We start from the raw sequence: 144,179 nt of genomic DNA, 5'->3' as shown, positions 1-144,179 counted from the left end.
TTTCACTTGTCAAGAGGTATTTTCTGATTTCTTCTTTGATTTCTTCATTGACCCATTGGTTTTGTTAGCAGCATGTTGTTTAGTCTCCACTTGTTTGTTCTTATCCCATTTTTCCTTCTGTAGTTGATTTCTACTTTTATACTGTTGTGGTTGGAAAAAAAAGCTTGATATAATTTCTGTCCTCTTAAATTTTTTGAGACATGTTTTTTGACTTAGTATGTGATCTATCTAAGAGACGTTCCATGTGCACTTGATTGTGTATTCTGCTGGTTTTGGATGTCCTGTAGATATTTATGAAGTCTGACTCTTCTATTGTGTCATTTAAGACCACTGTTGCTTTACTGATTTTCTGTCTGGATGATATGTCCATTTATGTGAGTGGGGTGTTAAAGTATCCTACTATTATTGTATTATTGCCAATTTCTCCCTTTATGCCTGTTAGTATTTGCTTCATATATTTAGGTCCTCCTGTATTGGACGTGTATGTGTTAATTTATCATTATATAATGTTCTTCTTTGTCTTCTGTTATAGCCTTTTTTTTAAAGTCTTTTTTGTCTGACAAGTGTATTGCTACCCCTACATTATTGTCATTTCCATTTGCATAAAATATCTCTTTTCATCCCCACTTTCATTCTGTGTGTGTTTTTAGCGCTGAAGTGAGTTTCTTGTAGGCACATATTGAAGGGTCTTTTTTTTTTAATCCAGTCAGCTACCCTATGTCTTTTCATTGGAGCATTTAGTCCACTTGACATTTAAAGTAATTATTGATAGGTATATACTTATTGCCATTTTATTATTTGCTTTCCAGTTGTTTTTGTAGTTCTTCTCTTTTCATTTTTTTTGTTTTTCCTGTTGCGGTTTGATGATTTTCTTTTGTAGTTGGGTTTCTTTTTTTCTTTTCTTTTCTTTCTGTACCTATTGTAGGTTTTTGATTTGTGGTTACCATCTGATTCACATACGTTGATCTATAATTAAATCTACTTGATTTAAACTGATAGTCATTTAGGTTCAAACACATTCTAAAAGATCTACATTTTTTACTCCCCTCCTCCACATTTTGTGTTTTTATCTCGTATTTTACAACTTCATGCTTATCCCTTTACTGTTTATTGTAGTTATAGTTGCTTTTACAATTTTTTGTTTGTTTTTTAATCTATGCACTGACTTATTTAAGTGATCTTCAATCCTTACTATATATCTGCCTTTCTTATTGGAATTTTCCCTTTCCTGTATATTCTCACTTCTTTTCCATTTAGAGAAGAGCCTTTAACATTTCTTTTAGGGTGGGTTTAGTATTGATGAATTATTTTAGTTTTTGCTTGACCGAGAAGTTCTTTATGTCACCTTTTATTCTAAATGATAATCTTGCTGGGTAGAGTATCCTAGGTTGCAGGTTTTTTCCTTTCAGCACTTCAAATGTATCATGCCATTCCATTCTGCTCTGCAACATTTCTGCAGAAAAAAATATCTGATAGCCTTATGGGGATTCCCTTGTATAAGACTGTTTTTATCTTGCTGCCTTTAGAATTTTCTCTTTATCTTTAACTTTTACCATTTTAATTATGATATGTCTTGGTGTGGTCTGTTTGGGTTCATCTTGTTTGGGATCCTCTGTGCTTCCTATACTTGGATATCTGTTTCCTTCTTTAGGTTTGGGGAGTTTTCAGCCATAATTTCCTCAGGTACATTTTGATACCCTTCTCTCTCTTTTCTCCTTCTGGAACACTATAATGCAAATGTTGGCACATTTAATGTTATGCCATAGATCCCATATGTTGCTTTTATTTTTTTCATTTGTCTTTCTATCTGCTGTTCTGACTAGGTGGTTTCCATTATTCCATCTTCCAGATCACTTGTGCATTCTTCTGTGTCATTTAGTTTGCTATTCATTGTTTCTAGAGTGCTTTTTATCTCAGATACTGAATTATCTATTTTGCCTTGTTCTTCTTTATATTTTCCAGTTTCTTCTTAAAATGATCTGTATTTATATCATTTCTCTTCCCTAATTAAGTTAGTATTTTTAGTACTGACTTTTGAATTATTTGTCTGGTAGATTGTTTATTTCTGCTTATTTATCTTTTCATGGGTTTTCTCTTGCCCTTTCTATTGAGAACAGTTCCTCTGCCTTTTCATTTTACTTAACTTTGTCTCTATGAAATTAGGTGAAACAGTTACCTACTGTGGTTTTGAAGAGGTGTTCTTAGGTGGGAGCATCCCTATGTAGACTGCATTGCCAAATACATTTGGTGGAAGGGATAGATTTGATGTGAATGCCAGTCATGTTTTTCCTCAGGGTGTGCTGGCCACTGTCACTTTGGTAAGAGGTGTGGCTGGTGATGGAGAAGCTAATGCTTGCACAGAGTTTAAGGTAGGACTTCCTCTCTGCTAAGGGACCATTACTGTCTTGTTAGGGTCAGGGTCTGTTCCCAAGTTGCTGGAATGTAAGCTCTGAGTTTCAGGCTTAAACTGGTTTTATTCCCTTTAAGCGTGTGTTTTCCTTCTCCCTGAACTAGGGCCTTTGCCCCAAAGGAGGGAAGTGCTGAAGCAAGTGTGACCTATGTACTTATAGAGATCCCATGTGCTGCCTGTGTAGGCATCTGAGGCTCCACTCAGATGCAGTCCATGGTCATGTCTTTTCCCATGTTGTGGCCACCCCAGATCTAATGCTAGGCGTGGGTGGAGTAGGCGGGGCTGGAGCATTCACTCTGCTTGGGCTGGGGTGTGCATTAAGGCAGTCACGGGAATTCTGGTGGCCATGCTGCTGTCAGAAGTCTGGGCTGTTTGAGTAAGCGCCAACTATGGCTGCATCTGTCCCACCTGGACTACAGCCCAGGCCTCTGCGTTGCCTCTGTGTACCTCAATCAGGTCTTTTCTGTGGTCCTGGCTGCCCTAGATCCAGTGCCAAGCTGTGGCGTGGAGTGAGTGGGTGTTTATTCGGTCAGCTAGGGCTGACCTCTCTCTACCCTATCTGGGGACAAGCCACACCCGTGCACTCCTCACTAGTGGAAATAGGCTTCTCTAGCCTTTTTACCTGTCTTAGCAGTTCTCCCGGCAACCAAGAGGGCTTGTCTCCTATGTGTAGGATCCCAGAACTGGGAAGCCCAGTTTGTGGCTCGACCCACTCACTCCCCAGGGCGAGTGTCCACCTGTGTGATCTCCTTTTTCCTCTTAGTCCCCTCCCAGGGGTACAGGTTCTAACCCAATGCTTTCTTCCCATCCTACCCATTATGTGTGTATCTTTCTTACAGCCTTGGTTGTATAGGAGTCTTTCTGCCGGTTTCCAGTTAGTTTTCCATGAGGATTGTTCTGCATGTAGATGTATTTTTGATTAGTTAATGCTGGAAGGTGAACTCCATGTCCTTTGACTCTGCCATCTTAATCTCCCTCTCCTTAGATTTCTTTTAGAGAGACATTCCTTGTATTAAGCTGAAATCATTCTTCCTGTGGCATTTGCTCTTGTATCCTGCTCTACCCTCTGGGACCTACCAAAACGTGCATACTCACTCTGCTCCTTGACTGTTCCAAGTTCTGAAGACAGAAGGTATATCTACCTGAGTCTTCTGTTCTTCTAAGATCATTAAGCCCCTCTTCATAAGGTAGATTTCCTCTTCTTTCTCTGGACTTCTCACTTTCTTCTGGATACATATTTGTCTATCTGGGCCACTATTAAGGGTCTGGGACCCTCAGCTGATGTAGGCTATGTCCCTTGAGTAGCTTGCTTAAAGATACCCATTTCCTCATGTAAGCCATGTTTAATACAGTTTACCAGAATTTGTCTGAGTAAGGAGAATTAGGGCGTACCATTGGAGAGCAGCTGCAGCAACATTGTTATATGATAGAGGGAAAAAAAACAGCTTGAGAATTAAGAGACCTTGTTTTGAATATCCATTCTTTCTTTATGTCTGTGACCTTAAGCAAATAACTTCCACTTTCTGGGTTTCCTTTTCTACTACTGTAAAATGAGCTGAGAAAGAGATTGAACTAAGTAATTTCTGAGGTTTTTTCCAACTCCAAGGTATTTTGAGTGTGGACTTCGAGGCCATTGATGACCCAGGAGAGAACTGACAAAATTGATATGCCAAGTGACAGATAGAGGAAGGGATAGATATTTGGTATTTAAAATATAGTAAAATGTTAAAGATATAATCTAGGTGGAGGGCATGGAGGTGTTTACTATAAACTTCTCTCAACTCCTGTATGCTTGAACATTTTAATAACAAAACTAGGGGGTTGATAATCCAACAGCTATGAGAAATACATTTTTTTCTTGGACATAGATGGTCACATATTTGTTGTTCTTAAAATCATATGATTCTTATTACTTCCAGGTCAGTCAGTGTACAGCTCTTACTTTCCCTTGGTAGTGTTTATCAAATCCTCCCCACCACCTGGATATTCATATTAAAATGACTACTAGAGAACAAAGGAGCAAGAAAAGAAACTAAAGACTCCAAGAAAGGATGAAGATAGGAATTTTTTAGATGGCCTCTGACTGAGACTTGCCAGCAGTGGGTAAAGTAGTGATTAAAATATTAAATCTAGTCAATTCAGAACAACAAACATTTAAGATACATCTGCTGTGTGCCAGGCACTGTGCTACATCTGGGAACCCAAAAATGAAAAAGATATGGCCCTTGACCTGGAGAAGCTCTAGCTATAACAGGTCAAACAGACACATAAACAGATAATTTAACTATAATGTTATGTAATCCTAAAGATTAAAAAAATTTTTAAATAATATGGTGTTTTCTACTTTATGCTTTTGCTGCTATGCTGATGATATGATGAAAATGTCAAAAAGATTGTATTGTGTAAGATTGAGCCCAAACTGACAGTGAAATGTTAATTGAAAATTCATTTGCTAGAGAACTCACAGAAAAGTGTTAATGCTCTATATAAACTGGCTTACATTTCAATATGACTTGTCCCATGAATAACCAGCAAGAGTGATTCTAAAGCCACTGATTTCATAATTCACGTTATTCAGAGATTTTCCCTGACACCAGAGCAGAATCAAAACAAGAAAGAAAACATAATTCAGGCAATGCTTCATGTGAAATAGGGCCTCTCAAACCTCCTTAGGATTGGGACATAAGACTCCCTAAAATATAGAATGTTTTTATGGAATAAGATCCATTCTAATCGTTCATTAAGAGAAAATATAATCGATAATGTATCAACTGGTGAACACATTATGTACTAGACAATGCTCCTTCTCTGTATTTACATTGGCCCATAAAATCCACCTAAAATGCTTAAAAGGTAGGAAGGTAGATATCAACTCTACTTTTTGAATGAAGAAATTGGAGCACAAAAACATTAAGTATCTTGTCCATTGTCACATAGCTAGTAAATATTTGAAGTGTGATTTGAACCTACACTGTCTAATCCCAGATCCCATCCCCTTAACCAGTGTCTCAAATCAATTTTTACTCATTTTTACATTATTTGAACTCCCCTCACAAGACAAGCTGGGGGTGGAATGGGCAGTCTAAATTTTTAAGGAAAGATTGGATGAACTTTGGGAGGTGGAGCCAGGAGAGCATCTTAGAAGTAGCAGTATGTAGTAGAAAATACTCTTGATAGTTTACCTGTGACAGCTTCAGGAGCTGAGCTTGTTTAGACCCAAGCAAAAGATCCAGGTTAATCTAATTTAGGAAAACATATGAATTGACATAATAATCTGAAAAGGAAATGCAATTTGTACTCATCATTTTCTCTTCTGGGAGTTTATCTTTAGGAAATAAGGACAAATGTGTGAAGGTGTATATATTTATGTACTAGAATATCCATTGAAATGCAAATTTTGAAAGCAACAAGTTGAAAAAAAAGTCTAAATATACACTGGTGTGTAATTGGATAAAAATTATGGAATATCCATAAAATTAGTATTGCACAGCCATTACAAATGTTGATATAGAGCTGTATTCACATGGAAAGATGACAAGACATATTGTTCAGGTTAGAGAAAAATATATGACAAGTTGAGAAGATTGATTTCTAGAAAGATAGCATGAGGATTTCCACAGATTTGCTCCCAATTGAAACTGATAAAAAAAAATATAAGAAAGCAACGATTTAAAACCTCTGGAAAGAGTCCTAAGGACACACAAAAAATGAAGAAACATTTATTCAAGAAAATCTATGAAAATTCTGTATGAGAGACAAGCCTATAGTATTTGAAGTAAAAGATCACACTCTCCCTTCCCCCTTCCAGCTCAACCAGGTGGAGACTACACTCCATACTGCTGCAGCCAAGAACACAGGGCTCCCTCTCTCCCCAGCTTCCAGTCAAAGGGCTGTCTTACTGGGAGGAGAATGATGTCAGTGTTTCTTATCCTGTCTCCAGCTACCTGCTGCTGAGGCTAAGTCCCAAGTGAGTGCAGGCTCCCTTCATCTATCCATCCTCTTATCATGGAATGGAGGCTCTACCTTGGATGCAGCATGCTGAGAATACTGGGACCCCAGTTGCCCTTTCCCCAGTTCATGAGGTAGGGGTTTCATGCCAAGCAAGACAACAAGCTAAGATGTCCTTAGGCTACTGCGTCTCACCACCACAGTGAACTCAGCTCCTGGAGTAGGGGTGTCACTCAGAGAAAAGCTTGCTATTGTCCCCAAGCCCAGCTCCAGAGCCCTAGATCAGAGTTTTGCCAGAACAAATATCAAACAGTGACTTCAGAAACCTCTCCTTCAAAAGAGCCAGAATTTGACTGAACTAGTTTGCAGAGAAATGTATGCCCCAGAGAACTGTTGAAAACAATAGAGCAAACACCCTATAATTAGTACAGTTTAACATGTGAGTGTGGTCAGGGAAAAAGGGGAAGAAAGCACTACCAGAGCCACTGTCATCCCAGGGTGACTGTGGGCATATTCAAAGCGGTGTTTTCATGAGAATCAACATCATAGGCATGGAGAAGAGAGGAATAGATTTCACTTAAATAATCCAGCCCGTCACTAAACAAATAAGCAATAAAAGTAAAAAACCCTGGATGAGGGAAGACCAGTACCCAGATTTACTATAATATATTATTTTAAATGTCCAGTTTCCAACATACGATTATGAGGCATACAAAAAAAAAAAAAACAGGAAAGTATGACAAATACACTTAAAAAAATCATGTTTCAGAAACTGCATGTGAGAGGGACTAGATGTTGGATTCATCAGAAAAAGACTTCAAAGTAGCAGTTGTAAGCATGTTCATAGAATTAAAGGAAACCATAATTAAAGAAGGAAAATAAGATACGACAATACCATATCAAATAAAGAATATCAATAGAGAAAAATATTTTAAAAGAATCAGAATACACTGGAGTTGAATAAAATAACTGAAATTAAAAATTCACTGGAGGGCTGGAGGGACTCAACAGTAGATTTAAACTAACAGAAGAAAGAATAAGTTAACTTGAAGATAGATCAATACACATTATGCAAGCCAAAGAACAGAGAGAAAAATCAAAGAAGAAAAATGAGCAGTCTTAGAGAAACGTGGGACATCATTAAGCATGCCAACATATGTATAATAGAGGTACCAGGAGGAGAGAAGAGAGAGAAAAGAGCAGAAAAATAAATATTGAAAGAAATAATGGATCAAAACACCATTTTCGTTTTTTTCTTTTTTTCTTCTTCTTCTTTTTTTTTTTTTTTTTTTTTTTTTGAAAAACAATAATCTACGCTACCAGGAAGCTCAATAATTCAGGATTGGATAAATACAAAGAGATCCACAAACAGACACGTCAAAGTAAAAAGTACTGAAATTCAAAACAAGGGAGAAATATTTGAATATTGAAATTCAAAACAAGGGGAAAACATTGAAGTTAAAAAATAACTTTTTGGCAGAAACGAGATGAAAAGGCTATGGAATAATTTATCGAAATTGCTCAAAGGAAAAGATTTTTTAAATTCTAGATAAACAAAAGCCAAGAAAACTGATTGCTAGAAGACCTGTCTTACAAAAAATACTAAAGGAAATTCTTCAGAATGGAAGCAAACAACCCGAGATGGTAACTCAAATCCACATAAAAGATGAGGTAGCCAAGATAGCAGAGTAGGAAGACAAGACACTGAGCTCACCTCCTCCCACAGGCACATCAAAATTGAAACTATTTAAAGAAAAACTATCCATGATAGTGACCTGAAGATTAGCATAAAATATCTTCTACAACTAAAGATATAGAAAAGGAACCATAATGAGATGAGTAGGAGGGGTGGAGACACAGTATACTCAATGCCCATACCCCAGGGTAGATGACCCATAAATGGGAAGATAATTACAATTACAGAGGTTCTCCTCAAGGTGTGAGGGGTCCAAGCTCCACATCAGGCTCCCCAGCACAGGAGTTTCGCACTTGGAAGATGAGCCTCCAGAATGTTTGGCTTTGAAGGCCAATGGGGATTACTTTCAGGAGAGCCAGAGAGCTGTAGGAAATAGAGACTCCACTGTTAAAGGTAACACACAAAATCTCACATGCTCAAGACACAGGGCATTAGCAGTAATTTTAAAGAAGCTTGGGTCAGACCCATAATCTGATCTTAGAGAGCTTCCCAAAAAGGCAGGGGCCAATAGAAACTCACCCGGGGGACATAGACACCAACAGCAGCCATTTCTGGGAGTTTATCCCACCATGAGGACTGGTGCTGATAAGTGCCATTTTGGAATCCTCCCTCATGGTTATTAGGACCAGTACCCAGTCCCATCTACCAACTATTCAACATCTGTCCTGGGATGCCCAAAGCCACGCAGCTATCTGGGTAGGGACATAGCCCCACTTGTGAGCAGGCTGGGTGATGTTGGACACCCTGAGCCCACAGCTGCCCCAGAACCTGGCCCTGCCCACCAGAAAGCCCAGGACTTGGCAGCACCCACCACTGGGGCAGCAGCTCTGGGAATCCCTGGGCCCTGCTAACACCCACTGGGGGGCCAACACCAAATCTATAATTTATAGACTCCACAACCAAAGAACCCAGGACCTGGTTCTGCCAACCAGTGAGCCAGCACTAGCCCTGAGACATAGCCTCACTCAATCACGAGCAGACATCAGCCCTGGGATCCCTGGGCCATGGCTCAACATACCTGAGGGTCAACACCAACTTTGGGACCTCCAGAGCTCTGCAGCCAGAAATCCCAGGACCCAGGTCTACACACAAGAGCACTGGCACTAGCTCTGTGTCTTTCTAGGCCCTAGAACAACTCAACAGTGGGATAATACCAGCACTAAGATACCCAGAAGCACAGTGAGAGGCCCCAGGAAGCAGTTCCACCCACCAGGGGACCAGCTTTAGTCCCAGGACCTAGCCTTACACAACAGTAAGTGGGCACCAGTCCTGTGATACCCTGAGCCCAGGCCCCACCCACCAGTGGGCCAACACCAGTTCCAGGACCACTGTGGCCCCACAGTTAGCCATGTTAACCAGGCCCAACAACTAGCAGGCCAGCAACATCCTGGAACAACCTGGGCTTCAGTGCTTCTCAGCAGTAGGCCAAAACAAGCTCCAGGACACCATGGGTTCCTCCACCAGCCATGTCAGGATCTGGCCTCACCCACCAGTAGGACAACACCAGCCTCAGGACCCCCTCCCAGGCCACTGTCCCACCCATCAGCAGGTGGGCATTAGCTCTGGGATCCACGGTCCTGCAGGCAGGAACTGCAGGGCTTAGTTCAACCCATCAGTGGGGCAGCACTACCCCCAGGTGGTCTCCTGCCCTGACCCTGCAACCTACAGACTAGTACCAGAACCAAGACTCCCATGGCCAGCTGTGCCAGGACACACTTCTGCCCACTAAGGGCAGGCAGCCTCTGCACAAGGCAAAGCCTGGCAACCAACTGAAAAGGGGACCAATCATGCCTACCAGTGTACCCACAGTACTCTGCCAACCACAAAAGGAGGACACATACAGCCCATATAGAGGATACCCCTAAAGCATATAGCTCTGGTGACCAGAGGGGAGTATGATACTAGATCCCATAGCATGTCACCTACATAAGGTCACTTCTCTAAGATTGGGAAACATAACCAACCTACCAAATACATAGAAATAAAAACAGTGAATTAGGCAAAATGCGGTAACAGAAGAATATGTTCAAAATGAAGGAACAATATAAAACCCCAGAAGAAGAACTAAGTCTGGTGATGGACAATCTACCTAAAAAAAGAGTTCAAGGTAATGATCATAGAGATGTTCAAAGAGGGACGCAGCAAAAGCAGTTCTAAGAGGGAAGTTTATAGGAATATAATCTTACATCAAGAAACCAGAAAAATCTTAAGTAAAAAACCTAAGCTTACACGTAAAGCAATTAGAGAAAGAAGAAGAACAACAACAACAAAAAAACCCCCAAAGTTAGCACAGGGAAAGAAATCATAAAGATCAGATCAGAAATAAATGAAAAAGAAATGAAGGAAACAATAGAAAAGACCAATAAAACTAAATGCGGGTCTTTGAGAAGATAAACAATATTGATAAACCATTAGCCAGACTCATCAGGAAAAAAGGGGAGAAGATTCAAATCAACAGAATTAGAAATGAAAAAGAAGTAAAAACTGACACTGCAGAAATACAAAGGATCATGAGAGACTACTACAAGCAACTATATACCAATAAAATGGAAAACCTGGAAGAAATGGACAAATTCATAGAAAAGTACAACCTTCTAAGACTGAACCAGGAAGAAAGAGAAAATATGAACAGACCAATCACAAGCACTAAAATTGAAACTGTGATTAAAAATCTTCCAACAAGCAAAAGCCCAGGACAGATGGCTTCACAGGTGAAATCTATCAAACATTTAGAGAAGAGCTAACACCTATCCTTCTCAGACTCTTCCAAAATATAGCAGAGTGAGGAACACTTCCAAACTCGTTCTATGAGGCCACCATCACCCTGATACCAAAACCAAATAAAGATGTCACAAAAAAATAAAACTTCAGGCCAATATCACTGATGAACATAGATGCAAAAATCCTCAACAAAATACTAGCAAACAGAATCCAACAGCACATTAAAAGGATCATACACCATGATCAAGTGGGCTTTATCCCCGGAATGCAAGGATTCTTCAATATACACAAATCAATATGAACAAACTGAAGGATAAAAACTATATGATAATCTCAATAGATGCAGAAAAAGCTTTCAACAAAATTCAACACCCACTTATGCTTAAAAAAAAAAATCTCCAGAAAGGAGGCATAGAGGGAACCTACCTCAACATAATGAAGGCCATACATGACAAACCCACAGCCAACATCATTCTCAATGGTGAAAAACTGAAAGCATTTCCTCTAAGATCAGGAACAAGACAAGGGTGCCCACTCTCACCACTATTACTCAACAGTTTTGGAAGTTTTAGCCACAGAAATCAGAGAAGAAAAATAAATAAAAGGAATCCAAATCGGAAAACAAGAAGTAAAACTGTCACTGTTTGCAGATGACATGATACTATACATAGAGAATCCTAAAGATGTTACCAGAAAACTACTAGAGCTAATTAATGAATCTGGTAAAGTAGCAGGATACAAAATTAATGCACAGAAGTCTCTTGCATTCCTATACATTAACAATGAAAAATCTGAAAAAGAAATTAAGGAAACATTCCCATTTACCATTTCAACAAAAAGAATAAAATACCTGAGAATAAACCTACCTAAAGAGACAAAAGACCTGTATGCAGAAAACTATAAGACACTGATGAAAGAAATTAAAGAGGATACAAACAGATGGAGAGATATACAATGTTCTTGGATTGGAAGAATCAACATTGTGAAAATGACTATACTACCCAAAGCAATCTACAGATTCGATGCAATCCCTATCAAACTACCAATGGCATTTTTCACAGAACTAGAAAAAAAATTTCATAATTTGTATGGAAACACAAAAGACCCTGAATAGCCAAAGCAATCTTGAAAAAGAAAAATGGAGCTGGAGGAATCAGGCTCCCTGACTTCAGATGATACTACAATGCTACAGTAATCAAGACAGTATGGTACTGGCACAAAAACAGAAATATAGATCAATGAAACAGGATAGAAAGCCCAGAGATAAACCTACACACATATGGTCAACTTATCTTTGAGAAAGAAGGCAAGAATATACAATGGAGAAAAGACAGCCTCTTCAAAAAGTGGTACTGGGAAAACTGGACAGCTACATGTAAAAGAATGAAATTAAAACACTTCTTGACACCATACAAAAAAACACAGTCAAAATGGATTAAAGACCTAAATGTAAGGCCAGACACTATCAAACTCTTAGAGGAAAACATAGGCAGAACCCTGTATGACATAAATTACAGGCAAGATCCTTTTTTCCCTAGAGTAATGGAAATAAAAACAAAAATAAACAAATGGGACCTAATGAAACTTAAAACCTTTTGCACAGCAAAGGAAACCATAAACAAGACAAAAAGACAACCCTCAGAGTGGGAGAAAATATTTGCAAATGAAGTAACTGACAAAAGATTAATCTCCAAAATATACAAGCAGCTCATGCAGCTCAATATAAAAAAAAAAGAGAAAAACAACCCAATCTAAAATGGGAAGAAAATCTAAATAGACATTTCTCCAAAGAAGATATACAGATAGCCAAAAAACGCTTGAAAAGATGCTCAACATCACTAATCAATCATTGGAGAAATGTAAATCAAAACCACAATGAGTTATCACCTCACACCAGTCAGAATGGCCATCATCAAATATCTACAAACAATAAGTGCTGTAGAGAGTGTGGAGAAAAGGGAACGCTCTTGAACTATTGATGGGTATGTTAATTGATACAGCCACTATGGAGAACAGTCTGGAGGTTCCTTAAAAATCTAAAAATAGAACTACCATATGACCCAGCAATCCCACTACTGGGCATGTACCCTGAGAAAGCCATAATTCAAGAAGAGTCATGTACCATAATGTTCATTGCAGCTCTATTTACAATACCCAGGGCATGGAAGCAACCTAAATGCCCATCGATAGATGAATGGATAAAGAAGATGTGGCATATATATATATATACAATGGAATAATTCTCAGCCATAAAAGAAGCAAAATTGAGTTATTTGTAGTGAGGTGAATGGACCTAGAGTCTGTCATATAGAATGAAGTAAGTCAGAAAGCGAAAAACAAATATTGTATGCTAACACATATATATGGAATCTAAAAAAAAAAAAAGGGTTCTCATGAACCTAGTGGCTGGACAGGAATAAAGATGCAGATGGAGAGAATAGACTTGAGGAAATGGGGTAAGGTTGGGGACGGGAAAGCTGGGACAAAGTGAGAGAGTAGCACTCACATATGTATACTACCAAATGTAAAATAGATAGCTAGTGGGAAGCAGCTACATAGCACAGGGAGATCAGCTTGGTTCTTTGTGACCACTTAGAGGGGTGGGATAGGGAGGGTGGGAGGGAGGCTGAAGAGGGAGGAGATATGGGGATATATGTATTCATATAGCTGATTCACTTTGTTATACAGCAGAAACTAACCCAACATTGTAAAGCAATTTTACTCCAGTAAAGTTGTGTAAAAAAAATAAAAAATAGCATTCAAAGAACTCAGGACAAGATTTAATGAACAGTGAGAAGTTAGAAGCTTTTAACAAAGAGTTAGAAAATATACAGAAGAACCAAACAAAGATGAATACAATAATTGAAATGAACAATACACTAGAAGGAATCAACAGTAGATTAAATGATGCAGAGGAATGGATCAGCATGCTAGAAGACAGAGTAGAGAAAATCACTGAAACTGAACAGAAAAAAGAAAACATAAGAATTGAAAGAAATGAGGCCAGTTTAAGAGACCTCTGAGACAACATAAAGCGTACTAATATTCACATTATAGGGGTATCAGAAGGAGAAGAGAGAAAGGAAAAGGCAGAGAACATATTTGAAGATATAATAGCTGAAAACTTCCTTATCTGGGGGAACAACAACAATATCCAGGTCCAGAAAGCAAAGAATCCCGAACAAGATGAACCCAAAGATATCCACACAAAGACATTTTGTAAATAAAATGGCAAAAATGAAGGATAAAGACAGCAAGAGAAAAACAACTCGTTACATACAAGGAATTCCCTTATGGAAAGCAGCAGACATTTCAGCAGAAACTTTGCAGGCCAGAAGGGAGTGGCATGATACATTCAAAATGATGAAAGGTAAAAAATCCCTACAAACAAGAATACTCTGCCCAAAAAGGCTCTCATTCAGATTTGAAGGAGAAATAAAGAGTTTTACAGATAATCAAAAGTTAATGAGTTCAATAGCACTAAAATTGGCTTTACCATAAATGTTAAAGTGATTTCTCTAAGTGGAAAAGAAAAGACTACAACTAGATATATGATAATTATGACGAAAAATCTCACTGGTTAAGATAAATATTCAGAAAAAGTAGATTAACCCTTATAAAGCTAATGGGGGATTTCCTGGTGGCACAGTGGTTAAGAATCCGCCTGCCAATGCAGGGGACACAAGTTTGAGCCCTGGTCCGGGAGGATGCCACATGCCACAAAGCAACTAAGCCCATGCATCACAACTACTGAGCCTGTGCTCTAGATCCCATGAGCCACAACTACTGAAGCCTGCACACCTAGAGCCCATGCTCCACAACAAGAGAAGCCACCACAATGAGAAGCCTGTGCACTGCAACAAAGAGTAGCCCCCACTCGCCACTACTAGAGAAAGCCCGTGCACAGCAACAAAGACTGAACACAGCCAAAAATAAATAAATAAAATACAAAATTTTTTTTAATAGAATAAAGCTAATAGGAAGGTTAAAAGGCAAAAGTAGTAAAATCAACTATATCCACAATAACTAGTTAAGGGATACACAAAAGAAAAAGATGTAACATATTATGTCAAAAATTAAATGCAAGGGGGATAAAAATGCAGGGTTGTTAGAATGTGTGTGAAAGTAAGAAATCATCAACTTAAAATAATCATATATACATTCATATATAGTCATTATAGTTATACATAAACCTCATGGCAACAACAAACATGTATCTATAATAGATACACACAAAAAAGAAAGGAATCCCAACATAACACTAAAGATGTTCACCAAAATCACAAGGGAAGAAAGCAAAGGAAGAAGAAAGGAACAAAAAAGAACTACCAAAAAGCCCCCAAACAATTAATAAAATGGCAATAAATATATACCTATCAATAATTACTTAAAATGTAAATGGAATATGCTACTGAATAACCAATGGATCACTGTAGAAATTAAAGAGCAAATCAAAAAATACCTGGAGGCAAATAAAAATGGAAACACAGCAATCCAAATTCTATGGGACACAGCAAGAGCAGTACAAAAAAGAAAGTTTAGAGCAATACAAGCCTACATCAGGAAACAAGAAATATCTCAAATAAATAATCTAACCTTACACCTAAAGGACTAGAAAAAGAAGAAAAAACAAAACCCAAATTTAGTAGAAAGAAATAAATAATAAAAATCAGAGCAGAAATAAATGAAATAGAGGATAAAAATATATACAAAAGATCAATGTCATTAAAAGATGGTTCTAAGAAAAGATAAACAAATTTGAAAAATCTCTAGCCAGTATCTTCAAGAAAAAATGAGAGAGAGGCCAAATGAATAAAATCAGAAATGAAAAAGAGAAGTTACAACTGACACCACAGAAATACACAGTATCATAAGAGATTGCAACAAACATTTGTATACTAATAAAATGTACAACCTAGAAGAAATGGATAAATTCCTAGAAATATACAATCTCCCAAGGCTAAATCAAGATGAAATAAAAAATATGACCAGACTGAATACCAGTAATAAAATTGAATTAGTAATAAAAAAAAAATCCAAAAAACAAAGTCCAGGACCAGATCGTTTCACAGGTGAATTCTACCAAACACTTAAAGAAGAGTTAACACCTATCCTTCTCAAACCATTTCAAAAATTTAAAGTGAAAGGATTGCTTTTGAACTCATTGTAAAAGGCCAGAATCACCCTAATACTAAAACCATACACAGCACCAAGTCAAAAAAAAAGGATAGTACTAAAATATTTGATAGAAATAGCATATACTTTAGGACTGGATGATTAGAGTTAAAGTATTCTAAAATCCTTTTATTGTTTAGGAGGAAGGTCAAAACATGAGCTAAAATTAGAATTTTGTTAGTTAAGTATGCATGTTAATACAGCTAGAGTAAACACTAAAAGACTAAACAGAGCATATAACTTCCAAATGACAGAAGGAGAAAAATATAGAGTAAGGAGGAAAAGCTCTAATCATTCCAAAATATGGTAAAAACTTAGGGGGAAAAGGGGGGAAATAGAATACATGGGACAAATAATAAGTGCATACAAATAAACAAAAATTATCAGCAATCACAAAAAATTTACTATGTTAAATGACAGAGGTCATCAGAATATTTTTTAAATCCTGCTGTAAACAGTTCAAAAGAGATACACCTAAAACAGAATGGCACAGCAAGTGTGAATGCCAAAGTATGGAAAAATATATAACAGGCAAATACTAATAATGGAAAAAAGGTTGCTGTGGCTATGTTAATATCAGTCAAAATAGACCGTGAAGCAAAAAGCATTAGTAAAGATAAAGGTGGTCACTATACAGTGACAAAATGATCAATTAATCACTAAGATATAACAAATATAAATTTATATGTATCTAACAATTTAAGCTCAAAATTTATAAAGAAATAAAATAACAGCACAATAAGGAGAAACAGACACCTTATACCATCACCATGGGAAGTTTAACACATCTTTCTCAGTATTGATCAAGCGGACAGAGTCAGTAAAGTTATAGAAGACCTGAACAAAATAACAATCAAATTTGAACTGCTGGAGTTCAAAAAACTATATACAGAATTTCATACCCAGAATTTGGAGGATACATATTATTTTTAAGCATGCATGAACATTTGTGAAAATTGACCATGTGCTAGGCCCTAAGACTAACCTTAACAAATTTCAAACGATTGGCATCCTACAGCTCAAAAAAATGCAATCAATTTAGAAAACACTTATAAAAAGATAATTAAAAATATATTTAGAAAAACACCCTACTAAACAACTCATGAATCAAAGAAGAAATCAATGGAAAATTTGAAAATACTTAGAACTGAAAAATAATGAAGATACTACATAGAAAAACTAAAGTGGTACTTGTAAGAACATATTTACCTATGAATATTTATATTAGAAAAGAAGAAAGGCTCAAAGTTAATAATTTAAGCACTCAAGAATTTAGAAAAGGAAAAGTTGAATTAACCCAAAGAGAGTAGAAAGTGGGGATAACATGCATGTAATTTGATAAAGTATTGTCAAATTTTCCTTCAGTTTACACTCCCATCAGTAGTGCCTGAGTATTCCTATTTCCCATATGCTCATCAATACTTGATATTTTCCTCCTTACTAATTTTGTCACTTTTATCTGTATAAAGTGGCCGTTCATTATTTTATCTTTTCTCCAGATAAATTGAATATATATTCATATACTAATGAGCCATTCAGGTTTGCCTTTTTGTGAATTATTTTATTCTATAATTTTCCATTTTTGCTCTTGGATTTTGAGAGATATTCAAGAGTTAGAACCACATGACTGGTGACTGGATGTGGGACATTAGATAGAGGGAAGAGTCAGGGATAAGGATATCAATTTGGATTTCTCTAAGTTATCACTTCTCACCAAACAGCCCTGGTTCTAAAACCCTCCATGGATTATGATATCCAGCTCCTTCATAAATTGACTTTTTGTCTTCTGAAAAAGTTCTGTCAATATTCTCCTAAAAGAGTTAGTACCAGAGCTGGACGAAGCCTTCTAGGTCACCTTCTCATTACAGATTTCTATAAATTCAGATTTGATATAGCCATACCATTAATTGTGCATTAATGAAGCAATTAGAACCCACCAATACAATGATGAAATGACAGAACTTTCTGTATTTGGGGGTCTATAGTGTTCCTCTTTCCACCTTCCCTCACTACTTAAAACATATAGCCTCCTTAGCAGCTGTCCACTAATTCCACAGATTTTCCTGAAGCATATGGTCTGGATTAGGAGTAGAACACAGACAAGTGAGACCAGAGAATGGGTTATATTTCCCTAGGAAGCAGGTAGATCCCAACAGACAGAATTTGGTTCCCCAAACACAGACTGCTCTTCTTCTCTCCATTCATCTATTTCAAAGATGTTTGCCATCAGTCATAATGCACTGACGCATATAAAGACCATTCCTCTTCCTTGGGATGAAAGTCAAATTATATGCTCTACCCATGGTGGGTCAAAAGAATCCTTCAAGGCAGACATCATAAGGTAGTAATTATGAGCATAGGTTCTGAAGTCAGACAGACATCTGTATTTGAATTTTGTTTCCACAACTCGCTGTCTGTGAAATCTTGGGCAAATTGTTTAACCTGTCTGAGCCTGTTTCCTCATCTGGGGAATAGCACATATCTCTCTGGAATGTTGTGAAGGTTAAGTGAGATAATGTGTGTACTAGGACCTTTGAACATAGTCCTTCATGAACATTAATAGCTGTATACTATTGTTATTCAGTGATATAACAGTGCATGAGCATAAAGCAGAAGTAAATTAGACACTAAACATAATGAAGTGAAAAGAACACTGGTCTGGAGTTAGCAGAAGAAACTCCAATTATTAGCCAGATCCACTCATGCTGGTACAAATTTTTCAGACTAGATGAATCAAAAAATGCCCAGGTTATAATCTGTTCCCCCTAATCCTAGAAAAGAAGATCCTATCTCCCATTAATCTGCCCCTGGCTGCCTTGTCCTGGCCTGGGTTCTACCTGCTATCTATCTGAGCAGGTACCTCTATCTGACAGGGCCCAGGGAAGCTCATAAATAAGATCCTAGATTTTTAACATACTAATTACTTTTTATTTGGAAATAATTTCAAATGTATGAAAAGTTGCAAGAATAAGAATAGTACATGATATGTCAATTATTTCTCAATAAAATTGGAAAAAAGAACAATAATACATAGGATACCCTTGTACCCTCTAGACTTTTTCATACTGAAATGTTTGTTTCTGTTATCACAGTGTGGAGTTTATTCCTCCTGACTATTGCCACCTCCCTCTTCTCCACATAAAGAGTAATAGAGAAAGAAAGGGCAACCAAGAGGTATTCCCCAAGTGACAATGGGAGGTCCAACCCTGGGAAGTTGCCCAGAAAACTCCACTATCTTTCATTTTATTTAATGTAGTTTTTTAATAGGAAAAGACAAATTTTTATTTCTGTTACATTATGGACATTTTTATTCCTCAGGAGCTACCAGGGTCCCAAAGGGATCCAAGGAGATAGAAGAGTTACCCAAAGCAACCGATCCCCTCATTGGTTGCCAAGGAAACATCCTCTGTTGATAAAGGTCTCATGCAGTATCAACTTCATAGTTGAAGGAAGAGGGCCTTGCACAAAGCTGGCAGCTAGTCCCTAGGAGGCCAGGACATGGGGCTCAGGCCACAGTAACCATACTTTTTCCAGTTTCAGAGAAAAAAAAGGAATAAATAGCCAATTTTTCTCAGAAAGACAGAAAGACACCATGACTTTGGACACTTTGAGGCTCCTCCAGGCTAATTAGAGAGTCTTACCACATGATTGCTGCCCTTTCATTACCTGATTCACTCTCGCTACTCAATTCATAAGGCTTGGCTCCTTCTCTCAAAAGACTCTTAGAGCATAACTAGGTGCCATTTTGGGAACTGAACTTAATTTCAGAGAGGCACCATTGGCTTGTGGGAAGAATAGTTAACTATAGGAGTCAGTCGTCTCAACTCTGATTTTGACAATTTGTAAGACTCTTGGTCCAGACTCTCTTTGAACCTGAGTCTTTCCATCTGACAAATGAGAGGAGAGAGAATTGAACCAGGTGATCCCTGAAGTCTCTTTGAACTCTGATGCTTTCTGAGTCAATACTGTCTCATTATTACTCCTCCACCCTGAGGTTAGCTTTGGTGTTCTAATAGCAATAAGAAAGGAGAACACCAAACCAGCCCCTCCCTCACATCGACAGTGTGGACATTTTCATCTCTGATATGCATCCCTATCCTTCAAACAAGTTGACATGCTGTTATTTGTATGGTCCATGGTGAATGAGAAGAGCAAAGGTAAATGACCCACAGAGGAGTTGAATTGGGCCTGTTGGTTTCAATAATGAGGTGTGCTAATTAACTGAGCTAATCTGCTATACACTAATAAAGCAGCTTAATGGCCTTATCTGAGCTTCCCAAGGGAAGATACCAGGAACAAAGAAGTTCCAAAATAGTTATTTTTCCCCTGAAAAAGGAAGGGTGGAAGGAAGGAAACTAGCACTTCATAAAAACCTATTATGTCAGCCCCTGTGTTTATTATACACCTTTTCATGCATTACCTCATTCTGCTATGAGGGGGGTTACAGATACATATTTGTCACCTAATTGACCTCCAACTTTGACTCCTCTTTAACCTTGTCATCCCCTGTGTGTCACTCTTCCTTGAAGAGGATGATTTACAAAGAAGAGAACCATTATTCGGCAAATGACTTAAGAGTAGCTGCTCCTGCTGGAATCTTTGTTATCATATTTAATCTTCTTATCAGCTTCATGAGGTCCTGATCTCTTGTCCCCAGGTAAGACAGATGATGAAATGTATGTTCCACAAACTGAAATGGCTTACCCAAGGACACACACTAGCAAGTGTCAGATTTGGAATTGGAACCTAAGACTCTGATACCATGTCCAGTCTTATCTATACTGTTCCTTATAGGTGTTACTTAGATCCCTCCATTCTTGGGGACTAGGAATAACAGACAGGGGTAAGCCTCAGGAACACAGAATGGGCAGCCCAGCAAAATTGGGAGCTCTGTTTCCCAGAAGATGCTTCAGATTGGGAGAGCCTCCTACGTTTACAGGCTGAAAAAAGTACCAAAATCAGCAAAGTAGCTTAGAGACCTGCTGAATTAATATTTCCATTTAAAGAAAACCACACTGTGAGACTAGTGAGACATCAGTACATTCTGAGTTAGCTCTAGTCCACTCCGTCAGTCATCCCAATTTCTGTGTCATTAAAATGTTCTTGACTTCTCTGGCCCTTGCCTACTTATTCTTGGAAGAGAAAGGAAACCAAGAAGTTCCCTGGAGCCCTCCAACCTGCCTCAGACTCCATGAGACAAAGTCCAGCTCCTGGGCCTTTGGCCAGTGGTATCTCAGTTTCATGAACTTACCCACAACAAAAAGCAAAAGGAAAGAGTGGGAAGGGCCCAGTAAGGTGGCAAGAGCTAAATTGTTTTTCCTCAAAATGAAATAAACTCATGGCAAAACAGGGCCCTCAGCAATTTTTTCCTCTGGCCCTGGTCAACTCATCTGACATAAGCCATAAAGCCTTCACTGACAAAGAGTCATGAACTACACAGACTTAATGCCTTCCATATGCACAGGCTTCCTACCTGGTACTAAATCTTATAACAGGTACAGTCAGAAACCTTATTGCATTAACTCTTCCAAACAACCCTAGAGAATGAGGGTAATAATAACTAATGTTCAATGAGTATTTGCTATGTTTCTAGCTCTGTTCTCTAAGCTTGGCATATATTAACTCATTTACTCCTCACAACAACAATTCTATGAGGAAAGTTCTACCATATTTCATCAAATTTTAGATGCACTTTAAAAAATTAATGTCAATAAAATTTGGATGTATTCAATATCTTGTTTCTTTAACATCTTGCTCTTCATCACAGCACTCATCACAAATTATACATTTGCTTGTGATTACATCTCTCACTGAACTGTGAGCTTTTTGAGGGCAGAACACTTTGACATTTTTTGACCTTCTTTACTATCTTATCCCCAGCATTCAGCACAGAGCATAGTGCATAGTAAGTGCTCAGAAAATATTGAATAAATTAATCAAACCACTAAAATGTAGACATTTCAAAATAGAACAGTGACTGGGATCATGTAAACTACCCCTTTGCTTCTATGCAAAAATATTTGCAAAATTGACCCACATTAATAAAGCTTTCATGACATAAGTCACAGCAAGATCCTTTTTGACCCACCCCCTAAAGAAATGGAAATAAAAACAAAAATAAACAAATGGGACCTAATGAAACTTAAAAGCTTTTGCACAGCAAAGGAAACCATAAACAAGACGAAAAGACAACACTCAGAATGGGAGAAAATATTTGCAATAGAAGCAACTGACAAAGGATCAATCTCCAAAATTTACAAGCAACTCAGGCAACTCGATATCAAAAAAAAAAAAAAAAAACAAAAACCCAATCCAAAAATGGGCAGAATACCTAAATAGACATTTCTCTAAAGAAGATATACAGATTGCCAACAAACACATGAAAGGATGCTCAACATCACTAATCATTAGAGAAATGAAAATCAAAACTACAATGAGATATCACCTCACACCAGTTAGAATGGCCATCATCAAAAAATCTACAAAAATTAATGCTGAAGAGGGTGTGGAGAAAAGGGAATCCTCTTGCACTCTTGGTGGGAATGTAAATTGATACAGCCACTATGGAGAACAGTATGGAGGTTCCTTAAAAAACTACAAATAGAACTACCAGCAATCCCACTACTGGGCATACACTCTGAGAAAACTATGATTCAAAAAGAGTCATGTACCACAATGTTCATTGCAGCTCTATTTACAATACCCAGGACATGGAAGCAACCTAAGTGTCCATTGACAAATGAATGGATAAAGAAGACGTGGCACATATATACAATGGGATATTACTCAGCCATAAAAAGAAACGAAATTGAGTTATTTGTAGTGAGATGGATGTGCTTAGAGTCTGTCATACAGAGTGAAGTAAGTCAGAAAGAGAAAAACAAATACCGTATGCTAGCACATATATATGGCATCTAAAAAAAAAATACGGTCATGAAGAACCTAGAGGCGATTGATTCAAGATGGTGGAGTAGAAGGATGTGCTCTCACTCCCTGTTGTGAGAACACTGGAATCACAACTAACTGCTGAACAATCATTGACAGGAAGACACTGGAACTTAACAAAAAAGATACCCCACATCCAAAGACAAAGGAGAAGCCACAATGAGACGGTAGGAGGGGCACAATCACGATAAAATCAAATCCCATAACTGTTGGGTGGGAGACCCACAAACTGGAGAACGTTTATACCATAGTAGTCCACCCACTGGAGTGAAAGTTCTGAGCCCCATGTCAGGCTTCCAACCTGGGGGTCTGGCAATGGGAGGAGGAATTCCTAGAGAATCAGACTTTGAAGGCTAGTGATATTTGATTGCAGGACTTTGACAGGACTGGGGGAAACAGAGACTCCACTCTTGGATGGCACACAAAAACTAGTGTGGGTATCAGGACCCAGGGGAAGGAGCAGGGACCCCATAGAGACTGAACCAGACCTACCTCCTAGTGTTGGGGGTCTCCTGAAGAGGCGGGGGGTGTCTCTGTCTCACCGTGAGGACAAGGCAAGTGGCAGCAGAAGTTCTGGGAAGTACTCCTTGGCATGAGCCCTCCCAGAGTCTGCCATTAGCCCCACCAAAGATCCTGGGTAGGCTCCAGTGCTGGGTGACCTCAGGCCAAACAACCAACAGGGAGGGGACCCAGCCCCACCCATCAGCAGGCAAGCAGGTTAAAGTTTTACTGAGCTCTGCCCACCAGAGCAACAGCCAACTCTACCCACCACCAGTCACTCCCATCAAGAAACTTGCACAAGCCTCTTAGGTAGCCTCATCCACCAGAGGGCAGACAGCAGAAGCAAGAGGAACTAGAATCCTGCAGCCTGTGGAACAGAAACCATGTTCATAGAAACATAGGCAAGATGAAAAGGCAGAGGGCTATGTAACAGATGAAGGAACAAGATAAAACCCCAGAAAAACAACTAAATGAAGTGGAGATAAGCAACCTTCCAGGAAAAGAATTCAGAATAATGATAGTGAAGATGATCCAGGACCTTGGAAAAAGAATGGAGGCAAATATCGAGAAGATGCAAGGAATGTTTAACAAAGATCTAAGAGAATTAAAGAACAAACAAACAGAGATGAACAATACAATAACTGAAATGACAACTACACTAGAAGGAATCAATAGCAGAATAACTGAGGCAGAAGAGCTGATAAGTGACCTGGAAGACAGAATGGTGGAATTCACTGCTGCAGAACAGAATAAAGAAAAAAGAATGAAAAGAAATGAAAACAGCCGAAGAGACCTCTGGGACAACATTAAATGCACCAACGTTCGCATTATAGGGGTACCAGAAGGAGAAGAGAGAGAGAAAGGACCAGAGAAAATATTTGAAGAGATTATACTCGAAAACTTCCCTAACATGGGAAGGGAAATAGCCACCCAAGTCCAGGAAGCGCAGAGAGTCCCATACAGGATAAACCCAAGGAGAAACACACTGAGACACATAGTAATCAAAGTGGCAAAAATTAAAGACAAAGAAAAATTACTGAAAGCAGCAAAGGAAAAACGACAAATAACATACAAGGGAACTCCCATAAGGTTAACAGCTGATTTCTCAGCAGAAACTCTACAAGCCAGAAGGGAGTGGCATGATATTCTTAAAGTGATGAAAGGGAAGAACGTACAACCAAGATTACTCTACCCAGCAAGGATCTCATTCAGATTTGATGGAGAAATCAAAAGCTTTACAGACAAGCAAAAGCTAAGAGAATTCAGCACCACCAAACCAACTCTACAACAAATGCTAAAGGAACTGCTCTAAGTGGGAAACACAAGAGAAGAAAAGGACCTACAAAAACAAACCCAAAACAATTAAGAAAATGGTCATAGGAACATACATATCGATAATTACCTTAAACGTGAATGGATACAAAAACAAGACCCATATATGTGCTGTCTACAAGAGACCCACTTCAGACCTAGGGACACATACAAACTGAACATGAGGGGATGGAAAAGGTATTCCATGCAAACGGAAATCAAAAGAAAGCTGGAATAGCAATACTCATATCAGATAAAATAGACTTTAAAATAAAGAATGTTACCAGAGACAAGGAAGGACTCTACATAATGATCAAGGGATCAATCCAAGAAGAAGATATAACAATTATAAATATAAATGCACCCAACATAGGAGCACCTCAACACATAAGGCAACTGCTAACAGCTATAAAAGAGGAAATCGACAGTAACACAATAACAGTGGGGGACTTTAGCACCTCACTTACACCAATGGACAGATCATCCAAAATGAAAATAAATAAGGAAACAGAAGCTTTAAATGACACAATAGACCAGATAGATTTAATTGATATTTATAGGACATTCCTTCCAAAACCGCAGTTTACACTTTCTTCTCAAGTGTGCATGGAACATTCTCCAGGATAGATCACATCTTGGGTCACAAATCAAGCCTCAGTAAATTGAAAAAATTGAAATCATATCAAGCATCTTTTGTGACCACAACGCTATGAGATTAGAAATGAATTACAGGGAAAGAAACGTAAAAAACAAAAACACATGGAGGCTAAACAATACATTACTAAATAACCAAGAGATCATTGAAGAAATCAAAGAAGAAATCAAAAAATACCTAGAAACTAATGAAAATGAAAACACAACAACCTAAAATCTATGGGATGCAGCAAAAGCAGTTCTAAGAGGAAGTTTATAGCTATAGAAGCCTACCTCAAGAAAAAAGAAAAATCTCAAATAAACAATGTAACCTTACACCTAAAGGAACTAGAGAAAGAACAAACAAAACCCACAGTTAGCAGAAGGAAAGAAATTATAACGATCAGAGCAGAAATAAATGAAATAGAAACAAGGAAAACAACAGCAAAGATCAATAAAACTAAAAGCTGGTTCTTTGAGAACATAAACAAAATTGATAAACCATTAGCTAGACTCATCAATAAAAAGAGGGAGAGGGCTCAAATCAATAAAATTAAAAATGAAAAAGGAGAAGTTACAACAGACACCACAGAAATACAAAGCATCCTAAGAGATTACTACAAGCAACTCTATGCCAATAAAATGGAGAACCTGGAAGAAATGGACAAATTCTTAGAAAGGTATAACCTCCCAAGACTAAACCAGGAAGAAATAGAAAATATGAACAGATCAATCACAAGTAATGAAATTGAAACTGTGATTGAAAATCTTCCAACAAATCTAAGAAAAAAAAAAAAGGTCATGAAGTACCTAGGGGTAAGACGGGAATAAAGACACAGACCTACTAGAGCATGGATTTGAGGATATGGGGAGGGGGAAGGGTAAGCTGTGACAAAGTGAGAGAGTGGCATGGACATATATACACTACCAAATGTAAAATAGATAGCTAGTGGGAAGCAGCCGCATAGCACAGGCAGATCAGCTAGGTGGTTTGTGACCACCTAGATAGGTGGGATAGGGAGGGTGGGAGGGAGGGAGATGCAAGAGTGAAGAGATATGGGAACATATGTATATGTATAGCTGATTCACTTTGTTATAAAGCAGAAACTAACACACCATTGTAAAGCAATTTTACTCCAATAAAGATGTTAAAAAAAAAAAAACAACTAAAAATAGAACTACCATATGACCCAGCAATCCCACTGCTGGGCATATACCCAGAGAAAACTATAATTCAAAAAGACACATGCACCTCAATGTTCATTGCACCACTATTTACAATAGCCAGGTCATGGAAGCAACCTAAATGTCCATTGACAGATGAATGAATAAAGAAGATGTGGTACATATATACAATGGAATATTACTCAGCCATAAAAAGGAACGAGACTGGGTCATTTGTCACACAGTGCCAGTGTCAGAGCTTCCATGATTTCTATTTCAGTGCTCTTTCTACCATACCATTCTCTTTCAGAACCTGCTGAAGAAGAATAATGGCTGCAATTTATGGAGCACTTATTCTTTACCAATCTCTGAGCCAAGCAATTTATGTTTATTAGTTGAATTGAGAAGATGGTTGGTGGTATACACAGAATGAACTGAAGAAAAGATTGAGGGTGGAGGGCATCAGATAGAAGGCTATTGAAATAGGTTAGTTTGAATAAAACTCATACTAGGAAACTGTTGGTGGAAATGGAAAGGAAAGGAGAAGTGGGAGATACTTCCATTGGATTAGCTGGAAACAGCAGGATCCCAAGGACACTGGACACATGAGTTTTGATGTAGGAAAAGATAAACAAATGTGTCCTCTAAAGAAAGGTGCTGTCCAGATTGCTATCCAGCATCTGTGAAGCTAGCTAGTTTCTAGAAGAATCCCAGCCTATATATATATCCCATATTCCTGTCTACTCCTCCCTCAATATGGAACTTCTCTCAAATGTGGCTATCCATTGGTAGCTCCAAATGCATCCATGTGCTTGCCATAAATCCTGCTCCACAGCCCCTCAAAATTCCATTAGCTTTCATTTCTGCAATGGGTACATCTGGGCAAAAGAGGAATTGGCAGGATCTCCTGCAGAATTTTGGTTCTGCATAATCTAAGTGAGGATGTTCCCTAGCATTTCCAGCTCCATCCTATCTTCTAAATACACACTTATACCCACATCTCAAATTTAGCATGTTTAAAACCTGCCCTTGATTCAACCTCCTTGATTTTCTAGGTTCTATAGACAGTCTCTCCATTCTCCCATCCCTGCGAGTTAAGTCCTGGGATATCCCAGACTTCCTCCTCTCTCTGACCTCCCACATGAAATCAATCACAGAGCCCTAACAATTCTCCCACTGCAGCAAAGCTGACATCAGTGTGGGCCTTTTCTTCTGCACTGCCCAAATTAAAGCTCTCATTACCACTGATACAGATTATTGTAATATGTGTTATTCCTGCCTCCTCTTTCTTACTCCTGTGATATATACTGCACCAAACACCCACCTATTTACTGAGGTCTTATGATGGCCTCTACACTGAACTAGTTGTGGAGATACAGATAATAACAACATTGCCCTTAAGAACCTCACCATCTGGTTAAGGAATATAGGTGAAAAATCAATGCAAAAATATCTTTGCAAGTATTACATTGGAAGCATGAATGAAAATGCTATAGAAACTTTTGTGCTTGTTGGGTGAAAATATTTGAAAGAACAGCTTCACGGAGGGGGTGACACTTGAGTATGATCTTAAAGGTTAAATAGTCAACCTGGTGGAAAAGCAGGAGAAAAGCACTGTAAGCAGAGGAAGGACATGCATGATGATATAAGGTGGTTACACCAGGACTGTTGAACAGTCTGAATGGTTAAAACACAGAAGAAAACCAGTAAGGCAGGGGATAGGGCTCAGCCAAACCAGGCAGAAACCCATGCCCCTTTTGTAGGAAGTGGGGGTGGGGAGAAGACTGTACAGCTATCTCAGAAAGGATTCAGACTGGGCAGGGGAGCTGTCCAAATGAGGGCTTGTTTCTTGGCAACAGTATGATAGCCCAATAACTGTGTCCAGGGGTCTGTCAGAGCAAGACTATCATTCAGGAGCCAGCTCCTTCTGGCCCCACTTGAGCAGTCAGCCTAGCTCATGTGCCTTGCACTTTTCCCTAGGGGTACAGTCAGGGTTGGCTCCAGTCCTCGTCCCACCAAGCTCTACCATCAGCTAGCTCTGCCTACCTCCCCATCAGTATCTCCAGAACCTCCTCATCTCCACCCTGTGCTTCCCTGAAATTGCTTGTGCTTTTCCCAAGGAAACATCTGGTCCCTACACATTCTTTTCCAGGCCACATCAACATTTGGCACTGTACATATCCAGAGCCCCCACCCCCAGATTCTTTGCTTTTACTCTCTCATCCCCAAATACTCTATTTTGGCTGAAGCCCCTCAGCCTTGCTGGCTCATACTCTAAGTGTGTGTGTGTGTGTGTGTGTGTGTGGTGTGCTACTTCCACTAGCTCCCTCAGAACAAGGGAGGGAAGCACTCACCACAAGGTCTTGAAGATTGGAAAGATCCAGTGAGAGCAGGATTGAGCTCTAAACCCAAATCATTTCTTCTTGCCCTTTCCTATGTCCTTGGGGTATAATTCCTGTCACTACAAATTAGCCAGACATTCTCCCAAACATTCTCCTATGCCTTCATATCTCAGTGCCCCCCTCCTTTCATTCCCCACTCCCTTCAGAATCACTCAGCTAGAGGTCTTTTCTTGCCTTGTACTTTCCTCTCTGCTCAGGATACCCAACCCCTGTCTTCCCTGGGGCACCTTAGCCCCTGCCTCTCTCTACAGTGGCCCCAATCCTGCCCTCTCTTTCCTGGTCTCCCGAAGCATAGGGGAGACATGGTCCGCTATACCCCCAGCCCCTTACTCTGAAGCCCTGTTCTTATGGAGTCTTCTACAGCCCCCGCCCCAAACACTGCGCTGTGAGATCTGCACCAGATTCCCTCCCCTCCCCTTCGCAGCTTTCCAGTAGCCCCTCCCCAGGGCGGTCTTAAGGTCAGAGGCTCTTTCTAGCTCAATTCCGTCCAATCCGTCCCAGTCCAGTCCAACCCGCCCCCAGCCCCCGCCAGATGACTCACGTACGTATTTAACAAGCGAGGAGGGTGATCGGCGGCTGGCAGGCTACAGGGAGGTTCGGAAACCCTCCGGTGGGAACCAGGAGTTTCTGGTCAAAGGCTGTTCCGCGCCTTCAGGGTCAGTCCTCGCTGCATCCCTGTTCACCTTCTTCTCTCTCGGTCTCCAGGCACTTAGGGCAGCCTCACTCGCTAGCCCGCTGGGCGCCGCCACGGGTCTGGGACACCAGGGCGGGGACGGGGAGAAGACAGCCGATTGTTGAAGAGAGCTTTACTCCTGCGGCAACCCCGCCACCATCCCGGCTACTGCTGCTGGTCCATGACAGCGCTGAGGGCTTCTGACAGGCTACCACTGCGACCTCGCGGAGCATGTCTCCCCTATCCTTTGGGCGAAATGCTGGACGAGCCCCGCCGATCGCTCTCCACTAGCCAGATCTGGCCAACTTCAGTGCCTGGCCCCTGTAAAGAAGATCAGAGCAAGGTATGTAGTTGGGGCAGCGGGGAAGGAACAGGAGGCAGTTGTGCTCTACAACGTGGCCAGCCTCCGCACGAGAAGAAGCACGTGGGAATACGAGTGGGGGGAATCAGGGCTGAGGGAGAGTCCTCCAACACCGACTCCACCTCCCATAGCTTCAAAGCCCCCATCAACACCCTGATCTCCCACCCCAAACTTGAAAGTATATATATGACCTCACTTCCGAGGTGCGAAAACCACTTCCTTCTTCCCTGACGTGCCTGGAGTGCGAGCTGGAGAGTCAGATCCTAGAGTGCCAGGGGCTCTGCAGGGCTGGGTTCTGCCCAGTCAGAGAAATGTAGCATAGGCAGAGGCAAGCCCCCTCCCCAGACTGGGCATGATGATTCCCCACTCCCACTCAGCATTCAGAGGGGGTGGGAGTTCCACTTTGCTCCATCCAGCCCCAGAAGCTTTTCTCCACTAAGCCACAGTTTATTCATCTGTTAAATGAGGCTACCGAAGTCCACTCAGAGGGCTGCTGTGAAGATTACTGGAGGTAATGTATGTGCACAGCTCTTGACACACAGGGGTCACTCACTTTTACTTTTCTTTGCTCTTGACCCTACAACCTTTGAATGATAGAAACCTGGCACATTTCCTATGGGGTGATATTCTTGACCTTGCAGGCACAAATCATGCTGAATTAGCTACCTCAGGGACAGAGGCTCAAGAGACAAGTAGGGGTGGGCAGGAAAAGTCCAGAAGAAACGAGGAACCTGCTAATGAAAGGAGAAACTCTGGTGACTAAAGAATCCCAAGGAGAGGAAGAGCCCTGGGAAGTAGGAGGAGATGCCAGCAGGGAAGTAGAATCTGAGAAAGAGGTAGAGTCCCAGGGATTTGAACAGGGTCGCCCCAGGAGAAAAATTAAACCCCCAAAATAAAAAAGATTGAAGCCTCGGATTTAGAAAGGATACTGAAGAAAAAAAGGTGGTGCCACAGAGACATGGGGGACAGTGAATCCCATGAGACCTAGAAACCCAGGAGAAGAAGAAGATTGCAGAAAAGTGGTGGCGTCCCAAGGATGCCCAAAGGAAATAACAGGCTAGAGATGGGACTGCAGAAAATGAGTGGGGTCCCAGTGGTACAAGGAAGAGTCTCTAAAAAACAGTACTCCGGAAAAGGGGTGGAATCAGGAGGAGGGAGAGAAGGTTTCCTGAGAGAGATAAAAACTGCCCTGCCGGGCTTCCCTGGTGGCACAGTGGTTGGGAGTCCGCCTGCCAATGCAGGGGACATGGGTTCGAGCCCCGATTGGGGAGGGTCCCACGTGCCGCGGAGCAACTAGGCCCGTGCACTACGGCCGCTGAGTCTGCGGGCCACAACTGCTGAGCCTTAGTGCCACAACTACTGAGCCCGTGTGCCACAACTACTGAAGCCCGCGCTCCTAGAGCCAGTGCTCTGCAACAGGAGGGGCTGCCGCGGTGAGAAGCCTGTGCACCACAGCGAAGAGTGGCCCCCGCTCACCACAACTAGAGAAGGCCTGGGCGAGGTGGTGGGGACCCAAGGCAGCCGAAAATAAAAATAAATTTTAAAACAAAAACTGCCCTGAAGTGCCAGGGATTTAGGGAGAAGAAAACAGAAAAAAGATAAGAGATGCAAGCATAGGGGGTCCCCAGGAAAGGTAAGATTCCAGAAAAAATGGTGAAGCCCCAGGGAAAGATGGAATGGGGGCCTAAATAAAATTTGGACCCAAAGAGGGGTAGGACTCTATATCTAAAGGGAGGGTATTTTAGAAATGAGATAGAACCTTTCAAAAGACTGGCCTGTATATTGGAGGGACATCAGAAAAGGGAAATAGGTCCAGGGATTTGGGGTAGTGATACCAGAAGAAAGAATGAAGAAAAGGGGTAGAATTGCAGAGATGCAGGAAAGGCACACCAGAAAAGTGGTATAGCCCTAAGATGTGGGGAGACCCTGAGAAATAAAAGGCCCCTAAAGGGAGTACAGCTTCAGAGATGTAAGGATGAGTCCCCAGGAGAGACATAAGACACTCCCTCAAAAAAGGCAAGGCCCAGAGACATAGAGACTAAACCAAAGGAGAAAGTTAGGACTCTATTAAAAAGAAAGATGACTTCTAACAAATATGGGGTTTATTTTGGGGATGAAGAGAATGTTCTCCAACTAATTATTATGGTGATGGTTACACAATTCTGTGACTATAATAAAAAGTATTGAAGTGTACACTTCAAATGGTTGAATTATATGGTACCTGAATATCTATCTATTTAGATATATCTAGATATATAGATAGATAGATAGAGGGAGAGAGAGAGAAGGAAGGAAGGAGGAAAGGAAAGAAAGTAGGGAGGGAAGGAGAAAGGAAAGCTGACTTGCCGATATAGGAAGGAGAGCCCCAGAGAGAATTTGGACTCCCAAATGGATGGCCCTAGATATAGAGTGAGGAGACACCAGGAGCGATAGAGGACCCCAGAAAAAAGGTACCCTGCAAAATTGGTGGCATGCAAAAAAGGGGTAACTCCAGTAATTTGGGACAAGTAAGTTGAAGAAGAGACTTCAGAAAAGGGGTAAAGTCACAAAGATGTAAGGAGGGGCTTCTAGGCAAGAAATAAAACTGCCTAAGATGGGGGAGTCCCAGGGCTGCAAGGAGGGGACCCTAAGAGAGAGAGAATTTGCAATTCAAGTTGAAACCCCAGTGATTTGGGAATGGAACTCCAGGGGAGAGGCTGAACCCCAGAGACTTGAAGACCATGATTCTAAGATAGTTATAGAACTTCAGAAAATGGCCACAGCATTAGAGATTGGTTAAATATATTGTTAAAAAGGTGGGGGGGTAGTAAGCCAAATAAAAGAGACTCAGGACAAGAAGGAGTACCTCATAAAATTTTAGACTATCAGGGATTTCAGGGAGTTGGGGAAGAAAAAATTTCAAGAAAGAGATCAATACCCAGAAAAAAGGCGAATCCCTGGGAGAGAAGAGCAATTCAGCAAGCCAGGTAAACACCCAGAATTTAAGGATGAAGACCCCAGGAGAACAGTGTGATCAATGAAGAAGGGGCTTTGGGGAAAGAGTTTTATCCCAGGAGAGGGCTGAAATCCCAGCCCGGCCACTATCTTTTACTTTTTTGTCCCCCCAGCCAGCTGGGCTGAGATGACTGTGGTTTAAAACTGTGATAGGTTAAGGAGATCCTCAAGGAGGGGATTGGACTAGGCCACAACCCCCAGCTTCAGGGTCTTAATTAAAACATTCCCTGCCCCTACCTCCTTTCTTTCCTTACCTCTGGCACCCACCCTGGCCTTAATCTTAAAGGGCTTATTGACCATTATATTTTAAGTGATATTTGAACAGAGGGGCCTTCTTGTCTTTTTCAGATTTCAGCTGCTTACCTACTTGCCTGAGGTTTTTTCCCCCCTCTTCTCATTTAATGCTCATTTTATTTCTGTTTTAGCTATTTCATTAATATATCATTATTATTATCATTACAATCACTGTTGTCAGAATAAAGCTAAAATATAAACCTACTAAGGAGAAGTGACATCATGTAATAAGACAAAGTCAAAAACACTGTATTACCTAGTTCTGTATTGAACTTGGGAGTGCTGGAGTAATTCACTTTTCCCAGCTGAGCCTCAGTTTCTTCATCTGAAATTCTCTATGTGATTCTATGATTCTATAAACCAATTTCTGGACAGCACATTTACTCATCTACCTCAGGGTAGTCAGTTAAGGGAGTTGAGGCAATGGCTGGCACTCAGGGCAACCTATTCCCCCTAGTAGAGTCTCAAGAGCTCTCCAGGTAATCTCACTGCCAAATTATTCCAGTGGTCCTGGCTGGGCTACCAGGGGATCCTGGGAATCCAATTTTTGGTGCAGGTGCAGGAAGATTCTACTTCCATATCGGGCTTGGTGGTCTGACAATCACTGATGCTTCTACCCTGTCAGTGAGTGAGACAAGAGACTGATTGCTTATGCCTGCTGATCACCACTCAGAAGAAAGATTATTAGACTCTAAGGGGGCTGGGGCACCCTGTTATCTCCAATCCTGAGCTCATACCCAAGTGCCTTTAGGTGGGGCACCAGGAGAATCCCAAATGTCTTCAATCAACATATCAAGAAAAGATATCTGAAGGATTATACTGCTCCCACAGAGTGCAATGCCCTCTCAGTTGCTCCCATCCCACAGGAATCCTAATTTATTAAATCAGTCGGCTCAGTCTGAATTGTTTCCAGAGAATGCTGGTTAAATTCCTTTTCTCCTTGTTCTCTCTCTGCCCTACCCGGAACCTCTGCATTTGTTGGTAGCTGCCAAAGAGTAAGAACCTCTGTGGGGTACTGCATTGCTGCTGCTGCCACAAACCCAAGGAGAAAGACCCAGAAAGACCAAGGTTTGTTGATGGATTTTATTGGGGACCTAAAAGTCTAGGAATTATGTGGGTAATAGTTTTAAAACTAGCACTACTATATAAGTACCCTGTGTCAATTATGAATATGCCGAGCTTGACTGGTCCCTGGGCATACTCTTTAGCCACTAATAACCAAGTATGCACACCCTGTCCCATGAACGTAACCTCTATGTCTTCTCAGCTCTAACCAGGGTCAAACACAAACGCCCTGTGTCCCAGGTATCTTTCTCCTTCCCATCCCCTCAGCTGAAATGAAGGGTGCCTGCTCTACCCAAAGATCCATGGGAGGGGAAAAAATAAACCATTCCTCTGCCCACCTTTCCCTCCCAAGGAAAACACTCCTAGGATAGAGCATACCCAGCCTTCCTGACTGGAAAGAATAATTAATATTTAGTCTTAAATCTCCCCTTACCTCATCCCCCTACCCACCTTACATTTAGCTAAAGTGAGTCCAGATACAACACTTTCATGTATGTCGAAGCTAGAAGGGAACCAGACTGTCCTCTTCACTTTACAGGTGGTAAACTGAGACCCAGAAAGAAGAGATTTTCTCAGTAACACTGTTAGTGGCAGAATAGGATATAAAACCTGCATTACCATTTCCCTCTCAGCACCACCCCTCCCACCCACTCTCACACACAACTCTGAGGCTTCTTCAGAACTGGACCTATGCATTTACAATGAAATGCTAGCCATCTAGTGTATTTCCCTTCCCAGGTGGATTATCCCTGAAAAGAGGACCTCAGGGCAGATTTACCCTTAACCAAATGAATGTCCTACCAGATACCTTCTAAAGTATCTGGTATCTGGTATCAATAATAGACTGAGAGAGATTGGAGTGGAGCAGGCTAGGAGGGGACCCAAGGAGAAGGAACGTGGACAATGTCTTCACTTTGACTTAGATTTATAAAGCCCACTCAGCTCATGCATGACCCCTCTCCATCACAGGCAGTTAACTCTGCACCCCCTACCCCACTCCCTTGCTAAACTGTTCTCCTGAAGCCAGCCCTAAGACAGGTATCTCAGACAGGAGTGAAAAGATAAAAGGCCAAGGTAAACACTCATACTGTTTTATTCCTTACCTACCACTCAGTGGCCCTAGACCAACCTTGGTTATCTGAAGTTTTGTTATGGGAAGTGGAGTTTTCAAGAAGCCCCCATATTATTACTTACCTTGGGCTCTGGACTGCATTTTTTTAATCCCTGAAAACCAATTCCTTTGCCTCTGGTATTATGATACCATGGGCTGCCCACATAGACTTCTTCATCAGATAAGGCTTAGTAGCTAGACAAAGAAATGAGCAATGAAGCTTTGAAATTTCTGGGTTTTTTGTTAAGGGAAGAGAGGTGGTATGTGTGGAGGGGATCTATTTATAGATATTGGTTTTTCAAAGACTCCTCTAGGCCCAGAATTCTGGTCCATTTTACACGTCATCTTGGCAATCATCTACCCTGGGAACAGGAATAAGGGGGTGAATACTTACTTTTCTTACTATAGTGTGACTTCTATGTAAATTATGTGAGTGAGTGGTGTTGTGTGTGTTCATGATTATATTTGTGAGTATGGTCGTTTGCACAGGTCAGTTTTACAAGTTTGTGTGTTCATATTTCAGCTAAAATTAATACAGTTAATATTGCTGGTTAACTTTGGCATGAATGAAAACAAACTTCCAAGCACTAAAATTATATGGAACAAAATCCATATATTCTAATTTCCCTAAATACTACAGAAGAGGCCTGTGTGCACATCAGTCTTGGCAGACACACACACACATCACTGGAGAGGATTATCCTTGTAGGGACACTATTGCTGTTTACTTGGCTCTTAGAGTAGAAACAAATTCTAATTTTAGAGACTATATCATTGAAAATGCCTGGGGCCGACTGGAAGCCTAGGAAGCTTAGTTCTTGCTTTGGTTCTTAGAAAAACTCACTATGTGACCTTGGGCAGGTCTCTTCAACTCTCCAGGTCTGTTTTCCTCAACTGTAAACTTGGGCTGATGACATTAGCCTTCCTTTTCTAACAGTTTTGGAAGTTGAGGAGGCAAAGTACCCAACACAATGCCTGACAGAGAGTAGGGCCTCACTAAATAGCAAAGGGCAAAGGCTATAGTCTCTACTTCCTCCGCGTCCCTGTCCAGCTTCTTCCCTGGATGGGGGCCAACTCCTTGGCTTCAGGGAAGCATTTCTCAAAGTGATCAGGGTGAATGGTAGGTAAGTAGACTGCTTAGTAAAATCATTTTGAGCCCAGAAAGCCCTATCTTCACCAAGTTTAGAGCAGGAAGTACTGGCATCAGCCCATTTGCGCTTGGACCTCTGCCCAAGCGCAATGGAGTGGTGTTATTCCTTTCTGCTTGCTTCCTTATGGTGGTGAGGGCCCTTCTTCAGGACTATCCCTCCAGAACTTCTATTCCCTCCACCTTCTTCCAACCCTACCCATTCACCTGCTCACAGATTTTTTCTTTTTTTTTTTTGGAGGCGTTGCAGCATCATGTGGGATCTTAGTTCCCCAACCAGGGATCAAACTCGCGCCCCCTGCATTGGAAGTGTGGAGTCTTAACCACTGGACCACCAGGGAAGTCCCTCATAGATTTTTTAAAGTCATTTCACTGGATGTACAAAAGGGCCAATAGTAAACCATCCATGGGAGTGGTCACTGCCTCTTTTCAGTTTCAGGGTTGCCAAGTAAGGTACTGTGACCTAAAAAATTATCCTCCTGGATACTGTTGCTATTTTAATCTTATGAGTCCTAGACACTTCAATGGAAATGACCTTGTTATGGGAGAAAAGAGCATGGCTATGCCCTTAGGCAGATTGCTTCTCCTCTCTCCCTTACTTTATTCATCTGCAAAATGGGGCTGATCAGTCCCACCTTGATTGTCTTACAAGGTCTCACAAGGATCCAACAAGACAAAGCATGGTCTTTGTGAACCAAAAAACACAGGCCAAATAATGTGGATACCAAAAAAAACCAAACAAACAAACAAACAAAAAAACACCAGGCCAAATATCCATCAAATATTTATTCTCAAGTCTAAGAAATAAAAATAAATCAATACAAATGAGAGGCAGGGCTATGGACAAGGGCATAATTCAAATATAAATTTAGCCCAAGTACCATTTCTGTTGCCACTAAGAATAGCAAGAAGAGAGATGGAACAGAGGGATGGAAGTATGGATAGCAGTAGAAGATGTCTAACTTTCTCCCCTTAGTTTGATCACCACCTGAAGTTCAGCCACCTGCCCTGTTCTGCATATTTTGAATTTTCATTTTTGGTTTTCTTTTCTTTTCAGGTGATTTCCACATGGGAGATATGGGGACTAAGACAGTAGGGTAAGAGGTAAGGGTAGCTAGGGCAAGGCCCTAACAGATAGTGGGCAGTTCCTTTTTTTCAACCCCAGTGTAAGGGCTGGCCCCCTTACATTTCTGGAGGAGACTTCTTTTGTGGTACAAGTGGTTTGAGGGCCTGCAACATTGCTAGCCCAGAATCATTCTGGCCTCTGACTCTGTGCCCATGGACAAGAGACTCCAAAATCACCCTCTTTGTCCAGGCCACAAAGCTGGAAGCTGGCCACACAGGCTGCTTGGCTGCTGTCTGTTTTGGCAAAAGCCATCCTACCTCCAGCAAGAAAGACCTAGATCCAGATGACTCCCCAGGGACCATGAGGCATTTGGGGGTAGTGAGGTAAAGGTACAGGTTGGAGAGATCCAGCGTTCTTTCTAGGGACATAGAACAGCTGGGGGTGTTTGTGAACCAGTTTGCCTCTAAGTCTGTCTAAAATTTCCCCATTCCCTTTAGGAGAAACACTGTCTCCTCCTTAGGGATAGATCTGAGAGCCAGCCAATGAGACTGAAAGGATCCATGAGATGCAAGTCCAATCCTCTCTGAGATGCTGCTCACAAGCCAAGTGACCAGAGTCCAGAGTCCACAGCTGGGTCCTGGGCCCCTTCAAACTACCTCACAGGGTTGTTGTGAGGATGTCACGAGATCATGTGCCCAACACAGTAAAGAGCTCAATAAATGTCTCTTGAACAGATCCATACATGTGATGGTGCTTTGCAAACTATAAAGCTCCATACCAAATGGTAGAGAGAGTCAGGACACTGTTTTGCAGTCACATAAAGGAAGTGATTTTTGCCACTCATTCTCACCCCTCACTTAAGACTGGGGCATGGGAAGGAAATGGAGAGGAGGGAGAAGTTTGAAATAGGAAATAAAGGAATAAGAGAACAACAAATAAAAGAAGAACCTAAAGGCAGATTATTCTCCAGGGACCAACTTGTATTTGAGAGTGGCAATGAGGATACAGACAGGAAGGACTTAGAACTCTTTCTAGGGACAGAAGAACAGAGTTCAAATGGATCTTAGATATTTACTTCAAGGCCCCAGCTCCTGTTTGCAACACCTCCAATGATGGGTAACTGTTTTCTCCCTGAGGCAGCTGGTTCTAATTATAACCAGTTCTAATGGTTAGAAAGTACTTCCTTGTATTAAGATGTTTCCTGCAGCTTTAAATTCTATCCCTTGGTGCCATATAGAAAAAAGCTAATGCCTTGACATCATGTGACCATTCAATAAGTGTCTGTTGACTGACATATGGGCAGGTGCTAGGGAGGAGTAGATGATCTCCTTTTGTGTCTTCAGGAGCCAGTCAGCACAGCCTTATATTTTACTGAAGGTTCAATAAATATGTGTTGAATAAATGAATGAATGACCGTCCCAGGGTAGGCATGACTGCTACAATCTCTTGAGTTGAAATGGTCCATTAAAAGTCATCCAAATCTATCAACCTACCTCTCAAAGAACTCTAAGCCATCCCATAAGATTCTGAGTCTTCAAAATAAGCACCTGGCTGTTCAGTGACTTTGGGCCAAACTGCAATCTTACAGTGAGAAAACTAGTCTCTTATTGATCTACCCTCACCCTCTTCCACATCCCAAGGCTGATGGAAGGCAACATCTTAAGTGGAAAATGACTCTCAAAGCTAATGTGTGACAAATGCTCAAATAGAGGGTGCTATGGGAGCACAGGTGCAGGAGTACTTGAGTCCACCTGGCTAGGAGGGGCTGTGTGAGGACATTCTAGAGCTGAGTCTTGAAAGATAAAGAAGCTGCATGTATAAATGAGGTGGGAAGAGGGGGCAGGTAGCTCAGATAGAGGGAACTTCATGGAGTCCTGAACATGCATTCATGGGAAATAGCAGGAGTTTGCAAAATGGCTAAGGCTTCCTAAATGGGGTCCTGAAATTTGGATGGAGGGGTGGTGAGAGAGCAAATAACAACTTCTAATTCAATTTGATTCTGGAGGTGACCCAGAGTTTGGCAAGAAGCCGGGCCGTGATTAAATAATCACCATAGCTACTATGATCAGCACTGTTCATCTTCACCGCTCTCATCTCATGTGTCACCACTGGCATCATCACCGTTGTCAGGACTTTCATCGCTGCTACCCGAAGTGTCAACATAATTGTTACCATTCCAGCCCACTAGCATTCCAACTATTACTTCACCCATGCTCTTCACCACTGACATCCACCATCACTCTTGTCATGGCCCTCTGAGCCAGTGTTTCTCATATACTCCAGGAAGTTGGGGGGAATATTCTGTCCTTCTGGGGTGTGCTAGGGATGCAACCCAAAACAGCTAACTACAAGCCAAATTTTCTTTGAAATGTTATGTTGTGTATCAAATATTTATGCAAGTTTTGTTTTCTTTGATATAGCCATGTTTGTTTTAAGATAAAAGCAACACTATTTAAATTGTTTACTCCCCCTCCCCCCGCCAAATCTATAAGTAAAACTGATGCTGCATGAAGGTGTTTTGTGTTTACTCTGCCACTTCGTGTATCCTTCGGTGCCTGAACTATTTCCTTGCTTCCATCCCATCATTTTCTGTCCCTGATTTTCAGAGGCAACAGAGCATAACAGTTAAGAGTATGCGTCCTGATGTCAAATTGCTTGGGTTTGAATCATATTATACTGTGGTATGTCCTTGGAAAAATTACGTAGCCTCTGTCATTCTGTTTTCACATCTCTAAAACAGAACTAATAATGGTACTTACCCATAGGAATATTGTGTTTTCGCAATGAGTTAGTGCATGTAAAGTGCTTAACACAGTGCCTGGCACATAATCTGTGTCCAATAAATTTATTACACCATGGTTGAATCAATTCAGTCTTTACAGAGCACATACTCTATGGCAGACATAGTGATAGGCTATGCTGTTGGGGGAGAAAGAGTGGAGTCAGATATGGGACTAATCTTTAAATTGCTCACATTTGGTGGGGTAGGACATAAAGTGAGGAGTATGAAATAAAATGTATTTAATCAATACCATAAGAAAGAAAAAATCAAATTGTGCCATGGAAAATTTAGCATTTAATAAGGATCTTGAAAGATAGGTAGAATAAAGACACACAGAAATGTACAAGATTGAAGGAATCCCACGGGTGAAAGGGTAGAAATGGGAAAATAGAAGACACAATGAAGAAACGAGTGTTGCAGTTTGATTGGAACATGGGATTTTTGGAATAGGGAAATATAACATTGACCTGTGAAACAAAGACCTATATGTAGAAAAGAAATTACTGGAAAGAGAATCCAGCAATGTATTTACCTTGATTGTGTTTGAGAACTGGTATACTAAGTAATTTCCTTCTTTTTTGTATTTTTCAAAATAAGCATGCATCATTTTTATACCAAAGAAACAAAAAAGTTATATTTTATTTTTTCTTGAGGGAAGATGAATTGTGTCAGTTTATCCAGGTGGACTTGAAAGGACCTATAGGTTAGTATAGTGGAGGCCTGGGGTCTCCTAACCACCAACCCCCCAATTCTGCCACTGTGTGACTTTGGATAAATCTGTTTCAGTTGCCATATCTGTAAATTCATTAATTGATTTTAAAAATGTTTACTGAGCACCTACTATGAGCCAAGTTCTAGGTGCTGGGGATATAGCAGCAAACCAAACAGAGAAAAATTCCTGCTCTGTTTATTCTAAACTTTAAAATAAAAGTCTTCTTATTTTCATCATGTGAAATCTTCAAAAGTATCCCCTACTTCCTCAGATTACATAAGGCCTGTTGGCACGCTTTATTCTCCATAGGCCCTATTGAGGAACCTACGTGTTGGTCCCTATGCCTGTCTGCAGACACCTAAACATTCCTATTAACACCTCCTCAGCTGCTCACACCTTCAGTGATACCACCTGTTTGTTCAGTGACTTTGGGCCACATCTTCAATGATTCTTTCTTCCCTCTAAGGTCACTTTCTAAACCAACCAACAAATATACCTTCATTTCCACAACTCCCAAGAGATCAGGCCATGGGAAAGAGGGTCTGAGGTCTACCTTCACCTACCATGGGCAAATGCCCCATTGTCCTTGGTGCCCTGTTCCAAATTCAGCTTGGTACTATTCAGCAGACTTAGGTGAACACCTGTGCCAGGCATGGTGTTGGACTGCCTGGTAAAATCTTTGCAAAGAGATAGAGTTTTAGATGGGCAGTTCTGCATTCTCTAGAGATCCCCAAGTTTCAGAGAAACAGGCTAATAACAAAATATGTCTCTCTTTTCTTAAGGAGCCTCTGAAAGAAAGGCCTTGGTCCTAGTCTTAATTCTGTCACTGTTTCCTTACTTCAGAATGGGAAGTGCTGATGAGGGGCAGTATCTCATTTAAGGATAGGTTTCCTGGAAATATTCCAGGGTGCAAAGACTGAAGGTGGCCAGAGAACTCTAAGTCTACAGGGAGCATTCCTAGACTGGTATCTCCAAACCTAGAGCAGAGCTCAGTAGCCTTAAAACCCTATGATAATCTCAGATTCACCGTTATAAGGATGGTGGGTGATAGGGAGGGGTGTGGTCAGAGAAAGAACTATAGATGTAGCCCAATGTAGGGTTCTCCCTGCTATCAATGAGCACAATGCCCTAAGCCTAAGTGGCTTACTGAGAACAAGGAACTAATCATATCAACATTCAGCCAAGGTTTGCTTCCTTTCTCCCACATCATGCCCTTTCTTAGCCCTTTCTATAAGAATCTAGGACCAAGGCCAGTCCTACTTCCCTACACTCCACTCCAGCTACTTGACCTTTCTGTGATTCAGTGCCCTTAGCTGCAAAATGGAAATAATAATGATACAACTTCACAGGGCTGAGGAGAGGGTGACATGAGTTAATCTAAGTAAGTGCCTAGTGCATTTACTAGTGCATTATTACTATCATCAATATTATAACAAGTGGTATTTAATGAGTCCAAGCTAAGTTTTGAGACTCAAGGGGTATCTGAGGATGGAATGTTACTTTAAGGAAGGTATACCCCTCAACCCAGGAGAAAGAGACATTTTTCCAAGCCTTAGGAGTGGCAAAATATCATCCCACAAGAAAAAATTCAATAGCCTCTTTTTGGAGTGTCTACCACCTTTCCTCAGGAGCAAATGACCCATACCTGCCTAGAAAGGGGAGGAGAGCAAAATGAAAATATCAAAACAAAACACAAAACAAAACAAACAAAAAAACGCCAGACTTCCCACCAACAGCGCAAGAGTGTTCCATTTCCTCCACACCCTCTCCAGCATTTATTGTTTCTAGATTTTTTGATGATGGCCATTCTGACCGGTGTGAGATGATATCTCATTGTAGTTTTGATTTGCATTTCTCTAATGATTAATGATGTTGAGCATTCTTTCATGTGTCTGTAGGCCATCTGTATATCTTCTTTGGAGAAATGTCTATTTAGGTCTTCGGCCCATTTTTGGATTGGGTTGTTCATTTTTTTGTTTTTGAGCTGCATGAGCTGCTTGTAAATCTTGGAGATTAATCCTTTGTCAGTTGCTTCATTTGCAAATATTTTCTCCCATTCTGAGGGTTGTCTTTTGGTCTTGTTTATGGTTTCCTTTGCTGTGCAAAAGCTTTTAAGTTTCATTAGGTCCCATTTGTTTATTTGTGTTCTTATTTCCATTTCTCTGGGAGCTGGGTCAAAAAGAATCTTGCTGTGATTTATGTCATAGAGTGTTCTGCCTATGTTTTCCTCTAATAGTTTGATAGTGTCTGCCCTTACACTTAGGTCTTTAATCCATTTTGAGTTTATTTTTGTGCATAGTGTCAGGGAGTGTTCTAATTTCATACTTTTACATGTACCTGTCCAATTTTCCCAGCACCACTTATTGAAGAGGCTGTCTTTTCTCCACTGTATATGCTTGCCTCCTTTATCAAAGATAAGGTGACCATATGTGTGTGGGTTTATCTCTGGGCTTTCTATCCTGTTCCATTGATCTATATTTCTGTTTTTGTGCCAGTACCAAACTGTCTTGATTACTGAAGCTTTGTAATATAGTCTGAAGTCAGGGAGCCTGATTCCCCCAGCTCCATTTTTTGTTCTCAAGATTGCTTTGGCTATTCGGGGTCTTTTGTGTTTCCATACAAATTGTGAAATTTTTTGTTCTAGTTCTGTGAAAAATGCCAGTGGTAGTTTGATAGGGATTGCATTGAATCTGTCGATTGCTTTGGGTAGTAGAGTCATTTTCACAATGTTGATTCTTCCAATCCAGGAACATGGTATATCTCTCCAGACTTGACCCTGATGCCATCCCTGATAAGGTGGGACCCTAATCTCTTTGGGCTTCAGTTTCCTCAGCTACCATATAGAATAATGATACTAACTGTATTGGGTTGTGGAGACTATCATGGATATAATAGAGGTGAAAACAGTTTTCAACTATAATACATGCTCCAAACATAAGGTCTTAATGGGGACAGAAACTAACTGCTCCTGCCACAAGAAGAATTTAAGCCGTACTTAAGGAAGAACTTCCTGGTAACTCAGGGTTTTCTATTATTGCAATGGGTTAGGGAGAGGGAAAAAGAAAGAGACAGTGACATCCTTTATAATCAGAAGCCATCTGCTCTGCCTGGCTTGGCACTAGTATAATCTTTTCTCCCAACGGGAGAAAGGTCTAATTTCTGATGATCCCTTCCTCACTGAAGATCCCAGCTCTCTTTGGTTGCTGGACAGCCTAACACTGTGAGTATCATACCCAGCTTCTGTTTGCATTCAGTTTCCCCCTTTCCTTCCTTCCTATCTTCCATCTTCCTTCTTTCTTTCCTTCCTTCCATCTTTCTTCCTTTCTCCTTCCCTCTCTCCTTTCCTTTCTTTGTAAAAATTATTCCCTGACATACATCAACTACTGCAGTCCCCTGGGGGGAACTGTAGTTGCCAATCACCTGTTCTCTTCCTTAGCCCCTCCTTCCTGCCCTGTCCCAACACTCCTTCCACATCCCTTCATCCCATTATCTAGGTCCCTGTCTTGGGAAGATGAATTAAACTGTGGTGGTAGTATCAGATTTGAAGTTTTACTGAATCTACCCAGGGGATAGGCGAACATCACTCTCAGCCCTCTAGCTCCAAACAGCTTGCCTGGGCTTCAGTAAGGCTGAAATTCTCAAATTTCAAAGGGCAAAGGGAGGAAAGTTGGGAATTTGAGTGTGAGAGGGACTAGGAAGGTGTGGGCCTTTAGTGGCCATCACCATTAATGGTTTTTAATGGACATTCACCATCCTGTGTGTTTTAGGGAAGGGAAAGGGGACCAAAAAGAGTAATAATAATGCTTTTTGAGCACCTACTATATACTGGGTATTTCGTGTGGTTAGGATTATTATTGGTCCTCCATCTTACAGAGAAGGAAATGGAGGTTCTGAGAGATGAAGTAACCTCTCCAAGAGTACACAGTTAGTAGGTACAAGTGCTGGAATTGATACCCAGAACTGCCTGATTTTTCCAGCCCAAACAGGCAATGGTCAATTAGAAACTGGCATAAAAAGTGGACGCTCTGACCACTAGATGCAAGTATTTTTTTTTTGGAGTATAGTTGATTTACAATGTTGTGTTAGTTTCTGGTGTAATTAAAGTGATTTAGTTACATATATATGTATACATATATATCTGTATACATATGTGTATATATATATATATTCTTTTTTATATTCATTTCCATTATAGTTTATTACAAGATATTTAATATAGTTCCCTGTGCTATACAGTAGGACCTTGTTGTTTATCTATTTTATATATAGTAGTTTTTATCTGCTAATCTCAAACTCCCAATTTATCCCTCCCCCACACTCTTTCCCCCTTGGTGCACCATAAATTTGTTTTCTGTGTCTGTGAGTCTGTTTCTATTTTGCAACTAAGTTCATTTGTATCATATTTTAGATTCCACATATAAGTGATATCACATGGTATTTGTCTTTCTCTGTCTGACTTACTTCACCAGCATGACGATCTCTAGGTCCTTCCATGTTGCAGCAAATGGCATTATTTCATTTTTTTGTTTATGGCTGAGTAGTATTCCATTTTGTGTGTTTGTGTGTGTGTGTGTGTGTGTGTATTATATATATATATCACATCTTCTTTATCCATTCATCTGCTGATGGACATTTAAGTTGCTTCCATGTCTTGGCTTTTGTAAATTGTGCTGCTATGAACATTGAGGTACATGTATCCTTTTGAATTAGAGTTTTCTCTGGATATATGCCCAGGAGTGGGATTGCTGGATCAAGGCAACTTTTCAGTGTTTTAAGGAACCTCCATACTGTTTTCCATAGTGGATGCACCAATTTACATTCCCACCAACAGTGTAGGAGGGCTCCCTTTTCTCCACACCCCCTCCAGAATTTATTATTTGTAGACTTTTTAATGATGGCCATTCTGACTGGTGTGAAGTGATACCTCATTGTAATTTTGATTTTCGTTTCTCTAATAATTAACGATGTTGAGTAGAAATAAGTAATTTAGGATGTGACTTTGGTCAAGTCACTTCTCCTCTCAGCTTCATCTTCCTCATCTGTATAATGGGGGTTGAGTTGGGTTGGGTTGGGGAAACTGGAAGCAAAGGTGTTGGACCACATGATATCAAAGATCTTGTAGACCACTGACATTTTCTACGGCTCAGGTGTTATGAATATATTCCTCATGGTCATGCTCCTTTGGGATGCTTGGTATTGAATGAGATAGGTAATAAAAAAGGTCATCTGCCAGAAAGACAGATGATTTCTTTCCCTCCAGACATACAGGCTGAGAGCAGGGCATCAGTGAGACCAGAGAGTGGATACGGGGCTCTGGGCTAGGTGCTGACTGGGGAACTGCACAATTTGGGACATAGATCATGGGGCAGACAACTTGTGTACATTTTCCCTATCAAAATGTCTTCTTTTAGGCATCATTTCCAAAACTTATCTAATACTTGCAATCACTTGGAGTGGGAGTTCTTTCAATTACAAATTGCCAGGCATCTCCCTTGAATATTCTGAACCAACATATTTGGGGTGGGATTGATTCCTCCAAAGTTGGATGGTCCCTCATATGTGGCACAGACCTTTTACCAAAGGGTCCTCAGCTGAGACTAACATCCATCAAAAGTGATAGTAACAAATCTTAAAGAATAGAAAGGAAATAAGTACAGAAATCATGAATAGGAAATAAACAGCCAAGCTTCTTAAGTATAGTATACATTGATTGATTTGCGCATATTAAAGAATCCTTGCATCCCTCAGATAGTTCCCAGCTGATCATGGTGTATAATCCTTTTAATATGTTGTTGGATTTGGTTTGCTAGGATTTTTGCATCAATGTTCATCAGTGATATTGGCGTGTAATTTTCTTTTTATGTGATATCTTTGGTTTTGGTAGCAGGGTGATGGTGGCCTTGTATAATGACCTTGGGAGTGTTCCTTACTCTGCAATTTTTTAGAAGACTTTCAGAAGGATTCGGGTTAACCCTACTCTAAATGTTTGGTAGAATTCAACTGTGAAGCCATCTGGTCCTGGACTTTTGTTTGTTGGAAGATTTTTAATCACAGTTTCAATTTCAGTATATGTGATTGGTGTGTTCATATATTCAGTTTCTTCCTAGTTCAGTCTTGGAAGGTAGGACCTTTCTAATAATTTGTCCTTTCTTCTATGTTGTCCATTTTATTGTCATACAGTTGCTTGTAGTAGTCTCTCATGATCCTTTGTATTTCTGTGGTGACAGTTGTAACTTCTCCTTTTTCATTTCTAATTTTATTCATTTGAGTCCTCTCCCTTTTTTTCTTGATGAGTCTAGCTAAGGCTTATCAATTTTATTTATCATCACAAAGAACCACCTTTTAGTCATTGATCTTTGCTACTGTTTTCTTCATCTCTGTTTTATTTCTGCTCTGATCTTGATGATGTTTTTCTTCTACTAACTTTAGGTATTGCTTCTTCTTCTTTCTCCAGTTGCTTTAGGTGTAAGGTTAACTTGTTTATTTTAGATTTTTCTTATTTCCTGAGGTAAGACTGTACTGCTATAAACTTCCCTCTTAGAACTGCTTTTGCTGTTTCCCATACATTTTCATTCGTTGTGTCTTGGTTGTCATTTGTCTCTGGGTATTGTTTTTATTTCCTCTTTGATTCCTTCAGTGACCCATTAGTTGTTCAGTAACATATTATTTAGCCTCCATGTGTTTGTGTTTTTTACAATGTTTTTCCCTGTAATTGATTTCTAATCTCATAACATTGTGGTCAGAAAAGATGCTTGATATGATTTCAATTTTTTTAAATTTACTGAGACTCGATTTGTTACCCAATATGTGATCTATCCTGAAGAATGTTCTGTGTGCACTTGAGATGAAAGTGTATTCTGTGCTTTCGATGGAATGTGCTATAAATAGCAATTAAGTCTATCTGGTCTAATATGTCATTTAAGGCTTGTGTTTCCTCTTTAATTTTCAGTCTGGATGATCTGTCCATTTGTGTCAGTGGGGTGTTAAATTCCCCCACTATTATTGTGTTACTTTTGATTTCCCCTTTTATGGCTGTTAGCATTTGCCTTATATATTGAGGTGCTCCCATGTTGTGTACATATATATTTACAATTGTTATGTCTTCTTCTTGGATTGACCCCTTGATCATTATGTAGTGTCCTTCCTTGTCTCTTGTAACAGTCTTTATTTTAAAGTTTATTTTGTCTAATATGAGTATTGCGACTCCAGCTTTCTTTTGACTTCTATTTGCATGGAATATCTTTTTTCATCCACTCACTTTCAGTCTGTATGTGTCCCTAGGTCTGATGCGGGTCTCTTGTAGACAGCATATATATGGGTCTTGTTTTTGTATCCATTCAACTAGTCTGTGTCTTTTGTTTGGAGCATTTAATCCGTTTACATTTAAGGTAATTATCAATATGTATGTTCCTATTTCCATTTTCTAATTGTTTTGGCTTTGTTTTTGTAGGTCTTTTTTCTTCCCTTCCTCTTTTGTTCTCTTCTCTTGTGGTTTGATGACCATCTTTTTGTATTTGGGTTGCTTTTCCTTTTTTGTGTGTGTATCTATTTTAGTTTTTGGGTTGCATTTCCCATGAAGTTTTGATATAGCAGTCTATACATATACAAGGTTGTTTTAAGTTGCTGGTCTCTTAATTTCAAATGCAATTCCCATTTTCTGCATTTGTACTCACCTCTTCTCATGGTTGCTCATTTTGGTATCATATTTGTGTATGGATGATTTCCTGCTTTTACTGTATGTTTGCTTTTACCAGTGAGCTTTCCCATTTGTGATTTTCTCGTTTATAGTTGTGGCCTTTTTTTTTTCCCCTTGCTAGAGAGGTTCCTTTAGCATTTGTTGTAAAGCTGGATTGGATGTGCAGAATTCTCTTAGCTTTTTTTTTGTCTGTAAAGCTTTTGACTTCTCCATCGAATCTGAATGAGAGCCTTGCTGGGTAGAGTATTCTTGGTTGTACATTTTTCTCTTCCATCACTTTAAACATATCATGCCACTCCCTTCTGGTCTGCAGAGTTTCTGCTGAAAAATCAGCTGATAGCCTTATGGAGATTCCCTTATATTGTGTTTGTTGCTTTTCCCTTGTTGCTTTTAATATTTTTTCTTTGTATTTAATTTTTGTTTGTTTGATTAATATGTGTCTCAGCATGCTCCTCCTTGGGTTTATCCTGTATGGGACTCTCTGGGTTTCCTGGATCTGGGTGACTATTTCCATATTAGGGAAGTTTTAGACTACAATCTCTTCAAATATTTTCTCAGACACTTTTCTCTTTCTCTTCTTCTGGGATCTCTATAATTCGAATGTTGGTGTGTTAAATGTTGTCCCAGAGGTCTCTGAGACTGTGCTCATTTCTTTTCATTCTTTTTTTTAATTCTCTTCTGTGGCAGTGATTTCCACCATTCCATCTTCCAGCTCACTTATCTGTTCTTCTGCCTCAGTTATTCTGCTATTGATTCCTTCTAGTTTATTTTTCATTTCAGTTATTTTATTGTTCATCTCTGTTTGTTTGTTCTTCAAGGTCTTTGTTAAACATTTCTTGTATTATCTTCTTAATCTGTGCCTCCATTCTTTTTCTGAGATCTTGTATCATCTTTACTATCATTACTCTGAATTATTTTTCAGGTAGTTTGCCTATCTCCTCTTCATTTAGTTGTTCTTGTAGGTTTTTATCTTGCTCTTTCATCTGCAACATATTTCTCTGTCTTCTCATTTTGTCTAGCTTACTGTGTTTGTGGTCTCCTTTCCACAGGCTGCAGAATCGTAGTTCCTCTTTCTTCTGTCGTCTGCCCCCTGGTGGGTGAGATTTGTCTAGGGGCTTGTGCAGGCTTCCTGGTGGGAGGGTCTGGTGCCTCCCCTCCTGTGAGTGGAGCTGGGTCTTGTCCCTGTGGTTGGCAGGGCAATGTCAAGTGTTGTGTTTTGGGGTGTCTGTGAGCTTAGTACAACTTTAGGCAACCTGTCTGCTGATGGGTGGGGCTGTGTTTCTGTCTTGCTGGTTGTTTGGCCTGAGACGTTCCAGCACTGGAGCCTGCTGTCTGTTGGGTGGGGCCAGCTCTTGGTGTAGAGATGGGTACCTCTGGGAGAGCTCACAGTGATTAATATTGCCTGGGGCCTCCACTACCTATCCCCTTGCCACCACAGTGAGCTACATCTAACCCCGCCTCTCCAGGAGATGCTCCAAGACCCCTAGGTAGGTCTAGACCTGTGTTCCTATGGAAGTGCTGCTTTTTGCTGGGTTTCACTGTACGTGAAGCCTTGTGTGTGCTCTCCAAGAGGAAATGTCCCTGTGTAGCCTGCATATGCATGGGGTTAATTTTTTTTTTTTTTTTGGTTCAAGGGCTCCTTTTAGTATGGATGACTGCCACCTCTTTCCTCAGTGTATGCTGGTCATTATTCCCTTGATAGGGTGTTTGACTGGTGTCTTGGTGACCAGAGCCTGCCCTGGATATTGAGCGGGGCTTCCCCTTTGCTGTGTGGTTGTCACTGCCCTGTCAGGGACAGTGTCTGCTCCTTAGTTTTTGGAGTAGTGGCCCCCAGTTCTGTTTCTTTACTGTATTTCTGATCTGCATTGCAAGGTAGGTGGGATTGGAGCACCCCCACTGGGAGAGAAGGCACTGAGAATTCTTCCTGTGGAGCTGTTCAACTGTGCGTGTGCTCTGTTGTGTCCCCTTTCACCCATTGTGCTGGCTCACAAAGTATACTGTTGTCCGGACTGGTCTCAGTCCTTTCACCATAGGTATGTTGGCAATTGGCTCTGGTGTCTCTCAGGCACTCTTTCACCAGGCCACCAGTGCAGAATCACTGTGGTCAGGTCCCAGGACTTCAGTAATCATGTACCTGGACCTGCTATGGGAGCTATAGAAGTAGCTCAGATTCTGGCCTGGCCCAACCTCCATGTGTACATGCCCACAAATCCCACATCTGCTAAAGCCAGACCCATCTCAGCTGCAGGAGCACTTGTCTGTTCGGATGTTGTGCAGGTGCTGAATTTAGGAAGCCTTTAGCAGAGTTATAACTCCACCATTCACACTGGTGGGAGGAGAGATTTCAGCTCTCCTTCCTTAGTCACACCACCCCTGGAACTCAGCTGTGGTTTCAGTCTCACCTCTGCATGTGGGCCACCCACTGGCATCTGCTCCAAAGTCTGCCAGAGCACACAAGCCTGTCAGGTGGGAGGGAGCTGCGAAGGCGATGGGGCAAGCGGGCTGCCCAGGAAGGAGGGAGCAGAGGCAGAAATCGGGGCTAGCATGTTGCCCAGGTGGGGAGGGTCAGAGGAGGCGATGGCTGTGGTTGGTCGTGTAAGCCTACTCCGGTGGGACCCCTCCCTAGTGCCCATGGAGGCAGGGGTCGGCACCTGAGGGCAGAAGCTGCAATGGTGGCCCCACCCTTTGCACCTCACACAACAATGGTGCTTTGCTTCTATGGTGGTCCGGGCTTCCTCCATAAGCACTCCTGTTTGCAGATTTCCTTACTCCCATCCCCTCAGGCTGTCTCTTCACAGCCAACAGCAGTCCCCTCCCCACGTCTCCAAACCCCACGTTCCAGCACCCATCCCCCTTGTGCACTGGCAGACACCCATCTCAGCCTGAGCTGTGCAGAGCTGTGGCACAGACCATCTGTGTAGGTCTCACTCTGTCCTGCCTGCCACATACCGATTGCTGTGCTCTCCTCCAAGCCCCCGAAGCTCCCCTTCTGTCCCAGCTGATCTCCTCACCAGTGAGGGGCCTTCCCCAGATGCGGAAACCTCTCCTCTTCTTTAGCTCTCCCCCAACCAGGGGCGCAGGTCCCGTCCCACTTCCTTTCCTCTTCCTTTTCCCTTCTTCTTTCTTTTGGCCTACCTGGTTATGTGGGGACATTTCTTGTCCTTTTAGGTGTCTGAGGTCCTCTGTTAGTGTTCAGCAGGTGCTCTGTAAGAATAGTTCCATTTGTAGATTTATTCTTGCTGCATTTGTGGGAAGAGATGAACTCCATATCCTCCTACTCCTCCACCATCTTGACCTCCCTCTTTGCCATTTTAATTACAATGTGTCTTGGTGTTGTCCTCTTTGGGTTGATCCTGTTTGGGACTCTGTGCTTTCTAGACCTGGGTGCCTGTTTCCTTTCCCAAGTTAGGTAAGTTTTCAGCTATTATGTCTCCAATATGTTCCCTGTACATCTCTCTCTCTCTCTCTCTCTCTCTCTCTCTCTCTCTCTCCTCCTTCTGCGACCCCTATAATGCAAAAATTAGTATGCTTGATTTTGTCCTTGAGGTGTCTTAAACTATCCTAATTTTTTTAAATTCATTTTTCTTTTTTCTGTTCAGCTTTGGTAATTTCAACTACTTTGCCTTCCAGTTTGCTGATTCATTCTTCTGTATCCTCTAATCTACTGTTGATTCATTCTAGTGTAATTTTTATTTCAATTATTGTATTCTTCAGCTATGTTTGGTTCTTTCTCTGTATTTTCTATTTGTTAAGATTCTCTGTCTGTTCATTCATTCTTCTCCCAAGTTCATTAAGCATTTATGATTGTTACCTTGAACTCCTTTTTGGGTAGGTTATTTATCTCCATTTATTTTCTTTTTCTGAGATTATGTCTTGTTCTTTCATTTGGAACATAGTACTCTGTCTCTTCGTTTTGCCTAATTTTCTCTGTTTATTTCTATGTATTATGTAGGTCTGTTACATATTCTGATCTTGGAGAAGTGGCCTTATGTAGGAGACATCCTATGAGGCCCAGAAGCATATTCTCCTCTGGTCACCAGAGCTATATGCTCTAGTGGTAACTTCCATGTTGGTTGCATGGGCCCTTCTCTGTGGCAAGGCTTACTACTGTGGTTGTGCTGGTAGGTGAAGATGGCCACCAGCCCAGTTGACTGCCAGGCCCTGTCTCATGTGATGGTCACTGGCCCACTGGCTCACTGGCAGGCAGGGCTGGTCCTGGTGCAGCTGGCTGCAGGGCCCAGAGGGCTCAGGGTTGGTGCTGGCCCACTGGTGGTGAGTAAGCCTCCGGCACTTGTAGGTTAGAAAGAGGACTCCAAAATAGTGCTTGCCAGCATGAGTGTCCTCACAGTAAAATGAGTTCCCCAAAATGGCTACCGCCAGCATCTCCATCCCCAGAGAGATTCTCAATTGCTGTCTCTCTCTCTGGGAGGCTCTCTAAGATCATCAGTGTGTCTGACCCAGGCTCCTTTCAAATTACTGCCTCTGCACTGGGGCTTGGAGCATGTAAAATTGTTAATAGCAGAGTCTCTGTTTCCTCTGGCTCTCCGATATGTAAGCCCTGCTGGCCTCAAAGCCAGATGTTCTGAAGGTTTGCTTTCCTGGGGCAAGACTCCTGGGCTGGGAAGCCTGATGTGGGGTTCAGACCCCTTGCTCCTTGGGGAGAACTATGCAATTGTCATTATCTTCCCATTTGTGGGTTGCACACCTGGAGGTGTGGGTCTTGACTATACCATGTCCCTGCCCCTCCCACTCATCTTGTTTTGGTTCCTTTTAAAAATCTTTAGTTGTGGAAAATCTTTTCTGCTAGTCTTCAGATCATTCTCATAGATAGTTGCTCTGTAAATAGTTTTGATTTTGGTGTGTCCATTGGAGGAGGTGAGCTCAGGGTCTTTCTAATCCACCATCTTGGCCACACCTTCTATAGCTGTTTAATTTCTCTGTGCCTTAGTTTCCTTCCTCATCTATAATGAGGTAATAAAAGTATTTACCTCATGGAAGCATAATGAGTATGATTTAATATATAGAGAGAGCTTAGAACAGTATCTGTCATATAAGAAGTCATATGTTTTATTTATTGTAGGTGTGTATGTGTTGGGAGTTGGGGACTAATTTAGATAGGGTAGGAAAGGAAGGACTCCATGAATTGGGACCTGAACAATTAGGAGCCAGCCATTGGAACAGCATTGCAGATAGTGGGACAGTTAAAGGCCTTGATACTAGAATGAGCTTAGAATATAAAAGGAACAAAAATAAGGACCATGACCAACCTGGTAGGAGAATCTGAGCAAAGAAGATGAGAAGGGTATAGGGGTTTCTAGCAGGTGGCTGGCAGCAGAGGGTAGAAAGGTAGACAGGAGATCTAGTGAGGAAGCCATGACAATCGTGCCAGCACCAGAGGAGGAGTAAGGAGATGCAGCATTAAAAGTTATTTAGGGAGCAGGATTAAAGGCAGGAGGACTGGGAACAGGGTCATGGTAAGACGAGAGGGAATTGTCAAGGAAAATATCCAGGTTCTTATTTTGGAAAAATGAGTAGATAGTGGTGCCACCAAGTGAGAGGGGAACGGATGAGGATAAGCAGAGTAGGGTGACAATATAGAGAATATATTTGCTTATTAGACATTCTGAATTTGAGGCTCCAAGAAATATTTAAATCTTGTCTCTGTCACTCCAAGCTGTGTGACCTTTGACAATTTATTTATCCTCTCTGTGCCTTAGTTTCCTCATCTGTAATAATTGGCCTTGACTCAGAGATGTGAAAATAACATGAAGAACTATAAAGCACATTGAAGAGTGTCTGACATACAGTAAGTGCTTAGTAAACATTAATTATAATTACAATTATTATTACAAAGCCATGAGCAAATCTGAGATGTTGAGGGGCTGGGAAGGATCTACTATGTCTAGAATGTAAAGTGCTGGGGGGAGATAGATGATGATGAATAGTGGAAGAAAAGACAAGTCAAATTCTGAAGAGTCATGAATGCTCCCTAAGCTAAGCAAGGTAATGGATGTTCTCAAAGAGCAACAGGCTTGGAGCCCTCCATTTCAGCTCTAGAAAAAGATCTAGAAGTAGTGTAGCCTATTTTCTTAAGATCTTGACTAAAGGCTTCAAGAAACATCACCTATGCACAGATATGTAAATGTGGGATGGGGAGATATCTTTAGGAAGAGGATTGGAAACAAAGCAGCTAAGACAGTAAGGGTGCCCCATGGTAGACTGTGTACAGGTCTGGGGCAGATACAGGAGATAGTTCAAGGCTAAGTCCTGCTATTGGGACTGTGGACAAGTACCTTTGATCCTTGAGCTTCAGTTTCCCACTCTATAGAATGGGGAGAAAGGATTAGATCCAGGAATCTCTCTGGTCCCTTCCTGATCAGATATTATAATTAAGGGATATAGTAAAGCAAGCAATGGAGCACTACTCCTGGATGGCAGAGAAGGCCTGACCTAGGCCTTGAAGGCCCACCGAAGAGTCAGGAAGCAAGTTCTAGGCCCCTATTTGCCTGACTGCTTGTGTGACCTTAGACAAGTCTCTTATCTCTCAGGAAATTATTTGTCTAGTCTGGACTCCAGTGGCTCTCAAAGTGTGGCCCCTGGAACAGCAGCATCAATGCAAATTCTCAGGTTCCACTTCAGACCCACTGAATCAGAGACTCTGGAGGTGGAGTCTAGTAATCTGTTTTAAGCAGCCCACAAAGTGATTCCAATAGACAGTAAAATTTGAGAACCATTATTCTAGATATTTTCAAACTTTTGCAGCGAGGGAACCCCCCCTTTATCTTTTCTTTTTCATGGATTTGTAATTTACATACACCTTGATGAATTTTTACATGTTTATACCCTGTATCCACCACCCAAACCAATTGTATTTCCATGACTTCAGGTTTCCTTGTGCCACTTTCCAGTCAATCCCTCCCACCCCAGCTCCAGACAACCATGCCTGCTCTAGAGCTTGACATAAATGGAATTATATGTTCTCTTTTGTGTCTACTTTTTTTTCTGTACAAGATATTACCTGTGAGATTCATTCATATTGTTGTGTCAGTAGTTGTTTTTTCTTTAATTTCTACTGCTGAGCAATATACCATTGTATGAATATACTATAGTTTTGTCCATTCTCTAGTTGATGAATATTTGTGTTGTTTTTAGATTTGGAGCTATTGCAAATAGTACTGCTACGTCTTTTGGTGGACAGAAGCACTCATTACTCTTGGATATATACCCAGGAGTACCACCACCCCTTTTAAAAATTAAATCTTTTTCTTTTGAGATCACTGTAGATTCACATGCAGTTATAAGATAAATAATACAAAGAGATCTCATGTACACTTTATTCACTTTCCACCAATGGTAATATCTTGTAAACTATGGTATAACATCACAACCAAGATATTAATATTGACACAATCAAGATAGAGTATCACTGCAAGGATCTCTCATGTTACTCTCTTATATATCCAGATCTACTTCTCAGATGGCTTCCCCCCACTTCCTTAACTGCTGGAAACCTACACTTTGGAATCATTAAATACATTGATACCTGTGTCCCACTACTAGAGATTATAATTTGATCTGAGGATGTGGTCTAGGCTTTGGAATCTTTAAGATTCTAATATGCAGACAAGTTTGAGAGCCACTGCCTCAAAGGGTTGTCGTAAGGATTTAAAGCTCACAGAATACATACTTACTTTTCCTTGCAAGTATTGGCTCACCAAGAAGGGAGCTGGTAAGTGAGAGAGTATGCGAGGTCCAAGACGGCCTGGAAGGCTGATCTGGGTCTCAGTTTCCTCGTCTGTAAAACTGGGATAACCATATCTAGGCTACAAAATTGCCATGTTTTATAAACCATAAAGTACATCTTTTGTACATACATATACTAGTCTCCATTCTTACTTCATACTCCACTCCTTACTACCTTTTGCAACAGGGCTCAAGGTAATTTCTCTGACCTTCACTGGCACTGCAATAAGTGAGGATAATAGGAGGTGAGCAAGCCTGGAGGCCTTCCTGAAAAGAGGTGGGATAGGGCCTGACCACCCCAGGGGGAGTCCAGAGATATAAACCACCCCCCACAAGCAGCCCCAAAGCCCCAATGCCAAACAAGCCCAGGAACATCATATGGTCAATACAGGGCCCATCTACACCAGAAAAAAATGGCCTAGGGCTATGGAAAGGACACAGGCTATTAAGTCATACAGTCCTGTGCCATTGGGCAGTTATTCTACTTTTTCAAGTCCATTTCCTCCTCTATAAAACGAGGATAGTCATATCCACTCTCCATAGGACTGAAGTGAGAATGAAATGAGACCAGGGGTAGGAAAGTGGTCCACAGAGTGCAAATTACAGTGAAGTATCTTACAGCCACCCACTCATGCCACAAAGAAAGATCAAGTCACAGTGAAGTCTTCCTAGATTTTATTGGCACTGAAATAGAACATTGGTTAAGCATAAACCCCTCCGAAAACAAATTTTAAAAACCCCAAAAATACACACACAAAAAAACTGAATATAAAATCTAACCTTTTTCCCCAGCTTCCCTGGGGCGGGGGGTACTACCTTTAAGGCAGCTAGATTGCCCCACAATTCCAGGTTTGAATTTAGCCAATATAGGGCATATCACCAAGAGAGTGTCAATATAATTCACAGCAATGCACATAAGACTCCGCAAGGTCAAGCAGGAGGCAAGGGGAGGGAGGGATCAAAGCCATGGACTCTGGGCTAGGGGCACTGCATGGAAGGACAGTAGGGCCCCTTGGGGAATGAACGCTGAGGAGAAGGCAAAAAAAGGAACAATAAAACCAAATACCAAGAACCTTAAAAAAGGATTGTATGACCTATAGTGACAGGTGATATCACTAATACTGAAAGCTTCCTACATTAATTTTTCTGGCAAAATATTCTTTTACAATATAGTATATGCTTCCTAGGTGTAGGGGTGGCAAGGGAATGAGGCCAAAACGATCCTGTCCCAACACTAATATCTTCTAAGGGTGCATTAGCAAGAAACACAGAAATCAATATTGAGTTAGATGCCACTAAAATATATAATACTGGTGGAAAGAAAAAGAGCACACATGAGACAGAGAGGAGGAGGAGGCTGCTCCTGGGTTAAAAGAAAGAGGTGGGGGGTGTGAAAAGGACCAGGCCAGAGCCCCTAACAGCTCTCTGGTTTACAGCTCCAAGGGATAGCACAGCTGGTGGCAAGACCTGGGTTAGAGGTTTATTAAACAGAGGCAGGACCCAATCACCACCTTGGAGAGGTGTAAACTGTAGGATCTGGGCCACAAGCTTCTCTCACCATACTCAGCTTCTTCCACCCACTCACCAATTGAGCCAACTGACATCAAGATCCAGGGCTCACCAAACCAAGGCCTTAATGGCCCTGAAACAGGAGCTGTGGTCCAAGTAACTCTGAAGGGAGAAGTGGTCTGGGACCCCTGGCAGGTAAAATACTGAAGCCACGTGTGAATATTTCCTCCCTTTAGCAAGAGTTCTGGATGGGGCTGGCTGGGTTTGGGGGTAACCATCCCTACTGTTCTACCTGGAGGGGGTTTGGGGATTGGAGTGGGGAGGGGCAGATCCTAAGAGGGGAAGAGGAACACAGAATAATAAGTAAGGGATATCTCTGCCCATAGAGCTCACTTGAAACAAGTCTAGGCTCCCATAAGGCATAGGGGCAGATCCTCTACCCAATCTTTTCTGAACAGAATGGCCAACAGCCTTCCAGGATGTTGGTGAAGCCTCTTGCAGGCACTGTCTCCCCCATATCACCCTGAAGAGAAACTGAGTCCCTGAACTCAGGGACAAGGTTTACTGGGACTGAGTTTGTAACAGGCCCAATCCGGGAGGTAGAGAGAAGAATGAGTGAACATCTTTTTAGCCTCCGATCATTACAAAGCCTAAACAACCCTAGAAGGAATGGACACTGGGAGGCCTAATCCTAGGGCAGTTGACATCCTAGAGCATACAGCCAAGTCTCCACCTCCTTCTCTAAACCCTGTGATGTTCCAATTCTGCAAATCACAGGACCATGAAGAGGAAGGCAGTGGTGGGGGCCAGTTTTCAACATACTACACTTGACTCCTGCAGAGCAACAGTAAATGTGGGGGTATTTCCCAAATCAAGTGGGAAGTGCCTCTGAGCTGAGAAAGTGATCTCTTCTAGCAAGCTAGATCACCTGGGATAGAGGAAAAAGAGGGTCCCATCATCACCACAGTGGGCCGTCTCTCTGCCTAGGGAAGTGAGTGAGGGCTGAGGGGCTAGGTTTGGTCCCATGGCTGTACTGAATGCTTGGCATGACTCCTGGGCTGCTCTAGTTAGTGGCTCCAGCACAGTGTGAGTTAGGCAAGAGTGTAGGAGTGTGGGGGCAAGGAAGAAGGGAGGAGGGGTCCCTAGAGGCTGGGTGCCCATTACATGGACTCAAACTCATCAATGCGCTGCTTAGTATTGCCCTGCCGGATCTGGCGCAGGGTCTTGTATTTGTCTCGACCCAGTCGCATGTTCTCAGCATGAATCATGTCATTAGCAGTCTTCTTGGACTCATCACGGGCATTGGCCAGCTCTGAAGTGAGGGCCTGTGAGGGTGCAAGGGGATAAGGGGTTAATGGCTTCCTCTCATTTTACCTCCCCTCGTTAATCAGATGTATTTCCTGATTTATTTCCTTCTTACCTTCCTCCCACCCTCTCCACTACCTTTCTCTCTCAACCCCCACCCCTGCCCCCCTCTTTATACACACAAACACAGACACACACATTTTTTGAGAGCCATTTCCAGCCCTGTTAGAACTGCAGTGGGGCAAGAATTTAAAAAAACAAAACAAAAAAACCAAAACACCAACTTAGCAGATCAACTGATGACAGAATCCTGAGAGTAGAACAATACACCAAAGATTCAAGTAGGAATTGTGACAACTAAGTATTTTCTGAATATGAGGTACATGGAATATGGGTGGAGGACGGTGCAAAAAAACAAAAAAAAAAAAAAAAGGAAGAGGCGGTCCAGGCTCTGATTAATAAGTGAGAGGTGGGACTTCCCTGGTGGCACAGTGGTTGAGAATCCGCCTGACAATGCAGGGGACATGGGTTCGAGCCCTGGTCCGGGAAGATCCCACATGCCACGGAGCAACTAAGCCCATGTGCCACAACTACCGAGCCTGCGTGCCACAGCTAGAGAAAGCCCATGTGCAGCAATGAAGACCCAACACAGCCAAAGATAAATAAATAAATTTATAAAATAAATAAATAAATAAAAAATAAATAAGTGAGAGGTGCCCTCCCTGAAAGTTCTCACTGAGAAATGCTCAAGCTCCCACACAGCACTGAGACAGGCTCCTCTACTGCTCCCGTGCCCGGATGATCTAGGGAAGGCCATGGGCTAATAAGTCAATACACATGGTCTCCATGACCATGCCTCGATACCTTCAGGTGCTTCTGCACACGCTCATTCTTCTCTGCCTCAGTGGTACGTTCCTCCTCGCTGCGATCCTTGGCCATGGCATCAGCCCGCAGTTCGGCGCTGGCCTCTGCACCGTTCTCATCCTGCTCATCCTGCTCATTCTCGGCAGGCTCTGCCACATGAGGCGTGCTCATGGCAGTCTTCAGCTCTGCACGGGTCTTCTCCAAGTCTTCTTGTACCATCTGAGCCTGTCCAGTAACAGAGGAAGAGAAGGACTGGCAGTCAGACCAGGCTAACTTGCGGCATCCCTATGTGTGCCTAGAATGGCCCAGCAGAAAGCAGGCACCAGGTAGGCCAAGTCACTTTGTCTGACTGATCCTGAATTCCTTCAGCTGTATAATAGGAGTAATTGTACCAAATTCCCTGGGGGTATTGGAGAATTCTGGGAAGTATTTGAGAAAGCCTTGAGCTCCTTCTCCCATGACACCCACTGTCAAGGAAGGATGGAAGCGTGAAGAAACCCAAATCCTCACATCGGTCAGAATGGCCATCATCAAAAAATCTGCAAACAATACATGTTGGAGAGGGTGTGGAGAAAAGGGAACACTCTTGCACTGTTGGTGGGAATGTAAATTGATACAGCCACTATGGAGAACAGTATGGAGGTTCCTTTAAAAACTAAAAATAGAACTACCATACGACCCATGCAATCCCACTACTGGGCATATACCCTGAGAAAACCATAATTCAAAAAGAGTCATGTACCAAAATGTTCATTGCAGCTCTATTTACAATAGCCAGGACATGGAAGCAACCTAAGTGTCCATCATCGGATGAATGAATAAAGAACATGTGGCACATATATACAATGGAATATTACTCAGCCATAAAAAGAAATGAAATTGAGTTATTTGCAGTGAGATGGATGGACCTAGAGTCTGTCATACAGAGTGAAGTAAATCAGAAAGAGAAAAACAAATACCGTATGCTAACACATATATATGGAATCAAAAAAAAATGGTTCTGAAGAACCTAGGGGCAGAACAGGAATAAAGACACAGACGTAGAGAATGGACTTGAGGACACGGGGAGGGGGAAGGGTAAGCTGAGAAGAAGTGAGAGAGTGGCGTGGACATATATACACTACCAAATGTAAATAGATAGCTAGTGGGAAGCAGCCGCATAGCACAGGGAGATCAGCTCGGTGCTCTGTGACCACCTAGAGAGGTGGGATAGGGAGGGTGGGAGGGAGACGCAAGAGGGAGGAGATATGGGGATATATGTATATGTATAGCTGATTCACTTTGTTGTAGAGCAGAAACTAACACATCATTGTAAAGCAATTATACTCCAATGAAGATGTTAAAAAAAATTTTTTTTAAATAAAAAATAAAATAAAAGATACTTCCAGGTATTATCTTTAAAAATAAATAAATAAATAAAAGAATCTAAGGAACTGGAGCCTATGCATATGATACCCCATCCCACACTGCTTTGTCCTGGGCACTGTATCTTACCTTCTGCTGCCATTCCACAGCCTCACTCTCCTTTTTCTGTCGGGCCATCTCCAGCTGGGAGATCCGAGCTGTCAGCTCTGCCATTTCCAAGGCCTGTGGATCAATTGGAAGCTTATGAGAGGTGGGCCTTCTGGTCCTCAGGCCCCAGGTGTCTTCAACCCCAGATCCCCTGAGAACTAACAGGGGACTTGCTGCTCCACTTGCTTGCTGCTCTGGAGGCTCTTTTTACCACACTTCCTCCAGGAAGCCCAGAGGAACACTCTTATTCTCAGATCTACTATAGCACCCTATTAACTCCAAACTATTTCCTTATAAGTCAGAGCTCCCTGCCTAGACTATAGACCTGAGGACAAACAATGTGTCATCTCTGGCTCTTCCTCATCTCTCTCTCTCCCTCTCTCCCTCTTGGTATTGCCAATTGCACAGTTAGGGCCTCAGTAAAGCTTTGGAGATCACTGTGTCACTGCCTGAAGTGGCAGACCCTTTCCTGTTATCCTACAATGCTCAGGGCTCCACTAAGATTCTTCCCAGGACAAGTATAGGAATGACACTCAAGTGTCACAAAGTGATCTGAAGAAGGGAATAAAGCTTATGTACGCCCTCACACTTTGGGCAAATCTCCCAGAGGACGTTTCCCCCTGAGAATTAGGTTTTAGGTTCCTGCACTCCCACTCCAAATGGTACAGGGGGAGAGCATATGTCAAGGATTTTGGGACACAGGTTCTTAATTTCTGAGTCACAGAACCCTTGGAAATTGTGCTGAAAGTATAGATGCTCACCCTTCTCCCCTAAAAAATGTATAGACACACAGTTTTACATGTGATTTTAGGGAGCAAACCTTTAAAAGAGAGGCAGAAATGACTTCTCATTCTTACTCAGTCACAACAGTGTGACCTCTGATGAGTCTCTTCAACCTCTCTGAGCCCTAATTTCCTTATCTGGGCATATTATCCCACAAGGATTAATCTCATAGGGTTATTAGGAAGAGGAAATAAGGAAGTAAGGAAAAGGGAAAAGTTGCTAGTATAGCTTGTAACACACGTAGCTAGTCAATCAAGTGTGAATCCCTTTACTTCTTTCCTCCCTCTCTCCTTTGTCAGGTCATCAGCTCAAATCCCCAATTGCTAAGAAAGAGAATAAAAGTAAGGGTTAGGGAAGAGTATTTGCAAAATGACTTCTCAGCTTGCTTCTGAAGGAGCTATCTGCTGGAAGCCTGCTGAGAGTTACCCTGCTGGAAAGAACCAGTCCTGCAAGCAGAGGTAGCTGTGAATAGGTAGGCAGACAGAAGAGAAAACTCAGGTCCCATAATCCCAGCCCATTTTGTAGCTTTACCAGTTGTTCCTGGGTCTTCTTCTGGTCCCGGGAGGCCTGCAACAGGGCCTCCTTGGCCTCTTCAGCTTCTTGACGCTCTTTGGCCAGTTTTTCAGCCTCGCTCTGGGCACGCTTCCGCTCCTGTTCAAGTTCCAGAGCCCTGCGGGTCTGTTCTTCCAGTTCTGGGAAGAGAAGGTAGGGGAAAGGTGGTGAAGAGTGCAGAGATCAAGAAGGGACGCCTAACTTCCTTCCTGGAAATGCTTCACCCCAGGACACAGCTGGCAGAAAGTTCTAGGCACTCTTCCTCTTGCCCCATCACTCCTCTATTCTTTAGCCATATCTGGAATATATGGCCTGAGTCTGCAGCTCAGACAGAAGGGTTTCCAGCTCATAGAGTCAGACTGTGGGAAAACCCAGTCTCCAAGGTGACTCCAAGCCTCACCTTGTTGAGCCTTCTTAGTCTGTTCCTCGATCTGCTTCAGCCTCTCCATCAGTTCCTCCTTTTCCCGTTCAATCTTCTCCTTCTCCTTTTCTGCCATCTCACGTTTCTTCTTCTCATTTTCCAGCAGAGCACTAGGAAAGGAGAAAGAAGGGATGGAACAGGATAGCAAGGCCACATGGAAGCCTTGGAATCCCCAAGGCTCCCTGGCCCTGGCCCCTCAGTCCCCACCCATCCAACACACTCAGGGCTTGTGAGGCAAGACCACTCTCCCTTCTCTCTACATTCTTGTCCTTACATCATAGCCCTACATGGGCCGGTATGCTCAGGGCCCTGTCAGTTTGTCTCAGAATCAGGAGATCCAACCTGGACTCTCAGCTTGTCCACTACCCAGTGGGTAATCAGTGGGTGACCTTAGCTACATCATTTCTTTGCTCTTGTTCTCAGTAACCTTATCTGTAAAATGGCCAAATAAGTCCTGCCCTATCTACCTTATAAAATTACAGGGAGAAAAGTTTTGGATCTGTGCTGATATACTGTGGTTCAAGTCTGGTGATCCCTACGGCTAGGGCATCAGTCCTCTGCCTGCCCTCTGAAGCTCAGCTCTAGGCTCCTTTTCCCCAGAATTTGTTGTAAATCTAAAATAAGTATTTGCTTTTTCTTGCCCCAGCGCCTCTTCCAGGAGGCCTTCTTTTCTCCTTTGGCTAGATGTCTTTTCTCTTTCTGACCCCTCAGAATACTTGGCCTATCCTTCTCCACATCCCTCCTCCCTGTTATTTTTCTCCATAGTACTTCTTATCATGTCACATACCATATAATATGCTTATTTGATCTGTCTGTCTCTTCCCACTAGAATGACAGCTTCATGGGAGCAGAGCAGAGATTTTTGTCTTTTTTTTTTTCACTGCTCAATAAATATATATTGAGTGAATGAATGACACAGCATTTGTACCTTGAACTGTTATATATATACTGTTTTTTCCCTTTCTTCTACTATCCTGTGAGGTCCTTGAGGGCAGGTTCCTGCCAGATCCAGTTCTTTAAACTGCCCCTAATTTCATTTTTTCAGAATAAATGTGAACTTTGGTGTCTAACCTCTCATACACGGAGTCATTTTCCAGCCTACTAGATTAGAAGCCTCCTGAGGTTCCAAACTCTTAATGACAGAGTATCTACTAAAACAGTGCTCTCAAACATTAACATGCACAGGAATCACCAGGGATCTTATTTTTCAAATAACTTACTGAGGTGAAATTCACATAATATAAAATTAACCATTTTAAAGTGAATAATTCAGTGGCATTTAATACATTCATAATGTTGTATGACCACTACCTCTATTAGTTCCAAAACATTTCATCACTCCAAAGGAAAACCCATACCTGGTATTAAGCAGTTTCTCCACATCTCCCCTCCCTCCAGCCCCTGACAACCACCAATCTGCCTTCTGTTTATCTATTCTGGATATTTCATATAAATGGAATAATACAATATGTGACCTTTTGTGTCTGGTTTCTTTCACTTAGCATAATGTTTTACAGATTCATCTACATTGTAGTATGTATCAATACTTTGTTCTAAAATTTTTAATGGCTGAATAATATTTCATTGGATGGCTGTACAATTTGTTTATCCATTCATTCACTGATAGACATTTGGGCTGTTTCCAATTTTTGGTTATTGTGAATTGCACTGCTATGAACAGGTATGTGCATGTACATGTTTGAACACCTGTTTTCAATTTTTTTCAGTATATACCTAGGAGTGGAATTGTGGAATTGTATGGTAATTCTACATTTAACTTTTTGAGGAACCATCAAATTGTTTTCTACAGCAGCTGAACCATTTTACATTCCCACTAGCAATGAGCATGAGTTCCAATTTCTCCATACCCTTGCCAACAACTGTTATTTTCTGTTTTCATTTATTATATCCATATTAGTGAGTATGAGATGGTAACTCACTGTGGTTTCGACTTGCATTTCCCTAATGACTAAGGGTGTTTTCATGTGCCTGCCGGCCATTTGCATATCTTCTTTGAAGAAATGTTCAACTAGGATCTTAAGTTGCAGATTTTGAATCAGCAGCTTTGGGGTAGGTCTCAGAATACTGCCTTTCTAAAAAGTTCCAAAGTTGATGCTGATGCTGCTGAGCTTTAATGCACTTTGAGTAGCAAGGGGCCACAGTGCAAAAGGGCTTGGTAGGTAGAAGAGCAATGGCATGAGGGTCATAGATAATGGGGAACTATGAAATGCCCCTCCCTCCTATGAGCCTCTGAAATCCTAGGGTTCTAAATGCCTGCCTCCTGGGGATGGGGATGCCTGAGACTTAATGGAAGGGGTGTATCCCTGTACAGCTCTCTCTCCCCCAATACCAGGATGGCTTCATGCCTTGCCTTTAGCAGGCTTGGCACCTCTGAGAAGCTTCTTTGCCGCAGCTCCGGCCCCCACTTCAGTTCCATGTCACCTACCGCTCCATCTGTTTCTGGTGCTTCTCCTCCCGGGCCTGTGCCTTCATCTGCTGCACCTCGATTGTGTCGGGCTTACGGCGGCGCATGTATAGCTCATGGTTCCCCATACACAGAGCCAAGATCCGCTTGTTAATCCGCAGCCGAGGAGCATAGAAGACGAAGTCCTGGTGGAAAACCAGCAGTCAGAAAGAGTTTAGAGGGACAGATGAAGGTGGGCTTCTGCCTTCTGAAAAGCTAAGTCCAAAAGCACTGGAAAGATCACGTTACAGATGGGAAGACCAATTATCAGAGTGGGGAAGTGACTTGCCCAGGGTCAGATGGCAGGTTAGTGGCAGACCCAGGGCTAGAACTCAGGCTTCTTGACTCCGAAACCAGTGCTCTTTCCACCGAGCCACAATTTCTTTCAACCTTTGCTTATGAAAAGCATCCTAAAATACCCTCAATGCAACTGAAAGATAGAAACTGACTTTATCTGCTAATTAGATATCCTGCTGGGTCTCAGGGGCCTCTCTTAGAGGCCCAATAATCCCTGCATAATACCGTGGTGAGTGTAGTATGGGTGGGCTGGACTGGTTCTATAATCTCCTAAAAGCATATCCTAGACCCAGTCCCTTCAATCCTGTTTGGAATAAGGCAGTTTGTAAATACATACATGAATATATAAATCTCCTGAACATCGATTATCCTGGTTGTTGTTTTTTAAATATGCCCTTGATCTCAGCTGGCTTTGTTACTTACCTTTTTCTGATGAAAGTTGAGCACAGCAGCAGTATTAAAAAAACAAAACAAAACAAAACAAAAAAAACAAAAAAACAAAAAACACACACACACAAGAAAATCCAGTGAGTTTGAGTTTGTTACTACAAATACCACTGGACCAAGGTCACCAGCTGATGGGCTAACCACCAGCTCCTCTGCCACTGAACCCAAACTGCTACCGTCTCACATAGCTTAGGGTGCAGTAGAAGAAGCACAAGAACCAGAGGTCAAACAACCTAGGTGTAAATCCCAGCTCTATCATTTTTAGCTGTGTGATCTTGGGCAAATCACTCCATCCCTCTGAAACTCAATTTCATCATTTATAAAATAGGTATGCTACTACCTACCTGACAATGTCGTTGAGGGTTTAAAGAGACAACATATATAAAGTTCCTAGCAGGGCAAGTTCAGAGACCTCAGAGCTGGAGAAGAATGGCTGAGGCCTCATGAGAAAGGTCTGGTTCAGCATGGCCATTGGCCCTTGTTGGACATGAGGTACATCAAAAGAGGAGACTCTCATCTCAGTTTTCTATCCTATTCCCAAGCACCAGCTTTCCAGTCTTGTCAGCCACAGGCAACTGAGTAGGTGACAGGTGTGGCAAGCATGTTAGAGGAATGACTGGACTGAAAGCACTTTCTTGATTTTGGATTGCTCTGGAGAGAAGTCTTGAGAGGACAGCAGCAAAGTTATAACAAAAAGAACACCTGGAGAATCATCTTTGGATCTGGACTTCTCCTGGCTCTGTCCTTTCTCCACAATTAAAGATAAATCAAGTACATGAACAGTTTCCACTTTCTAGGGCCTAGAGGCTTTAAAAGATAAGATGTACTCTCTGTTTCTACCCCAGAGCCTCAGGGAAGTAAAAGACAGTGGCTAAGAGGCAGTAATTAGACTGCCTGTGGCTCTCCATAATCCATGCTTCTCCTGAGACACAGGTAGCAGTGTGGCACCAGTTATAGGATGCCTCCTGACCATTTCTTGGCATCAGCATCCCCTTTCATTGCCAATCGCCTTTTGTGCCTCCTATTCCCACCCACATACACAAAAAAGCCAAAAAAGGGAGAGAAATATAGAATGACACAATTGCTTCTAGCATTATCCAGGCCTTGGCAAGTACCTGTGTTGGCCAGTGGGAGGAGTCACTTACCGGGGCTTTTTTGTCAATGGGCTTGATGACAAATTTCTTGTCATTGAAAGAGATGTTCCTGATTTCACTCCAGGGGAAGCCTATCTTAGGAGTCAGTCTGTAAAAATGGATGCCAAGAACATTAGGATAAAGGCAAGACAAGAAGGACTTAGAGGGTTGGTGCCTTGCCCTCCCCACCACCAACTTCTCCCTTAAGGAGGTAGATTCATTGCCAGCTCAGCCAGTGTCATCACATGCCACCACGTCAGCTGCCAGCATTGAGGGTGCACAAAGGACCTCCTGATACCACAATCAACATATCCCTTGTCCCAGTATCTGAGGTTTGTTTAATTTTATTTTTTGTTGAGGCATGGACCTTGTAACAATCTCTCACAAGAATCCCCAGCCCTACTTAACTGGAACTCTTCTACCCAAGGTTGTAAAAGTTGGGGAGAAGGTAAATAATGAGTTCCAAGACTCAGAAGTTACACAAAACAATAATATACTGATCTTCATCCTCATCAAGAGCAAGCCAAGAAGGGACTTCCCTAGTGGTCCAGTTGAGAACCCACCTTCCAATGCAGGGGACAAGGGTTCGATCCCTGGTCAGGGAACTAAGATCCCACATGCTGCGGGGCAACTGAGCCCACGTGCCGCAACTACTGAGCCCATGTGCTCTGGAGCCTGTACGCCACAACTAGAGAGAAGCCCGTGCACCGCAACGAAGAGCCCATGTGCCGCAACTAAGACCCGACATGGCAATAAATAAATAAATAAATAAAATATTTTTTTTAAAAAAAAGAGCAATCCAAGGAAAAAAAATAAGCTAATGAGATAAGGCTGTAGCAAGAGGGATTACAGGCCAAAAGGCACTTAATCATCATATGCAAAGGAGATTAATTACAAATCGTGACAAGGTAGGTTTTAGACCAGTGTTGTCCAACAGAAATATAATGAGAACCACACATGTAATTTTAAATTTTCTAACAGCCACATGAAAATAAGTAAAAGGAAATAGGTGGAATTAACTATAACAGCAGTTCATTTAACCCAGTATATGTAAAATACTATCATTTGAACATGTAAATCAATATTTTAAAAAATATTAGTGAGACATTTTGTATTCTGTTATTCACACTAAGTCTTCAAAGTCCAGTATGGAGTTTACACTTATAGCACATCTCAATTCAGAGCAGCCACATTTCAAGTGCTCAACAGCTATATGTGGCCAAAAGCTACCACAGTGGACTGTGCAAGTCTAGTCAATGCAAGATTTAGAGGCCTGAGGGAGGTTGTACAATCATCTGGACTGGTCTAAACTAGGTAGAAGAAGAATGATATAGGTGGGACCCAAGAAGTATAATCCTACTCTGTCAAATCCTAGGTGTCAAAGTGGTCCAAAAAACTAAGTAAGCTCTGAACTATACCTGTCATTCTGCTCATAGATGTTGAGACCCAGGGCATCCACTCCCAGCCACAGCTCTGAGCCTTTCTTGTTCTTGATGCTGAAGTAGTTCACACCATACATCTCCAGATCCTGGGCAATCTTCAGATACTCCAGGACAGCATCCTCCCTAAACAAGAGAGCAGGGTGGGGCGGGGGCAGGGAATATAGGGGAGCCTGTGAATCAGACCCGGGGAGACAGAAAGACTACTTGTTCTGCATTTCTGACAAGAATCTTGCTATAAGGGGTGGGAAAGAGGATGGAAGGTGAACAGATGATGGCGAACAGAGCAGCATGACTTTTGCCAAAAAATGCTCACAGGAGCCTCAGGTCTGAGGTTCCCAAAGGGAATAAAGGCAGGCTGACCCTTGCTGGCCTCTGGCATGTTAGCTATCACAGAAGCCTCGTACGCAGGCACATTATTAGCAGAGCGCAAATGAGGTGGTGATGGCAAAATGGTAAGATTTGTTCTTCAGCTAGACAACTCCAAAATGGTATGCCATGTTTATAGAGCTCCTTCTTCATTTCATTCTTGGGGAGGAGCCCCTGGTGGCGTAGAAGCTCCCTAGGGATCCTGAGATCCCCTTCATTTCTTTATGGTCAAAATTGTCTGGGCTATCAGTTGCCATCATTCACAAAAAGTACAGCTTTATAATGGCCCTGATTTGCCTTCCATTTCTAATTTCCTGTTTCTCTCTCTCCAACGTCCTCCAGTGTTCCTAGCCCTCTGCCTCTTCTCCCTCCAGAACCAACTCTCATTCTCCCTGCAGGGGCAGTAGAGCCCACAGTTGCTAGGGCCAGCTTACCTGAGCATGCCCCGGTGCTCTTCATGCCACACCTGGATCCGTTCCTCCCACTGGTCCTTGTTAAGTTTGTGCTGTTCCAGGACCCTGGAAAGACAATGCATGGTGAGTAGTTTAAAGCACAAAGTCCAAAAGCAGGGGTAAAGGGAAGTCTACTTATCTCCCTAAGGGGTTGATGCAAAAAGAATGTGGGGTCATTACACCAGAAGCAGACTGAAATTACAGCAGGAGGTATTAATTAGACATAGGGAACTGCCTGAGGGGTATGAGAGATACAGAATGGGTGACCAAGAAAGACAATAGGAACACCTTCCTTTGTACCCTTAACCAGAAAATCCAATATGTGCTGTGGTCTCTAAGCAGAGCAATAACATATCAACAGTCTGTGCTGGCTTGTGGGGCTAAGAGTAGGAACGGGCCTCGTGGAGGCATGCACACGCTCTCCTAGATCTTTGTGGTACCAACAGTTTGCAATTGTGAGACTATTGCTCAGGGATAAGATTACAGCCTGTGGCTACAGAACAAAGAACTGAGCCCAAATGGCTCTGGGAGAAACTATTGATAATGGGCTCAACCTCCCAGATCTACTAGATCATAAACAAGGCTTGCTTTAAATATGCTATCTCAGACATTATGGCAGTGACTTAGGTAGAGTCCGAGGGCACAACCACTATCCCTAATACCTTCAGGTGAGTTGTACATTTGCCACAGCTCCACTGGGACTGAGGCTACCAGAATGAAGCAGAACTTTTCCTTCCAATCCAGAAGCCTATGAAAATAGCGAATGGATGCAGTGGGGTTAAAAAAATCAAGAGACTAGTGTTCTAGGTCACCTTAAATGAGCTGTGGGAGATTGAGCAGGTCAGAGTGAGCACCTCTGCACATCTATTTCCTGAGCCAATAAGGATTGTGCTGCCTTATTCATTTTGTGTGTTGTTGTGATGCTAAAACAAGAATAATGAGTGTTTGAGAATGTTCAATTTTGAAGTTTACAAAAGCAGAAATCTCTGTACACTGGTTATCAATATTAAAAGACTGTTTGAGCTCCCCACATCCTTGGCTTAAGTATTTCTCACTCCTATGAACCTCTGATATAAGAGGTCTAAATCAGTGAAAAGGATTGAGAAAATGGAACCGGGGCAAGGAGAATCAATCCATCTCTGGTTCTCTATATAAGCACCTGTTTACAGGGTAATGAAGTCCTGTAATTAGGCAAACAGAGGAGGAAAAAAAGCTTTTTATTTTGAGAACCAGAGAAATAACAACAGGGTATGGTGCCATATGCAAATGTGTCTGTCTGAGCAGCATAACACGGTCTTCAGACAGACCCTAGTGAAGAGGGACAGATCTGGCAACCCCTGTATAATAGGGATCAGTCAGCTTTGGGCTGCAGCCCACTCTGACCAGGGCAGATGGCCAGTACATCACCTCACCTCTGTGGCAGCAACTTGTCCCCGGCCAAGTAGCCAGACTTGTGGACTTCCTTATTGAAGTCACCATACTTGGACTGGACAGCATAGGAGGCCAGCAACACAGCAGTCTCAGGTGGGCAGTAAATATCATCATTGAGAATGCCCTCCTTCACTTGCAGGAAGAATAGTCGCTGTGTGATGTCCTGGATCAATTCCTCGGATACATCCTCAGGGTAGAACTTAGCCCGGAACTTGAAAAGCAGGGGGCTTTCCTTCCGCACATCCTGGGCAGTCACCTGGGAGCAGCAAGGGGTTATGGGCTCTCAAAAAATAGACTTTAGGGGTGGGGGAGTGGCTGTAGGGTGGGAAGAAGACACTGAAAAGTCATCAATTTGGATAATCCCAAAGAGCTGGGTGGCAATTCTCCTGGTAATTCAGAAAAGAGACACATTACTTTCATTGGGGACCCAATCCCATATCCATAATTGCTTCCTGTTGGGAATTTCTTTCTGAAATAACCTAACACCCACTGATAGTCATAAGTCCTTAAGCCATCATCATCTGACAATATATCCAGCTGCCCCCACGTTCTGAAAGTAGGCTTAAGAAACTCCTCTTTTAAGGCTCCCCCAACTCCATAAATCAGCAAAGTAAAGACTAGGATGTATGACTGAGGTCTGGGAATTGGCTATAGGCAAAAGCACAAATCAGACTGTCTTTTAAAGCCTGAAATTGGCTATTAGCGGCTCCACATTTTTCCAGCAGAAGTCTCCACTCTTTGTGAAAAGAAGACTCTGCCAGCAGAAGGTGGGGCACCCATCCCCTAGACACTGTCAGGAAAATAAGCCATAGGACAATATGGAGACCTCCAAGGACAAAGTCAGCCAGTTTGAGGATAATGAGATGGAGAACTGCCATGTTCCTGCAGAGATGCTGCTTGGAGGTGGAGAGTTTGAATGGACCTATACTTAAACCATCCCACTTGGAATTCAACTGAGATAGAAAATCAAGAAAGAAGGACACATCTGTATGGGGCTCAGGTATCAGTTGACAGGCAAGAAAAGGGACAAGATAAGATTATGAGACTTTCAAGATTCTTTCCAGTTTAATAGTCTATGACTCTCTGTTTAACAAATTTCCTAAAGCCCTTCAGTTTGGAAAGGAAAAAAGGATACCAATCCCCTCCTGAAGAACTACTAATGGCTATGGTCCATAAGTGGGTCCCATCCTCCTTGGACACTGGCCATTCTCGCTGTTAGGAGTCCAAGTGGAGACAGCAAGAGATCTGCCCTTATTCTGATCTAGTGGTCGATCAGAATTTTTCACTCATGAAAAACTGAGCCCTAGATGTCCTGCATTTGCCAGCGAACACATTTTACACCCCTGAGAAAGATCTGGTAGAGGAGTGAATTCCAAACCTGACAATGGGATAAGCAATTACCTTCTTATTGAGTTTTAGCCAAGTAGAGAAACCCTTAGTGTCCTGGTACTGCAGACCAAAAAACCAAACTTCCCTCAGGCCGATAGTTTTCACCACCTGAAAGACAAAACACAAAACAACCACTAGTTGAATGCCTACCTTGTGCCAGGCACAGAGGACAGAAATGTGGAGCCCACATGGTTCCAGGGTCTGGCAAGAAAATATACTTGGGCAGGAGCTAAGAAACGATGTCAACATCTCTCTGAACAAAGTACTTTCACTGAGGTAAGGACTGGATCGATTACTTATAAGCATGACCACACACCAATAACTTGATATCCATTATCTCCTTGAATTTTCACAATAGCCCTATGATATAATTACAGTTGGGCCCATTTTATAGATAATAAAAGTAAGGTTCAGAAGTGAAGGTTCAGTTAGTAAGTAGCAGAGTCAGGTCTGTTTGACTCCAAACCCATTCAAATCCAGTGCTTTCTGCCACCCCCCCACCACCCCCCCTCAATTATGCCATGCAGCTTCACACACCCAGGATGGATTAAAAGCTGAAGGTAAAAACTGTTGGTTTAAATCCTGAATCTTGTTCTCCTGGATTACTTCTTTATGTTTAGCAACTAGGAATAATGCCCACACCCTTCAGAATGAATCCTATTTACAATGTCCAAATAAAGAATGTTTGAGGAGACAGAGCAGGGACTGGGGTATCTATACACCCCAAAGCTGTGCTGTGCCTAGGGGCTGAGATGCTTCTTTCCAGTCCTGATTAGAATTCAGTCATGATTCCCCTTTACCACTCACACAGGTTGAGAGTGGGAATGAGGGTGGAAACAGGGTGAGTACCTCAGTGTAGTAGCTGAGGGGCCCCGTGGTGTTCTGGGCATCTTGGCTGAGCAGTGGGCAGGAAAGGGAGGCCAGCCAGGAGGAGACAGATGGGGTCTGTTTTCCAGTCCCCGACATTAGCATGTAAATAGTTCTGGCTGGTGGCTCAAACCCAGCATGCCCACCACTGGGGATAGAGGCAATAAAGCTGAGACACATCCTAATGAGGTCACGCTGGCATCAGAGTCTTCTTTATATTTTCTTCTATTGTGGGGGGGTGGTGCTGGCGGGGGGTGGTTGAGGTGAAGAAATGTACCTGGACTTAGAAACAGGTAACAAGGACCCAGTGTTGCTTATGTCTTCCCTGTGAATAAATCAGTATATCCCCTCAAAACGCACACATGCACGCTCACACACACACACACACACTGCACTGTGTCCAAAGTCTGCACTACACATCCAAGGCCAGGCCCCATAGTCACTCCCAGAGCTTACAATCTAGAGCTTCAGAGGTCCCAAGGAAAAAGTAGATCATGTTTATTAAAGTACCTGTTATGTGCCAGGTACCAAACACTGAACAACCATGAGATAGCTATTATCTCCATTTTATAAATGAGGAAAATAAGGCTTAGAGAGGCAACCTGTCTAAAACTGCAGAGCCTAGACTAGAATCCTAATTGTATGACTCCAAAACCTATACCCTTTTCTCTTGCATGCTATCTCCTAATGCCAAGGGCTCAAAGGATCTTAGAAGCTCTGGGGTTCCCAAGTGACTAACTCCCTTGTCTCTCTTTTGGCCCAGATATCCCAGCCAGACAATGAACTTTGACTACCTCTGCATCTAGATATAGTTCCTGGCTTTCCCACTAGACTCAATCAACAACAGCTTTGGAGAGAAGCCATATCCCGAGGTCATTAACCTTCATTGCTCACCAGGGTATGCATGGTGATCGCCCTTCCCTTTCTAGCTTGAATCAGGTATCAGAAAACCTCAGTGGAAGTCTCAATTCTGTCTCCAACTTGCTGTGTGATCTTAAGGTACCATATTTCCCTATCTGGGCCTCAGCTTCCTCATCTATCCAGCTTCCCCATCTACTACGAATGGTGTGGCTTAAACGACCTCTTTCTGCTCTCAAGTTCTACCATTCTACTAATTAGGTTATTTGTAAATGACCAAGAAATACAACCCCATTTCCCACCTACCTCTTGCCAACTTGGGTAACTAGGAACATGCTTAGAAAAAATAAATGAAGGAAGGTGCATGGTATGAGGAAAGATCAAAAGACGTCCAGAATTCAATGGCAAGGTGAGTCCTTGAGTCTAAGTCAATAGGCAGTAGGAATTACCAGTTTTTAGATGACAACAAAGTAGTCATGTCGAAATGTGATTTTGGCTTTTTTTGCAGAGGATAGAGGGAGAGGATGTGGACAGGAAAGATTTTTTTAAAGCACCTCTTATCTCATCCTATATCTAAGATAGGGCCTAATTAACAATTCTAATGGTTTTTCACAAGGCTGCAAAATAATAATGTGCCAAGGTACAATTGGTGGAAAGAAGTAAGTTCCAAGAAACAATTCAGCCCCAAGAGAGAAAGGGACCCACTGAAGATGTTGAAAATGGACCATTAGGGCCAGGATGCTAGGTCACGGCAGGGCAGACTGGGAACAGAACTAGTAGGGCAGCAACTGGTTTTTGCCTGTACCAATGGTACAGCTGTAGAGGCTCAGAGACCCCAGAACTAAAAGGGAGTGAGGAAGGCACGGACTACACAGCCAGTCCCATAGGTCCCAGGAGTAAGTTCCTTAGCCTCTTCTTGCACCATGTTGTCTGTTTCACTAGTGGGATGGGTAGGGGTTGATGAGAAGAGGATCATGGGAGCCAAAACAGTTCCAGGATCTAGAGTATCTCTGAGGATAAAGTAATAGCTAAAGCGATATCAAAAGAAAGATCAGCAAGGCATTTTAATCTCTCTGAACACTGCCTCTTCCCTTATGAATACAGAGAAATCAGATGTATATAAATTTTCCACTTCCTTAGGCTGTAGGGCTTGGAGAGATGAGCAATGTCTCTTAGCCTCCACTGAAGTCCTAAAGTGAGGAAGTGAGGGTGTGGGGGGAAGGAAGTATGGTCTGAAGTCAGAATCAAGACTGAAAAAGAACAAAGGATAAAACAGATGACCCCTGGACCCCAGGCTATAAGGAAAACTCCAATTAAGGTCCACAGGGCGCTGGGAATCACTTGATCAGGCAACTCTTGGCCCCATTTCAAAGTCCTGAAATATGGAAATGAGGCCAAGCTTAGCTTGCTTCCAGCTTTGCCTCCAGCTGAGACCTTACTCCAGAGGAAACAGAAACCTCGTTTTCTAGTGGGAAAGAGTATCTAGGTCCCAGTTCCAGGAACATCTGTGGCTCCAGTGACGGGTCCTTACCATTCCACTCTGAGAAATGGCTGCATCCCTGAGAAAAAAATATCTTTCTTTGCTCCCTTTGATTCCAGAGAGCCAGCTCATCTGGCCTGAGCTAGTATTTCTCAAAGCTGCCGTGGAAGAAATCCTTAAGCAGCAGAAGATAATGAATGCATATAGCCGGGGGACGGGGGTGGGGTGGGGTGGGGGTGGCAGCCTGAGATACAAGAAGATGGCTGCAAGCCACAATTTTTTTGAAGCCTGAAGCTTTAACCTTAATCATTTGTGCAAATTTTACTTTCTACTCCTTAAATATCCATGTTTTAATAATGAAATAGATATTATCTACAAGTAAAACTGATGCGCCAAGATACTAAATCACATCCATTCCACGGCTCTGTGTACCTCCTGGAACCTGCCACATTCACCTAGAGGGGCTAGGACTTCAGTTTGTAAGACAGTGGCTGTGGATTCTATTCAGCCACACAATAGAAATCCCCCAAACAGACTGGAGCATTGCAGGATCCAAGCAGCATAAACTAGAAAACTGGGGTCCAGTGAGGGAAAGAGATTTGCCTCTGAGAAAATCCTCACTAATTACCAGGAGCATCTGGATGTAAGCAAGAACTCCCTTTTGCCTCTCTTTTGCATGTGAAAGCTACTTACGTCTGAGGTCTGGGGAGGGGAGGGGAGATTAGGTCAATTCTGGAAACCAAAGCCCCCCTCCTCATATCCTTTATGCATCTATCTGAGTAAACAAACTAGTGACATAAGCAGTCACTTCAGAAGCCCAGAGCAGGATTGGGAAGCAAGGTTTGAGCCTCAAGAGGAAAACTGCATGAGAAATTATGTGCAAAACTGCACCAAAGCCCAAACACCTGAGGCCCACTGAGATCCCATTACAGGCTTGGCAGCAGCTGCATCAGCCACCCACCTGAAAGCAAATCAGTACACAACTGGAAAATTCCAGGAGGGCTGCCACCATCGCTGCTTCTGCTACCCCACACTGCCTGTGCCCAAGGGGCCACCTGCTCTGTAACACAGAACCCATTCAGCTAGGGTTCTAAGTTTAGGGACCAAACTTTGTTCTTAGAATGGAAACAGGCAAATAAAGAGGAGGTCACAGAGGACACAGCTGACAAAAGGCACTGGGAAAATTGCAAATGCTATAAGCTTTGGTTCAAGCCACTATACTACTTCTTAGCTATCTGACCTTAAACAGGTCTTTTCCCCTCTCCAAGCCTCAGTTCATCATCTATAAGATGGGGATACTATTATTATAATAATAGATATTAGTTATTTTATAAAACAAAAATGGTAAAAAAGAGAAGAAGGGATTGCTGCCTTCAATGCAGAGTCGACAAATCCTAAGGCCTTCACTGAGCCAGAAAAGCATCCTGATTTCATGGCTCCCTTATCTGAACTCCCAGGGGAAATTCCACCCACTTATTTAGCCCTTAATAAGAATAAGCAACATTAGAATGCCTGCTATGCACCAGGCACTTTACTTACTCAAGGATTAAATAAGACTACAAAATCTCTAAGATTAGTGTGATTACTATTTTACTGAGGAAAGTAAAGTCCTAAGAGGCTAAACAAGCCATCCAAGGTCACACAGCTGAATATCAGGACAGAATTTGAACCCAAGGCTGACACCAAATCCCATGCTCTATATACCACCTCTATACACAACCTGAGCCTCAAGGGTGTTTGTTTCATTCAATGTGAGAGGAGAGTTGCATGTACTTTTCTCTGTTTCCATAGGTGAGTAACTCCAAGTTCCTTAAGGACAGAGATGGTGTTTGATAGGTCTAGAGATTCTCCTAGAGACACAGTAGACCTTCAGTCAATACTGAATCAGTCAATGAACAGATGAATGAATGGATGGATGCTCTGAGATTTCACCTCTCTTCTAGAGCTCAAAACCTTAAGTGGAGGGGGCAGGTAGAGCTAGAATAGAGCTAGAGCTAGAGACCACGGCTGAGGAGAAGCCAGGCAGAGGGTTCTTAAAGTGGAACTTATTATGGCAGCACTGCCCCCTAGTGGCACCTAGGTAATCAAGAGCCCTCGGAAGAACCTCACGCTTTAGAAGTGGGGCTAAGTGACAAAATCGCTGTAACAAAATGTGTTCTCTCTCCTCCTTAGCTGTGAACACACTCACAAGAACGAACAAAGGCAAACGGGAAGAACTATGGGCCCCACTTCCCTTTCCCACCAGGCCTTGTAACTCCTCAAGCTATGGCTTCCCATTGTTGCCTGTTATTTATCACTGGTGCCAAGGAGGGTGCTTCCTCTCCAGTCAGCTTCCTCTCTGGTCATCAGCCAGACAACTGCTGGATTCCAGGATGGCCCCAGAGCTTCTGTCAATTCCTCCCAAGGAGTCCAGCTCCTTCCTCCTAGGCCCCTGATCTCACTGAATGATGGATCTCAAAGGTCAGACAGAATGGACTTCCTTCCTTATGCCTCATCAACTTAGAGAGAGGGAAGAAGGGAAGAGATCAAATCCCCCAATGGCCTGTGAACACGCACCTCTGAGGATTTCCATCCAGACCGGCCTTGGCCCCGAGAGTGCCATATGCTCAATTCTGTGTCAGAGTTCAATTTTTTTTTTCCTGTAGTTTTCACCTATGGGGTCCCAGCTCTGCTCCTTCTGACCTCACAGAACATGATTGCCCCCTCCTTCCTACAACAGCCCCTCAGTGATCTCAAGACAGAGAATACATCTTCTCTTGAGTCTTCTCCAAGCCAAACAGGCTCATTCACCCCAAACAGAGTAGCACAGTAGGGAAAAGTATAGTTTTACAGTCAGAGCTATATTTGCAACTCTGTATCACAATTTACTAACTACATAACCTAGAGTGTGTTTTTTCACCTCTCATAGGCAGGGTCACTACAAGGATTAAAACAAGGTTAGTCCATAGTAGGTGCTCACTAAATCATATTTCTCAAAACAACACTGATCTTCCTGGTCGGAAATCATGAACTTCCTGGTTTCCTCCCTTTCCTCTCCCCAACCAGTATGAAAGACTCAAGTCTCTCAAGGGCTTTTTTGGGGAAGCAGTAACTTTCAGAACTAGCACACCAATCTGGCCAGGGCTCCCTACCAACTGGGCTTCCCTCAGAACCACACCCACAGTACACAAACCAAACCAACACTAACAAAGAACTATCCGGCCCTGTGGCTTTTCAAAGTTAATAAACCCCTTTGTTCAAGTATTTTTCTGCTCTAGGCTCTAAATTATGCCTTCCTCACCCTCCACAGCTACGCCCTCCAATGCAAATGGACAAAGCCCCCAGTGTTGAAGGCAGGGAACGGTGTCATTTGTTTGAGAGAGGTGGGGTATAGAACCAGGGCTCTGGGAAGGCGTCTGGGTAGAGGCCAAGGGAGTCTCTGGTACCCAGCTGGACTATAAAATCCACATTGGCTGATACTCTCCTCTCTACAGCTGCTGCCCAGAATGATACTGCTGTCTGAAGCAAAGGGCCCAACAGCCTACGTATGGTATGGACACCTTCTCCCTTTTGTCCCAGAGACAGTAGAAGCCTACCTAGGAAGAGTTGTCCCCCCACCAGGTATCCTTCCCCTCCCCACGCCCTGGCATATGCCAATTGCAGATCATACTCAAGTGAAGCATTTCCCTCCTTTTTACAGAAAGGGGTCATCTGAAATCCAAATAGTGGGGTTAGAAATGGGAAAGAAAAGATATGGAATACAGAAATAAATGCCACAGATAAATTTCTGAGAGATAACCAAATTTGAGATATCAGTTAGACAGTGTACAGATGGGGAAACTGAGGCCCAAAGAGGGGAAAGTTTTGTGTAAGGTATCAGGAGAGTTAGTGGTAGAGCCAGGCCTAAGGCCCAAAATTTCCAACTTTCTATCCAGTGCCCTTTCAACTTCACCAGGCTGTCCCTTGAAAAGCTTTCCAATATAAAACCTGCATGCAAAGGGAGAATGCAAAACCTTAATGTAATCAAAATGCATTCAGTCATTCCAGACTAGCATTGTAATCACTTGTGAACTATGTGAATGTCAGCACATTAATTGTAGTAAATGTGTGTTTAAATGTTCCTCTGACTAATTTGTCTTTTGTAGATTAAATATCAATGACTACCTTTCACCATTCGATACAAAACAAACTCCAGAGAAGAAGCAAGTTCTAGCTAGATCCAAAGTTAGATATGCTGAGGATCTTCAAGCCCATCTCCCAACTCTAGCTGATTAATGAGACAAGAAGTGTCGCAGCATTTGGAAGCTATCATTTATTACATCTCTACTACATGCCAGATGCTTCACATAACACTCACTTCTCTATTTGTATTTTCTTATTGCCTTTCTCTCCTATTTCTAATTTATCCTTTTGTATCCTTATAAACCACCGTAACAAGTTTTCTGAGTAGCAAGTGAGATACAAATAACATACTCTTTCATAACCTCACAAAAAGCCTGTGAGGTAGGTATTAGACCCACTTTTGGGGGGCAGGGACAGGAGAGGAATGAGACTACCAACCCAGAAAGGTTCAATAATTTTCCCAAGGCCTAGCTACGAATATGAAGATTTTGTTTCCCCATCTGTAAAATGGGGCCAGTACTAATTCCTGCATTCATTGGGCCTTGTGATAGTCAAATGATATGGTACACAAAATGTCTGTCACAGTACCTGACATACTGTAAGCCCTGGACAAATGTTAACTTTCATCTGTAATAGCCATAGACAACAATTTTCCCACTCTACCACATGACATCAGGGACTCAGGAGACATTCCCAAGCTGTCCTCACATTTCTAGGCATATTTTCCTTCTTTTTACATAGAGATCTGAATGGAAAACAGCCTTGCACCATCCCCATCTCCATCCTCTCCCCTCACCAGTCAGGAGTATTCATAGTAACAGAATCATCTCATTTGAATATAATCTCCTTCTTCCTTTCCCTTCCCAACTCTGAGTAAGCTCTCAGACAGCATAGGTACTCAGAGAGCAAAGGAGAAAGGGAAGCAAGAGGGCCTGGGAAATCTATTAAGGGGACATGCGGTCCCAACATCCAGGACAATGTTAGACTCCCACCTCACCAGAGGCGGGTGTGGAAATAGGATAATGGCCCACCTGGAGGGATTCCAATCTCTGGAAATGGGAACCCCATTTTTACTCCTAGAAGTCTGGTCACAGATGGCACACTTCTTTGGCCCCTGGAGGGTCTTTGAATGCTAATAGATTCTGTGGCCCCCACCTGGCTATTATATAGCACACCCCTTTTGACAATGGTGACTCACAGCGAAGGAGCACCCCTTGGATTGGAGATGGGAATGACCACTTCAGCATTATCTCCATGGCATGATTATAGGAGCTGAGGTATCCTCCTATTGCATTCATCACCCCCGGTGGTATCCTAAGTCCCAATATTCCTTGAGGGAAATGTACATAGAGCACACTACTTCAGGGAGAATATGTTGGTTTCTTTCTACTAGGAAGAAAAAACAATGTGACAGAGGCCATGTTGTACAGTGACAAGAACATGGGGTTCAAATACCAGCCAGATACCAGCTGAGTGCAATTAAGTTATTTAATTTCTGAGCATCATCATCAAAATAGAGATCACTTACATCTTTCAGAGTTGAGAGAAAGGCTCTGCATGCTGACATTTTAAAAGCATCTAGCACAGTCATATCCCACTCGCTTCTCTTTTCTCCCAGGTTCAGCACCAAGGATAGGATTAATCGGGGCCATCAAGGTGCAGGCTGCCAAAGTTAAACTTTGCCTCCTTCGTTATTAAGGCTGAGGCCAGACTTTGTTTTGACCTATCCTGGAGGAGTGAGTAGAAGAAGAGATTCCCCAAAAGTGGGCATTATGGTGGAAGCTATTGGGAGAAGTGGGGGGCTAAGGAGCAACAAGTTCCTCCCTTACCTGGTCAAACAGCTGCTTGCCAGTGGTGTTGGGCTGAATGGCAAATTCCAGCTCTGCGTCCATGGTGGTCACACGCACATTGATCTAGGATGAGATCAAAGGAGGCAAGTTAGTTGTCTGGCTCTATGCTCAACAGAGCCTGGGACAAGTCTCTGTTCAACCACAGGAGAGGGAACTAAGATGCAAGAACCTAAGACATTTAGATACTGGTGTGAAGGAAGGGAGACTATCGAACAAACAATAACCTAGCCCTGCTCCCAACCAGTTTACTGAAGACAAAAAACCCCATAGCTACAGGGCAATGCTTACCAAGGGGCAAACAAATGAATGCAAATCAACCTACTATCAAGAGGAAACAAGTGTTGACTGTACTTCTTCCACCTACACCAGCCAGCTCCAAGCCCACAGCATTCTCTCCCCACCTCTGATCTATAGCCTGGATTATCTACAGCACTGATCTTTGCAGAGGCAAGTTAAGGGCAGGATAAAGAACACTGCATTCTAAGCCTAGCATCATAACTGGTTCACTCTACAACCTTGGATAAGTCTTATCCCCTTCCTGGGCCTTAGTTCCCCTCATCTGTGCAAGGGCAGGAGTGCAGGGGGTGGAGGTTGTCAATTACACTAGGCAATCTCCAACAACCATTTCAGTGCTGACGTCTATGGTTCTATATACTGACTTACATTGTTAACACTTCCTGTATTTATGTCTCACTGGTCTCCCTAGGCTCAAGAGAGGAAAGGGGTCTCAACAGAGATAGGTGTGGGCAGCACAGAGGTGCTTGACTTCCCAAAGCCAAGTCAGCAGAGGGGAAAGGAACAGGGACAGGCCCAGATGGAAACACACAGTATTTCACAGGCACTAGAAAAAGTACCCTCTACCTTTAAGAAGAGATCCCCTAGCCAAAGTCAATGATAGCTGAAATTTCATCAATAGAGATATGTTCCTTTGGCTGAAAGCTTGGTGGTAGTGGTAACAGTATTAATAGCAATAATAAGCAGCAGCTTTCATGTATGGAGACTTATTACTCACTAGGCACTTTATATGCACTACCCCATTTAATATCAACAATCATCCTGTGAAGTAGAGAGTATTATCTCCACAGTGGGGATGAAGACTTAGATATTTGCCTAAAGTCACATCACTAGTAAGTGGGGAAGACAGGGTTTGAATTCAGATCTAAGTCCAAGCCTCACAATTTAAACCAATACGCCAAACTCCTCTTACACCAAAGTGTAAAATGTCTCCATTAAAAGAAATCAAAGATTAAGTGTTTTTTTCTGTTGTTGGACATTTTGCTTAAGTAACCTATATGGTATAGCCACAAGATGGCTTGTTACATGGTCATATAAAATATTCATAAAGATTATTTCATGTCCAAGGCAAATACTTCAGTAATATTAAGTAAGGAAGACTAAGCAACAAGATTTCATGAGCTCAACTTTGTAAAAAGTATGCATACAGAGGTTATTGGAACCATACCCAAGTGTTAGTCAGTCTTGGTTTTTGGGTAGTGATCTTATGAGTGCATTCTCCCTTCTTTAAATTTAAAAAAAAAAACTAATCTACATTTTCTAAGATGCTCACGTATTACTTATACTATTGGGAGGGAACTAAAAATAGAATTGTCAAAGATGCAAATCCCCACGGAGTGGGTAAGAAATTAGGCCTTATCAGTCTTTGACACCTATGGGCCCTTCCTGAGCACAGGGGTCAGCTAGCAGGGAAGAGGGGGCCAGACAGCAATTTTGCCAGCTAAACAATTCTGATGAGGACCAGGCCTGGGGAACAATTTTGTAAATAAATCTCACCAGGGAGCCAAGGAGGAAATCTATTTCAGGATTGACAATGGGACAGGAAAGGCCATGAAGGCAGGAACAAGTAAGGCAAGTACCCCAGTGGGAGACAACGGGCAGGGTTAGCCACTTTGACTCAGTGTTACCTAGGCTTCCTGCCAATCCAGTGACCTCCATAGAATAGGCCCTCATAAGGTAGGGAGAATGAGGCCCAAAGGGCTGGAATTTGGCCTCAACATCTAGCCTTGAATCACCCTTAAGCTGAGTCAGGGGAGCCCTCAAAACACCAATGACTTGATAGGGATAGGAAAGAGTAGAAAAGGGACAGTGGCCCTTTTAGTACATTGAGAAATTTCATTCTCACCTCAAGGTTTCTGTCTTAATTAGAGTTACCTCTCTAGTATCCAAGACTCAGTGGGTACTCACAAGATATTGGCTAAATGAACAGTACTAAGCAAGGGGAAATAAGAGATAAATATAGCGTAGTATACAGAATCAGAGGTGGGAACATTTTACATCTTGACATTTTTGTGCCATGGACCTTTCCAAGCAGTTTAGCGCGGTCTGTGGACCTCCTTCTCAGAATATTTGTAAATGCATGAAATAAAGTAGATACAAAGAGACCAATTATATTGAAATAGTTATCAAAGTTTAATATGTACTTCTTTATTGTATTATATAATTACCTAACACTGGGTCTTATTATTACTACTGTAATTTCAACTTTGTCTTCGGCATAAATGATATTTTGAGAAATCTATAATAAGTAAATCGTGATACAAAAGTATCTTAGATTTCCACTGGTGACAAAGTCATAGTTACTAGCTTTTTTTTTTTTTTTTGGCCTACATTCATAATTGAAAGAGGGGCTAAATTTCAGTGAGAGGTTAGTGAAAACAAATATGTAATTTTCCTCCATCCAACTTCATAGATCCTTCCCACTTCAAATTATACCTATGGACTTCACAGAGGCTCAAGGACTCCAGGTTAAGGAGCTTCCTATAAATTTATTTCAGTTTACCCAATATTAATGGAATACTATGTTTAAGGAACTATGGTTGCAGTAGAGCTATAGGACCAGTCCCTGACCCCAAGGTACTTACTGAATAACAGGAAAATTATAATATACAAGGGAAACCCTGAGAAGTGCCATACCAGAACAGAAGAAACCTTTTGTGGAAATATGGAACCACAGTTCAAAGTGGTATTTGCACTGGTCTCTAAGGATAACCTGGATTTTGAAAAAGGGAGAGTGTGGGAAATGGGGGGAAGAGCACACAAATGCCCTAGGTAGAGAAAGAAATACGTGCAACGGCCCAAAAGGAGACAGAGATAAAAGCATGCAGGTCTATACTGCTGAACTGAATGAATAAGCATTTTCAGAACGCTAATGGAAAACTGATTAATTCATAAAAGTGCTAACAAAAGATCAAGATGAAAAAAAAATTAATTACATGGGACTGAGTGAACTGACGAGGATGATTATAATTTTTGTGACTTTCTGTTTGAATAAAAAAAAAAACACATTTGTAATTAAAAAAAACAAAAAAAGCATGCAGGTCTCCTCCAGGGTGAATGAGGCCTGCAAGGTGAAGAGTGGGCAGAGAGGCCAGGAAGGTAGGTGGAAGGCCTTGAAGAATATGCTAGAAAGCTGGGCCTTAATCCTGTTGAGAGTGGCCAGCCACCCTGAAGGTTCTGAGCAGGGTGGGGCAGAATCAGAACAGGGCTTTTTAGAAGAAAGCACCCAGGGAGGACACCGAGGAAAGGGGTGGGGTTCCAGGGAACATTCCACAGCTAGGAGTTCCCTTTATTTATTTTTTTAAAAGATTTATTTATTATTTATTTATTTATTTTATTTATTTTTGTCTGTGTTGGGTCTTAGTTGCGGCAGGCGGGATCTTCGTTGGGGCATGCGGGATCTTTCATTGCGGGATCTTCGTTGGGGCATGCGGGATCTTTCATTGCGGTGCACGGGCTTTTCTCTAGTTGTGGCGTGTGGATTTTCTATCTCTAGTTGTGGCACGCAGGCTCCAGGGCGCGTGGGCTCTGTAGTTGTGGCGTGTGGGTTCCAGAGTGCATGAGCTCTGTAGTTTGCGGCACACAGGCTCTCTAGTTGAGGTGAGGGAGCTCAGTAGTTGTGGCACACGGGCTTAGTTGCCCCGCGGCATATGGGATCTTAGTTCCATGACCAGGGATCGAACCCGTGTCCCCTGCATTGTAAGGTGGATTCTTTACCACTGGACCACCAAGGAATTCCCAGGAGTTCCCTTTAATTCACACTATTGGGAAGAATTTTCAAAGGAAATTCAGTGTCTCTTGCAGATCATGTCAGTCACAGGTCATACCAATCTATCATCTTCAGGGGCTGGCCCACAAGTCCAAATATTTAACTTAAATATTTGGTAAATAAATGTTTCTTAAATAAATCAACTGGTAGAAAAGAACTCAGCCTGGGTTAGGAATAAGCATGTCAGAGAGGCTACTACTGTCCAGCTTCCTCCCTCCTAATAGAGCATCGCCCCAGAACAAGGGCTCTCCTCAAATCTGAAGCTGTCCAGCTGAAACCAAACTGGAACCTACTTCTCTAGAATCCCCGCTCAGAGTTTCTGTCATTCCACTGTGGCTGCTTCTCGAGGGAAAGCAGCCTGTGGTTTCCTGAACTTCACTGTGGAGACAAATAATCTTAGGTTTAAAAAAATTAGAAAGAAAAGCAAACACAAAGGGACTTCTCTTCTTGCCACTACTTAACTCAGAAGAAAATGTGAGTCATGAAGACAGGGTCATGGGTCTGTGTTCTTTTTTTCTGTGTGTCAGAGGTAGGGGGTAGTAAGGGTAATAGCATGACTGGGGCTGAAGGTGATAGGTATAGGGCAGGAGTGTTGATCAAAGAATATCCCTTGTTTTCCTTAAGAGTAATCTGAGACCCAAATGTGTACAAGGAGCTGCAGGCCCAGACCCACTGCCACACAGGGCCCACTGGATGCTCACCCTAGTGGGCACCCACTGCCTTCCTTTTGGGCCTGGCCTCTTCAATCTCAATGAGGAGAAGAGGGCAGTCTAGTTTGAGAGGCAAGAACTTGAAAATAAAGCCTCCAAAGTCAGCAGAAAGTTCCCAGGCAGCCCCTCAGCTCAGCAGGAGTGGAGGAGCTGGCCTGGGTGGAGTAGCATTTCAAGATGTGGTCCCCAACAGAGAACTAACACCCTGTGTAAGCCTGTCCTTGAAAACAGTGTCTCTGGAGAACATTTAGAGTTTAAGGAACAAAAAAAGTCTGGGTGTGGTGGGGGGGTGTGACACCCTCTCATACACCCTAGCCCTCCCACCCCTAGCCCAAGAACAATAAATCCACTTTTATTGAACAATTGAACGCAGACACTTCCCACACCAAGCCTTTCACTGGACACTAACAAGCCCATCTCAGTGGTCTGTGATCCAAAGCCCTCAACAAACTGGGATCTCTCCTGTGTCCCCAGTTGGCTGGCCTAAGAAACAAAATAACCAGGCCAGATGCTACCTCTGCCTTGGCTGCAACAGCTGGGGTACTTTGCTCTCTGGACTTGGCCAGCTTCAAATAAGGGACCCTCTCTTTCCCTAGGGCCAGGAGTATCCAGATGAGCAGTAGCTGGGCCACAGTGAGATCAGGGCAAAGTTTCCTCTTACTCACCCATGTCACTCAACTACAAGATGGCTCTTTCCTAGAAAGGAATTTGGGGGAGATAGAGGACAAAGCAGAGAGAGTCGAATAATCACAAGTGGCTTGTCTGAAGCATGGACCTGAACACATAAGGCACATGGCATTACCAGCCTCACGTCACGGATGAGGAAACTGACGAGCATAGAGGCAGGTAACAGAAGGATGGAAATGAACACTTACTGTATAGCAGCTATGTGCCAAGCCCCTTCACTCACAGTCTCACTTAACATCACTGAAACCACATTTACTCAGCCAGCAAGTGGTGAAGACAAGTCTTCTGGACGTTCCCAGAGCACCATCCTTGACTCCACCTACCTCTCCAGTGACGCTGATTTCACTGCTGACTTCAGATACCACCTTGGCAACTATTTTGGCTAAGGCCCAAACACTTTAGCATAGGAAGCCTGGGCACATCTGGGAAGCACTGCCTGGAAAGGCCCCCTTGCCAGGGCAGAGCTTATGAGTCAGTCCAGTTGGGGCTGAGCTCAATGACATCACCCCTCACCTGCCACCTCACCATTCTCTTCAAAGGCCCAACTCCTCTGGTCTTTCGGTGGCACCGCTGCTATGGAGAAGGCAAAGGTAAGTGTAGGAGGGTGGCCAGAGGCAGGACAAGCCCTACCAGGGTAACCCCAGAACTTCAGTCTCTTCCCTGGACAGAGAGCAGTCACCACAGTGTCACTCAAACTGCCTATCCCCATTATTTAGGCTCTAGCACCCACCACTTCCTGCTGCCAGAACTGGGGCCAGGGCAGGGCAGGGCAGGGCAGGGCAGGGCAGGGCCTGGTCTGTCTTGCCTCTTGGGATGACAGCACTGCCTCAAGCAGCTGTTTTCCATAAGGGGTAAAACAAGGGTTGCTTTGAATCTCTAGCCTAGGAGGCATTCTCCCCCTCCCCCTTCCCCTCCTCCTCCTCCACTGACTCACTCACTTCCCGGCAACTCAGCCTCTTCCCTGTGGACTTGGAAGTGGTACCTGGTACAGTTATCTGTTCTGACCTCTTCCTGCCCATTTCCAGACCCTTAATACAGCTGGCAAGACCTGCCTAGGGTTAACCCTTCCTATGCCTGTGCTTTTTCCCAGTAGGTTCTAGAAAGGAGACCACACCCAACCCCATGCACACCCATACCTTTAATGGGTCAGCAATAATTCTTTAATCACTCCAACTGCTGCAAAGGGCATGGGAGACAAGGGTCCCCTTTCACTTGCTTTGGCCCAGTCCTGCCTTCCAAAAGCTCCCTGAGAAGCATTTCAACTGGGAGACAAGGGCATATTGGACACTGGGTGTTACTCCTCCAGTTATCATATACTTAGGGGAGTAACCCCAAACAAAACTAACCCCTCTTAGCAATGAGAATATAACTACATTGTCACTATAGGAGGAGAGCTCAGGACAGAGAACAAAGCTGAAAAGGTCAAAGGTCAGAAACAGTGAGGTTACCTTAGTAAGCTACAGCTTCCCCATTAATCCAGCCTTAATTGCACAGCCTTTTGCTAAAACTCAGACTGAGGTAGAGTCCCCCTCTTCTTCTCAACACATGAAGGTCAGGAAGGAAACTAGCTCCTCACCATTTATACCTAACTCCAGGACTTATTTTCAAAATCAGCTCAGCCAAACCATATCCCAGGAGCAAACACCACCCACTCCCCTACCCCCCACCCCAGCTCATCTCTCCTTCCAAGGCACAGGGGGCTGCCCCACAAGCTCCTTAGCATAGCCATTCCTCCTCTTTAAATTTCCTCAAGATTTCAATCCACTCATCCTAGAATCTCATCTGGCACCTCCAGAATAAACCCTTCTGAACTTCTCATCCCTATTCTCCAAAAGAATAAATAATCCAGAATCCCCAACTATCAGACCTGAAAGGAACCTTAGAGATCACTTGATTCAAACTCTGCAATATACAGCTGGAGAAACTGAGGTCCAAGGAAGGGGAAGCACTGGCCCAGGGTCACACAGCTGCTGGATAGTGTGAGAACAAGGATTAAAAATCTGGCTCTTGAACCAGTGGCCATAATAAGCAATAGAAACATCCTAGCACTTGGAAAACAGTAGACACGTCAGGCTGTTGAGCTGGAAAGACTATGTGGAGGAGGCAGGACCAGCTTGCTTCCATGAAAAACTCCAAGCTGACACCGAATGGAAATCTAGTTTATGACAGAGGGCAAGCCTAACTTTCAGGCTCTGATACATTCACCATCACCCATTCTAGGGAGACTAAACCTTTTATAACAGCATGGAAGGAAACTCAAAGATCCCTTGTTTCTAGGACAGTTTCTTTTGCAAAAACTTGGTTAGCAACTGATTGGGAAGGTCCCTGGCAGCAGTCACAGCCAAGACCCAAGCTGGAGGTTGGGACAGGGCGGGGAGGTACAGAGAGGGTGGAGACGACACAGCAGGGAAAGAGGCAGGGAATTTGAGGAACGGATTTATATCTAGATAGCCAAGAACAACAGATTCTTCAATTCTTATAAAACTTTGAAGCTGCCGAAATAAAAGGAAAGAGGGCCCATCATTAATAAAATAAGTCTCTCAAATGGGTTAAGCCCCTTTCTGGGGCCCCACCCAGCTGGGCTTCAGTCTCTAGCATCAGTTTCCTGCTTGACCCAGCTTCCTGCCTACAAGTTTCACAGGAAGTATTTATAGACTGGAAACACAGACCGTTTGCAGCTGCCTGGAGACACCAGTTTTGCCCAGAGCACCAGAAGAGGGCTCTACTTTCTGTGCTCAAGAACACATCACAGCGACCTCCAGCACCCCAGCTCTGAAAGGCACTGGAGCTGATCTAAGCCTCAGCTTGGGTTCCATCCATTATTCATGGGATTTCTGCCCTGTCCTGTGCTCCTCGGTATTAAAATTGCTGAAGCCAGGATCAGTCAACTATGCAGGAGCAAGGGGAGGCTTCCAGGGTAAATCAAAAAGTTGTTTTCTAAACTTATGGTTACCAGCGGGGAAAGGGAGGAAGGGATAAATTGGGAGATTGGGATTGGCATATATACACTACTACATATAAAATAGATAACAAATAAGGACCTACTGTATAGCACAGGGAACTCTACTCAATACTCTGTAGTGACCTATATGGGAAAAGAATCTAAAAAAGAGTGGATATATGTATATGTATAACTGATTCACTTTGCTGTACACCTGAAACTAACATAACATTGTAAATCAACTATACTCCAATAAAAATTGAAAAAAAAAAGCAGTTCTGTTTTCAAGCCCAGAGCTAAGCTAAGGTCAGCTTCCTGCCAACGTTGCTGGTAAGCCAACAGCCAAACCTGGTATCTGGGGAACTCACAAAATTGCAGCCCTCGTCCCAGAAATAATGGTCTCAGTTCTTTGAGGAACAAATCATGTTATAGCAGAAAGAGGCTTTGGAGTCTCTCTGACCTTCCTCTTTCTGAAACTCAGTTTTCTAATCTATAAAATGGGTCTAATAACATCAACCTCACAACAGGGTTACTGGGAGATTTAAGTTAAAATAACAGACATGAAAGTACTTGGTATATCATAAGTAGAATGTGATGATTACTAACCCCTCCTTTTTTAGCCATATTATTACAAATATTCTACCTCTCTGAAATGATTTAAAACAAAAACCTGTTTGACTGCACCTAAGGGCTATGGATTGCCCAAGAAGACCTCCAGAGAGCCCTTCTAGCATAAAGGACTCTTTGACTGTTGGGGCAAACTCTAAAAACGTGATTAGATTTCTACTTGGTTAGACAGTTTGAAGCCATGCACATCAGGTGCACACACACATCCTTGCATTATTTTAAATGTTTTCTCTCTTGGGAGGGATGGGGATTTCCCCCAAGAAGCAGAGCCCTGAGGGGAGGCAGAATACAACAGAGCGCCTGTGCTACCTTGTTCTTTTAAAGGCTGCCTGATCTTCTTTCCTTGTTCTAGGCTCTGCCTTGCCATTTTCTCCAAACATGTCCCATCAATATATACAAGTTCCCAACCCTTCAACACAACACACTAAGATGTCCAAACTCCTTCAGCTGTTACCCAGAAAAATCACAAACTTTTTAAAATACAGATTCCCTGGCTTCACCCACAGAGATCATGATTTATTATTATGTAAGAAGCAGGGCCTGGGCATCAGAAGTTAAGAGCTTCAGATGATTCCAAGGCCCAGCCAGGTTTGGGAACCTCTGGCATGGAATACAGCCTCTCATGTGCTGGTGTTAACACGGCCAGAGGGATGCTTGATGGAAGGGAAACAAAGCCAAGTAGAGAGCAGTAACTACAGGGACACCTAGGCCGGTGAGCCTAGTGAATGGCTCTCCAGAGTTGAATGCAGCTCACCTCCACAAAAGATCAGGAATGCAGTCAGTCCTGCTACTGCCCCCAAAGCCCTCTGCAACGTGGTCTCTTTATTTGTAAAGTAGGGCAGGAATTATCCTTGCCCCTCCCTACCTAGTATCATCACTTCCCACCACCACAGACACTACTATGTACTAAAGCAATTTCTCTCTTGTAGGAGGAACATAGCTTTATACTCTGAAAACCTGAGGGCAGCATCCAGCTCTGCCAATAACAAGCCATGATCTCTCAATCATCCTATCTGTAAAATGGGCATAATGACATCCACCTGGCAGACGGTTGTGCAGTGGTAATGTGGTGTTTCCCAAACTTAACTGTTGGGAATCATTTGGGACACTAGTTTAAAAACCCAGATTCCTGGACTCCACTCTAAGCTACTGAAACAGACTCTCCAGAGAAGGAGCTTGGGAAGCAGTAGCTTTGTCCCAAGTGATTCTTACCCTCTGAGAAGTTTAAAGAAACATCACCTGGCACAGATGCTGTTGAGATGAAATGAGAGGTCAGACCAGAGCTCCGGTCCTCCAAAATGCTTCCTGGCCCAGAGATCCTCATAGCAGGAACCTTTAGGTTAGAACCCAGCAGAGGACGCTCTGCAGGCAGAAGAGGGAGGAGAAGGCTTTGGAATTCCAATCAGAAAGCTAAGTGCAGGACTTCCCTGGTGGTCCAGTGGTTAAGAATCCGCCTTCCAATGCAGGGGACGCGGGGTTCCATTCCTGGTCGGGGAACTGAGATCCCACATGCCCCCGGGCAACTAAACCCGCAGGCTGCAACTACAGAAAAGCCCGCTTCGAAGACCCAGCGCAGCCAAAAAAAAGGAAGAAAGCTAAGTGCTTTCTGGAATGACCATACCCTCAGGCCACTGTCCAGAGCCTTCCACTATCTTCCCATCTAGTTAGGAATTAGACAGTGGGAGGAAACAACTGGTGCAAATACCTCAGCAGCCAAAACACATTGATCAAAATACTCTAATTAGGGCCCCAATCAAAATCTTGTCAAGTTCTCTGCCCCTTAAACACTTTCTCTTGGGAGAACTTTCAGGCAAGGAGCAGACCTTAAATGATACTCTCCCTTTCCTGGATGCTCTGGGAACTTGGGGAACAGAAAAGACATGGTGAGAGGGTCTTGCATTGGCATACAGATGTGAACAGATTGAGGGTGGGAGTGAGCCTGGGACTCTAAGATAGGTGTGATTAATAACAGTGCACTGGAACCAGCTCGTACTAGAACTGATCATGTGCCACTCTACAACTCCTCCTTCAAAGACCTTGTATTGGTAGTTTGAAATTGGCCATGGTGAGAGTATTTACACCACAGGGATTAGTAAACAGTTCAAATCATGGCTTCACCAGAGTTTGTTGTGAAACATTTACCAGCACATGAAACACACGTGAAGTAAGCCACCTTTAGGCCCATTTTACAAATGAGGAAACTGAGTCTCAATGAAGGGAACCAACTGCCATCTTTTAGTTGCATGATCTTGGCCAAGAGCCAGGTCTGTCCAACTAGCAACAAATTCCAGGCTCTTCCTACCAGCACCCCAGGGCAGTAGGAAGCCTTTGTCAACAAAAAGGGAGCTGACCCAAAGGGCTCCTCCATCAACTAACAGCCAAAGGGCACCTAAGTGCACCTGGTGTACCAAGGAAATCAAGAGGTAAAGATCCCAGGACTGAGACATGAAGGCAATAAGAGACAGTTTCATCCCCACCAGAGGAGAGAGGCTGGAGTGGAGCCGGGAATGGGTTGGAAAGCCCCAAAGGAAACCACAGCACTTTCTTAAGGTCTCTTTACAAATACATGACGGAGAGCGTGGGTTCTGGAAGGAAGCCCTGGGGGCACTGCAAGTCCCTAGATCTCTTGAAGCATCAGTTTTCCTGCAAGTAAAATGGGGGTAACAATGCCTACCTCACAGATTGTTGTGAGGACAGCATTATCTCCTTTACTCATAGGAAAGGACCTGGCTTGGCACCTAGCATGTATTAGATGTTTGATACCTTTTAGTTCCTTTCTCCTGCAACCTCATTATCCAATCCAGGACCTCTGGCTCACCCTTATACAATAAAAATCCTAACACCATGTGCACAGTGCTTTACACTTTAAAAGACACTGTCCACATGCATTCTCTCACTGAACTCAACTCTGTATGAAAGGCAGAGCAGAGATGAGCACCATTTTATAGACAGGAAAAACGGAAGCTCAGTGAGGTAAATGGCAATTTGCTCAAGTGTGAAGGAGACAGGACTAGAACCCAGGTCTCCTCAACTACTAGCAAGTACAGTGTTCTTTGCCCTTCCAAGTTTCTCTTATTTAAGGTTGCAAGAGAGTCCTTCCAAAGGCTTACTTGCTATCATTTATTTCATCCAAGAAATCTAGTGGCCTCTGGCCTCTAGCTCTGTCTCAGGGTGCTACAAGAGGGGCTCTCCTTGGGATGGGAGAAGATCAAGGAAGCACAGGGTGGGAACAGTCTTTCTGGTAGTAGAGGGAGCCACACTATTAGTTGGAAGCAACCAGCCAAAAACAGTGGACCAGTAACCTTGAGATAGTCCCTTCTCCCTCTAGGTTGAAGTGTCCCTAACTGTACTGGGTAGGTCTTGATCAGTGGTTTTCAGTTTTATTACTTTTTTTAGCAGCTTCCTGCCTCTTCATTCTCCCAAACAGAAAATCTCATGAAATTTCAGGATATAAAGTACATAAAAGTAGAATTGTTCTGGTCGAAGGATGGCTACAGCTCCCCAGGCAGCTTGGCCAAATACAGTTTGCAAACCACTAGACTAGCAGCTTGGGGGAAGGGAGGGAGCTCCAGTTCTAACCTTGTAAAATTCTACTCATCTTAACTCTGCTGATTCCTTAGAGGACTTAAAGACTCCCTGGGGCTCAGTTTACCCATCTATGGTATGAGGTGGTTGGACCAGTTAGTCTCTAAAAGCCCTTTTTTGCCTTGTGATTCTAGGAAAAGGGAGCCCAGCAATCCCCGTGGTGGAGAACTGTGATGAGAGACCAACAAGAGCAAAGCCTCATCCCTATGCCCAGAAAGCCCCTCTGCCTCTGATGACTCTGAACTTAACTCTACAGTCAGTTCCTCAAGCGCTGGCAGCTGGGCGGGTGGGCAGACAGGCAGGAAGGCGGGCGCCCCACCCTCCCTTGCACAGGAAGCTAGCTACATCCTCTTTTCCCCACCCCAGGCAGCACATCTCCAAAGGTCCCCAGAAGAAGTAGTGGGGGCGGGGAAAAGAAGAGGATGGGGCCTGAAAGGAAACTGAACATGCAAATCACCTTCGTGTTCTAGGCAGCCATCTGTTCAGAGGGGAGTGACTGGGGCCTGGGGAAAAGCAACAAAGCAACCCCATTCTCTACTGGGGTACAGCTCCCCGGACAAAACCTTGCCAAAATGGCCTATGGCTGCAGGAGTCACAAGGCATGGGCTGATACAGTGGGCAGCCTGGGCCCACCCACTCCTTGCCACTGAGTTTCTCCAGACTGAAGAGCTGGGCTTCATTCACAGGTGTTTACAGTTCTTTCTTAGAGTAAGAACACAGACATGCCATGGGTGGGTGGGTGTACACGAGTTAACACTAGAGAATAGAGGGGCTCTTCATGCCTCTCAAAGCCAAGGAGGCAGGCACCAACCCACACGGCCACACTACCAGCCCACTTTCCCGCGCCCGCCCCCATACCCTGTGACTGGGCCCCAGCCCTCCCCACATCCTGTTCTCAGAGAACACGTGGCTGCCTGGGGAAAGATAATGTCATTACCACACTTCCCCTCCCTGGAGGAGGCTTTGGTTGACTGGGGAGGGAGCTGGAGTAACCTGCTTGATCAAGCTGAAAAATCTGCAGTATTCTCCCAGTTTCACAGACAGGGACAGGAAGGGTGACCAGCTAACCATGGGAGCACCTTCCACACTGCAGGACCCATGCCTAGAGAAAGATGGTGATGGTCCAAAGTACTTCTGGAAAAATGAATTTTCTGAGAAAACACAAATTGGCAACTTCTCCTATATTTGGAAACTGAAAGAAAACATGCCAATGCTCTTCCCTGATTAATGAACCAGGAGATGCAAAAATACAGTAAACGTATTTTTTTAAAGCCTCCCAAACATCACTGAAGTCTCACTACACATGGGTTTTAGATGCCAGTATCAGCATTTCTGCTAAAGCAACATGATTTGCACAGGGTCTTAATGGGCCTAGAGTGGCTTTGGCCACTGGATAAAAGAAAATGACTTCAGACCAATAAGAACAGCTCCCCCAACAAGATCAGAGGAAGGGATGGTGAGGAGGTACCACAGTCTGAGCCCACTCATTGTTCAATTTCCCTTCACTCCTCTCTGACCAGCTGACGCCCTGGATCCCCCCTTGTCTTCCCTTCCCAGACTATAAGTAGCAAAGAATGCGGTTGAACATTCCATCTGAATATTTAGGGAGGGCCTCCTCATTCATCCAGGGTGAGAAATCAGAAGGCAGATGCCATTCCATAGCACTGCCTCACTAAGTGCAGACCTTCAGTGCAGCATAATCCCAGGCTAGATTTATATGGGAGACCTTGGCTGACTACCCCTAAACAAGTCGTCCCCAGTCCCAACCAGCCTGCTGCTCTCCGACACCTAATCTTGCAGCCCAATCTAACTCTTGCCCCCATCAAGGAACAAGGTTTGTCATATAGGCCTTAAGCAAATACCAACTCTTAGCACCTGCCTCCAGTGGATGTGCTGAAGGCTGAAGAGTGGCGTCTGGCATCACACCTGCCCTAGGTATCTCTGTTTGTAGCCACAGTCTTCATTTTTGTCATGGTCACCTTCCTGGAAGCAGAGGTATAGAGAGCCCAAATAATGCCCTTGAGCTCTGTGGATCTATGATGGTTTTGGAAAAGTCCTAGGGCAGGGTGAGGGGGGCAGTCAGTAAGAGAACAGGGACATGACATCCAGCTTATTAATTTTGGTCCCTATGTAGATTAACATAACTTCTTTAAATGCTGGCTCTGTATTTTTTGAGTTGATAAAGCCACATCTTGCCCTCCAAACCACAAGCTCAGCTACTAATTTACTGAGACCGGTAAAAACTGTTTAACCTATCCAACCAACAATACGAGGGTTTTTAGCACCCCTACCACCAGAAACTTACAATCTTTGTATCCCCTAATGCTAAGGTTGAGCATGCATGAAACCACTCACTCCCAACACATACGCACATTAGAGTTCTTCGGGTAGGGTAAGAAGCACCCACACCCTAACTTTGGTTTAGTTTCTTTCCATACCAGCAGGAAAGAGGCCCACCAGAATCTCTATAGAAATTACCCGGCAGCCTCTCTTATGGCCCAGGCAATAGATATTGTTCCACAATCCAAAGTGAGTCCTAAAATTGTACCTACAATTCTAATAAGACCTAGAAAAGTAAACAGGGCCACCTCTTACCTACCTCAGGTGTTTCAGAAAGGACCTCTACCCCTGACTCAGTCACATATATACACATGCTTGCTTCACACACCACTATGGACCAGGCCTTGAGATGATTCTAATGCTTGCAGATGTGCATTGTGAAAGTGAGTGAGCAAGCGTGTGAGAGTGTTTTTGTTGGGGAGGGGTTGCAAGTTCATGGGGAATTACCGTGCTGTACAGCAAGAACAATGATAGAGGTAATCAGAGGGAACTGTGGAAACATAAAGGGGCACCCAGGCCATAATGGAGAAGGCAGGAGGGCAGGTTTCTAGAGAAAGAGCAGACCTGTCCTGAATGACAAATAATATTTTCACAGGAAAAAGATGTTAAAGGGAAAGGGAAGCTCATGGTATTCCAGGTAGACAAATAGCCTGTACAGGGACACAGAGTGTAGGCCCTTCAAATGCCACAGGAAAATGTACAATATGTGAAATCCCTCCCAAAAGTACAAAGTTAAGTATCAAGTCCTCCTTTCACAGCTCTCTGACCCTCTTGCCAGAAACTATCAGAAGAAAATACATTAGAGAGCTTTCCACCACCACAGTATTAAACACCAGCTCATCAGATGTGGGGGAGAGGCGTGCCACAGGCAGAGACAGAAATCCCTGAAGACAAAGCCAGACAAGGTGGCCTAGTATACAAGATATAGGTAGGAAGCTGGTTCTATTCCGCACAGCCTCACTGAGGTACCAGCTTAGCTTAATGAGCACTCCCTACCCTAGCTTCCACAAACCTTGGGGGAACCACTCTCCAGATCTTGAGGGATCCTGCTACAACCCACTTTCAGTCCATATGGAAAACCTGTCTACCCACAGATAGACCTGGAAGGGTGACAAGACTAAGATCCCCCTGCACCCTACCACACACACACACACACACACACACACACACACACACAGGAAGTGAAAGCTACCAGCACAGCAAGGGCTTGGGGTGGGCCTCAGCTATGGCTGCCTAGCTTCTGCAAAGGGGTGGGGACCCAATGATTTCACAAACTGTTTTGCCTTCTTGAGTAAGGGTTCCTCTAACCATTGTCTCCTCTGCACATTCTCTCTTCTTCCCATCCCAAAACCATCCTGTCTAACCTGGGTCTCATAATACCTAACTCCCTCATCTTGGGACTTTCACGGCTCCCCAGAGCTGGGGTTCTTCTTCACAGAGCAACAGATTTACCCACACAAATTCTTGGACTGTTTCCCCTCAAAGGGCTGCAGTGGAAGGTAGTGCAGTGCAGGGAGCACATTTACAAATTAGAGGAAAAGCCTAACTAGGGTCCTAAAATTCTTTGATCTCAAATACTTAAAGAGGGCAAAATACAATGAAAGAAATTAAGAGAAAAGGGGCTTTTATCAAGCATCTTCAATATGCCAGGCACCCTTCTAGGTATACTTTCATGCTCATGTGCTCTTTTCTCTCTCATAAATTCCAAGGAAGTGGGTGTCATTTTTTATCTCCATTTTAAAGATGGAAAACTAAGATTCAGAAGGTTAAATACCTTACCCAAGGTCATGCAGCTATAAATAATGGTTGAAAATAATTCTACAGGGGCTTCCCTGGTGGCACAGTGGTTAAGAATCTGCCTGCCAATACAGGGGACACAGGTTCAAGCCCTGGTCCAGGAAGATCCCACATGCCGCGGAGCAACTAAGCCCGTGCGTCACAACTACTGAGCCTGCACTCTACAGCCCGCAAGCCACAACTACTGAGCCCACATGCCACAACTACTGAGCCTGCATGCCACAACTACTGAAGCCCGCGCGCCTAAAGCCTGTGCTCCGCAAAAAGAGAAGCCACCGCAATGAGAAGCCCACGCACCACAACAAAGAGTAGCGCCCGCTCGCCACAACTAGAGAAAGCCCACGTGCAGCAACGAAGACCCAACACAGCCAAAGATAAATAATTTTAAAAAAGAAAATAATTCTACATAATTGGCCCACTTAATTTATCTTATGGCTACCATCTTCCTTTCTCTCAAGTCACCTTGAACAATTCCGACCACACACCCGCCCAAAGAAGTCAGGAGAAACACCTGAGGCAACTCTACTTGGAATGCTCACCATTAATTGTCACCTTAAAACCATTTAAGCTAGCCTCACTCACTGACTATTCACAAACATGCTTCATTCCCTAAGGGTCGGAACATCTTTACACATTCCACAAGTCTTCTATACTGTTGGGTGTAGAGGTATAGGGCTTTGGGGACAGAAAGGAAGGGGAGACGAGGAGCAGCCCTGGTCACCCCTCAGGAAGCTCAGTGGTTGAGTCTCCCAGGCCTAGTAGCCTAGAGTTGGGTGGGTATCTACAATCCTAGGTGTGTTTGGGGAAGGGTGGGGACAGCAGAGGAGAAAAGAGAAAGCATTCCAAAGCAGATCTGGTACAACACCTCTTATAATCCTGGCTTTTCCAGGAGAATGACTCAGCCTTGGCACCGTACTCTCTCCATTACAGAATTCCCAGGAACTCGGCAAGAATGGGCATGGGTGACCAAATAGGCATATACCCACATAAACACACAACAGTTAACAAAATGCAAACCTCCAGAACACTGGATGTAAGGGCTCCAGATAGAGCTGGGAATGCCTCCCTGTCTGGGTAAAAGCTACGCTCTAGTATCACCCCTACAACAAACAGTCTCAGTATCTTACTCCAAAAGTACCCAGGATTCCTTCTGTTCAAGCATAGTCTGGAAAGAACACAAAGGAGGCACCTTCTCAAAAAGCCAGGATTGATTTTTAGGAGGCTCAGCAAAGCCAGGGATGAAGTGTGTGGGGAGGAGCAGGAAGAGTTAGCCCCTGCTCCAGAATCCCCTGTTGAACACAGCTTTGGACTTTTGTGATTTTGTTTTCAAATCTCCCTAATTACCATCAACAGGAGCTGCTTACTTATCAGATTTGGGGCCATCTGAGATGAAAAGTTAAGTCTTACACAGGAACAGTGAGCTGGAGGAAAGCATCATCTATCGGGTTCTTTCCCCTCCAAGAAGGATACAATTCTAATTCTAACCCCCAGTGACTATGACACCAAGTATACACCAGAAGGAGACAGAGTGGTTTGGTTAGTTAGTAACCAACACAGAAGGGACTAGCTACAAACATCCCAATCATAAATCAGGAGTCAAAGGCCTACCATGTGCCTGGCTCAGGAAAGAGGAACCATGAGTTTATAAGAAATTGGTATACAATAGGGACTTTCCTGGTGGTCCAGTGGTTAAGAATCCACCTTCCAATGTAGGGGACGCAGGTTCGATCCCTGGTCAGGGAACTAAGATCCCACATGCCGCAGGGCAACTAAGCCTGCGCGCTCAAGAGCCCATGTGCCACAACTAGAGAAGCCCACGTGCTGCAACGAAGAGCCCGCATGCCACAACGAAGATCCCGCATCCCTCAACTAAGACCCAACACAGCCAAATAAATAAATACATTTTTTTTAAAAAGGATTTGGGAATCTTAAAAAAAAAAAGAAATTGGTATATAATAACTTGGTAGTGTAAAGCATAGATTACCAGGGGTTGGCAAACTGTTTCTATGGGCCACATATGGTCTCTGTTGCATATTCCTCTTTTTTCTTTTTAACAATGCTTTTAAAATATGAAACCTATTCTTACAATACATACAAAATCAGGTCTCACGGGCAAGTTTGCTAATTGCTAGACTAGGCTAGTAACTCCATTCACTATCTGCAAGGTCTCAAACCTGGACCAATAGCACTCTTCACATTCTACTTTCCATAGAAGATGGGCAGCAAGAGTCTTATCTGAAAGTTAACCAAAGAAAACTGGACCAGACCATCATACACAGTAGCCTATTCCCTTCCTAAGTAAAGGCAGTGGGGGAAAAAAAGGTAATAAGCTTAGACCACTAACCATCTATTCCCCAAAGGCTCATTCAGATACCAGAAAGGGCCTGGGCCAAGCTGACCCCCCTCAATAGCAGGCCCCAGACCAGGGGCTGAATCAAGGATTGCCTGGCCCCTAGGCCTCTGGCTCAAACCTCTGGCCTTGAAGAGCAAGAGGCATGCATGAAGAAGAAAGAAGAAGGGGACCTTCCTAGCCAGCCTATTAAGGGCTAAAGAAACAAAGGGCCATATGTGGCTTGTTTCCCTTCCTATCCCCTTAGAAAACGTTTGGAGAATAAAAGGAAATCAAGTTGGAGATGCCAAACTCAGCGGGAGGGACAGCTAAGAATGAAACTAATGCCAACCACAAAGCTCCAAGGCTAAAGACCTCCATTAGTGGCCAACACTGCACACAAGCCTTTCTCCTCTGGACAAGGATCTAGGATCTAGGATCTTCAAGGGTCCAGTTAGCACTTCTCTCACAAGCAAGTGGTGAAAAGAAACAACCATTCAGGAGTGCCCACCTTCTAACCTCCCACTTCATGCCCTCATACTTGCCCCTCCTGTAGAAAAAAAAAGAAAGAAAAACAAAAACATATGTGTGAAAGTATGTGTACTCTAAAAGTCAACTACTACTATGAACTGTGGGCTTCTGGATACAAGGGATACACCAAAAGCTAATGCTCAGATGCAGCCCTTTCCTCCTCCCTAGCTTCCAGATTCTTCCCCCAGGAGACAGAAGGCTTCTAGGGAGTCTAGCCTGACTCAAGGGAGGGAACAGGAGAAGAGATGCCTTCAAATCAATTCAGCAGCTATTGAGTACCTGCAAAGTGTGGGGCAGGGTGCTGGGCACTGAGAATACAGAGATTATGACAAGCCCCTCCTTCAAAGCGTTCCCCATCTAGTAGTGAAAAAATGTAATTATTGGATCCCAAAGAACGCGGTGTGTGCTATATCCACCCTGAAGCTCCCAGTCACCTTTCTCTTCAAATAAAAAGTTCCTTTGGAGGCTGGTAGGAGAAAAGAAACCAAGATAACCTTTTAGCACTGCCTGGTTCTCCACACTAAGCACCTTCTTGTGCTCCTGGGAAGACTGGGAGCAAAGCCCTCTTTCCAATCATAAAAGGAATTTATTCTCTAATTGGGGTGCCACATACAAAACATTGGGAAATAATATAAGACCACACTGTGATATGGTGCCAGGGCTTATGAGAGAGCTTGGTGTACTCTGAAAGTATAGGAGCAGCAAGGGCTGGGACCTAGTCAGATGTAAAGTCCATCCAGCTGAAGCAGGAAGTGGAGAATCAGCAGTCTTCAGTTCCAAAGCACCTTGCCTTGGACACAAGGCAGGGTCCCAGCCCAGCACTTCTATATGGCACTGAGGAATGAAGTCACCAGGTCCTTGGGCTCTTACTCACCAACTCCCTGTAATGTTCCCACTAACTGAATGCCTTGGTGTCCACAGCATTACTCACTTTCCATCCTGTCCTATCCTTTCTCTCCCACCACCACTGGTATGCACATGCCTAGCCAGTGAACTCGAGCTCTAAAGAGAGCTGCTTACCTCCCTGGGGTCCAGTTAGTTTCTTTGAACCTCACCCCTTCCTCTAGTACTTGAGGTGGGGAGTGGTGCATAACTCCCATCTCATCCAGGCCCAATAACCAAGTTTAGAGAATGCCCAATTGAGCTGTCTGGGCCACCTTTACTTCCAGCTATGAATGGAGTGGAAACAGCCCTAGACAAAGTCTCAGCTCAGCTTAGCTATATTCATGCTGTATTGGCATGGGCATGGGCCTCCATTTCTTAGGCTCAGTTTTCTCAGATGTAACATGGAGAGGCTTCAGTTAAGAATGTACTTATCAACCCTGGCCCAAAATTAGAATATCCTATGGGAGCTCTTAAAAATACTGATGCCCAAAGCCCTAAGCCAAAACATGAATCAGAGTCTAGAACATGCTTCCACAAGCTGGCCAAGACCAACTAACTGTATAGGCAAGCTGGACTTCCCCAATGGATCAGAAGGCTGTTCCCATGCAGAACTCAACACCCTACTATAAGAAGGGCAGCCCTAACAGTTAAACTCCACCTTCATTCTAGCCCTTAGGGCCACTAGGGTCATGAGTTCAAATTTCCCCCTTTTCCCAACCTTGCTTCAAATCCACAAGAATTCAAATGCATCAGCACTAGTAAATTCAACCTCACATGCTTTGACATTAAGCAAGCATTATGATTTTTTCTTCTTCTAAAAGACCAGGCCTATCTGCCATTACAAACTGGGTTTCTCCATTGCCACATCTGGTCTCCATGGCCCAACTTTAAGGACCTCACACTCTACACAACGGGGATGGTGACAAGGGAGAGCTGTTCCTCCTGCTTCCATAGCCTTTGACTGCTCTAGTGACACATTGCTTAGTGACAGTGTCACATTCCTGAGGGCTTACCAACTACTTGTGACCAGGAACTATCTGGCCAGGGACTACACTAAACTGTCTACACCTCATGATGTCATTCTATTGCCTGTTTCTGGGGGGCTGCCCAAGTACTACCTTTCCAGAGCACCTCTTCCTTCCTTACCCAGATCAGGCCAGGTCTGATTCTTGCCACCCCTGCCTGCCCAACCCTCTACCCAATTATGCTCCATAACATTCCCAAGGCCTTTCTATGAAGGGTTCTCTTCTAAGGCCAGGTGTAGCTGATCACTCCCAACCTCTCAGAGCTGGTAGAGTTGCCATTTGGCCCAGTATCCCACAGAATGAGAACATTTCTGAGATGTGTGCCACAATCCCCCTACCCAACGTGGGGCAGACCACCCTGCATTGTTGAGGGAAGGTAACATCTCTGAATAAATCACAGACCTGAGGAGCAGGAATGGCGCTCAGAGATTAGCCAAACCAACTCCTCGTAGAACAGACTGTGGTCCCAAAAGGGGCAAGGGCCTGGTCAAGATTGCCCTGGGAAGCTAGCAGCAGAGCTCAGACTAAACTCCAGCTCTTCAACTCCAGAAGAGTGCTCTTTCCACAATTCCCCAGTACCTCTTCCACTAACGCTCCCGCCAAGGTCCAAACAAGACTCTACATTAGCTAGGCTGAAGCAATCCCCAAACAATTCTCACTTCCTAACAAGTAACATCTATGTATCCAAGAGCAAGGTAAAGCCAAGTAAGTTATTGGCCCAACCAGGTAGAAAGCTCAACCAGCCTTGAAGGCAGTGGTCTGACATTAGCAAGAAGGGTAACATACGAAGCCAGCTACAAGTGTCAGGCCAGGCCCCAAGCAGGCAGAACACAAACATGACAGGTGGACATCCACACACAGATCCCAACTACTACAATTCTCTCTAAACTTTATTGTTCACTCATGATATTTTAGGAGAGACTAAAGGGAGGTTGAGCAACTATTAGAACAGGGGAAGGACCTGATGTTTAAAGCTGAAACTTCTTTTCTAGCCTCAAAACTCTGGCCTAATCATGACTAGAGCTTAAGTCCAGGCCTTTATGAAACAACACTCATCTCCCCTTTCTACACCCCCTACCCCATGCAAAGTCTAAAACCAAAGTCTAATGTTTCCCACTGAACTCTTGTGTTCCTTATTCATTAGCTGAGTGATTTCTGCAGTCATTTAACCTCTCTGAGCCTCAGTTTCCCCATATGAAAAAGCGGGGTTAATAATTCCTAACCTGCCAACTGGAGAGAGTTAATGACTATCAAATGACATAATAATAATAGTGGTAAAAAGGGTTTTGACAACTACAATGCATATCGCAAATGTAAAGATTATCAGTATTTGTGCTGGGGACTTTTTTTTGGTCCAGACATGGGGTGAGTACAGCTAGGAACACTGGAAAATAATTGCAGGGCAATGCCAGCCAACCTATAAAGGGATTCCTTCAATTCACGTCTGACAGGGCCATTTTAAACAGGGAACTACTTGGACAACAGGCAGCTACCCCCTAAACTTATAACTCCCTCCCAGATTCCTAACCAAAAAATTCCCTTTTCTGGGCTACTCAGCAGCTAGAGGTTCCAGCGGAACTTGCCCAGAGAGGTCTCTAGTAGTTCTTTCAAGATTTCTTCAGTCTTGCCTCTTTCTGACAAAGGCTAGATCCCAGCACGGGGGGCGGGGTTGAGAACTGTTCCAATCCTCCCTGGAATAACAGTCCATATAGGGCAATCTCACACATGGTCTTTCCTAGCTCCATCCTTTGAATGGTTGCCTCTCTCCCAATCCCAGTCTTATAAATTTGTCACACCCACCTGAGTTCATAGGCTGGAGGGATGGTCACAGAGGGCATAAATGATCTGCGAAGTAGAAGCCCATCACTTTCCTTGCTCCAGAAGCCAAAGTTCACCATTATTCTTTTGGTTAAGGTCAGTTATCCACATCAACGTAAGAATAATACCCTGTGCATAACTCAGCAGTAGCAAGCTAACCACTTTACTTTGGGTTTTTTTTGGAAATATTTATGTAACTAACTATGTCTTGTTTGGACTATCAGAAGGGCCAAGGGAGTTTGCATTCCCTGGGCTCATATGTCTTAGGACAGGCAGTCCACACATAGCTAGGAGAAGAATGTTTTGTTATGGATAGTTGAGAGCCGATTATATTTCAATGCATCATTCGTCCCAAATGGTCTATAAATGATCCGTTCCACAGAAGTGAACTTTTCCTGATAACTGAGGCTTACCCTTTTAAGGATCATAACCATTCTTAATGGTGAGGTGAAAGTCTTTCATCCACTGAACACATTTTACTGCTTTTGTCAACAGAGGGTGTGAAAATATGATTTACGCTTCTCTAAGCACCTGAATCCTATATGCTTGATTTTCTATAGAACTAACACTCGAGGGCTTTTTTAATGTTATCTTATCCAAGTTTCCCACCAGCACTGAGGATTATCATCCCCACTTTACTGATGAAGAATGGGAGGTTAAGGGACTTCCAAAAGGTCACACAGCTAATATGTGTTGAAACACATATCTTCCTACAAGCCTGACCTACAATAAATTCCTGAAGATACTTTGGATCCAAGCCTTCTCAAGTAGCGCAAGAAATTCTTTAAAATGTCATTCCCTTTCCCTTTTTAGAGTCTGACCTCAGAGCCTTGCTCTCCCTGCCCCACAAGGATTCAGAAAGCTCCAATCACTCAATTTGCAGGCAGCTTCCTGTTTGTCTAAAGGGGAAGGAATAATGCCTGCAGTGGCCTGTAGTAGGCCTGGCCTAATCAAGGTCAACCTCTGGTGGCAGAGGCTCTAGGATTAAAGGCTGGGCAAGCATAAGCTCTGCTCCACCCACTGTGAAAGTCTGGGAACTAAGAAGACAAGAGAAGGGTGGGGCATGCCATGAGTGAGCAGAAGAGAGCCTGCATTTCTGGTAATCCTGCTTCTCCTTGCCTGGCCTGGCTTCTTCAACGTGATCAGTACCCTCAAGCTAGCAAGCTTCTAAGAGCAGGAGTGGCTACTGGGCTAGATTTTTTTTAATATACTGTGTACAGCTGACCCTTGAACAACATGGCTTTCAACTGTGCTGGTCCACTTATAAGCGAGTATTTTTCAATAAAAACGCACCACAGTACCACACAATCTGCAGGTGGCTGAATCTGTGGTTGGTTGGTTGAATATGTGGATGTAGAACCAGGGATATGGAAGGCCAACTGTTAAGTTATATGCAATTTCGACTGGCAGAACACGGTGGTGGTGGGGAGCCCATGACCTCCCTATTGTTCAAGGGTCACCTGTATTTATTTGCATTTCAAAAATCACTATCTTTCTCAGTTCTTCAACTGGATGCCTCAGCTATAGCTGAGCACTCTGCAAAATTCCACTTTTCTGCCACTTGGACAAGATCCCTGGTAAGTACGGGGTGAGGAGATTCTAATCCAGCTTCACTGCTCTTCTCTGGGGAAAACTGGAAAGGCATGTGCACACCAACAAAACACACACACACACACACAGCTTCTTTCCTCAACCTCAGATAGCTATAGCAGCCAGAGGTCTTCTGAGGAACAGGGTTCTCAGTCAGGTACTGTTTGGAATCAAACTACCCCAAACTGGCAAAACCACAGAAGAGGGAGAGGGCCACGTTAAGCACAGAAAAGTGGTTTACCCTACCACCAATCACTCCACTCAGATCACTTAGGCATGGGTGAAATCACAGCAATCTCTAAAAGTGGGGCCTACTGAGCTTGAAAAGGGGAACAGCTTTCATCACCCTATCCTTCATCCCAACAGAAGGGTCCACAACTCCCTCCTTCTCCAGAAAGCCTTCTCTCTCAGGCAGGCAAGCCCTTACAATGTTCTCTTTATTTTCTATTCAATGAAGAATATGAGCCCTTTTCATTTGTGAAACGCTTTTAAGTGCTTTTAAGTGTTCCACCCACTTGATAATTTGATTATTAATGAGCCCATACAGATGTTAAAATCTGATTTGATATGAAAAGATGGCCACCACATAGTAAGTTTAAAAAAACAAGTTGCAGAACAGTATGGATTTGTATTATGTGTGTATTTAAAGTTATATGTGTATAAATGCATTTAAAAAGGAGTCTAAGTTCATATAACTAACTAGGTCACATAAATGTTGGTTCTCTCTGGAGAATAGAGTCAGGGCAGAAAACAGGGGATTTTGTATTTTTCAGTGTTGTTTTATTTCTCACAGCAAATACGTATTAGTTTCACAATGAAAAAACACAAATCAAAAATTATAAAATAAATAAAGTCTGGTTTTATTTAAGTCTGCCCTACCAAAAAGCACAGACTATGTCTGTTTCTATTCTTCGTACGGTGTCTAGCTCAGCACTATAAGAACAGATGGAAAAAGTCCTTTAAAGACTAGATAACCTTCAGAGGCTCTTGCTATTTTAGGCCACCCAACCCTATCTAGTAAGCCTAAACCTATACCTCCCAAATGCTGGCCACACCCCTCTCTCAGGGAATGTGTGGGAGGAAGAATACCTCCTATTGCTCCCCAAATTAGCCTACCTTGACTAAAACAGGCCCAAATCTGCAAAGGTACACAGTCTGGGACCTAAGGCAGCCTGGGTGATGGTGGTGGCAGTGGTGGTGACAACAGCAGCAACAGCAGAACACGGCTGCTGGGTGCCCCAACATGATGATCTACAGCATTTCCCTGCTGTCCTTCCTGATCTGTGTCTGGCCCTACCCATCTCTAAGCAGAGGAGCTAACTCAATCCTTAAACCTTGGGAGCACAAACCTCTCAGGATTAGATTACACAATGCAGTCCTGCAATGCTGGCCATGCCACAATGAGCAGCACACATACAAAAAAGTAAAAATTTTTAAAAGCTGGGTAGTGCTTCAAATATGTACTCTAGGGCCAAACTCTGGGTTGCTTCACAAACGCAAATAGAAATGCTTGCACGGCTACCTGTTAAAATCCACTAAAAACTTTGATTTGAATATTCTCCCTTGGTGTGAACACTACTGCATTGTGTGAAGACATGGGAAAAGGGAATGGAAATTAGCTATGAACAAGCTGGTCACTCACACACAGGTAAACAGGTTCTTCAAGGTGCACAAGAGGGAAAACTCCTCCCCATTTCTTGGCACTACTTAGCTTCACTCTTCCAGGGCCCAGCTGGGTCCACATTAGGTAATTTCCAGTGGGCCCCTGAAATTGTTGTTTGGCCTTCTAGTAGACCTAGCCAAAGGAGTCTGTGCAAGACAATTCCAACTTGACAATAGTAGCTATTAATGTATTTATTCAACAAATATTTGTCGAGCACCTCCTCTATGCCAAGCACTTGTGCTAGGTACTGGGGATACAATGGGAAACTGTCCCTGTTCTCAAGAAGCTTACATTCTCAGTGGGCTAAGCTGATAGAATGAAAACAACACACTCCTGAGAGTCTTGGCTTAAAGACTTGCTTCTGCCCCTGACTGTCTACATGACCTTGAGCAAGTCTCTTCCCCTTGTTGTGTTTTATAGTTGACAAACAGATCTTCCATAGATTCAGGTAATTTGCTTCCTTTGTAAAACATAAAATTCTGGGGTGGATTCGGGGTTTTCAAATGGCCAGGACAGCAGCAAGAAGCCATGGGTAGTATGTGGAGAAAATAAAAGTCACACTAGATGGAGGAGAATCTCTATCCAAAGACCTTGAATGTTCCCCATGAGCTATTTGCCCAAGACAGGTGGGATGGGCAGGCCTTTGAAGGGCATATAGTCAGTGACAGACACAGAGTCCTGTCCTTCTAACAGTACACGGCTGGTTTGAGGCCAGAAGGCCTGAAAGGTGCCCAGTTTCACTGCAGCTTCTATAAATACTTCCACCTCCAGCTGAAGAGATGTTAGGAAACCCTCTACTCTAGTACCACTCATTTGTTGCTAAAGAGCTGAAGAGAAGGTGGTATCTCCCTCCCCAGCCACCTGTGGCCACTTTTTAGTAGGGCTGTGCTGGGGCCAGTTGGAGCCATGCTGCCCAGGTAAGTGGGGACATGGGGACTTCCCTGCATACCTCCCACCAAAAGCATCAGGTTGTGGGGCACCTATAGGAATGCTTGCTCGGGGAAACTGTAGCATCTGACGTTATGGGCTCAGAAGCTTGATGAGCAACACACATAGAGCAGAACTTTAAAAGGCCAACTGGAACAAAAATTACAGGGTGTCATGGATCTACCCTCCCTCCCCTGTGCCCCACACCTCACAGAGCACTTCCAGGTGCATTAGTGCCCGAATCTTCACCATAACCCTAAGAAGTAGGGTGCTATTACTCTTTCCATTTTACAGATGGGAAATCGAGATCTGGAATGGTTTGAGAAGTCTGCTCTGGTGTGTCAAGGCCAGCAAGACTCTCTCTCAGGGCTCTCCACCCTATAGGTGCTAATGCATCTTCCCTTCTCCAATGTGTATTTTCTCTATTATCAGTACCTAGTATGTCCTACCAGGTGCTCATCCAACACTGTTGGATCCCTTGCATACATTACTGCTGCTTCCCCTTCTCCATGTCTGTCACTGACTATATGCTCTTCAAAGGCCTGCCCATCCCTAACCATCTCCACCTGAACAACAGCCCCTTCTTGAGGCAGGAGGAGTTAGAAACGTTCAAATCCACAAGTTTACTAAAGGAGAAAGCATGGGAGCCCAGGTGGCTTCAATACCACATGGTAAGTATCATAACAGAAATCCTCACAAGGTACAGTGGGCACACAGAAGATAGTACAACTAATACTACCTGGGAGTATTAAAGAAAGTATCCAGTGGAGGTGTCATGGAGTGGGGGGAGGTGAGGAAGAGACACTTGACATTTCAAGTTGAAAGAAAAAACATATGCTAAAGGTGAAAGATATAAGAGGTAAGGCTTACTTGGGGAAACTTAATCCCACAAAGCTACAGCATAGCGTACATGTGGGGCCAAGTGGGACCTGAGTCTGGAGAGAGAGCTAGGATGGAGCCAGGTATCAAAGGGCTCTCCATATATACCATGCTAAGGGGGTTAGATTTTCTCTTTTTCACATTCACTGCAGTGTTATAAATACTGGCAAATGCTGGGAGTAATCTAAATGACCGGCAAAAGGGGAATGGTCAGTAAATTATGACATAGTCATTGGATGGAATTTTGTAAAGGCATTAAAATGTTCATTTTTAAAAACTAAATAGCATTTACCTAAGTTTTTAGTGATATGTTAAATAGGGATAAAGAAGTAAGTTTTTTTTATGTACAATACGATTATACCATGGAAAACTAAGGTACATATATGAGATGTGATGAGAAATACACATAAACGATAACTGCTATGTTAAAATGGTGGACTTATGGAAGATGTCTCCCTCTATTTGCTAAACTCTGTCATATGCCATGTTGGGTTTTATAAAAAGGGGAAGTATAAAAATAACCACTCTTCTTCTATTTGACTCCTCTTTCCTTCTCCCCTTCTCTCTCCTCTACTGGTTTCCCTACTCTCCTTCACCAATAGCATTTCTAATCTACCACCTGTGACTGGAATCCTTAACAACACATGTGAGGCCCCTAGGAAGGAAAGGCTGCCAGGAAGGTGGCTACTCCAAGCAGCAAGCTCCTGCATGGTCCAGAGGCCATTCCAGCTCAATGCTGGAGAAGAATCTTCCACCCAAAAGCATTGTCCAGCTTTACCCAACTAAGTCTTCTCTGATTAAACTGCCCTAGGAACTTATTCCCAAAGGAAAGAAGACAGACGCCAAGAAGACTGCTATCTTGCCCTCACTCCAGGAGGCTCAGGGCAGGTGAAGATCATGTTCATGGCCAACTCCTAGGTGGTTGATATACAGCCTGGGATCCTTGATTTCCAAGCAAGCACTGTACAAAATGTCAGTGAGGAGGAAGAAGAAGGGTGAAAACAGATCCAGCCAAGGGCACACCATCTCCAGGAACTAGCTTATGCCTCATCAGCCTATCACTCCCTCATGGGAAATTCAGAAATCCCTCCCCTTTCATCTACAGGTCTAACACCACAGGAAGCCATATTCACAAAATGCAGGATAAGTTGAAGGCTGAACACTAGGCCTATGGCAATCTCCCTCACTAGAAATTTCTCCCCTTCACTCCACCCAAGACCACATCACCTAGCTCTCCCGATCCAAGGGCAACAAAGACAGCGGTGACTCCGACAGAAGAAGGGGAAGGGGAGCTTAGCAATTTAAGACTCAGCCAAAAGCAATTTCATAACCCTAAGGAGAGGTATGTTGTGGGGGAAGGGAGTAGAGGAAGTCAAATATCATTTGCATTTCAGTTTTGGTTTGTTTCTTGGTCTTCTCCTTCCCTACTGGAACAATGACCAATTCAAGGGTCTTCTATTCTTCCTGGAGTCACCAATGACCCAAAATAGCCAGCAACTGTACTCTGCAGGCTGAATTCCAAGGCCCCACCCCCAAGGCGCTCAGTTAACAGTTGTCTCTCCAAGCCAGGATACCCATGGCAAGCTCTGTGGTAGGTGGATCTAATATGCCTAAGGAGAACTCACTGAAATAGAGAGGGCTACTTACACATTGATAGCTGGGGGGAAAATGACACTCCCAATACCATTCTAAAGAGGAAAGAGCAACTTCTCCAAATAGTCACTGTTCTCTGTTCTGTTACACTCTTTCCAAGAACCTCTTACTATCTTCTTAAAGACTAGGCACAAATAATCAGAATGTCAGAAAAAGCCAATGTTCTCATTTTACAGGTATGAAAACTAAGGCCCATAAAAGTGACCTGCCCAAGGTCACACAGGCAGAGACTAAAAACCAAATATCCTGATTCAGTCTGTTATTCTTTTTGTTGTACCATTTCTACTCAAAAGCATTTTTTAAAAAAATTCCAGACAAGTGCTCCAAGCTGTGTCAAAAGCTGAGCTCTTCTAAGCTAGGGCTAGACAGCTCAGGACTGGAGATAAGAGGCAGAGGGACGCTGGACGCAGCCCGCTCTGGAAAGTCAAGTGAGAAGCCTAGGCATACGAAAGGCACAAGTAAAGAACTCAGCAACTGGAAGGCTTTACTTACTCCAAAGGAGTAGTTTCAGATGCTGAGAGCCCAACCACGCCCCACCCCACCCCCACGCTCTGAGCCTTTCCAGGCCGAGCAAGACTACTCTTAGGCTATCAGAGATCTAAGTAAGAAGCTAGAGGGAGGTGACCAGGCAGGGTAAGGAGGGCAATGAGAGATAAGAAAGCAGGGTGGAGAAATCACAGTCATTCCAAAGCTCTCTCATCTTCCTCTCTCCTTTCTCACTGGCCCCCACCCTGGCCCCAACAAAGAGCCTCACCTCCTGCTCCAAACAAGCCTTAAAAAAGGAGAAAATAGAAGTTTGCAGATGGCACTATATAAACATGAGGAAGGTGTTCCCTGTACCAAAGAAGAACAAGGCACTAGTTGAGGTGGCAAAGGCATTTGAGGGGGGAAAATATAGCCAAATAAGGCATACTTGACTGGTAAGGAATCATCAGGAAAGGTTCCAGAAGCTGACGTCGCAGGGAGGAAGCCTTTAGTCATTGGTTTCCTCTGGCAACTGGCCTAAGGCCAGGCGGCAAACTCCCAACCTTAGGAAAATGCCCAGGCTATGGTAGAAAGAAAGGCAACTAAGGCTAAATTTTCCCCAGGCCCTCTTCAGGTCCTGCTGGAGCACCCCTCCAAGTACCAGCAGAGAGGTGTAGTATAACCCTGAAGCAAAGTGGCAGATGTCCTCACCAAGCATATGCTAGATCGGCCAAGGCCCAGGTGCCAAGAAGAGTTAAGGAACCTGAGGAAAAGGGCTCTACTCCAGTTATATATTTCTGATATTGTTGATATATTTTCAAGTTAGAGAAAAGAAAAATTCAAACACAAAATGTTAAGTGACTTTTGCTCTCAACAAGGGAACTTCTATGGGTTAGTCAATCTCCCAGGAGTTAGTCAATCTGCAAGGATAATTGGAGAGAGGTTTAGCTCACTTAAAACCCTTGAAGATAGTAAACATTTGTACACCTTAACTAAAGACCCCCAAATTGGCTATTACCTTGACCCCCACCCTCCAACTGCATACCACAGATTAGTCAACCCCAGTTAAAGATTACAACAGGTATACAACAGGTATACAGGTATACTCTTGGTATACTTCATCTAACCTTCAGGCTGAGATTTCTGATAAAGGACAGGGGTGTGGGAAGGGTGAGAGGCAGATTAGACCAAGACAGTGAGATCAGGAACCTTATCTAAATGTACTTCAGTGGAGAAAAACGAGCCTTGACCTTTCCCAGGTATTTAAGGGAGGCCAGGACTAAAGATAGGGAAGGAAATAATGACCAAGCCCAATAGGTATGCCTTATTCCCCCTCCTATCTGCCAAATAAATATCCAGGAAAGGATTTCTCAGGATTATACTTTGTTACGTATGACCAAATGCCCACATCTCAACTTTTCTCTCATTAGACCTGGATTGATACCCTGGCCACACAAAATATCTACCAAATTCCCACAGAGAAGGGTCACCAGGGACAGGAAGAAACTTCAACCTTTGAAGTCACCTATCACAGGAGCTACCTGGCAAAGCATTACTACTAAGCAAACACAGTGGTAGGTCACCATACCAGTGGCCTAGGAGCTAACTCAACACTTACCTTATGCCACAACAAGCCCACTGAAAGGAGCATCAAATCTGGTTCTGTCATCAGGCACAGCCGAAGAGCTGTGCTTTGAAAGTTAACCAAAAGTTCTTTCTTCAAGTTTAAGGCCCAGATGCTCCAGCTGGGTCCTGGCCAGAAAATGCCACATTCTTCAACCTATCACAATCACACACGAAGAAATCCTCCCCTCATTTCCATCCTTTCTCAAATACCTATCTCATAGCAAAGCCACTGAGAGAACTAAAAGCTGGTTTTAGGCTGCTGACCTAAAGAGAGTAATCACTAAGCTCTATTCCTTGGTTTAGCTCACATGGAAACATGAAGGAAGGAGCTGCTCACATACCCACTTGGGCAACAAAGACAACAAAATTTGTTTTAGTTAATTCACCGGATTCTGGAAAACCCAAGGTAGAGTCTCCCCCAACAAACCCCTTCAGAAGGGGTTTGCCAGTTGAGACAGGACTGTTGGCTCCAACTGACCCTATAAAAAGCAACTTGGTCTATGCTGACATGTACTCTGTGGCTTGTACAATCCACAATCCCTTGAAACAATCAGCACATCAAGCCTTCCTTCATTTCAGACAAACTCGTTTCAAGAGAACACTGGCCTAGGGCCACTTGGTTTACACCCACATACCAAAACTACATCACTGTCCCACCCAGAAAAGCCACTGCCCCCAAGTGTACACATCCTCTAAAGCCCTGTTCATGTCCCAATAAACTCCCTTCTTCTCAAAATCTATAGAAAATGTCATGTACACACTTTTGTCAAACTGTTTTTAAGTGAGTTAACCCTAAATCTCCAGTTAAATAGGAGATCTACGAAGGCAGCAATTGTACCCTCCATTCATATATTTGTATCCCTTATAGTAAATAGTACCTAGTAACCACTCAAATAACAGTGAGAATGCAGCTGCCTGCCTTCATTCTTACCATCCTACCTAGCACAGGGTTGGGCATATAGTAGTTCCATAAATAATAATAACTAACATTTGCATAGCACTGATTAGATAAATGCTAGGCACAGTTCTAAGCACTTTATAGGAATTGCCCTGTTTAATCCTTACAACAACCCTACGAGATAGGTACTACCATTATCTTCACTTTACAGTTGAGGAAAATGAAGCACATAAGTTAAGTAACTTGCCCAAGGCTACAAAACTAGTTGGTCATAGAGCTGGAATTTGAATCCAAGCAGTCTGGTTCTAGAGTTTGTGCTTTTCACCAGTACTCTATGTTCCCTTTCTATAAAGGCCTAAAAAGTCCTTTTTTTGGCTAGCTATCTTCATCGGCCTTGGCCTACAAAACCTAAAGGTGAGTGGTGAGGGTTGAGGCCAGGACACTCCAGTCTGTATTCAAATGGTTGCAAAGCAGAAAATATTGTCGCCAAAGTGTAAGAAAGTACCATAATATTCTCCTAACTCAAGGAACAAGACAAGCTGGAGCACTGAGTCAGAATACAAAGAGGTCAGAGCTCAAAATTTTAAATGGCAAAGAGAAAGTGGGGAACTTGGGTGAGGGGCAGGCAGGAAGAGAAAAAAGTCATTTTGAGGCCCCAGAAGAAGTGAGTCACCCACTGACTGAAACTTGCTACAGCAGAAGCTATTTAGGGGAACTCCACTGTGGCCATATTGTTAATGTAATCACCACAGAGCCAATTCTCTGGACGTCTGTGTCCCATGGGTGAAAAGAGTCATCCTTCCAAGTCAGGCAAGTCCAGTGAGAGACCACTAACTTGGGAATCAGGAAAGCCAAGTTCTCCTTTCAAAACTGTTACCAAGGGACTTCCCTGGTGGCACAGTGGTTAAGAATCCACCTGCCAATGCAGGGCACATGGGTTCGAGCCCTGGTCCGGGAAGATCCCACATGCCACGGAGCAACTACTGAGCCCGTGAGCCACAACTACTGAGCCTGCGCGTCTGGAGCCTGTGCTCCGCAATGAGAGAGGCCGCGACAGTGAGAGGCCCACGCACCACGATGAAGAGTGGCCCCCGCTCGCCACAACTGGAGAAAGCCCTCGCACAGAAGCGAAGACCCAACACAGCCAAAAATAAATTAATTAATTAATTAAAAAAAAAAAAAAGGCAGGCATTCAAAATTCCTCCCCTAATCTGGGATCAGGCAAGTTGGATTTTAGTCATAGCCTTATTACCAGTTCATTCAAATCACTTCTGTTTCTTGGGCTTTGGTATCCCCAACTAAAATATAAACTAAACTTAAACTACAAAGTTTAAGGCCAGCTCGTTTGCTCTGTGATTCAAAACACTCCTGTGAGAAACCCAGACCACTCAGAACAATCAGCTAAAAGGGAAGCTTAAGGCCAAGGAAGCTCTTGGTCATCGTAAATACAGATGCATTTGAAATGCTGCACCCCACAACAGCCAGCCTTCAGCTCATTGGTGATAGATACCTTAGGAGGTCGGTTTATGCCCACCAGCTCCTCACTGTCTACCAGTGTATCTAACTACCACACTCAACAGGTTAAAAGTAAACTTGAAATATAACTCAGTAGCTTCCTGGCCTCTCAGCAGAACTACAGGAGGCAGGGGGTGGGGGCGGGCCTATGCTACAGACAGGCAAGGAGAAGAAAGGGGGGGAAACCCATGAGGTTTTCTGAGTGTTTGTCTGAGGCTCTTCAGTCAACCCACAGCCTTCACAATATAGTCTCAGTTGGTTTCTTTCTTGTTCCTCAGACATAGCCCATAGACATAGGCCATAGTCCGTAGCCTCAAGAGGAAACGGCCAAGAACACTCATGCCAGTGTTCCTGCCAGAGCTACTAATGAGACAAACCAATTCCCAAGCTAGAAACTCTCTATTCTGAACCCAGTACCCAGGAAGAAACAGCACTCCAGAGGTGTAGGGGGACAAGAAGATACATTTTAGCAAGTGCTGTTGAACTTTGTATTCTCAGCATAGCCTAGCACACTGCCTGGTACAAAGAAGGCACTCAAATGTTAAGGGAAGGATGTCTGAAGGAACAGACGTACAAATGGGAGGCTTGAGGCTGTACCATCAAGGCTTTCAAGAACATCAGTACCGGAAGGGTCCCTAGAATGTACCTATTACTAGTACAGTTCTCTCATGACAAGCTGGAGAGATTGAGGGCCTGAAGAAAGATCTTGCCTAAAGGCCCACTTCATTTGGATCACTTTACTGAGGACAGGGAAGATGTTCTTCTTACATGGAAAGAGGAGAAGAAAAATTATCAGATCAGTGTTACCTGCCATTTCCCAACACCCACCTACCAAATCAATGGAGTCCTGAGCTAACCCTCCAAGTGACTGCTCCTGCACCACAAATCAGAACCTGGAATTGAAAAGTTTTTCAGCTCTATCAAGCATTAAATAGGAGGAGGGATGAACAGCAAAACCAGTCAATCATGACAAGACCACCTCCTTCACTTGACCAACAGACTGCCCCAAAAGAAATTACCTTTGTACCGTTTTTTCTTCGGGGGAAGAAGAGTAGAGTGGGGTAGCAGGGAGAAAATATCATGAGTTAGGAAAGATATACATGATAAACTCAGTTCTTTCTTTGAAAGATCAGAAACAGACTGTTCCCAACCTGTAATGATGCCAATTTTCAGTAACTCTAGCCATGAAAGACCCAATCCTAGTAGTGTTGGTAGCCAGATATTCTCCCTTCTGGGGACCTTGAGTTTTGAAATTCCAGTGACGGGGATTCCCAGGAAGATACAAAGGGACCTAGATATCCTGTTGCCAAGTAACACTGTTAGAAAAGATTTCAGAATAAATGTAGCTGTCAACTCATCTCATCCCTCTAGACAGAATTGGAATTGGAGTCAGGGAAATAGACCAGATGACCTCTAAATGTCCCTTCCAGCTCCACCATTCAGTAAAGCAATCTCCTGAGAGAAGGAAGAAAGAGAAAAGTAAGAAGAACACCCTCAAGGGCTTCCCTGGTGGCACAGTGGTTGGTAGTCCACCTGCCAATGCAGGGGACACGGGTTTGAGCCCTGGTCCGGGAAGATCCCACATGCCGCGGAGCAACTAAGCCTATGGGCCACAACTACTGAGCCTGCGCTCTAGAGCCCATGAGCCACAACTACTGGACCCACGCACCACAACTACTAAAGCCCGTGAGCCTAGAGCCCGTGCTCTGCAACAAGAGAAGACCCCAAATGAGAAGCCCGCACACCGCAACAAAGAATAGCCCCCGCTCGCCGCAACTAGAGAAAGCCTGCATGCAGCATTGAACACCCAACGCAGCCAAAAATAAATAAATAAAATAAATAAATTTTTTTAAAAGTTTAAAAAAAAAAAGAACACCCTTAAAACAAGCTATTGTTACAGGCAGCTAGATAATAATGAAGGGTTAGCAGACTTGTGATCAATACCATCTCCGTCACCCACTCATAGAGCAACCTTCCCTTCTCCAAGCCTAACATGATAGAGTATAGATTAGTTGGTACCTTCGAGGGTCCCACAAAGGCTCTCTTGCCACACTAGCCCCTCTCTGCCCAGAGAGCTATTCAAGGAGAAGCCTAAAGGAAATCCCCAAGATGGTTCCTGCTCTATCATCTAAACTTTCACAGAGGGCCAAGTGAACTGGAGAACCGAAGAAGTGGACAAATGCAGGATCCAAAGAGTCAGTCTCTCTCACATAACCTCCATTCCTGATCCTTTGTCCACCCCTGAAGTCTACAGGCAGGGAAGGGTTAAGAGACTGATATTCTGCCTCCTATTCAGCAAGTACCACTTTAGTGCCACTCGAGTGGCTCAAGTAATGCTAGGAATGGCAGGAGAACAAACAGTCCACACAGCCCCTGTTAAAGTTTAGCTGAATGCAGACCCAGAAGCCTTCAAATACTTCAAGGAGCTGGACTCCTTACATCTGCTCACATGGATGGTCCCATCAATGACCATTTGATCACCTTTCCCCTGACCTGTTGAGCTAGAGCTAAAAACTCAGCAAACTGAAGAGGTTTTACCAAGACTGATCCTCTAACTAAGTCCCAGATTCAAATCCTAGCTTCACTACTGACTTGCTGCATCATTCTAGGTCAGTCCCTCCTATCTGTGGGTCTCAGTTTCGCCATCTATACAATGAGAACAATTGGACTTGACAATTGTGAAGAGCCTTTTCGACTCTAGTAAACCAAAAACTCAAGAACACCTTGAAAATTCAAAACAATCACTTTTCAGGGAATCCAAGAGTCCCAAAGACTTTGTGATCTAAAAAAGTTAAAGAGGGTAGGGAGGGGAAAAAACTTTTTTTTTTTTTTTACAACTGTCTTATCATCACTACAAAGTATAGACAGTAGTTAATAAACTTCTTCATTCTGGCTACTAAAGCAGACTCAGGAAACTGGCAAGTAGAAGCACAGAATCCAAGAATTGGTTGGGGGGACAGGCGTGTAGAGGGGCATGTTTTAACAGATTTAAAGGGAGCTGGGTGACTGAGGGAGAAAATTGGCTGTAAAAGTGAAACTAACCCTAGACAGACTGTAGACATCGTTCATATGAATGAATGGATTTGATTTTTCCACTACCTTCCCTATCTGTCATACTCCAGAAATAGCCTAAAGCACACTAGTGAAGAAGGAATGGAGAATAAGGAATTTTTTCCCTTCATTAAAGTTACTAGCTGGTATGCAGTGAACTAGAGTGTGCCCCTGGATGCCTCAGCATTGGGATAAGGAATGAGAAAAGTAACATGAGGCACTTTGTGACACCTCGAACTCTCACCAGGAGACCAAACAAATGCCAACCTTGGTTACTTTGCCCAAATCATCCACCTCTTTTTATCTGAGGACCGGAAAGTCCTGAGAATAGGGGGCAATTTGCTTTGAGCAAGAGAGGGGGCTCAACTTCAAAAATCCTTCACTGAGTGAGAACAGAGGGTCAATGGGATGAGCATCAAAAAGCACGGACCGCGATCTTGGTTCTGTCACCATGTGCCCTTAGGTGGTAAGTCCTTTCCTGTTAGGCCTAAATATCCTCATTAGTTGAGAGAGAGAGAGAGAGAGATACTAGATAGTGTCTGAGATTCCTTTCAGGTTAAGATTCTATGGTCTTAACAGGCATGATATAGTTGTTTCTCCTAAAAGTTGACCATTTCTTATTTGGGACAGGTCCCATTGCCCAGGTGGGCGTCGCCCAGGTGGGCTCAGGAATTTTGTAACCATCCCAACATGGTGGAGAGGGCGATTAAGAGTCTGGTAGGGGGTGTAACGCTGAAACTTTTTCAGGCAGGGTCGTCCTTTGTCCTTGAAGCACCATTGTCCTTGGAGCACCACAATTCCTTGAGCCAAACAGCATAGGAAATTCTCCAAAGCTGCCAGTCTATCAAAATTCAGCCCTCTCCTTCCAACATGATTCAAGTTTCAGTCAATCTGCATAAAACTACTTTCAGTATTCAGGTACTTTCAGTACCCTAGGCCTGACCTCAAACAGCTCATACTCCAATCTCTCCACAGCAGGAAAAAGATCACCATGCTGTCTTCTTTGCCACTTTTGACTGAGATAGGATGGTTTAGATAACTTTGAAATAATTTCCAGGCCCATTAAGTTGCATTTAAATGAGAGATATCTCAGGATTGAGGATGAGAGATGTCACTAAAGAAAAGCGGTTGTGGGGCACAGTCTATTCCCAGAGATCCACCCACCTATTTAGTCAAAGCCACATCTGAAGAGGAGTCGAAGAGTCAACCACAGAGAGATAAAACCAAAGAGAGGCTCCTGGAAGGATTTTTATAATCCTCTGTGATAGCGGAGACTGCCCTCCCCCCTTTTCAAAACCATTCTGTCTCACTTTGTGTGTATGTGGGGCGGGGGGGGGGGGGTGTGGGGGGGAGTGTGGAAAAGCCCCATGTCATAAAACCATTAGCAACTGAAAAGAGAGAGATGGTAGAAGTACACACTTGTTGAAAACTTGGTGTTTTTGAAGGACAGGTTCTGGAAAGGCAACAATGACTTCGCAATAAGGCTGGAACACAGCAACGTGGCAACTAAATCTCAGCACACACCAAAAGACCTGGGCCCCCCACTCCTCTCTTTCAGGGACCCTCAGTCCTTCTCAAGGCTACTAGTCACTATCTCAGCTCTACAAGGCTCAGGCAGTCCTAGGGAGAGGGGTCTGGGATAACTGCATAGCCTAAGCCAGTGCAACAAGTTGCCTGGCCTAAGGGACTCAAGCCAGAGTGGTCACCCAGCCTTCCTGAGCAAGGGAAGGGCCTCAGCAGCCATTTGGCATGACTTGCACAAAAGCAAGCAGGGCTCATTATTCAGGCACACCCCTCCCCCCTCCCTCCTGGGCATCCGGCCCCCCCTAGGCCCCACTCCCAAGAGGCTTCTTCTCTTCTCAAAACAGCCAGTAGGGTGGAGACCAGATCCTTAGAAGCTACCACAACCCTAGAAAGGTGTGGCCCCACAGGCGAGTCCACACCTCACAGAATAGTACGGAGTGGATAGGAGGAAATAGAGAGCCAGTAAGTAATGGGAAAGGCAGGGATTTGGCGAGTGGAGAGGAGGAAGAAACCAGTCTTCTTCTCCCCGACCCGCCCCCCAACCGCGCGCGTCCAGCCCGCCCCGCCCGCAAAGTCTTCTTGCCTCCCTTCAGACTGGTGCCTAGTGAAGTGTTAGCGCTCCCGGGTAAGAGCAAGCGGCCTCGATGAGTCTGTCCACAACTCTCTCCTCCCCTCCTAGTGGGAAACAGCTGAAGCCGCCTGGGGAGGCTGTGGGAAAGGTGAGTGGGGTACGGGATCCGCCCTGAGCAGCTCCCACCCTCCTCCTTGCTTCTCGGTTCCCATGGCCCCTCCTGGTCAGTGGCAGCCTCGCCCCATAAAAGCGCCAATTCCTGGACTGGGGTAAGTGTCCTCCTCCGAACCAGAGTCCTCTCCCCTGCGCCCAGGGCCCGTCAGGGGTAAAAGGAGACCTTGGGCCCCCAAGGAAGCCTTCCCTACTGTGGCAATCCAAACACAAGGAACTAGAATCTGCGAAAGAAACCGGCCATCCCGGCCCACACTTCTATCCCTGGACCCCTTTACCCGCGAGAGCGCGCCAGACCCGGACTCCACTGCCGCCCCTCCCCACGCCTGGCCTCGGCGGAAGGCGCGGCATCGCGAGCGGACGCGCGGCTGCCCAAGCCCCCGGCCATCGGCGAGGGGCTACGAGGGTCCGCAAGAGCCCCGGGGGTCGGAAGCGCCCATCCCCGGCACTCACCGTCTTGGGCATGGTGGCGGAAAAGGCGGCGGAGTTGGTGAAGTTTGGCTGGGAGCTGTCGGACGGCGCTGAGAACGCAGTACACACGGCTCGCACTCCGGAGACTGGGGGTTCGGATTGGGTCTCTCGCCAGCGTCGGGGCGACTGCTCCGCTTCCTGCTAACGGGCCACGACTTCACAAACCCCACCCAGGAAAGAGCCGCCCCCGTCGCACCGCCCGCTCCTTTATGTGGCCCGGCTTCCGCACCGCTCCCCGCCCTCGCGCCCGCCTTCTAGCCTGCCGCCGGCCTCGCCCCGCCCAGCCCATCCCTGCCCTGCCCTGCCCTGCCCTGCCCTGCCTGGCCACACCAGCTAATTGGGGGCCAGGCTGGGCCTGGGCGCCCCGGTGGGGGCTCCCACCCCTCACCTGGGCCTGCCCGCCCCTCTCCCACCCCCTTCACGGCCCCTGGCCCTCAGCATCCGGGCCATTCGGCCCCACCCCCAAATAGGGCTGGGCCCTAGGCCGCACCCTGGAAAGAGGCTTACAGCCCTGACTGCAACTTTCCACTAATGGGGAGCTCACTACCTGTCAAAACTCTCCGTTCCTACTCAAGACGGCTCTGACTCTCAGAAAGTTCTTCCCGTGTGTGTCTGAACTCCTCTGTGGCTCCGCCTATGGATCTCAGTTCTGCATCTCAGTTCTGCTCCCTGAGACAACACAAATCCCCTGCTGTCCCTAACTCCTCAGAAGTCTGAAGATCCCATATCCCCCTGAAACTTCTTTTCTCTTGGCTAAACTGCCTCAGCTTCTACAACACTTCATCGATTCTCTTCTGTAGGATTCTATATCGCTTTTCCCATCATATTTCATCCCCATCCTTGCTCAATCCTCATTTTTATCAGAATTGGGCTCCTTTTTCCCATATCTGTCTCTATTCACTTTCCTTCCTACCAATCCCAGTCTCCACCTTATTCAAATCCTGATCCTATAGCCCCTCCAACACATTCACTGATACCTGATTCACTGTCTGATAATTCCCCCAGGTTAGATGCACCCCCAGTCCACTCCTTTGAGATATGTCTGCCAGCACCCTTTCTGCTTCTTGTCAAGGTCACAGAATCCCAGGATAGAGGTGCTCTAGACTGTAACAGTCATCTAGTTAAGTCTGAGCTTTAGTTTGAAAGTGACGGACCATAGTTCTTTTTTCTACTATCCACTGATAATTGTGCGGAGGCATGGTCTGAGTATTCTTTGTGAGGTAGGGTAACACATACCTCACGGATGATGAGCCAGCTTGGGGCAGTGAAAAGGATATTTGAGAGGGATGGTCGGGACACCTGGACTTTAGTCATAGCTTTGCCATTAACTCACTCTCTGATCACTGTGTAGCCTTGGGTAAGTCCCTTCCCCACTCTGGGCTTGAGTTTCCCCTTCTGTAACAAGAAAGGGCTGAACTCCTGCGCTTCCAAGGTCCTTTCCCACTCTGACATTATAAAAGGATAACAAAGGAAGTAGACTTCCTAGGACAATAGATGAGCCTAGCAGGGTTGCATAAAGACTGGCCTTGCATTTGCTCTCAGGAATCAGCAGTCCTATTCTCTACTCCTCTGCTTTCCCAGCTCAACAGGGTCCATGCATCAATGTGCCTCAGCTTCTCTCACTGCTGTCAAAATCCATTGATATGTTCTAGGGAAAACAAAGTTCCCTGCCCAGACCATTTTCTGGAGCTGAGCAGTTGACCCAAGAAAGAGCAGCACTCCCCAGAAAGCCTTAGCAGCATGGGTAGCAATGGCATCAATCACATTCCTTGACATTGTCACTGCCCTTTTCTCCCAGGAGTTCAAGGAACTCACTGATTCCCTCATTCATATTCTAGAGCTCACAGGGGCCTGGAACTAGGCGAAGTGCCTAAAGCCAGAGGAGAAATTGATTGGAAACTCCAACTTTCATTATCCATCCTGGAAAGTGGAAACCCCCTGTGTGTCATTCCCCACATCCCATGCCAACACACCCCCTGCTCCAAACACACACACATAAGAGACCTGATTAGGGAGTGTCAAGCATCTGAACACAGTATTAAAAGGGAAAAGAGACACAGGAGTTCAAGTGAGGGAAGGGAAGTCAAAGGGTAGGGAAGAAAGGAGATTGATGGAAAAAGGGGCTGAGAGAGGAGGTGGTTAGCCCCCTGGGGAGAAGGGTGGGGAAATGGGAGGAGACTGTTTAGTCTAGCCCCCATTCAGGTCAAGGGAACTGAGGATCCAAAAGAGGGAAGAACTTACTCAAGATCGGGCAACTAGTGTGGAGAATGGATTCAGGGGTAATAAAGAAGACAGAGCTCAGTTAAGCTGTTTCCGTAATACAAGCAAGAATTTTTGAAGGCTAGAATCAGAGGAGTAGTGCTGCCACCACTTCACCAGACTGAAGTTTGTTATGGTGATTATAGTCAAGCAGCTGGACATTGCTTGATGGTTAGACTTGAAACCTCCTGGCTAGGAGGGACCCATATTTGATATCTCCATGTCTCCAAAGCAGAGCAGAGGCAGCTGAGGTGCTCTCTTGTTCTTCAAGATGGCCAGGGAAACACACCTTTGTTTTTACCTCTTTGTAAAATATTTCATGCCTATATGGCCAGAACTAATCTCCCCCACCCACCCCACACCCTACCATGATCCCATGTGAATTGAGTTAGCTCAATCTTCTTGGGGCCAGAGTAATCCCGATACTTAGCTTTAGATATGATGAGGTTTATGCCAGTGTTTGTAGAGAGAAGACATGGGAGTAAGGGCTAAACATCCCCACATATGTTGGCTGGGTGAGGGAAGTAAGAGGTATGAAGATACTTGCGTTTTTAGAAGAGCTGAATTCAAAGTTCAAGGAGGAACAGGCAAGTATTTTTCATGCAGTAAATCTAGGTGAGGGGCAGTGCAAGGACATTCTGAAGCTGGAGTCCAAAGAAGCTGGGGTGGAGGTGGGGATCTGAATCTGGGGGTAGGAGATACAAAAGGAGAAATCTGACCTGTGCTTTAGGGCCATACATGGGGTCAAGTGGAAAGGCTCAGGATTCCTCGGAGGCTGGGACTGTTCCAGAGCTGCCCCAAGTCTGGATGTCAGAGTCAAGGAAATGGCAAGCAGGAACTGCGTAAGGCTGATTTATGTGAAAGCCTATGCCAAGCTCAAGAGAGAAATGAGATTGGACTTGTAATCACCTCCCACTCAAGATATAAGCTCACTGCAGTAAAGAAGCTTCTGCATTCTAAATGGTATTCCTCTTTCAGAGGACACAATAGTGCAGGAGAGGCAATATCAGAGAGGAACTGGGTAGGGTGCAGTCCTGAATCCCAGGAATACTTTGACTAAAGAAGCATTCCTCCCCAATCCATTGGATGGTAACAGTTAAAAGTTCCCCTTCACTCAGAACTTTCTGAGGGCTGCTTTTCATTTTCATCATTGTTAGAAAGTCCTTCTATACATCTAAATTAGATCTCTTCTGCTTCACTCCACACAATTGCTCTTGGCTGATGCTTGGGTAAGGAATTAACTAAGCCTCTAAGTTGCTCTTCTCCTTCATTCATAGAAGAGAAATGTAGCAGAGAGGTGAGGAGAAACATAAGCTTAAGGCTATGCACTCAGAGTCCTTCTCTCTCTCTCTTAATTTCCCTGGATCAGCAGCCCAAGCACTAGGCTAGCTGTGCTCTTTACACAAACAAGAAAATAAGCAGAAGAATATACTCTTGTCTCCCCAAAGGGAAGAGGTCCTCTTGGTATAATATGGCTGAGAGTAAAAACTGCAGCAGTAGAGAAGTCTTGCTTTTAACCATCCTCAATCTTCTACCTACTTCTTGGAAACAAAAGCTAGGGTTTGGTTTAAAGAAGAGAAGATAACATTAATGAGGCACTTATCGTGTGCTGAGCAGTGGGGGGGGCCATTTCAGTACCTAACAAGAACCTTTAAGGGTAGAAATGAGGAAATTGAGGGTCTAAGGAGTTATCTAAAAGTCACACAATTTGTTGATGGTGGGACTGGGATTTGGGCCCAGGTCCTGTGAGTCCAAGGTCCACCTTCTTTCTACCAGCCTGACCTGTGACCTTCTCAGTCCCTAGCTGTGACCAGGCAAACCCGAGGAAGGAGATGGATTTTAAGATTCATATCACCCCTGCACCTCAGTGGTCAGACTAGACAGCTTGAGAGAGCGGGTGGGTAATAATAAACAGTGGTAATATGGCATCTTGCCAATATAAAGTGCCTGGGAATATCTATTATTAATCATACAAATGGACCACGGTGAGAGGGAAGAGAGTTTCTCTCTGGCTTTGCCTCTTAGTAGTAAGGCTGGAAGCTTTTTGAGAGCTTCCCCCAGCCAGCCAATATCAATTGTTTGAGCCAGTGCCATCTTGGAATATGAAATTAGCCCTGCAGAGAGGGTCTCCCAGTGGAGTCACTAGCTCCCAACCCTACCCCCAGCAGCCAGTGACCAGCAACCACACCTATGTGTCCGGTCTGCCTATGGGGCCCAGAGAGAAAACAGCCCGCTGAGCACATGGCCCTTCCTTCTGTGAACAACCCACAATCCAAACTCGATACACTTAGAAGGAAACTATCCATCTGTCCATCCTACCCATGCCTCCAGCAGTGACCAGGTGCCTTCTGGGTGCCCGGTTCTATGTGAGGCTCTGCAAGGGGTACTCACCCTCTTCCTCCCCAGGAGCTCTCCTTCCCAACCACTCTGTGTTTGTTGGTGGTTTGGCTGTTAGCGCCGTCTTTTGTGTGCACGATGTCATCATCTTTTTTTTTTTTAATTTATTTATTTTTGGCTGTGTTGGGTCCTCGCTTCTGTGCGAGGGCTTTCTCCGGCCGCGGCAAGCGGGGGCCACTCTTCATCACGGTGCGCGGGCCTCTCACTATCGCGGCCCCTCCCGCTGCGGAGCACAGGCTCCAGACGCGCAGGCTCAGCAGTTGTGGCTCACGGGCCCAGTTGCTCCGCGGCATGTGGGATCCCCCCAGACCAGGGCTCGAACCCGTGTCCCCCGCACCGGCAGGCGGACTCTCAACCACTGCGCCACCAGGGAAGCCCGATGTCATCATCTTTAACTCTCCTCTGCCTTCCCCCTACCATCTGATCACCAAGCCCTGCTCTCTGTCTGTCTGTCCTTCACAGCTTCTCTCCCTCCCATCTCTGCTGCCAGTGCCCTAGGTCAGCCCTCACCGACTCTCCCTGGTCTCCCTGACTCTAGGCTGCCCCACCCAGGCCATCCTCCACATGGTCACCATGGTGATCTTCAGACATGCAGCCTTCACCTGTGCTCAAACACGTCAGATGACCCCCTCCACCCAACACACACACACTTAACCTTTGCAGGCTTCTCTTGCTCCCACAGCTCCTCAGCACAGCCCTTCCCCTCGAGCCAGGCTACTCTCACCGCATGCACACAGCCCGGTGTGCTCGCTCTTGTCTCTGCACAAAGCCTTCCCTTGATCTCTCCTGCCCTCCTTGTGCTCTCTGCCTCCCCCCAGCTCCTGTAGTGCCCAGGTCTGCAGTGCTCATCTGGCGTCCCTCCCACATTCTGCTTTGTCTTGTCAGCTGCTGCTTTTTTTTATCTTTTCCTCCATTCCAGACTGGGCTGTAGTTGCCCCCCAAAAGGGATTACACTTTGTGTTCCATGCAGAAGGAGCACAGCACACTTCCAGGCATATCTTTGGAGCTCAGGATAGATTGCTCAGCTAAAGAGAGGGATCTGCTATTCTCATGTCCAACCCTAGAGACCTATCAACTGGTATTATGTCCAGATTCTCTGAAGGCCCAAGTTCCCCCTTACACTGCCTCAAATTCTCCTGTTAGGAGACAAGACCAATGAATAGAGCCTTCTATTCCTATCTCATTACTCCTCCCCCCATTCATAGCTCTATTTGTGGGGGTGGGTTGGGGGGGGTGCGTGTGCATGCGCCATCTCTACTACCAGTCTATCTTAAGGAAACACTCTATTGTTCACAAAGAGGCATCTACAAGGACATTTATTGCAATACTATAATAATAAAAAGAAACAACCTAAATGTCCATCACTATGGGACTGATTATATACATGGTATAGCCATACAACAGGATGTTATTCAGCCTTTTAAAAGTATGAACTACTATGAAAAGACTTTTTTTAATCTACTCTGAAATCACAGAACAGTATGAATAGTATGATACCATTTATGAATTAAAATATCTATGTTTTTATAAATATGTTTGTAAGTCCCCAGAAAAGGGGAAAGATGCACATGAGATTGATACTAGTTGTTACCTCTGGAATGGGGACTGGGATTTTAGAGGAGAGTAAAGGGAGAATTTTTCCTTCTTAATGTATATATTTCTATACTGTTTGATTTTTTCAATGAGCCTGAAAGAAAGAAAGAAAGAAAGAAAGAAAGAAAGAAAGAAAGAAAGAAAGAAAGAAAGAAAGAAAGAAAGGTGAGTAGGAGGAGGAAGAAGAGAAGGAAAAAAAAATCTGGGAGGGAATGTGGATAGGTTGGGCAACAGAGTCAGGATCCAAAAAGTTTATGACAAGCCCGAGTGATGGTAAAGCTTAAAAGGATAACAGATGTAAATGTTGTGCTTGGGTCCAAATAATCAACCTTGTGAGGAAAAGATGGGAAAGATGTGACTTAGCAGCAGTATGGCTAAAAAGACCTCTGAGGTTTTACTTGTTAATAAACTACGTGAACGTTAGCAGTGAGCTGTGGCTGCCAGGAGAGTTAATTCAAACTCAGCAAGCTAATGTTTAGGGGGAAGGGGACAGTCCTGCCTTTTGCTTCCCTGGTCTGAGCCCATCTGACGACTGTATCCTGCTGTGCACCCCTCTTTAAGGGAGAGACACACACACTGGTGTATATGTCCATGTGAGCTAGCTGGGGAGGGAGCTGAGCCCAGGACACATGAATAGTTGGACGATCTGAGGTTGTTTGACCTTGGGAAGATTCAAGGGGATGTTGTCTATGTCTTTGGACTGCTAAATGCCTACCTTAAGAAAGAAGGAACAGACGGGCTCCATATGACCCCAAAGGGCAGAGCTCAGAGAAAGCTATGATGGATGCAAGGAAGAAGGTCCTTATGGTCATATCTGTCTAAAACTGGAAATGGCCACTCAGTGAATACTGAAGTCATAATTGGAAGTGTGTGAGCAAAGGTTGGATGAGTACACAATGTGGGTGGTTGAAGAGGAGATTGCTGTACTCTGAGAGTCTATGAAACCAGCATGTTAAAAACCCTCAAGTGAAAACAGGGCTATTTTCAAATCATTATTTCATTTACACCTAAGAAAAACTTAGGTAGACTTAGGTAGACAAATTAGGTATCAATCCTTATTTGACAGATAAGGTAACTGAAATTCAAAAAAGTTAGGGCACTTGGCCATGATCACACTACAAGTAAGGACTTGAAATTAAGCCATTTGACTTTATTATTCATCCATTCATTTTTTAAATTCATTCAGAAAATGAGTGTGTGTGTGTATGTGTGTGTGTGTGTGTGTGTGTGTGTTTGTGCTTACTATACATAAGGCACTGTACTAAGCCCCAGGGATATATACATGAAAGACGGAAGAAGTCCCCACTCTCACAGAGCTCATTGCCCGGTGGGAGAGACAGAGAAGAAACATAGAAATAATGTGTTCTTTCCACTACTCCCCACATCCTAAGTGTTGAGGTATGGAGATCAAAGGTTTCATCTCAGCAGGGCCAATTGAAATTATTGGCCCGTCATGGAAAGCTCCTATGCTCTGTAAAAGGAGCCCATAGGTGAGTGGAAAAGGAACAGAAGGAAGGATAACTCGTGGGTTTGAACAGAGTCTTCCCCTCATTACTGAGGCCTCCATAACAGTGCTGCTCAGCACCTTCTGCTGGTGGCTTTATGCATTTATATATGTATTAAGCCATTTGATGTTATTATTCATCCATCCATTTATTCATTCAGAAAATGTGAATGCATATTTGTAGCATATAGAGATAGGCATATATGCAGCAAGATAGCAGCATGAATTTTTGTATGTGTATGGGAGAGAGAAAGAAAGTGCCACTTAGAATGCAGCATGAGGTGGTATAAAAGAGCACTGAATTTGAAGCCAGAAGACCTGGTTTTAGCCTCAGTTTTGCCATTTACTAGTTCGATAAATTTAGGCAAATCAATTGATTAACCCCAAGCCTCAGTTTCCTCATCTGTAAAAATTGAGGTAATAATAATTGATACCTTCCAGGATTGTTGTCAAGAAGATATATAAGGTTGAACATGAGAAGTATTTTGCAAACCATAAGGTACTTGCATGTGGAAAAAGGATGATCATAGCTGTGTTTACTTGGGGTAGAAATGCATGTTCCAGGGTTTTCCTGGGTCCAGATGTGCCTCTGTTTGGTCATATGTGTATTGTTTATATGCTCCCATACTTGCCTGTTTATGCATTTGCATGTATGTGTGTGTATTTCCAAGTTAGTGACATGTAGGTTCATCCTCCTGAAATACTTTTTCTTTCCTTAATCCCTAGTCTCAGACCAGAAAACATTCTAACATTCTTTTACCTGAGAAATGTAGGTCTCAAACATCCCTAACTATATTTTGAGAGCCCTTCCCCTTCTTCCCACCGCCCCCCAAGGCACTGGGTATGTTCAACCCAGCCATGTGTATACATGCACATGAGAACCCATATGTGGATGTTTCTCAATGGGGAAAATGCAGGGCCTTCCACTGGGTTGGACATGCCTTTCAGAACCAGACACATCATGTGCTCCTGAATCTCCCCAGTGGCTCCAGATGATGTGCTGCTGGTGGATGTAATGCCTCAGGGGAAAAAGAGGAGCTGTTCTCCACTTCCCCTCACACAAATGCCACTCCCCAACCCTTTCAGCCTCCCCTTCTCCAAGGCTTTGGGATTGGGGGCTTGAGAAGTCTAGCTCTACTTTCCTCAGATCAACAAAGCCTCAAATGTACTGCCAGATGTCCCAAGACCTCTGGTCAATTATTCTGAGTGTCAGAATGTTTGGGAGAAGAGAGAGAGCCCTGTGTTTAACTCATAGAAACACTGAATCTTAGAACTGGCCCGGTCCTTCATCACTTCCTAATCCCACCTCTCTCACATCCTTGTGAAAGGATGAAAACAGAAATCAGAATCCTGAAATATCACACCTTTAACATCATCTAGGGTACATGTCCCCATTTTATATGTGAGGACATATAGACCAAGAGAAGCAAATGAACTTGCCCAGGGAAAAACTTAGCTCTCCTGAGTCCCAGGCCAGTGTTCTTTCTGCTGGATCTCCAAACTCAAGAGCAATAAGGATCAAGCAAGTTAGGAGAAAAGAGGAATGGTCCTACAGTCCTGTTGCTTTGGGGATATCTCCTGGAAATAGAAGCTGAGTGGCTCTTGGGGAGGGGAATAAAGGTACAGAAGCAGGCTGGTGAGTCTCTCTGCCGAGAACAAACCTGGACAAATTACCTACCATGGCTCAGCGGAGTATCTGACACCCGGGAAAAATGTGGGCTCTCTTGTCTAGCAGCTGATCTGGAAACTGATAGGTCTTATTCCTCCTGTGACATGAATTCCAGATCTCCAGCCAAAGCTCCTGAAGTCAAGGATTGTGGCTTGCATTCTCTCCTCATCTCCCAGAAACTTGCCCAACTCCAGGCCTCCTGATTGATGATGCTTGCCATAGAGATGAGATCATCCTGGCTTCCTGGGCAAAAGCCTCTGTCTTGATCTACCCACTGGCTGGATGTGTCCTTGAGCTGCAAGTACACCAGCCCTTTGGTGCTCCACATTCTGATTGTCCCCATTTTCTAGGAAGTTGAATCAGCACAGTACACTGCAGGGCTCATGGGGTTGCCTGCTGGTCTAGGGGGGCTGCTTCTCATCCCTATGGCTCTGACCTCATAGACTACATGGAGAATGGAGGTGGAGGTAATGAAACCCCTTCACCTCATCGCATTTATTTCATTTACTTCTGTGAGGTATTCTGCTCCTACTTGAGCTCTCCCACTCTTTAGGAAAGGCTGGACTTGGGCTACTTCCACTTACCATTCAGTGTCATACTTTTTCAACTTTGGGGTCTTTGCAGATGCCTTTCCTTCTGCCTGATACACTCTTCCTGGAACATTCTTCCTCTAGCTATCTGCATAGCTGGCTCCTTCCTTTCCTTTAGGTCTCAGCTTAAATATAATTCCTTTCTTTGTCCATCCTTTCTAAAGTAGAATGCCTTCTGTCCCCACCTCCCCCCCAAAAAACCCTTTATTCTCAGAGATTTGTTTCCTCAGCACTTACTATAGTTTGCAATAATGTGTTTTATCTATGTATTTACTTATTTAATGTCTACCTCTCTGCAGCAGGCAGAATAACAGAATAATAACCCCCAAAAGATGTCCGCATCCCAATCACCAGAACCTGTGAATATGTTATATTTTATGACAAAGAGGAATTAAGGTTGCAGATAGAATTAAGGCTGCTAATCAGCTGACATTGAGATGGGGAGATTATCCTGGATTATCCAGGTGAGCCCAATGTCATCACAAGAGTCCTTAAAAGTGGAAGAGCGGGAGAGGAAGGCATGAGAAGATGTCAGAGTGATGTGATGAGGATTCAACCTGCCATTGCTGACTTTGAAGATGGAGGAAGGGATCACAAGTCAAGGAATGCAGACAGTCTCAAGAAACTGGAAAAGGCAAGAAAACAGATTCTCCTCCAGAGTCTCAGAAAGAAATGTAGCCCTGCTGACCCATTTTAGATTTCTGACCTCCAGACTGTAAGAGAATAAGCTAATGTTGCTTTAAGTCTTTAAGTTTGTACTAATTTGTTATAGTAGCCATAGAAAACTATTACACTCCCCGTTAGACCATAATTTTTTTTAACATCTTTATTGTAGTATAATTGCTTTACAATGACTTTCTGGTATTTCAGTTTTGTTTTCTTTTTAACATCTTTATTGGAGTATAATTGCTGTACAATGGTGTGTTAGTTTCTGCTTTATAACAAAGTGAATCAGTTATACATATACATATGTTCCCATATCTCTTCCCTCTTGCATCTCCCTCCCTCCCACTCTCCCTATCCCACCCCTCTAGGTGGTCACAAAGCACAGAGCTGATCTCCCTGTGCTATGTGGTTGCTTCCCACTAGCTATCTATTTTACGTTTGGTAGTGTATATATGTCCGTTCTGCTTACCATCGTAGCCCCAGCATGCAGTATAGTGCCTGGCACAGAGTAGGATCTCAATTAATATTGGTTGGTTTTGATAATGAATGGAGCCTGGGCATGCCTTATGCCCTACAAACCCTCCCTCCATAATGCCCCTCAGTGTGGGGTGGCCTTCTATTCAAGGGGCTGAGCCCAAGGGAGACCAATAACTTCCCAGCCAGTGTTTGGTAGGAGAAAGAAGCTAGAAGCCTGGAAACACATCTTTTATTTCTCAGAAAAAGAAGCCTGTGAACTCCATGTCAGCCACCTGTCTATCCACACAGGAATGTACAGATGTTCTTTTTCACACTTTCTTATATACAGATGCTGATTTTCATCCAAGAAGCTTTTCTGGAGCTCCTGCTATCTGCCATGTGCAATGTTAGCAAGATGCTCATATGTTATTTGTGGATGGTGGTGGTTATAGTCTGTTTTCCCACATGTTAATCTTATTATCTCATTTATTCCTTGTTTTGGCAAGGTAGAGATTCCCAGCCCTACTATGAAAGGGCTCAGAGAAGGTATGAGCCCTGCTCAAAACCACACAGCCAGAGTATAAGAGCTGAAACTAGAGTCCAGCTCACCAGACACTAGACCCAGTAATAATTTTATTTTTTTTACTACTGCCTACCTCCACCATTCCTTTGTACACAATATCCCATATGCTGGACCTACCTTTTTTCTTCCCCTAGACTACATCCTGAACATTTCACCATCTCCCTGCTGAAGTGATACACCCTGCCTTTTAGCAAGCACTTTTTCTTCAGTTTCCCTCTAGTGAAAGAAAACAGTAAGTTGAGTAGAAAGGTCATAGGATTTGGCATCCTGGCCTAGGTTTGAGTGCTCCTTTGGTGACTTATGAACAGTGTGATTTTTGGCACTTTCTCTCTGTCCACAGCCAGGCCCTATACCTTTCATTTACAGACTTATCTCTCCCTTTAAATGCAGCTGGATTTCTCTATCAGGCTGGTGTCTTCTTTGCCCATGCCCACCCCAACCCCCACTACACACACACACACACACACACACACACACACACACACACAAATGCCCAACAACAATAAATACAATCTTAATTGAGTGTTTATTATGTATCAGACATCTTGCTAAGTACTAGATATGCATTATTATCTCATTTAATCCTCACAACCTCCTCAAATCATTAGTATTATTATCTTTGTGTTATAGATGAGGAAGCTGAAGCTGAGAGAGATTTAAGTAAGTTGCCCAAGGTCATTGGCACCTGAAGATGAGAGGATATAAGCCCAGATGCTCTGACGCAGGACACACACTTTTAACTACTGCACTCACTTGGTTATACTATATTCACACACACACATACACACCCTGTACATTCACACCTTAGAGACATTCTTCTAGCTACTACTTCCTCCTGGAAAGTGGGGATGGGGTGGGGGGAGTAATGAAAGTAGTGCATCAGACAGAAGGAACAGGATCTATAAAGTGAAGAAAGCAAGAGAGATCACAGAAATTTAGAAACCTGCAAGCAGATTGATAAGGCTGGAGCACTAGGTCATATGGCAAAGAAGCTCCACATTACAGATTCCTCTAACTTAACACTTCCAAAACTTGGATTCCTCTTATCTTCCCTCTCAAACCTGTCCTCCTTCAGGAACCTAAGAGTCATTCTTAACATCTCTTTCTTCTTCACCCCTACCATTTCAGTCCATTGCCAAGTCCTATCAATGGGCCTCATAAATAGCTCTCAAACCTGTCCACTTCTCCCCATCTCTACTGTTACTACCCTGGTCCCAGCTGAGTCAAATGGACAACTGTAGCAGGTTGCTAACTGATCTCCCCACATCCTTTCTGGCTCTCCTCCAATCTATTCTCCACAAAGCAGTCAGAGGAAACTTTTCAATATGCAAATCGGATCCTGTCTCTCTCTAGTTTAAAAACCTTCAGTGGCTTCTTCCCTTAGCTCTTATGATGAAGAACAGAATCTTTGTCATGGCCTTTAAAAGCCCTTTATGGTCTGGCTCCTGCCTACCTCTACAGCCTCTCAACCAACTCTCTCTGTTGCTACTTGCATCCCAGTTACACTGGCGTTCTTTCTGTTTCTAAAATGTATCATGCTTCCTCCAATCTATCCCCTACAAAGACCTTTGCATACTATTTGTTCTGCAGGGGGCACATACTTCCCCACACCCACAATTTACCTAGTTAACACCAACCTATTCCTTCTTTTAGACCAAATACCACTTCTTGTGGAACTTTCTAAAACTTAGGCCCCCTGCCATATGTCCTCAGAGAACTAGCCACCCTTCGTCCAGAGAACTGACCACAGTTTGTAAGTATACATTCGAGTCTTGAATTGATTAATGTCTGTCTCCCCAAATAGACTGTAAGTTCCATGAGGGCAAGAACAGTACATATTTTTTATCACTATTGAATGCCAGTGCCTAGAACAGTATTTAGCACATAGTATAATTAGTACTCATATAAGTACAAATAAATGAAAGGTGATAAGTTTCCAAAGGGGCTTGCAACTCACACTAAAGGTCTTTAATGTTATCCTCAGGACAATGAGGAACTGCTGATGTTTTTAAAGCAGGGGGATGACTTGATCAGGATTTGCTTTTAGAAAGAATAATGTTGCAGGCCAGAGGAAGACAGATTGGAGGGGATGAGATAGGGTTGTGAGATATAGAACTCAGTTTGGAAGCCATTGTAATAGTTCAGGTGAAAATAATGAGGATCTGAAATATTTTATCTCCTGTGGGCCAACCATCTGTCAACTCATCCAGTTCTCAATTTGTTCCATAAATGATCTGAGGTAACTCACCACAGAAATGCAATAGAATTATAAAATAAATAAATATAATTTTAAAATCAGGATGACAGACATTAGAATCAGAAGACAAAATTGAGGAACCTTGTTGATGGTGAGAGAGGAGGATAAATTAGTAAGAATAGAGGACAGATATGGAAGCCACTAGGGCTGACACAGTTGAGCTGTGAATTTGGCTCTGAGCATCCTGTACTCCATATGAAAAGGGAGACATGATCAGTCACATAATTTTCTTTGTAGAATGGGAAAAGTCATATTCATTCTTCAGTACTGGACTAGGATGGTAGTTTTAGGAACAGAGAGAAGAGGATACATTACAGAGAAATTAAAGAGGTAGAGTTACTAGGACTCAGTGATTAGAAGCTCTAGAAGAGGACCAATTTGTGGGGCAAGAAGATGAAGTTTTTGGACATGGTGAGTTTGAGGTATCCATGAACCATCAAGTGGAGAGGCCCAGGAGGAAGCTGAGCAGTCTTATCTCAACATTTCCTCCAGCATTCCCTGTCCTCCCTAACCCCACCATGCATCTCCTCTATGCTGGAACCGCACCTAATCATCCCTAGGTCAGTTCAAAGCTCTGTTCCTTCAAGCCTATTGTTCCCTCAGTTTTATAATCCTTCTCCCCCTGACCAACCCCTATCAATCTTTACATCTCAAGCCATATGTCATTTTCCCTGGGAAGCTGCCCACCCCCACCACAGGTACTGCCTTCCTTCTCTGTGTTACCACTATGCTTTGGACACCCAGCTCTCCCACTGTCCTATAATTACTTTTGTCTGCCTTCCTCATTAGACTGTCAGTGAATGAACATGCTTCAGGAAAACTCCATGGGGGAGAAAGAAAGAGAACCTTGTGCTATAGGGAACTGAATTGAAAGGGTCATTACATGAAGCCCAGAATACAGATGGGGAACACTCCCCCAGTGCAGATTGGAACAAGAACCAGAGCAGAGATCTTGGGGGATGCATTGCCAGGGAACAGAACTGCCAGTGGTAGAGAGGTCCGGGGCCCCTGGGCCCCTTGTCCCGGAGCAACCTAGGAAGCACACTCTTTGAAAGACAGCCTGAAGGCCAGCCAGCTTGGGCCCGGAGTCTATCTGGCTCAGCCTAGACTCAGCCCAGACAGGGGAGGGTGAGGCTGAACCTCCACACAGGAGCTGGGCCTCCTCCCAGTCCAGTATCCCAGGGATGAGTCAGGGCTAGGCGTCATTCCATTACTCAGCAACTTGGGCCAGGAAAGTGAGTGTCTTGTTCTGAGATTGAGGATAATGCTAACTCTCACATTGTTTATGTTAATCCCTCTCTATTTGCCCTGGAGTTAAAAGTGGTTAAAGAGAGCTAAATATCTGACCCAAGCTTAAAACCCTTCAATGGTGTTCTGACATCTACAGGCTAAAGTTCAAACTCCTTAGTAGGAATTTATATGACCAGCCTCATCTGTCCAGCTACCAATCACCCTGCTTTCTAGTCACACCAACCACTAGACTGGACTGAAGAACCATGTTTTCTGACTCTTCTGGGCCATTGGGTCTGCTTTTCCCACTGCCTAAAATGCCCTTTCCCTGCTGGCTTCCCCCCCGCCCCCCGCCACACACACACCCCTGTTTACCTGAAGAACTATTACTTTTCTTCTAGTCTCAGCTCATCTCATCTGAGAGGCCCTTCCTGACCATAGCCACTTCCCCAAGATGAATTTGGTTCCCATGCCTTGAACTCCCATAGTCCCTTGAGCTTCCTTTTCTCTTTGTACTCAGACAATGTTTATGGGAAAAATTAAATACAGTGCCCTCATAAAGGACATATGGGCTTATGGGAGTCAGGGAGGTGGTTGGACAGTGTTATGTAACTCTGGAATGAAGGGGCTGGGCATCAAGATGTGCTGAGTTTGAATCCCAGCTCTGGCATTAATGAGCTGTATGATCTTGATCAACAGTTACTTTACCTCCTAGGCCTCTGTCTCTCCATCTGTTTAATGGTGGGATAGGACTGAAAGGTGTCAGTGGTCCTTTCCAATTCTGATATCCTAGACTTTTGTAAATGTTGAAAGAAGAGGTAAAGAAAACCATGGGAGAGAAGAAAAGGATAAATGGGAGCCAGCCAATCACCACAATGGACATTACAGATTTGACAGGCAAGAATCCTATGACCTTTACAGCCTGGCAGGTAGTGCTTATTATTTATAACATTCCGTCCAGTACTGTATGCAGTGCTTTACAGATCACTGAGCCCTTTCACTAATGTTATTCCATTTTATAGTAGCCAGTGAGAGAGTCAGCATAAACATTCAAAGGCTATTCCTGTTTCACAGAAGAGAAAACTAAGGGAGAAAAAGAAGTGGTTGTCCCAATCTGTGCTCAAATAAATGACTGAAGGTTTAAATACTTGCAGTCACACTGTGGCGGCCACCCTTTCTGATTTGCTGGGGATGTGGGAAATCAGAAAAGTTTTAAAATCAGAAAAGTCCCAGGAAAACCAGAAAGTTTGGTCATCTACACAAGTAACTAGCCCTCCTGCCTTTAATCACCCTTGAGGCAAGGGGCTGTAGCTGGGGGGGCAAAGGGGTAGTACTGTCCCTTCCACATGATTCTGCACTACTGAGAACCAGAAGGCTGATCTAGCCCTGTTTGTTCTCCCCCAAACTAGATTATATCTGACTGGGCTTCTCTTAACTTGGTTCACAGCCCTGGCTGCATATTAGAATCACTTGGGAAGACTTGCAAAAATAACTATGCTTGAACCCCACCCTAGACCAATTAAATCAGAATCTTCTGGCTTGAGTGAAATCTGGGCATCAGTATTTTGAAAAACTCTCTGGGTGATTCTAATGCGCAGCCAGACCTAGGAGCTACTGAGTCTAGCTGTTCTAAGCTTTAACTGCACTGTAGATTGGGCCCCTGGATAGAAAAATTCCTCCCCAAAGCCCTCCTCCCCTCTTCTGCCTTACTTAGCTTCCCAGCATACAAAACTTCTCTAGATACTCTCAGAAGAGGCTTTCTGCAGAATGCAGAAGCCCTTCCCTACCCCTCCCCTTTTCCTGGCAGCTTAAGGTGATCCCCTTCCCGGAATTATTGGCATTTTTGCAAAGGAACTTTGGAAAGCATTCAAGATTCAAAGGACAAAGCACTATGGTGAAAAATCAGACATTGGGGAGGTCCCTTAAAACAAGGGGATCCGCCTAGTGCCCTTGGAATCACACCACCTAGGTAACCGCCTACCTATTCAGCCTAACAATGGAACCAATTTAAACTCTGACCCAGAAGGAGGGAAGGGCTGTAGGAGTTCCAATCTCCTTGCTGGAAGCCCTGCAGTCCCCACAGGTCAGATGCTGTAGGAGAAGGAAAGGGCTAGTGGGGAAGAGAGGCCAGGAGAGGTAAGGAGAGATCTCTCCAAGGGACTGGGGGTGGGAAGCCAGGCTGACTGTGGTCTTTGCTCTAACTCAACGCAGGTCCCACCAGGCTTTATTCCCAGGGGCTCCTGCCCTTGCCTTTCCCATCCGTCCCAGGCAGGCAATGCAGGTCCACATTTGTCAAGTGTGAGACTCAAAAACTAGAGGGGAACTGACTTGGAAGCCATCTAACTGACTCCCTGACCCTCTTCTTACTTACCTCCAGTGGTGAGAAGCTCACTTCCCATATCTAGCTAGACAGCTTACTCAATCACAAGAGAACTAGAGCATTTGAAGAGTTTCTTTTATTTAAGCCAGAATCAGTTTCCCTGGAATTTTTATCCTCTCTGGCTCCAGCACCTTCACCTATTTCCCTGAGTTGGGTCCCTTCTAGCCTACTTACTTCCCTCTGGATAGACCCCAATTTGTCATTTGTCATTTGTCTGTGTGCCTGTTAACACACCATGCCCAAAGCTGGACCCTGGAGGACTCTGCCCAAGGTATAGCTGAACTTCTTCTAGAAATGATATTTCTCTTAATATAGTCCAGGATATATATATATTTGTATTGTCTTGCACAATGGTCAGAAGGCTCATGTATTTCTGAAGAAGGAAATAAACTACTTTTAAAGCTAATATGTGTGTGTGTGTGTGTGTGTGTGTGTACACAACCATAATTTACACTCTCTACATGATGATTTATAATTTGCTTTTTTTCACTCAAAAGTATTTCATGGGCATCCTTTTATGTCAACTAATATAAATCTATTTCACCATTTTAAGTGGCTGCATAGTGTTTCATTGCATGGATGTACCATAGTTTATTTAAGCATTCTGCTACCTAAGGACACTTGGGTTATTTTTAATTTTGTATTATCAAACAACATTGTAATGGATAACCTTATGCATATATCTCTACACACTGGTCCACATTTATTTCTCAGTGAGTCAAAGGGTAAGCAAATTTTAAATTTTGATACATGTTGCCAAATAATCTTCAGAGAGATTGTTCTAACTTTTATTTCCATGAGCAGTGCATGCAAGTACTTTTATCCTCACATGCCCACCAACACTGGGTATCAATCATTTTAATCTTTGCCAATATGCTAGACAAAAAAAAAAATCCTTCATCTTTATCTTCATTTATATAATTACTAGTGAGGTTGAGCATCTTTTCATGTTAAGTTAGTCATATATTTCTTATTTTGTGAATTGACTCATATCCTTTGTTCAATTTTTCCTGAGGTGTTCTCTTTTTATCATTGATTTAGAAAATTTCCTTATAATTAAGGCTATCACGCCCTTATATGTCAAATATCTTGCAAATATGTCGTCAGTTTTTCCTTTGTCTTTTGACTTTAATTTTTCACAATGCAAATTTTATTTTCTGTTGTCAACCTTATCAATATTTGTTTTGTTATTTCTGTCTTGTCCTGCCAAGGTTATAAAAATATTAATCCATATTTACTTCCAATACATTTAAGCCCTCATTCTGGCTACTATACCGTTCTTCTGCCTTCCATCAGAACTCAGCATCTGGCACCTGCTTTCCTTTGCCTCCTGCTAGAGATTAAAGCTAGTAAACTGAGAAGTGCTAATAGCCGCCTATGTGTTCTCAGGCTCCCAGGTATACTGTCCTAACGTGTTGATAGGGAATTCTTGGAAGCAAGTGCTACCCCACAAGAGTACCATTCTAATGGAGTAATTTTGAGAACTAAGGTAGGTGAAGGAAATGATTTGGAGGCAGCAGTTTCAGGGAGGTAGGTAGTGGAAATAGTGGAAATAGTACCAAGTTTTAAGTTAGACAAATCTGCATTTGGGATCTCAGCACTAGCTGTGTGTTGTGGCCAAATCATATTCTCTCTCTGAGACCCAGTTTCCTCATCCATAAAATGAGAAGACTACCATGTGTTCTTTATGTTTATCGCCTGTTTGCCCTCTGTGTCCTCCCCCTCTGGTCTCATTCACTGTATACTCCCAGCACCCAGCACAGTACCTGACAGATAGTAGATGCTCAATAAGCTGTTTTAATTTCTACCTTTAGGCATGTGTTAATGGTTTTTCTGGGGGGGGGACAGGTGTTGGGAGACGGGAAAGAGAGAATGTCAGGTTGGGAGAATATGGAGAGTGGCAGGGAGTTTGAACATTCCAAAGGGAAACATGGCAAGTAAGAGAATAATTTAGAAAGGTAAGTGGGGACTAACAAACAGGCTTCTTAGGCTTACATGTCAAGCTAAGGGATTTTGGATTTTATCCAATAGGTACTGGGGAGCTAGTGAAGGCTTTAAGCAGGTGTGACACACTCCTGCAATCCCGCCCCAACCCCAAATTACGATAGGTTTCTCTGACCAGTATGGAGGCTAGATTGCCCACAGAGAGTCTAGAAGCCAAAAAAACAAGCTATTGCAACAATCCATGACAGATATAGTAAACTAGGGCACAGGTGATGGAAATGGATCTAAGAGATTTTTTCTCCCTTCCTTTTTGAGAAATATCAATAGTGCCCTCTTCAGTCTTCCCCATATATACATATTGAGGGAGCAAGACCAGCTGACTTCTAGGATACCTTCCAGATAGGATACTTCGGCATCTTGGGGTTTGAGGTGCTTTATACACCTCCACTGTGCTCCCTGAGTGTCTCATCATGTGTTGCGACTACTCCTCTCTCTCTCCATGACACTCCACTCTGGGGCAGTGTTACTATTGTTTTCTCAGGCCTGGTGGGAGCACAGAAAGGATAGAAGGCAGGCCATAGTTCTTCTATCATCAATGAATCCTCTGACAACCCAGGCTGAATGGAGGGGGTAGGAGTCTTCTGGGATATTTTGAAAGCTTCCAAAAATAGCCTCAAGGCCTCAGTTAGAGAGCACAGGGCCAGGACACTGACTGAACATTGGAACTCACAGTTTTTGCCAAGTTCCCACCCCGGCCTCCATCCTATTACTGAGTAAGCCAGTTTTCCCTCCTGCTTTAGTTTTCTCCTTGGAGGACCCCACCCAAGCCTGAAAAGTTCAAATTTAGCCTTAAGTCTCCATCCCTAACTCCTCTGGAGAAAAAACCCAGGATATAGCAACTTAACCTCTTTAAAAGTCCCTGTGGGCTCTGTGATGGGAAAAAAAATAAGACAAAGATAGGGAGATGATGAGACCAAGACACACATCCACAGAGGTCAAGAAGCAAAGGAAGAAACACTGGAATATGAGGAAAATAGAGAAGGAAAGACAGAATGACAAGGAGAGAAATAGAAAGGATAAAATAAAGGAGAAACTGAGTCTGAGAGACTAGGGCAAAGAAAGAGAAAGACTCAGAGATATAACTGAATAGAGAGGGCAAGAAAAAAGCAAAGAGAAAGAGGGAAAAAGATATATATAGTCAGAGACAGGCAGAGAAAAAGGGAGAGTGGGAGCCAGAGAAAAGAGGGAGCCTCAGTTCCTTGTCCTGTCCTAAACTCCTTCATCAAGCCAACAACTAGTAGCTAGAGGCCTGAACTGAGCCCTGGAGGCAGTCCCTGCAAAACCCAGTTCCTCAGGGGTGGGAGCTGACAGGGTCCCCCAGAGACCATGACAGACAGAGAGACCAAGACAAGCGTGGCTGTCAGCCCAAGCAGCCCTCATCAGGCACTCACACCCACCATGTACTGCAGATGGGCCAATAAATAGTCACCCTCAAAGCCAGTGCACAAAAAAATGACCTCTAAAGTGAGAACACTTTCCTATTTGATATTTAAAAACACTTCAAATTAGTTATCATGAGATATCAGAATATTAATGAACTTCTTTACACTGATTTCAGTGGCTTATTGTTTTTATTTTGAATTATGTATTGGCAGGGCCACCACAATCTGTTCATCATCTGGGACCTTTAAAGGTTTTCACTTGATGTGCCACCATGGTTCTGGGTGTTAGTGTACAGTGATGAAAGGACGTGTTTCCCTTCTGGACCTGTTTGGATGCCTCTCTGACTGCCCCTTCTCAGTCATTTTTTCAGAGTCCTTGGGTAAGAAGTAGAAACTTTCAAGCCAAAACCTGTCCTTTGGGGGTTGTAAGGATCAGTGGGGAGAAAGCAAAGAGATTTGGCCAAGAAGGTGAAGAAGCGGTGTCTAATCTAGTAAGGCATTGGACCACATAGGTTTAAGGCCCAACTCTGCCCCAGAAACACTGTGTAAACTTGGGCATGTGACTTCATCCTTCTGAAATTCAGCCTCCTTTTTAATAAAACAGAATACCTATCTTGCCAGAGTTCTCATGAGGTTAACAAGAGAATAAGCTATTAGAAACTACAAGTGTGAGAAGAGTTCCTATTATTACAAATAGCTTTAAGGAATGTCAGACCATTAAAGCAAACACACTTCCTGGTAGAGATGAGGCAACCCAGGCTCTCTGAATTTCACTAGGGCAGGAACAGGAAGAG

The 144,179-nt window shown here is 43.6% G+C and overlaps 1 protein-coding gene and 1 long non-coding RNA gene across 2 annotated transcripts; one reads left to right on the top strand and one right to left on the bottom strand.

Moving 5' to 3' along the window:
* Positions 1-29,945: 29,945 nt before the first annotated feature.
* LOC309652363 lies at positions 29,946-38,352 on the top strand. Its single transcript, XR_014258688.1, has 2 exons — positions 29,946-34,296; positions 36,793-38,352. It is a non-coding gene; the product is annotated as an uncharacterized lncRNA (long non-coding RNA).
* An 18,856-nt stretch (positions 38,353-57,208) lies between these two features.
* On the bottom strand, positions 57,209-122,597 carry MSN (moesin). The gene is made up of 13 exons (XM_082444961.1): positions 122,398-122,597; positions 82,053-82,136; positions 72,930-73,025; positions 71,510-71,784; positions 70,080-70,163; positions 69,256-69,402; positions 67,850-67,946; positions 65,943-66,106; positions 63,476-63,606; positions 63,055-63,215; positions 61,723-61,815; positions 60,229-60,453; positions 57,209-59,384 (listed from the first exon to the last, which is right to left on the bottom strand). The coding sequence occupies exons 1-13, from the start codon at positions 122,407-122,409 to the stop codon at positions 59,220-59,222; spliced, it is 1,734 nt and encodes a 577-aa protein (XP_082301087.1). The 5' UTR covers positions 122,410-122,597; the 3' UTR covers positions 57,209-59,219.
* Positions 122,598-144,179: the final 21,582 nt, after the last annotated feature.

The sequence above is a fragment of the Balaenoptera physalus genome (assembly GCF_965194825.1).
Source record: "Balaenoptera physalus genome assembly, chromosome: X".
Classification (NCBI taxonomy): domain Eukaryota; kingdom Metazoa; phylum Chordata; class Mammalia; order Artiodactyla; family Balaenopteridae; genus Balaenoptera; species Balaenoptera physalus.
Note: the sequence above shows the minus strand (reverse complement) of the source record. Positions and strands in the feature narration are given on the sequence as shown.

Excerpts from the sequence above, each read along its gene's own strand:
- MSN (XM_082444961.1), bottom strand. Across the intron at positions 60,454-61,722 it reads CTGTGGAATGGCAGCAGAAG|GCTCAGATGGTACAAGAAGA; the intron begins GTAAGATACAGT and ends GTTACTGGACAG. Across the intron at positions 59,385-60,228 it reads GTGTGCAGAAGCACCTGAAG|GCCCTCACTTCAGAGCTGGC; the intron begins GTATCGAGGCAT and ends GCACCCTCACAG.